This window comes from Zeugodacus cucurbitae, chromosome 2 (genome assembly GCF_028554725.1).
Source record: "Zeugodacus cucurbitae isolate PBARC_wt_2022May chromosome 2, idZeuCucr1.2, whole genome shotgun sequence".
Taxonomy (NCBI): Eukaryota; Metazoa; Arthropoda; class Insecta; order Diptera; family Tephritidae; genus Zeugodacus; species Zeugodacus cucurbitae.
In genome coordinates this window covers 32655318-32799496 of record NC_071667.1, presented here as the reverse complement: position 1 = coordinate 32799496, position 144179 = coordinate 32655318, and the positions used below count along the sequence as shown (strand labels likewise).

At 36.4% G+C, this 144179-nt stretch overlaps 2 protein-coding genes across 16 annotated transcripts; one reads left to right on the top strand and one right to left on the bottom strand.

Annotated features, from left to right (window-relative positions):
- Nucleotides 1-34191: 34191 nt before the first annotated feature.
- On the bottom strand, nt 34192-40577 carry LOC105220179 (uncharacterized). The gene is made up of 4 exons (XM_011196592.3): nt 40118-40577; nt 39396-39522; nt 38842-39185; nt 34192-34956 (listed from the first exon to the last, which is right to left on the bottom strand). The coding sequence occupies exons 1-4, from the start codon at nt 40210-40212 to the stop codon at nt 34767-34769; spliced, it is 756 nt and encodes a 251-aa protein (XP_011194894.2). The 5' UTR covers nt 40213-40577; the 3' UTR covers nt 34192-34766.
- Nucleotides 40578-48894: 8317 nt separating this feature from the next.
- LOC105220178 (protein anoxia up-regulated) lies at nt 48895-129656 on the top strand. Of its 15 annotated transcripts, none has more exons than XM_054225577.1 (12): nt 48929-49204; nt 67387-67413; nt 75878-76339; nt 76634-76746; nt 76813-76943; nt 77517-77690; nt 78912-78968; nt 92136-92325; nt 114037-116304; nt 116378-129259; nt 129314-129473; nt 129530-129656. In XM_054225577.1, exons 1-9 carry the CDS (start codon nt 49130-49132, stop codon nt 114854-114856), a joined length of 2049 nt encoding a protein of 682 aa, XP_054081552.1. In that variant the 5' UTR covers nt 48929-49129; the 3' UTR covers nt 114857-116304; nt 116378-129259; nt 129314-129473; nt 129530-129656. The 15 variants fall into 15 exon arrangements, with proteins under 15 accessions (XP_054081563.1, XP_054081553.1, XP_054081556.1 ...); XM_054225576.1 differs by having other exon boundaries at nt 114037-129057; nt 129122-129259; XM_054225575.1 differs by having other exon boundaries at nt 114037-129259.
- The last annotated feature ends 14523 nt before the right edge of the window (nt 129657-144179 follow it).

The window sequence follows — 144179 nt, the reverse complement described above, 5'->3', positions numbered from 1 at the left end:
ACATAGACATAGTCCTACGCTGGCTCATGTTGTTCGAATGGATGAAAGTGCTCCAGCTCTGAAAGTATTCGATGCAGAACCCGCTGGTGGAAGCCGAGGAAGAGGGAGACCTCCACTCCGATGGAAGGACCAGGTGGAGAGGGACCTGGCTTCGCTTGGCGCCAAACTGCCAGAAGGAGGGATACGTGGCGCGCTGTTTTGGACTTGGCTATATCCGCGTAAGCGGTGTCTACGCCAGTCAAAAAGAAGAAGGTTATCGCGAGCTCGTAGAGTAATCGGCAAATAGCTTTGGTATTTTAACCGCTCGATGGCGTGAAACGAAAGGACTTTAGCCCAATGAACTGCGAAACAATTGTGTTAACCTGCTTGGTTGCTCACAATTTTGTAGTGTTGAATGACCATGACGTTGGTATTGTCCAATATATATCTATAAATATTGTTTTATTTACTGAAAAAGATGGTAATTATCTGTACTGGGAAGATAATATGGCAAATGAATTCTGTATAGTAATGCTTATTACGAAAACATATATATTTTATTTACCGACAATAAATCATGATTTTGACGGTGTTTAATTAGTATATAAAGCATAAGCCGTTTAATCAAATAAATGTACATACAACTAAACTTATTCTTTAAAAAATATTTGGTGAATGTTTTCTGCAACTACACAATGACAGCAACTTTCCAATCACTAATCACTACCAACATAACCACATTACACACAATAAATAAGACCTACAAAGGTAAAGAGTTATAAAAACAAATTAATTTATTTTCTCAAAAACATTCTTTAAACTATTTAAAAAAAAATAGTATTTTAAACATTTTAAAACTATTTTTGAAAAATGAGATACATTGTTGTTTATATGTCTAGGTAACAAGCCTTTTAAACATTTTACAACAATATTTGAAAGAAGGGGTACTTTGTTGATTCTTATTCCTAGGTAAATCTTTTAAACATTTTTACATATTAATTCAATATATGTATAAAACAGCAAACAAATGATTTAAAAATGAAAAAATTAATTCCGATTTAATAGCAAATAACGAATTTGTTAAAACTTGTATTCCTTTCATTTGCTTTACCTTGCTCCTATCGTTCATGATAGAGGTCAACATAACACCAAACGACCTCACCGCCTCGCTGACATTGCTCCTCTTTGCACACATGCTTTTGTATAGCTCACACGCTTCTTTGAAGCCGCTGTCGTCATCGCTGTTTGTTTTCTTCACTCTTTTCCAGATCGGAGTTGACGACGATAAAATAGTTGGAGAACATTCAAAACTAATTGGCTCCAACAGCTCCTGCGAAAACACATCTTCTAAAATTTTTGAGGCGCAGCGATTTCTGTAAATTGTAAAGTAAACACAACATAAACTATTAACATCTACATATATATATATACAAAATATATCACAATCAAATAAATAATAATAACAATTACTTACCTGTAGCATCTAGCTCCTTTGCCACGCAGCCTTCTTCCTGCTCGGCACTCGGTAGCATACGCAGGCCTTGTTATACAAGATTTCACTCGTCCGCACTTCCTCTATTAATTTTACATCATTCATTGTGATTATTGCAAATTAGTTTATTTTTGGCAAATTAAATTTTGAAAATGAAATGAAGTGACGCTATGTAAAAAAGCAGAGCCGAGCTGTCACTCTCTGAAATGTCAAAATAAAGGGATTCATACTTTCGCTTTGTGTGCTGTTCGTAAATTTGTTTTAGTGGATATTAGTGTTTGATGATTTTTGACTTATATGCACTAATACTATTTTTGGGAAAACTATAGTATACCGTCCCACGATTTCGGGGTTAAAATGAATATGGGCGGATAGTGGAGGATCTCCAGATTACGAATATATATAATTATTGCCGCCGCAAACCTATAGCAGAAAAGATATTTGCAATTAAAGATTTAAAATTAACAATTTTCAACGCGTTATTTCTCACTGTATATTGAATTTTTCACATATATTTTTCACTTTAAATATATTTACGCTTCACTAATTTGTTTTTACATATTTATTTTTAACAAATTATATCAAAATTTGCTGTAAATAAACATTTAAGTTTACACATAAAAAATTTTACAATAACAAAAGCGTTGCAAGATGACAGAACATAAGTGTTGCCACATGCAATAGAATAAAAATAACCAAAATGAATAAAATCCCCAAAATGAAGAAAACAAATACCCTATAATCATAATAATAATAAACACCCCCAACACCGGAGATTATCAAAGAGGTGGAAATCTAGTAATTTCTTCCGCGTAGAACTACTTTCTGCAGAGGCGGCCTTCGGCCGCGCTTCAAAAAAATAACCCTGGTCGAGCCAACACCGGGGATTATCAAAGAGGTGGAATACCAAGTTCTTCCGCGTAGAACTACTTTCTGCAGAGGCGGCCTTCGGCCGCACTTCAAAAAAATAACCCTGGTCAAGCCAACACCGGGGATTATCAAAGATGTGGAAATTACTAGTTCTTCCGCGTAGAACTACTTTCTGCAGAGGCGGCCTTCGGCCACGCTTCAAAAAAATAACCCTGGTCGAGCCAACACCGGGGATTATCAAAGAGGTGGAATACCAAGTTCTTCCGCGTAGAACTACTTTCTGCAGAGGCGGCCTTCGGCCGCACTTCAAAAAAATAACCCTGGTCAAGCCAACACCGGGGATTATCAAAGATGTGGAAATTACTAGTTCTTCCGCGTAGAACTACTTTCTGCAGAGGCGGCCTTCGGCCACGCTTCAAAAAAATAACCCTGGTCGAGCCAACACCGGGGATTATCAAAGAGGTGGAATAACAAGTTCTTCCGCGTAGAACTACTTTGCTTATAGTATTTGGGATATAATATTTCTTTTTCATTATTGTGATTCTTATAATTCGTTTACAAAATATGTGATATGGTAACTCTTATTTTGTGTCAGAATGCAACCCTTTTTTATTGTACAAATAAAGATAATTGTGCAAAAACTTAAATGTTTATTTACAGCAAATTTTGATATAATTTGTTAAAAATAAATATGTAAAAACAAATTAGTGAAGCGTAAATAAATTTAAAGTGCAAAATATATGTGAAAAATTCCATATACAGTGAGAAATAACGTTTATTTTGTTGTTTATATGTCTAGGTAACAAGCCTTTTAAACATTTTACAACAATATTTGAAAGAAGGGGTACTTTGTTGATTCTTATTCCTAGGTAAATCTTTTAAACATTTTTACATATTAATTCAATATATGTATAAAACAGCAAACAAATGATTTAAAAATGAAAAAATTAATTCCGATTTAATAGCAAATAACGAATTTGTTAAAACTTGTATTCCTTTCATTTGCTTTACCTTGCTCCTATCGTTCATGATAGAGGTCAACATAACACCAAACGACCTCACCGCCTCGCTGACATTGCTCCTCTTTGCACACATGCTTTTGTATAGCTCACACGCTTCTTTGAAGCCGCTGTCGTCATCGCTGTTTGTTTTCTTCACTCTTTTCCAGATCGGAGTTGACGACGATAAAATAGTTGGAGAACATTCAAAACTAATTGGCTCCAACAGCTCCTGCGAAAACACATCTTCTAAAATTTTTGAGGCGCAGCGATTTCTGTAAATTGTAAAGTAAACACAACATAAACTATTAACATCTACATATATATATATACAAAATATATCACAATCAAATAAATAATAATAACAATTACTTACCTGTAGCATCTAGCTCCTTTGCCACGCAGCCTTCTTCCTGCTCGGCACTCGGTAGCATACGCAGGCCTTGTTATACAAGATTTCACTCGTCCGCACTTCCTCTATTAATTTTACATCATTCATTGTGATTATTGCAAATTAGTTTATTTTTGGCAAATTAAATTTTGAAAATGAAATGAAGTGACGCTATGTAAAAAAGCAGAGCCGAGCTGTCACTCTCTGAAATGTCAAAATAAAGGGATTCATACTTTCGCTTTGTGTGCTGTTCGTAAATTTGTTTTAGTGGATATTAGTGTTTGATGATTTTTGACTTATATGCACTAATACTATTTTTGGGAAAACTATAGTATACCGTCCCACGATTTCGGGGTTAAAATGAATATGGGCGGATAGTGGAGGATCTCCAGATTACGAATATATATAATTATTGCCGCCGCAAACCTATAGCAGAAAAGATATTTGCAATTAAAGATTTAAAATTAACAATTTTCAACGCGTTATTTCTCACTGTATATTGAATTTTTCACATATATTTTTCACTTTAAATATATTTACGCTTCACTAATTTGTTTTTACATATTTATTTTTAACAAATTATATCAAAATTTGCTGTAAATAAACATTTAAGTTTACACATAAAAAATTTTACAATAACAAAAGCGTTGCAAGATGACAGAACATAAGTGTTGCCACATGCAATAGAATAAAAATAACCAAAATGAATAAAATCCCCAAAATGAAGAAAACAAATACCCTATAATCATAATAATAATAAACACCCCCAACACCGGAGATTATCAAAGAGGTGGAAATCTAGTAATTTCTTCCGCGTAGAACTACTTTCTGCAGAGGCGGCCTTCGGCCGCGCTTCAAAAAAATAACCCTGGTCGAGCCAACACCGGGGATTATCAAAGAGGTGGAATACCAAGTTCTTCCGCGTAGAACTACTTTCTGCAGAGGCGGCCTTCGGCCGCACTTCAAAAAAATAACCCTGGTCAAGCCAACACCGGGGATTATCAAAGATGTGGAAATTACTAGTTCTTCCGCGTAGAACTACTTTCTGCAGAGGCGGCCTTCGGCCACGCTTCAAAAAAATAACCCTGGTCGAGCCAACACCGGGGATTATCAAAGAGGTGGAATACCAAGTTCTTCCGCGTAGAACTACTTTCTGCAGAGGCGGCCTTCGGGCGCACTTCAAAAAAATAACCCTGGTCAAGCCAACACCGGGGATTATCAAAGATGTGGAAATTACTAGTTCTTCCGCGTAGAACTACTTTCTGCAGAGGCGGCCTTCGGCCACGCTTCAAAAAAATAACCCTGGTCGAGCCAACACCGGGGATTATCAAAGAGGTGGAATAACAAGTTCTTCCGCGTAGAACTACTTTGCTTATAGTATTTGGGATATAATATTTCTTTTTCATTATTGTGATTCTTATAATTCGTTTACAAAATATGTGATATGGTAACTCTTATTTTGTGTCAGAATGCAACCCTTTTTTATTGTACAAATAAAGATAATTGTGCAAAAACTTAAATGTTTATTTACAGCAAATTTTGATATAATTTGTTAAAAATAAATATGTAAAAACAAATTAGTGAAGCGTAAATAAATTTAAAGTGCAAAATATATGTGAAAAATTCCATATACAGTGAGAAATAACGTGTTGAAAATTGTTAATTTTAAATCTTTAATTGCAAATATCTATCCGCCCATATTCATTTTAACCCCGAAATCGTGGGACGGTATACTAAAGCCGACCCCTATTTTTTGTGTTACTAAACCAAAGGAAATAATTGCAGTTCTCTGGTCGGCACGAGAGGAATTGTGACTCTGTAGGTGAGCACGAAAAGAAAGATACCCAGCGAGAACTCTGGAACATTATATTTTGCGAATGTTTTCCATTTTTTCATAAAATATGCATTTTGGTGCTCATTTATTCATTTTATTTATTTGATTATTAAAAAAATATATTAGATCATAAAGGCCTTAACTTTACTGTCTTTAAACAGCTTAAAACCATAAATATAGTACATAACATCATCATAACATAACAGTAAGGCATTTCGCGCAGGGCCATAGCCATGTTGTTCATTGTTCATTTGTTTGCTGCTTCGACAACTACTAAATGATAGAGCGTAAGCGTACGCGTGATCAAGAATGATAGAAAACAAAATTACGCAATTCGTTTATAGTTAGCTTTTTTGAGTTTTAATTTCCTGTTGAGTAAATCAAAAAACGAAAGAAAAACTGACAAATTGCACGGTAGTAGAAAATAATAAAACCAATCTTGCGCGTGATGTAAGTTATTGACTAAAAAACACAAAAACATGTAACATGTAAATATGAAAAAATTCAAATGTTAAACATTAAATTTTTAAACTAAATAACGGGTGATTTTTTTGAGGTTAGGATTTTCATGCATTAGTATTTGACAGATCACGTGGGATTTCAGACATGGTGTCAAAGAGAAAGATGCTCAGTATGCTTTGACATTTCATCATGAATAGACTTACTAACGAGCAACGCTTGCAAATCATTGAATTTTATTACCAAAATCAGTGTTCGGTTCGAAATGTGAAATCCGCTTTTTTATCGACAAATTTTGTTCAGCGATGAGGCTCATTTCTGGTTGAATGGCTACGTAAATAAGCAAAATTGCCGCATTTGGGGTGAAGAGCAACCAGAAGCCGTTCAAGAACTGCCCATGCATCCCGAAAAATGCACTGTTTGGTGTGGTTTGTACGCTGGTGGAATCATTGGACCGTATTTTTTCAAAGATGCTGTTGGACGCAACGTTACGGTGAATGGCGATCGCTATCGTTCGATGCTAACAAACTTTTTGTTGCCAAAAATGGAAGAACTGAACTTGGTTGACATGTGGTTTCAACAAGATGGCGCTACATGCCACACAGCTCGCGATTCTATGGCCATTTTGAGGGAAAACTTCGGAGAACAATTCATCTCAAGAAATGGACCCGTAAGTTGGCCACCAAGATCATGCGATTTAACGCCTTTAGACTATTTTTTGTGGGGCTACGTCAAGTCTAAAGTCTACAGAAATAAGCCAGCAACTATTCCAGCTTTGGAAGACAACATTTCCGAAGAAATTCGGGCTATTCCGGCCGAAATGCTCGAAAAAGTTGCCCAAAATTGGACTTTCCGAATGGACCACCTAAGACGCAGCCGCGGTCAACATTTAAATTACTCATTTATCTTCAAAAAGTAAATGTCATGAACCAATCTAACGTTTCAAATAAAGAACCGATGAGATTTTGCAAATTTTATGCGTTTTTTTTTTTTAAAAAGTTATCAAGCTCTTAAAAAATCACCCTTTACAAACTACTAAGAAAGCATAACTCCTGCGGAAAGATTAATTATAACACTATGTTTTTATACTCTCGCAACCTGTTGCACAGAGTATAATAGTTTTGTTCACATAACGGTTGTTTGTGTCACCAAGAAATATAAGAGTTAGATAAGGGGTTATATACATAAATGATCAGGATGACGAGTGGATTTGAAATCCGGATGTCTGTCCGTCTGTCAGTGCAAGCGATAACTTGAAAACAAATTAAGATATCTTAATGAAACTTGGAACACATGTTCCTTGGCACCCTGAGGAGGTTGCTTTCGAAAATGGGCAAAATCGGTCCACTGCCACGCCCATAAAATGGTGGAAACCGAAAACCTATACAGTGTCATAACTAAGCCATAATAAAAGTTATGAAAAAGAAATTTGGAACATGGGATCCCATTAGGGAGGGGCATATTTGGATGTAATTTTTTTTGGAAAAGTGGGCGTGACCCCGCCCCCAAATAGATTTTTTGTATATAGTTCGCAAACCAATAAAGCTATATAAACCAAACTTTCTGCAGTCGTTTATTTTAGCCATTTCCTTATACAGTCCAAAAATGAAAGAAATCGGATAATAACCACGCCCACCTCCCATACAAAGGTTAAGTTGAAAATTACTAAAAGTGCGTTAATGGAAAATGGGCGTGGCGTCGCCCACTTATGGGTCAAAAACCATATCACAAGAACTACTCAACAGATTTCAATGAAATTCGGTATATAACACTTTCTTGACACCCTGATGACACGGGTGGAATATGGGCGAAATCGGTTCACAACTACGTCTACTTCCCATATAACTCAATTTTGAATTCTTTTGATTCGTTCATTTTATAATGCATATATTCATATCGAACATGAAGAAATCAGTGCCTAAGGGTAATTTTTCACCGAAAATATAGGTAAATACCTCAGATATTTTTATGTAATTCATTCCCTCTGAATTTTTTTCTTATAACAGTTTCTCTCTGTACCTGAAATGGTAAAAATCGGGTCATAACTTCCCCCAGATCCCATATACCTAATTATAAGTAATATTAAATTAGGTGAGCGTATAGTCTTTGATATATTGTATCTAGGTGGTGAAAACAAGTGAAATCGGTTTAGGAATTATCTCAGTTCCCATATACTATTTATAATGATCTTCGTTATTCTATTGAACTTTATGCCGAGTATATGGGTCGAATTGAGTTATCTTTATAAAATTACATCAATAAATTGCGAGAGTATAAAATGTTCGGTTACGCCCGAACTTAACCCTTCCTTACTTGTTTTATTTATTTTTAAATTTAAATTTATTTAAATAATGATTATTTTTATAATTATTTATGGAGCTTCTTGCCTCAATTAAAGGGTTAGGTGGGTTCCAAAATTTCAAAATTTGAAAAAAAAAAATAGTTTGTCTTATTAAATAGTGCAATATGTTTAGAATATTATCCAAAAATATCAAAGCAATCTAAATAATATTCAAAGAGATATACCCTTTGGAAGTTTCGCCCATCAGGCCACGTCCGTATGAATGTATAAATTTAATGTATTTAAATTCAATTTTGGAAATGTCAGAAAACATATGAGTGTGGGAGAAGAGTTTAATGCTTTCAGTGTGTTCAATGCATAGCATTGTAGTAAATTTCACAACACCTCATAATTTCAATGGCTTCTAGTACGGTATTGTAGTATAGAACACCATTTGCTTTTGAACAAAATTCGAACACCGGTGATACACTTCAGATTTCTGTAGCATACTTCAAAATGTACTACATCCTTAGTTGCAACGGGGGAAGCTAACTCCGACCGCCCTCAAGGGCAGATACTCTAAATGTGTTAAGAGGTTTTTATGTTTCTTATCAAGTAAATATATGTTTTTTGTCTTTAATGCATTGTAAGCACCAAAGCTTTCTCTGGCGCGGAAAATACAAGAAAACACATGCGGGAGCGACTGGTGGAGGCCCTCCGGCGCAAGGAATAACCGAGTTCGAGGAGCAGGCTCTCGTAACATTTGGGGCAGTAGCGGTGAATGATTGTCGGGTGTAGAGGCTTTGGGTCACAAGGTAATATTTTAATTTAATTTTTGTCGGGTATGTCGACGATGGGGCCAACATGTGTATATCAGAGAACTGCAAAACTCACTTTTTTTTGAATCAGCTCATACGCAAAAGTTTCTATTCAATTCCAATCACTGAGCGAAGCACAGCGTTGAGTAAAAATCAGCTCATGCTGCCGAACCGCTCATTCGCGTACAATGTGAGCCTTCGGTCCGAAATGCTTTGCTCACGTTTGCTCACTTCACGAAATGTTTAGCTCACGTTCGCTCACTTCACGAAATTTTTAGCTCACTTTCGCTCAATGATTGGAGGTGAATAGAAACTTTTGCGTATGAGCTGATTCAAGGAAAAAGTGAGTTTTGCAGTTCTTTGGTATACATATACAATTATAAATGTACATATATATATGTATATATGCATGTGTGTGTGCTAACAGATTTTACAAACCAGTAGCGCTGCTGGTTGCGCATTTATTCAAGCACAGTGAGTTTATTCATATGTGTTGAGTTTGCTCATACCCGTTGAGTTTGCTCTTTTGTGTGCTTGTTTTCATTCAACACGATCATTGTTGAGCCGAATGAGCGAACGCCTGGGTAGAGCTGTTTCAACACGAGCGTGAATAAACTCAGCAAGCAAATGAATTTACCGCAATTGAGCTGAATTTAGCTCAGTAGCGAATATATTCACGAATGCCATTTTGAGCGCTTGAGCCGAATGGGCTGATAGTTCGGGTATTGTTTGTGTATGAACATTTTTGCGCTCAACGGAAGCCGTTCTCTGGTGTATATATATGTTTAAAATTATGTGTACAATATTTTGTATATATGGGAGTGTGTTTTCATAATATTGGATAACTGTTTGTAATTAGTTAGAATTAAATGTTAGTGTTAGTGTCTTAATTATATTAACCTGTTGTGTTCAATTATTCCACTTTGTGTTGTGTTGGGTTGGGTATTTGTTCCTTGATTGGATTGGTCAGAGGTTATGTGTAAATTGTGTGAGAAAATAAATAAATTAAAAAAACAAGTAAGGAAAGGCTAGGTTCGGGTGCAACCGAACATTTTATACTCTCGCAATTTATTGAAGAAATTTTATTAAGATAACACACAACTTGACCCATATATTCGGCATAAAGTTTAATAGAATAACGAAGATCGCCATATATTGTATATGAGGGCTAAGGTAATTCCTGAACCAATTTCATTCATTTTCATCAGCAAGGTACATTATATCCAAGACTATACGCTCACTTAAATTTTCTAAGATATCTCACATATTAACCAATACATATATGCGGAATAAAGCCCACCGTAGTTTTGAAAAACCTATGTGTAATTAGGTATATGAGAGCGGGGATATATTATGACCCGATATTAATAATTTTGGGAACAGAGACAGACTATTCGAAGAAAACAATTTCCTCTGAATTACATTAAATTATCTGAGAGATTTACCGATATTGTCGGTTATAATTTACCCTTAGGCGCTGAGTTCAACTTGTTCGAAATCTGGGGCCTTGAAAAGTTATATTCGTTTTTCGAAAATTTTTGACAAGTGATATGCACTATTTGTGTAAAGTTTTATTCCGCTATCTTCATTGGTTCCTTATGTATACATTATAAAGTGAAGGAATCAGGTGGAATTCAAAATGGAGTTATAAGGAAAGTAGTCGTGGTTGTGAACCGATTTCGCCCATTTTTTATCCGTGTTATCAGGGTGTCAAGAAAATATTATATACCGAATTTCATTACAGTCTGTCGAGTAGTTCCTGTGGTTTTTGACCCAAAAATGGGCGATGCCACGCCCATTTTTCATTTTGTAAAAAAATCTGAGTGCAGCTTCCTTCTGCTATTTCTTCTGTAAAATTTATGCCCGGTTTCACAGTTCGTACTTAAGTTGTGCCCAAATAAAATCTTAGTTAAGCATTTTTGTTGACTGAGTAGTCATTTGCGTTTCACAGTCGATGCTTATTTTCTATAAAATTCTATTATGATATATGGCAGCACAATGAAAAACATTTGTTTACAAATACCATCTGACAAATTGAAATTATTGTTGATGAAAAATAACTTTGCGACGAATAAATTTAGAATCTGGGAAATGGATAGAAACAATAAAAAGACACCGAATTTCACCGCAAGCGAGTGAGGCACCTATTGCAACTCGCAGGAAAGCATATAACCGTCATTGAATGCAAGAAATTCCAAAATTTTTTTCAGCAAATAATTTTTATTTTATTTTTTTGACAAATAAGTTAATATTCAAAACACAAATCAGCTGTTACTTAAGCACTGCTTAAGTCTCCCAATTTTAGTACTTAAGCAGAACTTAAGTATGAACTGTAAAACGCAATATTTCTGTTTTATCTTAGGCACAACCTAAGCACTGACTGTGAAACCGGCCGACGTTTTTCGTTAGTGAGTTAACTCACTTTTAGTAATTTTCATGCTAACCTTTGTATGGGAGGTGGGCGTGGTTATTATCCGATTTCAACTATTTTCATGGTGTGTGGTGGGGTACGTAAGAGAACCGACTGCAGAAAGTTTAGTTTATATAGCTTCATTGGTTTGCGAGATATATACAAATAACCGATTTGGGGCGGGACCACGCCCACTTCCCCAAAAAATTATATCCACATATGCCCCTTTCTAGTGTGATTCTTTATTCCAAATTTTACCTTTATAACTTTATTTATGGCTTAGTTATGACACTTTATAAGTTTTTGGTTTTCGCCATTTTGTGGGCGTGGCAATGTTCCGATTTTGCCCATTTTCGAAAGCAACCCTCTCACGGTCCCAAGGAACATGTGTTCCAAGTTTCATCAAGATATCTCAATTTTTATTCAAGTTATCCGTTGCACGGACGGACGGACGAACGGATGAACGGACGGACGGACAGACAGACATTCGAATTTTGACTCGTCTCGTCACCCCGATCATTTTGATATATAGCCCTATATCTAACTCGTTTAGTTTTATGACTTACAAACAACCGTTATGTGACAAAACTATAATACTCTCTTAGCAACTTTTGTTGCGAGAGTATAATAATTAAATAAATAATATAAGTTAGTAATAATAAATAAATAATGAATCCTGAATTATTTAAACATATGTAGATGTCTTTTTATTCATACTTACAGCCCTAATCTGTGGACTTCAAAATTTTTTATTATATTTTTAATTTTTTCAAATTTTTGTCAAGAAATAAATTTTTTGTATTCTGTGACAATTTTGATAAAATACTAAGCTTCAGTACGCATAGCTCTTCTGAAAAAACCTAATAACTGAGGTGAGAGGAAAATTTTGAGCGGTTTCTTGAGAGGCATATTTGGAGAAGCTATTCTGGCTCAAACCTCATAATAAAAAGTCACCACATGAGGTGAAAAGCATTTTGCTGTTAATCAGCTGTTTTTATAAAAATAAACAAATACAAATTTTAAATGGATAACCAAGAATTGTAAGTAATTTTTCAAATTCAATAATTTTAATGTAAGCGTAATGATTTCGTTTACTTTTAAGCGTACAAAAATTGAAAGAACAACTCAAGAACAGCTGCAACATTATATTATGTTTTGCAAGCAGTATCCTGGAAGCAATCTCTGACCAACCCTCATGGGCTTCAAATGCTTTGGTCGGAGTTAGAAATGCTTTAAGGGGTCCGACGCGTACAGCAGCCAAGTGGAGGGAGGTAAATACACAAATGTTTGTGTTTTTTACCATGTAAAAATACGTTTTTTGTACACAGTCTTTAATAAATTGGAAGCAGCAATTGCGTTCTGGTGCGCGTAAAATTAAGGCGCATGCGCAAGCGACTGTTGGGGTCCTCCGGCGCAAGGTATAACGGAGTTCGAGGAGCAGGCAATCGCAACATTTGGGGCAGCAGCGGATGGATGGATTGGCAGATGTTGGAGCTTTGGGTCACCAGGTAATATTTAATTTAATTTTGGTCGGGGTAAGTCGACGAATGGGCGTGAATGAATTTGTGTTGGGTTGGGTTTTGTGATTTGTTTTCCTTTCGTGCTATTCACCTTCTCTGTTTATCTCTATGTTGTTGGAAGACTTAGTCAACATAATTGTGTTGGCTTATCATAAGCTATCATAGCTTGCATATTGAACTTGGGGCATTGCCAGTTCATCGCGTTTTTTTATTCACAATAGTTAGATTTTTTCCAAAAAAAAAGTAGTTGGTAATAACGGGAAACCCCATTTTGACAGATAATAATGTAAACAAACCAAAATTTTAGATTCTATTGATGTGCAAAATGGCAAATAAAAACTTTATCCATATTTATTTTGACCATCCTTAAAAGATCAGAATATTATAGAAAAGCGGTAAACAAAAAGAAATTTGATTTATAAACTCAACCGTTTTTTTAATAAATCACATTTCAGCTGAGAGTTCGGGCCCGCATTGCCAACACAATTTATTTTTAAGCGAAGATATGAAATAAGCTAAAAGCATTTTATTTGTCCATGATTAGCTATTAGCTTGCGATGGTCAAATAAAACACGCCTAATGTAAATTAAATTACATGAGGCAATAATTGGTCCATTTTATATTATACTTATAGATTTTGCCGCCGGTGTATATATGTCAATGTCGTCGTATAACTCGTACAGCTCAACGTCCTATCGTCTACGGTATTCGCCGTTGCCAATGTTCTGAGCACCATAAATCTTGCGCAAAAATTTCCTCTCGAAAACTCCTAGTGTCGTGTCATCTGAAGTTCACATCGTCCACGCTTCTGCACCATAAAACAGGACGGCCTTATAGAGTTTGATTTTGGTTCGTCGAGAGAGGACTTTACTTTTCAATTGCCTACTCAGTCCAAAGTAGCACCTGTTGGCAAGAGTTATTCTGCGCTGGATTTCGAGGCTGGCATTGTTCGTGTTGTTGATGCTGGTTCCCAGGTATACGAAATTATCTACTACTTCAAAGGTATGACTGTCAACAGTGACGTGGGAGCCAAGACGCGAGTGCCCTGACTGTTTGTTTGATGACAGGAGATATTTCGTCTTGTCCTCTTTCAACGCCAGACCCATACGCTTCGCTTCCTTATCCAGTCTGGAAAAAGCAGAACAAACGGCGCGGTTGTTGCTTCCGAAGATATCAATATCATCGGTGTACAGCTGCTGGCGTCTTATAGAATATTGTACCTTCTCTATTTAGCTCTGCAGCTCGTATCATTTTTTCCAGCATCAAGTTAAAGAAGTCACACGATAGTGAGTCACCTTGTCTGAAACCTCGTTTGGTATCGAACGGCTCGGAGAGGTCCTTCCCAATCATGACGGAGCTTTTGGTGTTGCTCAACATCAACTTACATAGCCGTACTAGTTTTGCGGGGATACCAAATTCAGACATCGCGGCGTAAAGGCAGCTCCTTTTCGTGCTATCGCAGGCAGCTTTAAAATCGATGAAAAGATGGTGAGTATCAATTCTTCTCTCCGGGGTCTTTTTTAAAGATTTGGCACATGGTGAATATCTGGTCCATTGTCGATTTTCCAGGTCTAAAGCCACACTGATAAGGTCCAATCAGTTCGTTGACGGTGGGCTTTAGTCTTTCAGACAGTACGCTCGATAGAACCTTATAGGCTATATTTAGGAGGCTTATTGCACGGTAATTGGCACAGATTGTGGGATCTCCCTTTTTATGGATTGGGCAGAGCACACTGAGATTCCAATCGTCAGGCATGCCCTCTTCCGACCATATTTTGCAAAGAAGCTGATGCAAGCACCTTATCAGTTCTTCGCTGCCATATTTGATCTGTTCGGCCGGTAATCTATCGGCCACCGCCGTTTTGTTGTTCTTCAGGCGGGTGATTGCTATTCGAAATTCTTCATGGTCGGGTAATGGAACATCTGTTCCCTCGTCATCGATTGGGGAATCGGGTTCGCCATCTCCTGGTGTTGTACTTTCACTGCCATTCAGCAGGTCGGAGAAGTGTTGCCTCCATAATCCCAGTATGCCCTGGACATCGGTTACCAGATTACCACCTTGGTCTCTACATGAGGATGCTCCGGTCTTGAAACCTTCGTTAAGTCGCTTCATTTTTTCATAAAATTTTCGAGCATTCCCTCTGTCTGCCAGCTTCTCAAGCTCTTCGTACTCACGCATTTCGGCCTCCTTTTTTTTGTCTGCAGATAAGCCTCGCTTTCCTCTTCAGCTCTCGGTATCTATCCAATCCCGCACATGTTGTGGTCGTTTTCAACTTTGCGAGGTAGTCAGTCTGTTTTCTCTCCGCTGCGAGACGGCAATCCTCATCGTACCAGCTTGTTTTTTGTCTTTGCCGAAATCCAATTGTTTCGACTGCAGCTGTACGCAGTGTGTTTGCAGCGCTCGTACGTGCGTTCGAGGCGCTCATAGAAAGTATCTTTGGTCACATCGTCCTTCTCTTCCGTTGGGGCGTGGGCGCAAATAAGCGATATGTTGAAGAACCTCGCTTTTATGCGGATTGTGGCTAGACGTTCATCCACCGGGGTGAATGCCAGGATTCGGCGACGGAGCCTCTCTCCCATCACAAATCCAACACCAAATTTGCGCTCCTTTATATGGCCGCTGTAGTAGTATGGGACCCACCACATATAAACACGAAGTATTAATGAAAAATCGAAGAAAGCCTCGGAAGAGACACCCCCTTTTGATGACGACCCCTGCAAACGTTTTAAGGATAATGATTTAAGGGCATGCACCTGGAATGTCTGGACCCTTAATTTTGTAGGTGCCTCTGCCCAGCTGGTTGATGTCCTCATACGACTAAAGGCTGATATCACCGCCATCCAAGAAGTGCGATGGACGGGACAAGGACGGAAGAAGGTGGGTCCTTGCGACATCTACTACAGCGGCCAAAAAAATGAGCGCAAATTTGGTGTTGGATTTGTGTTGGTTGTCGCTGATTTGAGCCCACGCCCCAACGGAAGAGAAGGACGATGTGACCAAAGCTGCCTTCTATGAGTGCCTAGAACGTACCTATGAGAGCTGCCCCGCCACGATGGCAAAATCGTGCTTGGTGATTTTAACGCTTGGGTGGGTAAAGAAGGTGTCTTTGGCACAACAGTCGGAAAATTCAGCCTCCATGACAAAACGTCGCCAAACGGCCTGAGGCTGATCGACTTCGCTGGGACCCGAAATATGGTTGTCTGTAGTACCAGATTCCAGCACAAGAAAATGCATCAAGCTACTTGGCTGTCTCCTGATCGAAACACGCGGAACCAAATCGATCTCGTTGTGATAGACGGAAGACATGTCTCCTGTGTTTTAGACGTGCGTACGCTCCGAGGACCAAATATTGACTCGGGCCATTATCTAGGAGCAGCAAAGATACGCACTCGCCTCTGTGTAGCAAAGAACGCCCGTCAACAAACACAAGGAAGGTTTGACGTCGAAAAGCTGCAATCACAACCGACAGCCGAGCGATTTTCTACTCAACTTGCACTCCTGCTCTCTGAGAGCATTCATCAGCATCTCGATATAAGGGAGCTGTGGACCATAAATCTTACGCAAAACCTTTCTCTCGAAAATCCCAAGAGTCGTCTCATCTGATGTTGACATCGTCCAAGCTTCTGCACCGTAAAGTAGGACGGGATGATAAGCGACTTGTAGAGCTTGATTTTGGTTCGTCGAGAGAGGACTTTACTGTTCAATTGCCTACTCAGTCCAAAGTAGCACCTGTTGGCAAGAGTTATTCTGCGCTGGACTTTGAGGCTGGCATTGTTCGTGTTGTTGATGCTGGTTCCCAGGTATACGAAATTATCTACGACCTCGAAGTTATGACTGTCAACAGTGACGTGAGAGCCAAGACGCAAATGCGCCGACTGTTTGCTTGATGACAGGAGATATTTCGTCTTGTCCTCATTCACCTCCAGATCCATTCGCTTCGACTCCTTATCCATGCGGGAAAAAGCGGAACAAACGGCACGGTTGTTGCGCCAGGAGCTGTACACTCTTGTGGAAGATTGTACCTTCTCTGTTTAGCTCTGCAGCTCTTATAATTTTTTCCAGCATCAGGTTAAAGAAGTCGCACGATAGTGAGTCACCTTGTCTGAAACCTCGTTTGGTATCGAACGGCTCGGAGAGGTCCTTCCCTATCATGACGGAGATTTTGGTGTTGCTCAACGTCAATTTACACAGCCGTATTAGTTTTGCGGGGATACCAAATTCAGACATCGCGGCGTAAAGGCAGCTCCTTTTCGTGCTGTCGAAAGCAGCTTTAAAATCGACAAAAAGGTGGTGTGTGTCGATCCTCTTTTCACGGGTCTTCTCCAAAATTTGTCGATTTTTCAGGTCTAAAGCCACACTGATAAGGTCCAATCAGTTTGTTGACGGTGGGCTTTAGTCTTTCACACAATACGCTCGATAGAACCTTGCATGCGATATTTAGGAGGCTGATGCCACGGTAATTGGCGCAGATTGTGGGATCTCCTTTTTTATGGATTGGGCAGAGCACACTGAGATTCCAATCGTCAGGCATGCTTTCTTCCGACCATATTCTGCAAAGAAGCTGATGCATGCACCTTATCAGTTCTTCGCCGCCGTATTTGAAAAGTTCTGCCGGTAATCTATCGGCCCCCGCTGCTTTGTTGTTCTACAAGCGGGTAATTGCTATTCGAATTTCTTCATGGCCAGGTAATGGAACATCTCCTGGTGTTGTACTCTCACTGCCATTCAGCAGGTCGGAGAAGTGTTGCCTCCATAATCCCAGTATGCCCTGGACATCGGTTACCAGATTACCACCTTGGTCTCTACATGATGATGCTCCGGTCTTGAAACCTTCGTTAAGTCGCTTCATTTTTTCATAAAATTTTCGAGCATTCCCTCTGTCTGCCAGCTTCTCAAGCTCTTCGTACTCACGCATTTCGGCCTCTTTCTTTTTTGTCTGCAGATGCGTCTCGCTTCCCTCTTCAGCTCTCGGTATCTATCCCTTCCCGCACTGTTGTGGTCGTTTGCAACGTTGCGTGGTAGGCAGTCTGTTTTCTCTCCGCTGCGAGACGGCACTCCTCATCGTACCAGCTTGTTTTTTGTCGTTGCCGAAAACCAATTGTTTCGGCTGCAGCGGTACGTAGTGAGTTTGAGATGCCGTTCCACAGTTCCCTTATACCGAGATGCTGATGAGTGCTCTCAGAGAGCAGGAGTGCAAGTCGAGTAGAGTATTTCGTGGCTGTCTGTTGCGATTGCAGCTTTTCGACGTCGAACCTTCCTTGTGTTTGTTGGCGGGCATTCTTTGCTGCACAGAGGCGGGTGCGTATCTTCGCTGCGACCAGATAATGGTCCGAGTCTATATTTGGTCCTCGGAGCGTACGCACGTCTAAAACACAGGAGACATGTCTTCCGTCTATCACAACGTGATCGATTTGGTTCCGCGTGTTTCGATCAGGAGACAGCCAAGTAGCTTGATGTATTTTCTTATGCTGGAATCTGGTACTACAGACGACCATATTTCGGGCCCCAGCGAATTCGATCAGCCTCAGGCCGTTTGGTGATGTTTCGTCATGGAGGCTGAATTTTCCGACTGTTGTGCGAAAGACACCTTCTTTACCCACCCTGGCGTTAAAATCGCCAAGCACGACTTTTACATCGTGGCGGCGGCAGCGCTCATAGGTGCGTTCTAGGCATTCATAGAAAGCATCTTTGGTCACATCGTCCTTCTCTTCGGTTGGGGCGTGGGCGCAAATCAGCGATATGTTGAAGAACCTCGCTTTGATGCGGATTGTGGCAAGACTTTCATCCACCGGGGTGAATGCCAGGACTCGGCGACGGAGTCTCTCTCCCACCACAAATCCAACACCAAATTTGCGCTCCTTTAAATGGCCGCTATAGTAGATGTCACAAGGACCCACCTTCTTCCGTCCTTGTCCCGTCCATCGCACTTGTTGGATGGCGGTGATGTCAGCCTTGAGTCGTATGAGGACATCAACCAGCTGGGCAGAGGCACCTTCCCAATTAAGAGTCCGGACATTCCAGGTGCATGCCCTTATATCATTATCCTTGAAACGTTTGCAGTGGTCGTCATCAAAAGGGGAGTGTCTCATCCGAGGCTTTCGTAGATTTTTCATTGGTACTTCGTTTTTATGTGGTGGGTCCCAAGCCTTACGCACAACCGCATAAACGGGCTTCGCCTTCTCACTTTAGCTCGCCTTCAAACGGATGTCTGTTGGCTACCCAGAGGATACTTGGTCTAAAACCGGAAGTCGTGAGCTGCTTGAACCATGTGGAGAAGAATCGTTTCTGGCCACTCCCAAGTGAATGACAATCAAAAACTTTCCTCACTTGCGTGAACTTCTACACATGGTCCCATCCTCCTCACTTGCGTGAACTTGTACACATGGTACCTAGTCACCATAAAATTCGATGTAGCAAAATTTAATTTTTTGTAATAAGCCTAGGTTTCTGTTATTGGAATATCAAAGAAGAAATGGGGCCAGACTAGTATTTACTTTAAATTGTCTTTATGGACCACCCTCCCCTTAATTAAAACAGCACTCTCTAGGTCTTTTTCAATTGTATATTCCTCATACAGTGGTGTTAACTTATTACCAAGTCTAGTATTTCTTTTTACCATAACTTTATCTCCTTCTTTAAAAACACGCTCGGTTCTGTTTTTGTTGTGACTTGTGAGCTCTTTTTGTTGCGCACATCTAATACGTTCAGATACTTCATTATTCGGTTTATCAATGGTGGATCTAAATACGTCTACTGACTTTATTTTAGTAACAGAATGTATTGTTTTGTTATATTCAATGGTTGACAGCAAGATTAGATCCGTCGTATCATCAATACATCTTTCCAACTTCAGGCATCTAGCAATTTCAATTAAAGTGCTGTGAAACCTCTCTACCATTGGAGCAGCTATGCAAAGGTGGGACATTGATGATGTTAATACCAAAATTATTGGAAAGAAGTTGTCTGACAGTGTTTGAATTCAGCGATTTTTAGTTGTCACAATAAATAATTTTTGTTTTTGGAAAAATGTTCAAAATTTGTATTAATTGGGGCTTTATGTCTAAAATTGTTCTCGACGCTAAGGTCTGAACGATTGCGAATTTTGAGAACTTGTCTACACAAGTCAAGAAATACTTTGAGTCGGTAGAAAAAATGTCAATATGTAGGATCTCTCCTGAGTATAGTGGTATGGGTGTATCTGCTATTTTATGTTTCCGATGCTGCCTATTGTACTTCGATTTTGAGCAGATCCTACAGTTTAAAACAACCTCTTTGGCTTTCTTTTCCATCTTTGGGAAAAAGTAGTCCCTCAAGATTTGCTTAACATTTTCCTGTGCTGCACGGTGTGCACGATTATGCTCCGCAGCTATTATTTCCAACTGATCATTCGGGTCAAAAATGTCCGTTTTTAGCGTATCTAATTTTTGTACTTGGAAACATTTCCCTGCAATACGGCCGGTATGAATTTGTGAATTAGAATTTGTAGAGCAGTGATCGGCAGCCCTCTTCTTGCTTCAGAGATAAAGAGATGTACAACTCTCATATCACTGGAAGTGAGAGCGCAATTGTAAACGTCATAACCACCTAAACTTTGACAGTTTGTCGAGATGAGGAGGTTTTGACGTTTCGCAATTGGGAAACTGGAAAGGCCAGATTGAAATGTTGCAAAAAAAATAATGCGATGGAGACATTTTTAGCCGCCTTGAAAGATCACTAATAAGAACTTAAAACAATAAATATCAATGAAAACGCGTAATTTAAAAGTGGTTTAAGAATGTTTTTGTCAATTGCAGCATCGAGAAACTAATTTTTCATGGAAAATTATAAAAGAAATTGATTTATTTTCAGTTGACACTTAATAATTGACCATATTTATTACTGAAACTTCGAAAACCGGCTATTTTAATATACCATTTTATCGCTAAATGAAATATAAAACGTACATTTTATATTAAACATTCAGTATATAATAATTTTTAACCATAATAAATGTTGAGTATTTTTATTAAAATGCCCAAAAATTAGTATTTTGTCTGATCTGGTAATAATGCAAAATGTTATAAAAAACGCAAATTTTGAGGCGCTCTCACACTGGAATAAGTTGGACATCCCTTTATCCCTGGTTGCTTGCTGACTTCACAGCGAGCAAGACGTATGGTGGATTGTACGCACACATGTATGAACACAAAAGACAATGCTATTATATATATTATTATAATTCTATTTAGATTATTAATTATTTTATTATTTTTGCAAGTCAGTTCATAAAAACACAACGATTAATTTTTCAACTTCATTCGCCATTTAAAATGTTTGTAATATAATTAATAATTGTGTGTTTAACTCGAAGTAGTACTATAGATTTTTGTTTTGCAAAAAATGTAATTTACATAAAGTTTACTGCTTTATAATGTTTTCATACACATTTCTACTAGTGATGAGCGATATTGCTATTTTTGAATCACTGTGATTTCAGTGATTGCTATTTTTAAATCACTGTGATTTTATATTGCTATTGCGATCACAACAAAACAAAAAACGAATTTATGAGAATTTATACTCCACATTTTTTTTTTTTTATTTTTTACATTTACATTTTTATTAATTTTAACAATATCCAAAATTTACCTGCTTTTGTAATCACAATTAAATAATTAATACATGTTAGGTACATCTAACTGCTTTTGTAATCACCGTACCCAAAATTATCAAAATCACAACTAAAATTTCTACTGTGATCACCGAACAGTGATTGCTACTTTCGAACTGGTATTGTTACTGAACAGTGATTGCTACTTTCGAACTAATATTGTTACTGAACAGTGATTGTTACTTTTCGAACTGCTATTGCTACTGTGATCAAACAAAAACACTGAACTTCTCTATAGCTACTGTGATCGAACTCAAATTACTGAACTGCAATTGCGATTGTAAATCACTGATATTTACAAAAATTGATCACAGTTGCTATATGTGATTTTTCAATCACAGTGAAAAAATCACCGGTAGTGAAATATCGCTCATCACTAATTTCTGCGCAGTAAAAACAATTGATTGTGTGTGTTAAGCTAACGTACACTATAAAAATTATTGTTAGGAAACCAGTATTGATCCTAATTTCCCCAGTTCTAAAAATGTACGGGACCAGTAGAACAGAATTCTTGGTCAGTTGAGTAGCACATATAGTAGTAGTATACATATTCATTATTAAAAAAGTGAATAAAGAATTAATAAACAAAAAAATATAAATTATTTATAGTGATAACAAAAAAGTGAAAATGACGAGAAGCGTGGCAGCAGTAGGAAAGGAAATAAGTCTTTGCGAGGTAAGAATTAGATCATTCTGGCACAAGTTAAGTTGAGAGTGCTTGCATGCGCAAAAAAAATATTACAACTTAGTGAATATAATATATATTCATACTATATTATTCATATGTGAATTCATTAATACGATTTAAATATATATACTTCTTTATAGTTAGAGGTCAAAAATGGCAATCATATTGAAATTCTCATTAGGAAGTGGAGCACAGCGTGGAGTAAGTTATGCAATTTAATTAATTTTTAATAAACGCAAATCTTTAATAACAATCTTCTTTTTTTAGATAAAGTCTTTCCAAACTAATAGGAGTATCAAGAGTACAATACAAATGGTAAATAAAAATTGTGAACAAAAAATTATAATAAAAATTAATATTTTAAATTTGTTGCCATTTAAATATATTGTGTTTCTTATTTATGAAACTGAAATAAAGGTAGGTAATGAAAAAGGAAGTGAATTATAACCGAATATATGTAGCGAGGTAGCTATTGAAATATATTCAGGGCTATGTGGTGAAGTAGCTAGCGAAGTATAGGTGATGAAATCACTAGTGAGTAGTGTTAACTGGTTACCGTCAATGACATTGCCGTGTTAAATTCATGAGTGAATTGCATTGCCGGTATTATGAGGGGGTAACCAGTGGGGGTTACCGGTAAGTAGTGAACTCACTAGTGTTTCACTGGTGAGCCGAACTTGCGGGTTCTCACCAAGTCATGCTGAATGTAGGCTAGTATGGATAAATTACAATAAATTGGGTTAACTACATTAGTATTCACAATGTCCTGTATATTTCATAAGAGCGTGCTTCTGTCACAAAACTGTATGCAGTGTCAAGTTTTATTCCCAAAAATAATGAAAGTTCGTTTTGACGGAAACTCACTTTCTTCAATAACACAAGTTTACAAATTCAGGTCAACTTTTGGATCTGAGCAGATAAGAACGATTCTTAACTATATTTGATATGCTGAATTCGAATATGCATTTAGTTTTTTAAGATTGATTATAGTTTCCTAGTTCTTGCATGATAGCACCATTGTGCTGTTACAAGCACAGTAATTAAATACCGATTGAGGTAAATTCTCCCAATCTTACAGGCACTGCTTGATAAGTCATTTCAACTGTAGCAGTAAAATAAAATAAGTGATTAGAGCAAATAAAAATGCAGAGACAGTGTTGCAAAGTTGATTCAAAGTGTTTTTGTTACGTTTGTGGTAGTTATATGATTAAAAAAAGTGACAAAATAATAACAAATGGGCTCAAAGATGCGTATCTGCACCACTTTGGTTTCAGAGAAGCAGACATTCATAAGTCATGGATACCGAAATTTATTTGTAACGCATGCAAAACAAAGCTATATAAGTGGTCATTGAGAGAACGTGAGTACTTTTCCTTTTCAATGCCAGCGCTTTGGAGAGAACCTAAAAACCATGTAGATGATTGCTACTTTTGTTTAATGAAAATTAAGGGCATAAATGCAAAAAAATTTGCAAAATATGAATATCCTGATGTATCATCAGTATCCAAGGCAGTTCCACGTACTGCTAATGATTCATTGCCAGTTTGTCCAAGTATAAGTGGAAACGTCCTGGAAACTTTAGTTCCATCACCACCTAGTAATGATAGCGACTTTGTCATGGAGGAGACACATTTAATTTCGCAAGATGAACTAAGCGATTTGATTCGTGATTTGAATTTGTCCAAACAAAAAGCAGAGTTGCTAGCATCACGGTTGCAGCAATGGAAATATCTAGACTCTCGAACACAAGTTACTGTATACAGAAACAGAAATCAGACACTTCGACCGTTCTTAAAAAAAGCAGACAACATAAGTTTCAGTAACGATATTAATGGTTTACTTAATGAAATGAATATACCGTACTATCGAAACGAATGGCGTTTATTCATTGATGGTTCCAAATACAGCCTAATAGCTGATCTTCTCCACAATGGAAATAAAAAACCATCTATTCCCATTGCTCATGCAGTACAAACGAAGGAATGCTACGAATCTATGCGGAAGATCCTGTGCTTCATCAAATACAATGATCATATATGGATAATATGTGGCGATCTAAAGGTTTAAACATTGATTCCAATTAAATCGAAAACACTTATTTTTTATATTATTTCAACAGGTAATTGGTATCTTAACTGGGATGCAATCTGGATTCACCAAATTCTGTTGCTTTTTATGCTTGTGGGATAGACGCGCAACTGAACATCATTATGTGAGAAAAGAATGGCAATATGAGCCTGGACAGCAAAACGTCTCCGCTGAACCACTTGTAAATCCACAATACATTTTCCTGCCACCTCTTCACATTAAACTAGGCCTTATAAAGAACTTCATCAAAGCATTAAACCGTGAAGGACCAGCTTTTCAGTATTTAGTTAAGTTGTTTCCTAAATTGTCATATGCAAAAATCAAAGAAGGAATATTTGTCGGACCTGATATTAGAAAATTAATGGCTGATAAAAAATTTACAAAATGTTCATCGCCCGATGAAGCAGCCGCATGGACATCTTTTCAAAATATCGTTCACCACTTTCTTGGTAATCACAATTCCCCTAATTTTATGGAAATTATTGGCGATATGTTGCAAAATTATCGAAAGATTGGAGCTAGAATGTCTTTAAAGATCCATTTTCTGCATTCCCATCTCGATTTTTTTCCCGAAAACTTGGGTGATACGAGCGACGAACAAGGAGAGCGGCTACACCAAGATCTAGCTAACATTGAAAGAGGATACCAAGGATTTTGGGATGAAGGCATGATGAGCGACTACTGTTGGACTGGATACGTGAATAATCATAAAAAATTAAATTCTTGATTATTTTAAAAACTAGAACAATCTTAAAAAACGAAATGAAGATTCGGATTCAGTGTCATCAATTGTCATAGAAACCACTTTTGGTTGCCCAGATCCAAAACCGTATATACTTGTGTAATTATTTGATTCCTAAAACAATTAACCGGTTTTTCAAATACCTCTATGGTGTACGTTAATGATCTTTCGCTGTGAATCGTTGCTGAATCTGAGTTCTTATTTTCGTCCATCATATTAACTTGCTGTCGCGAAAGAGCATCGGCAACATAGTCTGCCTTCCTGAGAAAGAACGACACCCAGGCCACGGTTGGACGCATCCGTAGTTAAATCAAAGGCTTTTTTAAAATAGGGTAAGCGAGCATTACGTCTTCCGATACTAAAATGTGTTTAAGTTTCTCAAATTCCTGCAGTTGCTTTGAATTTAAAAGTATTTTCACTCTTTTGGATCTGTAAGCGCTAACTTTTCCATTTTCTCCCTTCAAAATATCAGTCAATGGTTTGGCTATACTGGCAAAGTCTTTCACGAAGCATCTATAGTTGCTTGCTAATCCTAGAAAGGACCTGCGACCGTACAAGGTTTCGGGGGTTGGGAAGTTTAGCATTGTGCTAACTTTATCTGGGCACGTCTTAATGCCACGCCTTGATACAATTAATCCGAGATACTCTGTTTCAGTTTTGAACAATTTGGACTTGTCGACTGACACCTTATGTTAGCGTCATGTAGACTCTTCAAGACCCAGTCTATGTCTTTAATATGTTGTTCTTTAGATTCGGAATAAATAATAACATTTTCTACAAAGCAGCTTTTTCCTATTCTTTCCCTTAAGATGTCGTCTATGGCTCTTTAAAAAAATCGGTGCGTTTTTTAATCCGAAAGGTAGCCTACAAAATTCATACTTTCCGTTGCTAACGGAAAAGGCTATTTTTTCCCTGTCTCGCTCAGCGAGCTCGATCTGGTGAAATCCAGACTTCAAATCAAGGGTTGTGAAGTATTGTGCATGTCCCATATTTGATAAAATCGAAATGACATTTGGTATTGGGTATTTGTCGTCAATGGTATTTTCGTTAAGTTTGCGAAAATCTACCACCAGACACTTTTTTTATTGCCAAACTCATCAATGCCCTTCTTGTCCACGACCCAAATGGGGTTATTGTAGGGAGACGTAGATCATCTTATAATACCATTTCGTAAAAGTTATTTTATTGTATTGTTAACAAAGTCAACTCCCCCATTGGATATGGATACATCTTAGAATAAATCGGTTCTTCAAGTTTTGTACGAATCCTAGCAACTACATTTGTGTTATATGGCAGTGATTCGTTCGGATCGGCGAAAGCCTGTCTTTTTTTAACCATATTTGAAAAATCCTCCCTTATTGCAAGAGGTACACTTGAGGATGGGATCATGTGTAGAAGTTCACGCAAGTGAGGAAAGTTTTTGATTGTCATTCACTTGTTCACTTGGGAGTGGCCAGAAACGATTCTTCTCCACATGGTTCAAGCAGCTCACGACTTCCGGTTTTAGACCAAGTATCCTCTGGGTAGCCAACAGACATCCGTTTGAAGGCGAGCTAAAGTGAGAAGGCGAAGCCCGCTTATGCGGTTGTGCGTAGAGCTTGGGACCCACCACATAAAAACGAAGTACCAATGAAAAATCTACGAAAGCCTCGGATGAGACACCCCCCTTTTGATGACGACCACTGCAAACTTTTTAAGGACAATGATATAAGGGCATGCACCTGGAATGTCCGGACCCTTAATTGGGAAGGTGCCTCTGCCCAGCTGGTTGATGTCCTCATACGACTCAAGGCTGACATCACCGCCATCCAAGAAGTGCGATGGACGGGACAAGGGCGGAAGAAGGTGGGTCCTTGTGACATCTACTACAGCGGCCATATAAAGGAGCGCAAATTTGGTGTTGGATTTGTGGTGGGAGAGAGATCCCGTCGCAGAGTCCTGGCATTCACCCCGGTGGATGAACGTCTAGCCACAATCCGCATTTGAAGCGAGGTTCTTCAACATATCGCTGATTTGCGCCCACGCCCCAACGGAAGAGAAGGACGATGTGACCAAAGATGCTTTCTATGAGCGCCTAGAACGTACCTATGAGCGCTGCCCCCGCCACGATGTAAAAGTCGTGCTTGGCGATTTTAACGCCAGGGTGGGTAAAGAAGGTGTCTTTGGCACAACAGTCGGAAAATTCAGCCTCCATGACGAAACATCACCAAACGGCCTGAGGCTGATCGAATTCGCTGGGGCCCGAAATATGGTCGTCTGTAGTACCAGATTCCAGCATAAGAAAATACATCAAGCTACTTGGCTGTCTCCTGATCGAAACACGCGGAACCAAATCGATCACGTTGTGATAGACGGAAGACATGTCTCCTGTGTTTTAGACGTGCGTACGCTCCGAGGTCCAAATATAGACTCGGACCACTATCTGGTCGCAGCGAAGATACGCACCCGCCTCTGTGCAGCAAAGAACGCCCGTCAACAAACACAAGGAAGGTTCGACGTCGAAAAGCTGCCATCGCAACAGGCAGCCACGAAATACTCTTCTCGACTTGCACTCCTGCTCTCTGGGAGCACTCATCAGCATCTCGGTATAAGGGAACTGTGGAACGGCATCTCAAACTCACTGCGTACCGCTGCAGCCGAAACAATTGGTTTTCGGCAACGACAAAAAACAAGCTGGTACGATGAGGAGCCGTCTCGCAGCGGAGAGAAAACAGACTGCCTACCTCGCAACGTTGCAAACGACCACAACACGTGCGGGATGGGATAGATGCCGAGAGCTGAAGAGGGAAGCGAGACGCATCTGCAGACAAAAAAAGAAAGAGGCCGAAATGCGTGAGTACGAAGAGCTTGAGAAGCTGGCAGACAGAGGGAATGCTCGAAAATTTTATGAAAAAATGAAGCGACTTAACGAAGGTTTCAAGACCGGAGCATCCTCATGTAGAGACCAAGGTGATAATCTGGTAACCGATGTCCAAGGCATACTGGGATTATGGAGGGAACACTTCTCCGACCTGCTGAATGGCAGTGAGAGTACAACACCAGGAGATGGCGAACCCGATCCCCCAATCGATGACGATGGAACAGATGTTCCATTACCCGACCATGAAGAAATACGAATAGCTATTACCCGCTTGAAGAACAACAAAGCAGCGGGGGCCGATAAATTACCGGCAGAACTATTCAAATACGGCGGCGAAGAACTGATAAGGTGCATGCATCAGCTTCTTTGCAGAATATGGCCGGAAGAAAGCATGCCTGAGGATTGGAATCTCAGTGTGCTCTGCCCAATCCATAAAAAGGGAGATCCCACAATCTGCGCCAATTACCGTGGGATCAGCCTCCTAAATATCGCATACAAGGTTCTATCGATCGTACTGTGTGAAAGACTAAAGCCCACCGTCAACAAACTGATTGGACCTTATCAGTGTGGCTTTAGACCTGGAAAATCGACAACTGACCAGACTTCACCATGCGCCAAATTGTGGAGAAGACCCGTGAAAAGAGGACCGACACACACCACCTTTTTGTCGACTTTAAAGCTGCTTTCGACAGCACGAAAAGGAGCTGCCTTTACGCCGCGATGTCTGAATTTGGTATCCCCGCAAAACTAATACGGCTGTGTAAATTGACGCTGAGCAACACCAAAAGCTCCGTCATGATTGGGAAGGACCTCTCCGAGCCGTTCGATACCAAACGAGGTTTCAGACAAGGTGACTCACTATCGTGCGACTTCTTTAACCTGATGCTGGAAAAAATTATAAGAGCTGCAGAGCTAAACCGAGAAGGTACAATCTTCTACAAGAGTGTACAGCTCCTGGCGTACGCCGATGATATTGATATCATCGGAAGCAACAACCGTGCCGTTTGTTCTGCTTTTTCCCGCATGGATAAGGAGGCGAAGCGAATGGGTCTGGAGGTGAATGAGGACAAGACGAAATATCTCCTGTCATCAAGCAAACAGTCGGCGCATTCGCGTCTTGGCTCCCACGTCACTGTTGACAGTCATAACTTCGAGGTCGTAGATAATTTCGTATACCTGGGAACCAGCATCAACAACACGAACAATGTCAGCCTCGAAATCCAGCGCAGAATAACTCTTGCCAACAGGTGCTACTTTGGACTGAGTAGGCAATTGAACAGTAAAGTCCTCTCTCGACGAACCAAAATCAAGCTCTACAAGTCGCTTATCATTCCCGTCCTGCTCTACGGTGCAGAAGCTTGGACGATGTCAACATCAGATGAGACGACACTAGGAGGTTTCGAGAGGAAAATTTTGCGCAAGATTTATGGTCCTCAGAACATTGGCAACGGCGAATACCGCAGACGATGGAACGATGAGCTGTACGAGTTATACGACGACATTGACATAGTTCAGCGAATAAAAAGACAGCGGCTACGCTGGCTAGGTCATGTTGTCCGAATGGACGAAAACACTCCAGCCCTGAAAGTGTTCGATGCAGTACTCGCCGGAGGAAGCCGAGGAAGGGGAAGGCCTCCACTCCGTTGGAGGGACCAGGTGGAGAGCGACCTGGTTAAACTTGGGATCTCCAACTGGTGCCGAACTGCGAAGGAGAGAGAGAGGTGGCGCACTATCGTCGATTCGGCTATAACCGGCTAAACGGTTGCAACGCCAATCACATACATACACTTTCCTGTTGAATTTTCAAAGCACTAATGTTGTCAATTTTTATAAAATATAATTTTTCAATTCCAAAATCATGAACTATTTCACCTTTTTGAAGGTCCACGACTGCATTGACTTGCGTTAGCAGGTCAAGCCCAATTATCGCGTAAAAGCTTATTAAATTTGGTAATATTACAAAATCTGAATTTATGCCAAACAAGTTAATTTTACATTTTTGCCCTACTTTGCTCTCGCCGTGAACCGATTTAATTACGAACGGTTTCGTTAATGGCACAATGCCTTTTAATTCAGTAAGGGGCTTTATAAAGCTTTTTGGAGCTTTAGCTGTGTCCACTAACATTTTTATCTCTTTGCCCTCAACTCCTATTGTTCGTTTGACAAAAGGGAGCTGGGCCCCCTTTCTAAAAAATTAATTTCTTCGATATCTTCGATTTCCCGTTCCACATTACTATCGTACGTAGTTTTTGTTGCTACATCTTCCGATGTATCTGATATGTGGTGGATTCTCTGGACTTTTGGACCAGTACTTCTTTCTGATACAGGAGGTCGCTTAATTTGCTGACCTTGATTGCCTGTATTAAAAGGGATTTGCCGATTATTAGAGACGTGCATATTTTGGGACTTATTTTGCTGTAAAAAATTTCTTGTGGGATTGTGGTGCTCGAACTTCGTTGAGCAGGGGAAACCAGATGTGGATGGATCTATGTCCATTGGTTCGGTGCCCTGATCTCTATTATTACTCGAAAGATTGCGCTTTTCTTGTCTATTTTGTAAGTAGGGGTTTTTATGACCGCTACGTGATTATATTTGGTTGCTCTTGGTCTCATATATTATCTTAACTGAAGAGTGACCTCGGTCCTTGTCTTCAAGATGTTTAGAGTAGTTTGATGCAAACATGTATCGTTCATGACTACTTCCTGGGCAAGTGCCAAAGGGGCTTCCTAAGGCCAGAAACAACACGTAACACCAAAACACGTAATGCATCTAACCTATATTTATCATTTATTGAGTTAGCTATGTGACTTTCATATGTCATGATAGTTTTATTGGTAAGCAACGTAAGCTTTCTTTGTCAGATTTCTTTGTCTCAAGGTACTTAGCTCCTGTTCAATTAAATATATTGGCCGCTTATCAGCGTACGTGAAATCTAATCTTGCCACTATAGCCTTAAAGTTAAGAACAGTGTTGAAAGACGATAAAACAGCATCTGCAGCGCCTCTAATTTTGTTTCTTATAATGGCCACTGCCTGATAATGTTTAGCGCTTCCATCATAAGGTTCATATAATTTATAGGCCGTATGTGAGGCATGCATCCATGAGACGTAAGTCTCTTGCCTACCATCGAATTCAGCAAAGATTTAACTAGGTCAAGAGTTTCCTCGCAACGCACGGTACCTGAAATCCTAACCCCTTCGAATCTCTCAACGTTAGCTGTTGACGTACTTGTAAATCTTTTTGAGATTTCGTTCAACTTTTTGTCGAATTCCTCTTTTTGCGAGCTGAAGGCGGCTGATACCGCAGCTGTTACTATAGCAGTTAACTCCTCAGTATTAATTTTTTATAGAACTTTATCTTTTAGAACTAAACTATTAAAAAGGCTCGCTAAATCTACGTCGCACATTCAAGTATTGACCGCGCAAAAACCCGGTATAATAAAATACCGTCTTATATCAATCACAAATCAAGTTAGATATATAAAACAGTTTCAAAAATACATCGAATTCCCTTGATGATCATAGTATTTAAATATATTTATTAAGAAAAAAGGCACTGAGCAAGTCATTTACGTAATTTATTTTCTCTTGTGGCTTAGTTCCTACATCCTTAAACAATTGTTTAAAGGTGAGCCAAGGCCCTAAGTTATCACAGCAGGTGTCTTAAAAATTGGTAGAATCCAGTGATTTTTTCAGCAATGGTTAGCTTTTCATACTTTTGTCCTAAAGCATCCAATTTAAAGCAAAATGAAAAACGAGGTTTAAGCTCCTCTGTGGGCGGGTTCTTTTTTGGTCAGCAGACAGCAATGGTCACGTGTTAGTTTTAGTTTTTCGGAACTTTTCAGTATTTCAAGAAATCCGTAATTTTACTTTCAATTACTTTTTAAATATCAACTTTATTAAATTAAAGTATTTTTACAAAAAGATCTTAAAATATTATTTTCCTTTAGCAACCAACGTGTGCTGCCCAAAGGTCTATTTGCAACAACAATAGTGAGTGTGGTGATTTTTGTGAGGGCATTTCTATTCATGCTATAAATTCAATTCCAATTCAAATATTTTTTCTTTTGTTTTGTTTCGCATTTCATTCGCAATGTCATTTAGAGTAACACCAGGGAAGTTATTTCACAAGACGATTACTCGCTCGCTCACGACTGGCGCGATTTGGGTCCGGAATTTTATCGGCGACGTAAACGAAAATTTTATATTCATCGAGAAACCAAACAATGTTGTTTGGCGCTTAATACAGATCCAAAATAAGGTACATCAATAATTTTCAAATTTACCGGCTATAAAGCTTTCGTCTCGTTGCATAAGAAGTTTTTCATTATATTGAAAAAATTTATAATTTTATGAAAACCTTAGCCACAAAAACATGTGACCGGGTCTGATAGTTAATCAATAAAATATTGGCTTAAAAAAGCAGAAACTTGCCTAACTGTCAATAGCTAGCAGTAGCGAAGCTGTAATTTTGTTTATTTTCAATGAGCAACTGTGCGCAATTCACAATGCTGCCAGACATTGCTCAAAAATTTAATATTTGAATGTTGTCAGCACTGCCTCTGCGCAGAGAAATTCAAATTCCATTTTCAGATGTACATCTGCATTGAGGTGCAGATTTGAACTGTCAAATCAGTAAAAAAAATTTTTCTGCGTGCAGAATTCTGCACATGTAATTCTGGCATTAGAAATAAAGTTCGAAGGTCATGTTATCTTCTTCTTCTTCTTGACTGGCGTAGACACCGCTTACGCGGTTATAGCCGAGTCCAAAACAGCGCGCCACACATCCCTCCTTCTGGCAGTTTGGCGCCAATTGGTTATACTAAGCGAAGCCAGGTCCCTCTCCACCTGGTCCTTCCATCGGAGTGGAGGTCTCTCTCTTCCTCGGCTTCCACCAGCGGGTACTGCTTCGAATACTTTCAGAGCTGGAGCACTTTCATCCATTCGAACAACATGACCTAGCCAGAGTAGCCGCTGTTTTTTTTATTCGCTGGACTATGTCTATGTCGTCGAATAACACATACAGCTCATAGTTCCATCGTCTGCGGTATTCGCCGTTGCCAATGTTTAAGGGACCATAAATCTTCCGCAAAACCTTTCTCTCGAAAACTCCTAGTGCCGTCTCATCGGATGTTGACATCGTCCACGCTTCTGCACCGTAAAGTAGGACGGGAATGATGGGGGACTTGTAGAGTTTGGTTTTTGTTTGTCGAGAGAGGACTTTACCTTTCAATTGCCTCCTTAGTCCATAGTAGCACCTGTTGGCAAGAGTGATTCTGCGTTGGATTTCCAGGCTGACATTGTTATTGCTGTTAATGCTGGTTCCCAGGTAGACGAAATTATCTACAACTTCAAAGTTATGACTGTCAACAGTGACGTGGGAGCCAAGACGCGAATGCGCTGACTGTTTGTTTGATGACAGGAGATATTTCGTCTTGTCCTCGTTCATCACTAGACCCATACGCTTCGCTTCCTTTTCCAGTCTGCAAAAAGCAGAACTAACGGCGCGGGTGTTGTTTCCAATGATATCGATATCATCGGCATACGCCAGTAGCTGTACACTCTTGTAGAAGATTGTACCTTCTCTATTTAGCTCTGCAGCTCTTATAATTTCCAGCATCAAGTTAAAGAAGTCGCACGATAGTGAGTCACCTTGTCTGAAACCTCGTCTGGTATCGAACGGCTCGGAGAGGTCCTTCCCGATCCTGACGGAGCTTTTGGTGTTGCTTAACGTCAGCTTACGCAGCCGTATTAGTTTAGCGGGGATACCAAATTCAGACATCGCGGCATAAAGGCAACTCCTTTTCGTGCTGTCGAAAGCAGCTTTAATGTCGACAAAGAGATGGTGTGTGTCGATCCTATTTTCACGGGTCTTCCCCCCAATTTGGCGCATGGTGAATATCTGGTCTGTTGTTGACATTGCTCAAAAATTTAATATTTGAATGTTGTCAGCACTGCCTCTGCGCAGAGAAATTCAAATTCCATTTTCAGATGTACATCTGCATTGAGGTGCAGAATTTGAACTGTCAAATCAGTAAAAAAAATTTTCTGCATGCAGAATTCTGCACATGTAATTCTGGCATTAGAAATAAAGTTCGAAGGTCATGTTATCATTTATATTAATTTCATTAAGACGTTTCTAGGGTGCTTGAAGTCTTATAATTCGAATTTAATTTTCAGTTCAGATCAGGGAACCTTCTATAGTTAAGGGACTTGATGTAATTTATTTGTGTGCTATAAGAGAAGTATTAGTTACTGGTCCGATTTGGACTAAACTGTACATTAGACCAAACAGGGAATATTATTAATTAAATATGGCTGAAATTGGTAGAATAGTTGCCAGAATATTTCGCATAAAGTTGGGCGATTATACGTGCATTTTCAATGTATATAGTGTTTCACATGAAGACCTTCAGTATTGCCTTGCGGTGTTGATGTTTTTCACTAGACACATAACCTTTATATTGTGATTAGGCGTGGCCGTTATTCTATTTCACTTTCTGACTTGATTTATTTTGAAAAATAAGATTATGCGACCATGTAAAGTTATTATCTTTATTCTCCGTATGTATCGAAATAAGACAAATGTGTCACAATATGCTTTGTCAATATACATTTTAAGCATTAGTATATCTTTCCGGAGTGCGGATATATTTAATTAAAAATGAAAAAAGGAAAACATCTAATCATTGCGATTTCAATGGATTCGAAGAACTTTTGTTAGGCAGTAATTTCATTAACAAATTAGCGGCTGTTTTATTGTCCAGTGGGCAGGATGTGTACATCTGTTCACAAGGCTTCCCGTTAACTTTCTTTCCTATTTCTAAAGCCTCTTTGATTGCTGTACCATCTAAAAGATAACCAACGAGAGTGTTTCTAGAAGGGAAAAAAATCATTCTTTAAACATATGTATATTAAAAATTTAAATTTCATTAATTAATATATAAATACATATAAATTCTAAATACTTTTATAAATACTTTTTATATAAAAATATACGTGTATATACAAAGCTCTTGCAATGTATGTATGTGATTGGCGTTGCAACCGTTTAGCCGGTTATAGCCGAATCGACGATAGTGCGCCACCTGTCTCTCTCCTTCGCAGTTCGGCGCCAGTTGGAGATCCAAGGTGTAACCAGGTCGCTCTCCACCTGATCCCTCCAACGGAGTGGAGGCCTTCCCCTTCCTCGGCTTCCTCCGGCGGGTACTGCATCGAACACTTTCAGGGCTGGAGTGTTTTCGTCCATTCGGACAACATGACCTAGCCAGCGTAGCCGCTGTCTTTTTATTCGCTGAACTATGTCAATGTCGTCGTATAACTCGTACAGCTCATCGTTCCATCGTCTGCGGTATTCGCCGTTGCCAATGTTCTGAGGACCATAAATCTTGCGCAAAATTTTCCTCTCGAAAACTCCTAGTGTCGTCTCATCTGATGTTGACATCGTCCAAGCTTCTGCACCGTAAAGCAGGACGGGAATGATAAGCGACTTGTAGAGCTTGATTTTGGTTCGTCGAGAGAGGACTTTACTGTTCAATTGCCTACTCAGTCCAAAGTAGCACCTGTTGGCAAGAGTTATTCTGCGCTGGATTTCGAGGCTGACATTGTTCGTGTTGTTGATGCTGGTTCCCAGGTATACGAAATTATCTACGACCTCGAAGTTATGACTGTCAACAGTGACGTGGTAGCCAAGACGCGAATGCGCCGACTGTTTGTTTGATGACAGGAGATATTTCGTCTTGTCCTCATTCACCTCCAGACCCATTCGCTTCGCCTCCTTATCCATGCGGGAAAAAGCAGAACAAACGGCGCGGTTGTTGCTTCCGATGATATCAATATCATCGGCGTACGCCAGGAGCTGTACACTCTTCTAGAAGATTGTACCTTCTCGGTTTAGCTCTGCAGCTCTTATAATTTTTTCCAGCATCAGGTTAAAGAAGTCGCACGATAGTGAGTCACCTTGTCTGAAACCTCGTTTGGTATCGAACGGCTCGGAGAGGTCCTTCCCAATCATGACGGAGCTTTTGGTGTTGCTCAACGTCAATTTACACAGCCGTATTAGTTTTGCGGGGATACCAAATTCAGACATCGCGGCGTAAAGGCAACTCCTTTTCGTGCTGTCGAAAGCAGCTTTAAAATCGACAAAAAGGTGGTGTGTGTCGATCCTCTTTTCTCGGGTCTTTTCCAAGATTTGGCGCATGGTGAATATCTGGTCAGTTGTCGATTTTCCAGGTCTAAAGCCACACTGATAAGGTCCAATCAGTTTGTTGACGGTGGGCTTTAGTCTTTCACACAATACGCTCGATAGAACCTTGTATGCGATATTTAGGAGGCTGATCCCACGGTAATTGGCGCAGATTGTGGGATCTCCCTTTTTATGGATTGGGCAGAGCACACTGAGATTCCAATCGTCAGGCATGCTTTCTTCCGACCATATTCTGCAAAGAAGCTGATGCATGCACCTTATCAGTTCTTCGCCGCCGTATTTGAATAGTTCTGCCGGTAATCTATCGGCCCCCGCAATATTGCACGAAAATTTGGGAATCCGTGCACCGTGCAAGGGTTTTGCAAAAGCATGAGAATCCCCCTTTTGTAGTTTGGTGCTATGAATTTAAAATTCAGAGAATATAAAATGCTCGGTTACAATTAGTAATGAGCGATAATTTAATTTTTTTAATTTAATTTTTGTAAAGAGCAGTGATTTACAATCGCAATAGCATTCAGTAATTTGAGTTCGATCACAGTAGCTATAGAGAATTTCAGTGTTTTTGTTCGATCACAGTACATATTCGATCACTGTAGCAATAGCAGTTCAGTGATTCTAATTCGATCACTGTATCAATAGCAGGTCGAAAAGTACCAATCACAGTTCAGTAGCAATAGCAGATCGAAAAGTAACAATCACAGTTCAGTACCAATATCAGTTCGAAAGTAGCAATCACTGTTTAGTACCAATATCAGTTCGAAAGTAGCAATCACTGTTCAGTGATCACAGTAGTAAATTTAGTTGCAATTTCGGTAATTTTGGGTACGGTGATACAAGAGCAGTTAAATGTACCCAAAAATTATTAATTAGTTAATTCTGATTACAAAAGCAGGTAAATTTTGGATATTGTTAAAATTAATAAAAATGTAAATGTAAAAAAATTTAAAAAAAAGTTGTGGAGTACAAATTCTCATAAATTCTTTTTTTGTTGTGATCGCAATAGCAATATAAAATCACAGTGATTTAAAAATAGCAATTACTGAATCACTGTGATGATTCAAAAATAGCAATATCGCTCATCACTAGTTACAATCAAACTTAGCACTTCCTTACTTCTTCCCGATTAATTGAATTTGTTGGTCGGCCAGACCAACCTCGATTAAAATTGATGTTACGAAACGATTTAAAAACAAGTAAGGAAGGGCTAAGTTCGGGTGTAACCGAACATTTTATACTCTCGCAATTTATTTATTTAACTTTATTTATATTAATAATATACAATTTGACCCACATATTCGTCATATATAGTGCATAAAGTCCATTGAAAGTTGGAAACCATAATATTAGGTTAGAAGCACCGAGGTCCTCGTGTTCAATATATGGGGCCTAAAAAACCTATGGTCCGATTTCGGCGATTTTTAGAATGGGGCTGCCACACTATAAACATAGTATTTGTGCAAAGCTCTGCACCGATATCTTCACTAGTGCTTACTTTATATATTGTAAATTAAACGATTCAGATCGTCTTCAAAGTTCTGTTATATAGGAAGTAGGCGTGGTTGTGAAGCGATTTGGCTTTTTTTTCACAACATATCATTGGGATGTAAGGAAACTACTACAAACCAAGTTTCATTGAAATCGGTCAGGTGGTTCCTCCGATATGGTTTCTGACCCATAAGTGGGCGACGCCTCGCCCATTTTCTATTTTGTAAAAAAATCTGAGTGTAGCTTCCATCTGCCATTTCTTATGTGAAATTTAGTGTCTCTGACGTTTTTGGTTAGTGTGTTAACCCACTTTTAGTAATTTTCAACCTAACCTTTGTATGGGAGGGAGGCGTGGTTATTATCCGATTTCTTTCATTTTTGGACTGTATAAGGAAACGGCTGAAAAACACGACTGCAGAAAGTTTGGTTTATATAGCTTTATTGGTTTGCGAGTTATATACAAAAACCTATTTGAGGGCGGGGTCACGCCCACTTTTCCAAAAAAAATTACATCCAAATGTGCCCCTCCCTAATACGATCCTATGCTCCAAATTTTATTTTCATAACTTTATTTATGGCTTAGTTATGACACTTTATAGGTTTTTGGTTTCCGCCATTTTGTGGGCGTGGCAATGGTCCGATCTTGCCCATTTTCGAAAGCAACCTCCTCAGGGTGCCAAGGAATACGTGTTCCAAGTTTCGTTAAGATATCTCAATTTTTACTCAAGTTATCCGTTGCACGGACAGACGGACGGACGGACGGACAGACAGATATTCGGATTTTGACTCGTCTCGTCACCCTGATCATTTTGATATATATAACCCTATATCTAACTCGTTTAGTTTTATGACTTACAAACAACCGTTAGGTGAACAAAACTATAATACTCTCTTTAGCAACTTTTGTTGCGAGAGTATAACTAGTATACTCTGTAAAGGATATTGTGAGAGTGTAACATAGAATTCACATGCCTTCTTGAAATATTTACGTTAAAATATTACACTATGCATGATTAATATAATATTACAGATTTAATATTTACACTTATAAAATTGGAGGTGTTACTTACTCCGAGAGCGTGTGGATGAGTTCATCTATTTGGTCTGGAACACCTGTTTTTAAATTCAATTCCGTTGAGCGGACATAACTGCAAACAGCACGTTGCGTGCAACTTGTTGAATCTATATTATTTTGTCCAAGTATATCATCAATTCTATTCATCATATTTGAAAGCGATAATAGGTCGCGGTCATTTTCACTTCGGCCATAACCAGCATATCCTCCATGGAAAGCACTTAACAACTTCGGAATTATTATAATTGCGCCAATGCCAACCAACGTGCCTAATACAACTCCTCCTAAATCTAATTTTATTGGATTGTAGGCAGAAATGCCTGTACCTCCCGGATATCCCTAAAATTATTTTAGTGGATAAATAGATAATCAATATGGAAGATTATATATGTATGTATGTATTTATTGTTATCCGTACGTACAGTTCGCATGCTCATTAAAATTTTTTTGTTTTCAAAATAAATATGATGATGAATAATTTTGAATATATTATTTTAATGTTTAAATTTATGTTTAAGTTAATATATATTAATAATGAAAAGGTCTTACATTTAAGGTTCCATATCCAGTTGTATAACCCAATCGCTGTAATCGATCTTTTGTAGTTGCTGCGTTTATATCATATATGAGCTGGCTTCCATTGAACTGGCCATCACTATTATCAATAAGATGCGATCTAGATAAAACATGTAGTTTGTAAAAAAAGTGGGTTAGTTTAGTTATGTTTGTATGTATGGTCTGTTAAAAAAATTAGGTGAATTTTCAAATTTCACAGGCTATATAAAATCGATTTTTTATTTTGTTATGCTGGTACATTCGTCTTGAACACATGGTTACAGTTTCAGCTATATTGCATATTTATTGTGTTTGTAAGAGGCATCCTGCTGTAGAAAAAATGGTCGCTTTTGGCGAGCTTTTATTGGTAGCCCGCGAAGGTTGTAAATTCACCTGTTTTTTTAATAGACTTTGCATGTAATATATTTCAATTAGTTCAAATTTCTAAAATTCTTAATTGAGTATATAACTATTTTTATCAGAATAAATATAATTACAAAAATGTTTGCTGACTGCTATTATCGATTATGGAGTTGTCAAATCGTTGTCGTTTGAAACAAGAATAAGAATATAAATAATAAAATAAAAATTATACTCGATAAGAAACAATATATCCAATTTAGTTTTCCTTAAATAATCACTAACACTTGCAACCCACATTTTTATTCCAAAGGTATTTGTTCTTGAAGATGGAAAATAATTAATTTTTAACTCACTTTGAATTGTTAACATATTTAGGCAATGCTTCACTTTTGAGTACCAATACCGCAGAGAGCAGTAGCGAAATCCATAAAATATGTGTTTTGTTCATTTTCAAATCCTTAATCTTTCCGTGTTGAATAACTTTACTTAATGTCTAAGTCTTTGATGACAAACTGAGTCTATATAATAAATGAACCACTCTTTTATAGATACATGCAAATAAAAAGCCAGTATTCGAGGATTTACCACATGGGTGAACATAATTGTTACAATTTTACAATTTGCACAATTTTTGAGTGTGTACTCAATTGGTTGGAACCACAATGACATTCACTACGTACTTTATTGCACATCCCGTAAATACTTACCTTTGAATGTAATATATGTATGTAAGGTACATGATATAGGCGCTTACGTGCAAGTATTATACACAATGTATTATATACATATACATATTTTCATGTATTCAAAGTTTATGAAACTGTGGAAATATTCCCACTTTACTTGTGAGTGCATCATAGCTGTTGTCATAATCATAATTTTCACTTGCTCTTTAAAGAAAGTCATTCTACCAAAACCGAACAATTACTTACAAAAACTGCTGTAATATTTAATAGCTTAACCAATTATTGTGCATGTGGATATTACAGCAGTTTTGGTAAATAATTGCTGGTTTTGGTAGGATGACTTTCTCTAAAGTGCACGTTGAATTAAAGATTAAGTAAAATTCATGATTTTACCTACGTGATTACGCAATAGTAAATTGGCTAACAGTTATAATATTTTCCTGGTACACAATGTACGAACTCTTATCAAAACATAGAATAAAATTCAGTAATTAATAAGTTCATAGTAATAGCCTTATTCTGCGCCTTTTACATTCTCAACATATGTATAATTTATAACAAAAAAGGAAAGGCTAAGTTCGAGTGCACCCGAAGATTTTATACTCTAGCAATTTATTGATGTAATTTTATAAAGATAATAGAATAAGAAATATCATCATAAATAGTATATGGAGACTGAGGTAATTCCTGAAACGATTTCATTCATTTTCACCACCAAGATAAAATATATCGAAGACTATGCGCTCACTTAATTTTGCTGAGATATATTGCATTGGAGGATGGAGTCATATGTAGAAATACACGTAAGTGAGGAAAGTTTCTGACAGAAAAGCGATGGACGGGACAAGGACCGGTCCTTCTGACATCCACTACAGCGGCGATATAAAGGAGCGCAAATTCGGTGTGGGATTCGTGATGGGAGAGAGACTCCGTCGTCGAGTCCTGTCGATTCACTCCGGTGGATGAACGTCTAGCCACAATCCGCATCAAAGCGAGGATCTTCAGCATATCGCTTATTTGAGCCCACGCCCCAACGGAAGAGAAGGACGAAGTGATCAAAGATAAGCATAAGAAAATCCATCAAACTACTTGGCTTCCCCCGATCGAATTACTCGCAACCAGATCGATCATGTTGTGATAGATGGACACATGGCTCCGTGGTCCTAACATTGACTCGGATCGTTATCTTGTAGCAGCTAAGATACGCACCCACCTCTGTGTAGAAAAGCGCACACGTCAACAAACACAAGGAAGGTTCGACATCGATACTGCGATCACAACCGACAACCGAACGATTTTCTACTCGACTTGCACTCCTGCTCTTTGAGAGCACTCATCAGCATCTCGGTATAAGGGCACTGTGGGACGGCTGCAACCGAAACTATTGGAAATGTCAAAAAAAACAGCTGGTATGATGAGGATTGTCGTCTCGCAGTGGAGAGAAAACAGACTGCCTACCTCGCAATGTTACGATCGACCGCAACATGTGCTGGATGGGATAGATACCGGGAGCTAAAGAGGGAATCGAGACGCATTTGCAGATAAAAAATAAATGCACCAGTATGAAGAGCTTGACAAGCTGGCGACTAACTGAAGGTTTCAAGACCGGAGCACACTCCTGTAGGACCCACGAAAGTGATCTAGTTGTTGATACCAGAGTATACTGAGTTTGTAGAGAGAACACTTCTCCAGCCTGCTGAATGGCAGTGAAAGTACAACAACAGGAGATGGCGAACTCGATTCCCCAATCGATGACGATGGAACAGATGTTCCATTGCCCGACCGTGAAAAAATTAGAATAGCAATTACCCGTTTGAAGAACAACAATCCTATGAATGCCTGACATCACATTCTGCGCCAATAAGCCTCCTTAACTTCGCTTATAAGGTTATATCGAGTGTACTGTGTGAAGGACTAAAGCCCACCGTGACCAGATATTCACCATGCGCCAAATCTTGGAAAAGACCCGTGAAAAGAGGATCGACACACACCATCTCTTTGTCGATTTTAAAGCTGCCTTCGACAGCACGAAAAGGAGTTGCCTCTACGCCGTTATGTCTGAATTTGGTATCCCTGCAAAATTAATACAGCTGTGTAAGCTGACGTTGACCAACACCAAAGGCACCATCAGGATCGGAAAGGACCTCTCCGATCCGTTCGATACCAAACAAGGATTCAGACAAGGTGACTCACTATCGTGTGACTTCTTTAACCTGTTGCTGTAGAAAATAATACGAGCTATAGAGCTAAATAGAGAAGGTACAATTTTCTATAAGAGTGTACAGCTACTGGCGTACGCCGATGATATCGATATCATTGAAAATAACACCCTGCTTTTTCCAGACTGCATAGAGAAGCGAAGCTTATGGGTCTGGTGGTGAACGAGGACAAGACGAAATATCTCCTGTCATCAAACAAACAGTAAGCGCACTCGCGTCTTGGCTCCCACGTCACTGTTGACAGTCATAACTTTGAAGTTGTAGATAATTTCGTATACCAATGCAAAATCACTCTTACCAACAGGTACCACTATGGTCTGAGTAGGCAATTAAAAGTAAAGCTTCACTGGTGCTTAATTTATATACTGTTAAGTGAACGAATCATGAATGCTTCAAAACTGTGGTAAAATGAAAAGGGACGTGGTTGTGAACCGATTTCGCTAGCCCTAAACTGTAGTATAAGGATGTCAAGATAATGTTACAACCCGAATCTAGAGAGTTTGGTTGATATAGCCTTAGTAGTTTACGAGATATGTTAAAAAACTAAGTAGGGGGTTGGGCCACGCCCACTTTACCAAAAAAATTACATCCAAATATGCCCCTTCCTATTGCGATCCTTTGTACCAAATTTTGTATAATATAGTCTTTTAGTTTTCGGCATTTTATGGGCATGACAGTGGTCCGATTTTGCCCATCTAAGAAAACAACCTTCTTATGGTGCCAAGAAACACGTGTACCAATTTTCATCAAGATATCTAAATTTTTTACTCAAGTTACAGCTAGCACGGACGGCCGGACTGACAAACATCCAGTATTTATGGAATTCCTAAGACCACCTTCAGCATCGCCTCAACGGAAAAGGGTCTGACTTTTCTTTCAAATTGGGTCCCCAATCATATTTGACCATGGAAGAATATTGAAATGGTGCAAATGTGGGTTTCCTATTAAAAGAGACCATCTCCTGAAGGCGTTCTAGGAAGGCCCTGACAGAACTGGTTTACGCTATTCTCAAAACGTTGACTACCCAGTATGTCATTGTGAGAAGCTAAATCCACCAAAAAGTGCAAAGATGCAATGAATTAATTAGTTAAAAAAATTAAAAAAACGAGAACATTAAACATGTTGAATGGTGAAGAGACTAGCTTTTCTTTTTGTTGAAAAACAAGAAAAGTTATAGAACCGAAAGGTTAAAAAAACGTCTTCATAACTGGCGTAGGCAACGCTTACGCGGTTATAGCCGAGTTTACAACAGCGCGCCATTCGTTTTACATTTTCGCAGTTTGGCTCCAATTTGTAATACCAAGGGAAGTCAGGTCCTTCTCCGCAAGATCTTTTCAACTGAGATACTTTTATCCATTGTACCAAATTAAATTCTTGTTGAATTATTTGTGTTGCAGTTAGAACACTTGATTGCTTCTGATTAAGTTAATTATTTATAATACTGTGACTCCATCTTTTAACCAGACACGTTTTTACGAATACCTATAATTTTTTTATGAAACACTAAAATAAGTAAATTTTATGCGCTCAACGAATAATTAACGAAAATATACTGTAATGGATTTCCAAAATCTGTCGTTTACTCTAAAACTCTACCTGAGTTCGACCACTGGATTGTCAAATAAAAGTCACACTTTAATGGCTATATACTAATCTTTATTTCAAATTCCTTATAACTTAAAACTTTATTACTTCTTACTCTACTTTACAACTCAAACTTATAAATTGTTTACACTTTACTCGACAACTCTCTCTTTAGAATTGTCCGTACTCGACAACTCTCTTATCAGAACTGTGTCTTTCTGCCAGTCCGTCAGCCCATATATAGTCGATTGTAAGCGATACATCGCCACTCGAACATTCTGGCAACTACGAATGTCTACCTCTAGATACATCTGGCAAGTAATCGATTTCGATTGTCAATTCTAGTTTGTTTTGGTACCATTTTCGTTACACTGCCCTCCACTTAAGTCTGATCGTCCCGATTAGACATAGTTTCAGAAACAAACGCTTAGTATTTCTTCCTTTCATCTCGTCTTCTAGGACGCTGTCGTCCTCCTTAATATTCCTTTCTCCATTGCCATTAATCCTAAACCTTAAATCATTCAGTAACAAAAAAATATACTCGCAGTTGTCTACGAATCGTTCCACCATGATATCGGATCGTGGATGTGATGTAGCTTCAAATATTTTTCGGACACATAGCTTCTGCCACATCAACCAACTTATGATGCACCCGTCCGTCATCTCGACAGTCCCTTAGAATTGAGTATTTTTCCGTCCTAGTAGGTGATGGACCATCTAAGAATATGTCAAATCGCTCAAATGGGGCTCCCAGACTCTACTGCTTCATCTGACCATGACTCTTGGAACTCGACATTTTAGCTGCAATGCAATCCCTCATTGATTGACGACCACCAACTCAATAAAATTGATTCTTCAAACAAACCTGCGATGGTATACACTCTCCATGCACCTCCAGCAACATCTCTGCTCTATTTAAGGTCACCTCCATAGACTCGTCCTCCTTCAATTGTGAGGACACCCCATTTGATTCCAACTGTGTTGACAAAATCTCTCCACGTGTTTCCAAAGGTCTTGACATACGCGTCTCATTTGCTTCCAAGTGTGTTGACAAAATCTCCTCGTGCGCTCCCAACTGTGAAGATACCATATTCGCTTCCGACTTCCGCTCTTTTAACTGTGAAGAAAATTGAGCTGATATTTGCTCTGTTATTTGGGACAACTTTGTTGTTAAGCGTGTGTCCAGTTTTTCAAAAAATGATTGCTGCTTGGCTTTCATCTCTAATGACTGCGCCTGGAACTGTGACGTCATTGCAGACAAAAACATGTTCATGTTCACTATTCCCGAGGAACATGAAGTATATTCCTTTTATTCTATCTTCGTTGTTGATTCCTCCAACACCGGTTCGAAAACATATTCGGCAACGTTGATGTTTTCTTCTTCCATGGCCTCTCGCAATTGGACTTGTAACTCAGCTTTTAACCCATTCGTTGGTAAGCCTCGTTGTTCCAACTCCTTTTTAAGTTGAAGTATCTTTAATTCATTGAATTTAGCCATTATCTCCTATGGTATTTTATTTGTCAATCCCACTTCTGACACCAATTGTAACGAATTTCCAAAATCTGTCGTTTGCTCAAAAACTCTACCCTGAGTTCGATCACTGGATTGTCAAATAAAAGTCACACATTTAAATGGCTATACACTTATCTTTATTTCTATTTCCTTATAACTTAACACTTTATTACTTCTTACTTTACTTTACAACTCAAACTTATAACTTGTTTACACTTTACTCGGAAACTCTCTCTTTAGAATTGTCTGTACTCGACAACTCTCTTATCAGAACTGTGTCTTGCTGCCAGTCCGTCAGCCCTTATGTAGTCGATTGTAAGCGCTACATTGCCACTCGAAAATTCTGGCAACTACGAATGTCGACCTCTAGATACATCTGGCAAGTAATCGATGTCGATTGCCAATTCTAGTTTGTTCTGGTACCATTTTCGTAACAATACCCTTGAAAGTAAGCAAACCCAACTATACAGTTTTTGTTTTCAGGGTGGGCTTAGAAATTGATTTTTCCTGGTTACTCTTCCATGGTATTCATATTTATGCAAAGTATTGCGAACGGTCTTTAACCATACATTCTTTGGTAAGGATATCTTTAGATCTTTTGCTTTTCTAAAAGGATATTGGCTAATTTCTCGTAACATTTAATGTAGTATCTTGTCCTTCTCGGTTCTCGTTTTCTAGTTTCCACACATCACGGAATCTCTTAATAATGTTATATGTACTATATATGGACGATTTACTTATTTTGTTCTAATTCAGCGATTTCTCGGACAGTTTTGCCTTCCAAATGCAATTTCACTAATCGTTGTCTCGATTCAGCCGTAGTTTGCTATCCGTTTGGAGCCTTTTAATATATATATCTTTTTTATTATTTTGCTGCAAATGCTTGTTACAACTGATATTGACAGACAATATTCAATTAAGAGAGAAAACAAGCAAAATAATGCTACCGTATATGGGCGTCCGATTTTAGCTATGTATCTGCATTACCGACCTTCTCAAAGTGGCAAAGATGTTTGTTTCGGCTGCAAAATTGCTGTCGTCACACTAATTTATTTGATAAATACAAAAAAATCTATGTCAATTAGACTTCACTAATGATTCACTTACATAAATCAAATTGTGTGAACTTTTTCACTTTATTAAGACCACAGGGTGGTTCAAAGATGACTCTATAGTGTGAGGGATCACAGTCCCAGTGATGTCACAATGGAGGCCCATGGTGCGACATAACCTAACCTACATAAATATTTGTACATATGTAGTATGTATATTTTCATAATGCTTATCACATTGTGGTGAGAGCAAAATTTAAATTTTTTATTAGTTATCATTCCGCTAAAATACGTGCAAATGTATTTGAATTTGTTTACAAATTTATAATATGTACATATTTATATTTGTCACTACTTTCATTGCAAATTCTTTACGTATAATAGTCTTTATTAGCCCCAGACTATTTTTATACTCTCGCAATATGTTGCACATAGAGTATAATAGTTTTGTTCACGTAACGGTTGTGTGAAGCACCTCAGATATAGGTATTAGATATATATTAATACCGATTAATACCGAAGTGATCAGGGTGACGAGTAGATTTGAAATCCGGATGTCTGTCTGTCCATGTCCGTGCAACCCTTATGATATGTACAAGCGGGAAAGGCACACAAACTCTACAAGTCGCTCATTATTCCCATCCTGATGTATGGTGCTGAAGCGTGGATGATTACAACATCCGAGAGAAAGGTCCTCTGAACATTGGCAATGGCGAATACCGCAGACGATGGAACGATGAGCTGTACGATTTATACGAAGACATTGAAATAGCTCAACGAATAAAAACACAGCGGCTACGCTAGCTAGGTCATGTTGTACGAATGGATGAAAACACTCCAGCTCTGAAAGTGTTCGATGCAGTACCCGGTGGAGGAAGCCGCGGAAGAGGACAACCTCACTCCGTTGGAAAGACCAAGTGGAAAATGACCTGGCATCACTTGGTGTTTCCGGTTGGCGCCGAAAAGTAAAAAGTAGGAATGAGTGGCGCGCTCTGGAGTTTTCGGCTATAATCGCTTAAAGCGGTTTCTACGCCAAATATATATATATAGTATATTCCGTTTCACACTCGTCCGAGGATTCCGTTGTATCAGCGCAATTATTTGCATATTTTATAAAACAATAAAAACATAGTTTTTCTTTTAGCCACAGCATCTTTAAAATAATAAATTTGAATCTCGGGTCTAAAGTAGTAGTTACAACAAAATGAATTCCAATGTGTCAAAGCGTTTCCAAATAGAGAGTTCGGGTTAAAGTGTAAAGATGTGAAGTAAAATATTAATATAAAGTTGAAAGTGACATTCCAAACATGGATGCTTTTTGATGAGAATTTCGATACATCATTTGCATCCCTATTTGCAACAAGCTGCGAAAAAATATATAAATACTACACTACAGTAAATACTCCATCCATCCTTCTTAACCTTCATTTACGATGTTCATATACTATATTTTAACAAAAGCATATTTATTTTCAAAACAAATCAATATGTATAGTCGAAAATATATAGTAGATGTCAGCGTAAAACAAAACACAAATTAATTTTACCAATATTATGTTGCTACCACAGTCTTTCAATTTATACAGCTATAGTAGTTAGAAAAAATGTGCATATAATAGTTTTATACTATATAAATACTTACAATATTTAATTATTTTTCTTTGGAAAACTTTTGAATTTGTTTGAGAAGCTATTGAACTGAGTAAAAACGAGTTGACCTTTTTAAATAATTAAGTATAAATTCTATATTTTGTCAAAGAGACCTTGGTGCCTCCGCATTCGGCTTTATTACATATGCAATACATACATTGTGTACATATGTGTATATCTTCTTATATATGCACTTACATATATATGTACATATATTATGTTTTTATTGGCATATATATGTATTCTGAATATGAATATATATATTTATGTATTAACGTACGTCAGCAATGTAGTCTGTGATGTACTACCCTTATACATACATACATATGTTTGTATACTATATGGAAAAACACTATACAACAGTAGACTAATACTCGTGATGAAATGTCTAGGTGATGGTGTTTCCAAAAATAATTTAGCACTGAGAGTGCGATATCGTGACTGAATTTTTGCAGTAAAAATTTTCTTTAAAAATATTGAAATTCATGCACATTAAATATTGTTGAAATCAGAACAACTCGAGCGGGCGCCAAGTGAACACTCACGACATCGAGACGAAACGAAAGAAAATTAAATCTCTGGAAATATAATTGTTTTAGTGGAAACATTAATATATTTTATAAATTAATTAAAACATTAAATAAATTTCTAACGAACAAAAATGGTTTTCGAAAGTGGATTTACTACCCGCAGGACCTATACTAGCAGGCCTGTCGTTAGCTCGTATGCCGTATCGGTAAGCTTTCTCAAATTAATTAATATTATTAATACTAAAATTGTGAAGGTAAACAGCTTCTAATCCATACATGCTTTCAAATTGTCAGTTTAAATGTAATGTGGTGCAAATCGATCAAATTATGTGAGTTCAAATATGTGTGCAAATCCATTACAAAAAAGTATTTGAATAAAACATGGTAACATATGCAAAGCCACACAACATTAGTACATACATATCTGATATGATAACTGTTTGTCAGTAATTAAAATATGTTTCCGCGATTTGCAAATATTTGGAGGCACATTTTTATTTCGTCATCGATATAAAAACTTTAATAATAATCTCCTTACTGAATTTTTAAAAGATCAACTAATAAAAAATTCCTATCCAAAAAGTAACAAAAAATGTTAACAAGTTATGATTGCAAAAGTTTTTAAAAATATTGAAACCAAATGTATACATTTGCTTTGTTTGCCAATGATGAAGAACGAGAGAAGAATTGAAACACGTTTGAAATAACAGTATCTTACTCAAATTTCGTAAATTGCATTAATATGTGATTTAAATTAAAGGGTGATTTATGAATATCGCATCAATTTATTTTATTTCATTATTTATTTTTTTACTTCGGTGTATTGTAAGAATTATTTGTAATTATAGTAAATATAAATAATATATAAATGTGATTTCTGAATTAGGACATCATTACTTTCGAAAGCTTCCATATCGTATATTACAATCGCGAGTTAATATGAGTACTTATACATAATTATATATGGCAATACATAATTACAGGACTTCAAACCTTGCATTTTCTAAAAATTATAATATATATATATAAGTTTAATGAATTATAGGTAAAATAAATCAAATACAAATTTGAATGTTATAATTAATTAATTTAATGCTTAGGATAGAGTTTTACAAGTAGGTTCACACCCAATAGATTTTCCCAAGCATCTGCTTTACGCTTGATTATTGCATTGACTTACATACATATGTATGTATTTGAGCATTTGTGATTTTACATATATACACGATTTGGTAAGCTTTAACTGTATTATAATAATGATAACCCGAATATAATGTATGACGACGCAGAAGAAGCTTAATTTAAACTTATGTAAGAATGTATGTATATAGCTATTGTACATATACATATATATTTGCTTTTAGTTGTTATATATATTTAAGCTGATATGTACTTTAATTTACATTGAATTATTTATATACATATTCCCTGCATGCTTATGTACGCATACGAATATTTATCAATCAGTTCAATATGTAATTACTTAGTAATCCACATTTATTTCAAACAATATATGTACGTTGAGTTTCACTTTTTAATATTTACTAAATGCTTAGGTATGTATTATATATAGTGTGTACATATCACATCTATAATTTTTAAAAAAACAAAATTAATTTTGTTGTGGTGAGTCACCAGAAAAAAGTCTTTAAAATTGCATACCTGCAAAAATATTTTTCTGGATGCCCAGTTTCTACCGATTAACAAAATATGTGCGCGCGCATATAAATTTACAATTTAAAAATATCTTACAAATTCCATAGAAATATAAACAAACAGCTTCACTATTTCTTACTCATACGACGTAAATATTCAATATCATGCATACATATTTACACATGTCGATTCGTATGTATGTCTGACGCGAGTACATATATTTTTGTACTGTTTATTTTCAAAGAAACAAAATACGTATATATATACGTATACAAAAATGTTTATAACGTCTTTGTTTCTTATATGTGGTTGTAGTGTAACCACAACGAATAATAATATTGATATAATACAATGTAGACTCTACATACTACATATGTATATCTGTAGCCACAAACAAGTTCATGAATCTACTTCTACCAATTTCTTATTTAGTTAAATTTTATATAAATTTACAATAAAATGATATTATCTTAATCCAAACAACAATAATATTTCCAAAAGTAATATACACATTTTTAAAACACCATTGCAGAGAAACCTGTTAAACATATTGATCTTGTTTTATTATGCGTTAGTTTCTTAATTTAAACCTTCATATCCTTCGGAAAAAGTTGCTCTGACTCATTTCAAACTTAAACTGAAAATATAAAATCCAGAGATTTATATTTATTTATAACTCATTTAAATAACAGTCTACTTCTTCAAATAAAAATAATAAGTTGTAATCCAACTTTTGTAAGACATGCTGGGGCAACAACAAATGTATGTTCAAAACTTTACACATTTTATCTGGTTATTATAATGCCGTACTTAAGGTTAAGCACCTAATTTTCCTAATTCCATTTGTAGCATAGTTATATTTTATTTGAAACTAAATTTACGAAATCACTAAAAAATATTGTTTGTTTGTTAGCAAATGGAATGTAAACTTTTATAACTTATCAATTATTCAATATATTCGTAATAATAGTACTTACTTTTTCTGATACAATGTTAATGCGACTCGACAGGATACATTCGTTCGAAGATTTATTATTAACTAATATCCTTAAATAATGGGTTAAGCCTCAAGTATTTTTGGAATATATGGTTTTATTAATTACTTATCTCCGTCTATATATATCTGTAGCCACAACATTTCTACACCACTTCAATAGTGTGAAATTTCGAGGTTTTTAAAATCCACTTGTTTTCATCATGACCTAATTAAATAGAATTAAATATTTTTCAAGCGGTATACTTTTTGAATCTGGAAGAGGAAACTGTAGCTGGCGGTGGTTAGGGTGGGCAACTAGACCGAAATTCCTTCATTTTATCGGTTTATCACAAGTTGAATGCTACGAAGCTTTTTTGGCGCACCCATTGCCCGGAGAACTTTCTACTGATAAATTTCCTTAATGTCGTTTATGTTAATGTTTTATAATAAAAACGTGGAAAACTACATTTACTTTCAATAAAGTTCTTAATTGTTTTTTTGCATATTCATGAACAATTTGTGATTCTGATGTACATATGTGATAGATATTACTTACTATTATACTCGGAACGTTATCCAATAATTACTAAATCAGCAGAGTATATACACTGGTTTATTTTATATTCAAAATGCTAGAAATTTTAACCTCCAAGCGTTGGAGACAGAGATAAATTTGGAGAGCTGGCAACCAAACAAACCATTCCAGATGATCAGGCATGGGCAAAGTCGTAGCATGTGCTAAAAAAGCGTAAAGCTCCAGTTATCCATGCTTGACTTGACCTAGCCAGACTTGAGAACTGTCACATAAAAGATCTGTTGAATGGGCCTTGCATGTATTTTATTACCGAACGCCTGAAATGCCTGAATGTTTTCGGTTAAAATTAAATATGTTAAAATTCTAATCTTTAATATTTATAAATCTTCAACTATAGAAAAAAGTTAAGATAATTCAGATGAAAATACTCTTTTCACAACAATTATATGTACGATATGAGGGTAATTTTTGAAACAGAAACTTAACTATTGCAAATCTCTGCAAGAATTTGTGGTGATCTGCTCAGAAAAAACTATTTATTTATGTAATAAAAAATTGTTAACAAATGTTCAACTACAATTTGAATAAATTATTTATTCACCTAGCATTTACAAGCTTTGCTGGCTCCAATTTATTACATCTTCTAAGAATTCTAAATCTCGAAAAACTGAACTACGCGTGCAAGTTTCTTTAATGCTGTTATGCTCAAAGCTATATTCATATATTTATTAAAGAGCTTTCTTTCAAAACAGAAAATCTTCACGTGTTCACAGATTTCCTAATAGTGAAGATTTTTTTGTATACTAGTTTTAAAATCTTCAATCTTGGTGATATTTTAATTTAAAAAACTGAATTTTAAATATAAATCTCCACATCTGGCAACTCTACCCAGACACTACAATAATAACAGCTGAGATTGAAGTTGTGTGAAGTATAACTGCATCTAAGTTTTCCAAGCCAAATTTTTCTAAGCTGAGTTGAGTCAAGCATGGATAACTGGAGCTTAAGTGATCGTATACGTACACACACCGATTGTCACTAATACGCACAAGCGAAGAGCGTAAAACGAGCTTATACAATGGGACAATACGATCAACAGTAGTTTCTGGAGGTGGGTTTTTGGAGTTTCTCTACTTCTCTATACAATGGTATTTGACTGAGCAGGTTGATGCGGACGGAGTTATATATTTTACGTATGAAATAAAAACAATTATTTCATTGTAAAATAGTATAAATTGCCTTTTTTGATTCTTACAATGCCCAAATTTACTATAATTTCTACTAAATTTAAAATATTGTTAATTTTAACATATGTACATTAGCACGTGCACATATTGGTATTGTATTGGCATAGACCTACTCGCACAACCTCTGCAAGCAGTCTGAATATATTTGATAGCTGAGATTTAAACATAATCTCATTATGTGATCAAGAATGATAGAAGACAAGATTACGCCATTCGTTTACAGTTAACATAACAATCAATCAACAATTGTTTTGTACTACCGTGCAATTTGGCAGTTTTTCTTTCGTTTTTTGTTTTGCTCGCGTGTTTGGGGGTCTTGAGTGCGTCACTAAACAGAAAATTTAAATCCTAAAGAGCCAACTGTAAACGAATGGCGTAATCTTGTCTTCTATCATTTTTGGGTAAAGCCTATAAGCATAAACGGCAAATACTCTACCCGAGGTGAATTCTGAATGGAATTAATCCGGGCTGCCATGCACATTTTTTTAATTTTGAAATATTTTCAATTCACTACACTAATACACTTTATATATCTTTGATTCAAGTTCTTCACATTTACTTTTATTTAGCTGAAGCATAAACTTACATTTTATAGTACACTTATTTTATATACATATCTTCGATTCAAGTTCTTCACATTGACATGTATTTAGCAGAAATATTTAATTAAGGAACCATTATTATAAATTTTGACACAATTTTTGGTAAATTATTAAATTTTTAGCGAAAAATTAGCAATACGGGAACCCTGTCAAATTGTCAAAACAATATACACCGGCACAAAAATCAGCTGATTTGACGTGCAACTTAACTCTAAATACGTTTATGCATCCGAGTCTACATACGTAAAGAAAATGTGTATATTCTATCCGAGTAGATCATTTAACTCGTGGTGAAAAAGTGTTTATTCATGTGAGTTGAACTTACTGCCTTCCCTAAATAAAAGCGTTGGCGGATCGTTTTTTACCGTTCAGCGTTAACGTCAATGCGACATCCCTAAATAAAAGCGGCAACGTCAAATATCAAAATGTTTAATTGAATTGTTGTTGTGAAATTTTAATGTACAGAGAAACTTCGTTTTTCGCAGCCATCTTTACTTCTTAATGCGCTGTCAAAATATAAATTTTCAACCGCTCAGCGTCGCCGTCGCGTTATTTAGGTATGCGCCATACAAATAGTATGGACATGAGAATTTCTTTGACAGTCATTTGCCGCTGCCGCTTTTATTTAAGGAAGGCAGTTACCCATGTATAATATAATCGAATAGAAATGAAGCATAAACGTAGCAATACTCGTAATAGTGTTTTTTGGAACAAATATATTTAAGTAATAGTAACACATGCCTTTTTTGTTAACAATACCTAATACATACATTATAATTGTATTGTACGACGTTTCGATAGATTTTATGAAACAATTAAAAAAACAACCCGGCTCAGAAAATCAGCAAAGTATAAGAACTCCAACTTCAGAATAGCCTCCATATTTTCAACAATACCTCTGGGACGGTAACCTTTTTCAACTCTGTTCACAATTATTTTACCGTTTATACATTTGTACAAATTACATAATTTCTTAATTGATTATACAAAATAATACTAATTAATCTTAATATAAATAGTATTTTGCATACTTTTAAACTAACATCTCCAATAACTTTCTGTTTAATGGATATCCACTTAGTCTTGATATTTCAAGAAAAAAGGGTAATTGTGTTGACAACTTAGGGGAAAGTTGTTAACCACGGCTGGCCGGGATATGTCCTGATCTGTGTCTGTGGTGTAACATTTGACTTTTGACGAAATTTCCAATGCAATACTACAAAAATTAGGTTTTGTAGGGTTAGAAATTTAATAATAAACTCCGAATATTTCGTTCTACAATGGAACTTCTCTAACTCGAATCACCACAATCCACAAAAAAACTTCTAGTTTGAGTGACTTCAAATTTTCATTAAAACATAACAATTTTCAAAATATTGGAAAATATAGATTTATACACAGTTTTATTTATTTACTTCACATAAATTTGTATTTGTTTTGTTGTAGTTTGCTATTGTTTGGCACGTCTATATCCCATGCCTTTGTTACATGATTTTTGTATTATGTCCTGGTCGAAAAGTTCAATTTATGGAAGGAATTTTTTATGAAATTTGACTTCTATTGCCAATTCAAGAGTTCAAGTAATTGAAAACTTCGAGTTAAAAAAATTTGAGTTATAGAATGAAATTTGTATGAAATTTGATTTCTAAACGCTATTGCCAATTCAAAAGTTCGACTTATGTAGATCTTCGAGTAATAGAAGTTCGAGTTGTGGAAAATCCACTGTAGTTATCAAGGGAGATAAGTTTGAGATAGCCTTCACCTTTCAAGACTTTTAGTAGAATGCCGCACCAGACTATAACAATCTTATGAATAAATCTACAGAATTTTGTTTATTAAATTTACTTTATCCTTCTTGAAAATATAATTGATTCAAGTATAATTATTTGATTAACAATGCACGTACAATATGCAATAAATAAAAGATGGAAGGAATAGTTAAATCGGGTCAAAAGTTCGCTCTTATTTTTAAATTAATCCGCTTTATTACACAAAACGTCCATTTCATTTTAATAACTTTTCTCCCAATGTCGTTAAAACCATTGTTGATTATTGGATCTCATTGAGTTTAAAAAGATATTGTTCGACTTCGATCATATTTTAATAATTGTAATTAAAGATAACTAATTAAAATTAAAAATCTATTGATTATTAAAAATGTCATTATGTGTTGAAGAATTATACCTATGTGGAATGAATTTGAATTTAATAATTCCAATTTCATACTTATCATAACTTTCATTTGCAATATATACATAGTAAGAGTATTGAAGGAAAAACATTTGTTTATTTTTGCATTAATGCGTGTACATACTAAGAGCTTTGCAAAGACAAGCGCTATCATATCTGCCAAGAAATGACTGATGCAGTAACTTTATACTTATACCTATAGGAACTAAGATTCACATAACATAATTGAATTTCTTAATTATATGGTATGATCAGGTTCTGAAACTGGACATGTAAATAAGATTTCATTATATATAGTACCATTAACAGCAATCTACATGCACTGTGATTTTTCCGAAGCCTGCCCTTTAGCTTTATTACTTTTATATACTACTTGCAAATCAAGCATTTATTTTGTTTCGCTTTTGACTATGAAATTCATTATGTGGGCATTGCAGAGCAAAACGCCAATTGACTGGGAGAAATGCCCATATGTTCCACGACCCTCTCTCGTTGCGGACCCCGTTACGGCTTTTGGGAGCTATCGCCCCGAACGCGAACAACGAAAAAGCTCTATACTTAACCCGATTAACCGTGCTGCCATAAAGCCAAATTATCGTATATTAAATGAGCCTATTAAGCCTTACGTGCCGGCCAGAGATCAAAATAGAGAGCGTATTTTAAATATGGTCCGCCAACATATTGACACCGTCGAAGCTGGAGGAAATACAGCAGCTCGGACATCCCGTGACAGTCTTGACACAGTGCTGCCACGTTTACATCGCGCCGCTTCAGAAAGCTTGCCTGTACGGCGAGAAACTTACCGAAATGAACGTTCTGGTGCTACAGTCACGAAATATTACTATTAAATTAAAATGAAGGAAATACATTATATTAGATTTAGAAATGAATTTATCAAAGGGTACTTGGTTACGAAAATTCACTTTTTGACATTTTATAGTAGTACAATCGGAGAATACACACAAATATAGAAATGTTTGTCCTTAGAGGCTTAAATAAATGAAATTGTTTTTAACTAAATATCTATGGTTCTACTTTCATAAAGTAATCTAATAATCAAACTTAGGTGAAACAATTTTAATATTAAAGATGGGGTATTAAAAATATGAAATAGCTGAAAGACTATATAACTTTACTCATTTAGAAATTCAAACATGTTTCAATTTTCTTTCTTAATTTATATAATTTTAAAATCACAGCTATGGTCTTAGCTATAACAGCGTCGATTGAAATATTAATAACAATTTCAATTAAACTTTGTTTCAATAAAATAATACATATGTATATTTTAATAATAGTTTCCACACACATACATATATTTGTATTCGTATTTAACTAATTTGTTCGTAAGTGAAAATAGTTTAAAAAGGAATAGTACATTTAATTTGTTTAAATTCTGCCACCCACATTCGCAGACTCCACGATTGGACTTGTGTACTGAAAGGCCAGGTACCCACCGTCAGAGAGGTTCTAGCGACTATTCATACTCTTACAAGTCGAATGTCGAAAAGAGCTCGTACGACTCTAGCAATCCTTATGCAAGACCTGAGCGCTCTTCGTACTCGTCGACTGTGGAGTCATCGTCTCGTTCTGGTCCAGGAGGATCCTACAATTATAGCACCGAAAAAACCAGCACCACCGGAGCTGGACCAGGTGGCTATAGCTATTCATCAACAACTTCTGGCAATCTTCCAGGGGGCACCAGATATCGTCATTTCTCATATCATGTCTAAATGGAATTCGGTTTTGAAATATTAAGTATTGATACAAATTAAACTTACCCCTTCATTGTAATTTCTGACTAATATACTATATTTACAACACTAATTCATAAAGTTATCGAAAACACATTCATAAAAAATATAATTTAATCGAATATGATAAATTCAATCAAGTGTATATCAACTTTATATATATATGTATATATATTTACATAGATACATATTTACTTACTTACATGTACCTCGTAATAATTATTTATTTAATAACAGCACCAAATCTCAAATAAAAAAAAGAACAAACTATTAAATGTATACATAACACTTACTACAATAAAAATTGTTTAATTAAAATACCGTATGTATATGTATTTGTGATATCTTTCAAACAAAAATAAACTCAAACAAATTTCATTAACTAAAAATGTCAATTTTCTTTACTTTTAAGTGGGATGTCAAAATCACTACATCATCATAAAAGTAGTAGGATAATAATGCGATATTCATGAATCAACCGGGTTACGAGTATAAATATAATATTTGAAATTTTCAACTATACAATATATCTGAATATTTACTATAAAATATAATTCTATCCCACAAAATAAATAACATTTTTTTTTCAAAACATTGGCATATAAGTAGGCTGAATTATATTTGTATTGATATATCAATACATATCATGAAAGGTCAAGTTGGTTAATGTAACAAATACCCACAATCCACACAAAATACAAAAAGTCTAAGTAGTATAAAGAGCTGACTATTACGACTGTAAAATATTTCTGAGATCAAATTGAGGAGAAATTCAGAGAGAAGTCAATGAGACTAAAAGTAATTTATATTATATAGATAGCAGTACCACAAGCAGACACCAATGAACAGGCATGGGCAAAGTCTTAGCAGGTGCTAAAAGAGCGTAAGTGATCGTATACGTCAGTGGTCGGCAAACTTATACAATCAAAAAATTTATTTTGTGAGAGTGTATGCGTGTTGAGAGCTACTCAACTGACCAAGTGTTATGTTCTACTGGTCCCGAACTTTCTAAGAACTAGTGAAATTAGGACCAATACTGGTATCCTAACAATCGTTTTTATAGTGTGCGTTAGTTTTACACATACAATCAATTGTTAATACTGCTTAGAAATGTGTATGAACATTTTTGCAAAAAAAAAAAATCGGTAGTACAACTTCGAATTAACAACACAATTATTAATTATTATTAACATTTTAAATGGCGAATGAAGTTGGAAAATTAATAGTTGTGTTTTTATGAACTGACTTGCAAAAATAATAAAAGAAATTCATAATCAAAATAGAAATAAAATAATATATAACAAGTAAGGAAGTGCTAAGTTCGGGTGTAACCGAACATTTTATACTCTTGCAATTTATTTATTTAACTTAATTTATATTATATAATACACAATTTGACCCACATATTCGTCATATATATTGTATAAAGTCCATTGATTTTTAGAATGGGGCAAAACATAGTATTGTATAGTATAGTGTGACAAAACATAGTATTTGTGCAAAGTTCTGGACCGATATCTTCACTAGTGCTTACTTTATATATTGTAATGTAAACGATTCAGATCGTCTTCAATGTTCTGGTATATAGGAAGTAGGCGTGGTTGTGAAGCCATAAGGCCTCCTATTTTCACAACATTTCATTGGGATGTAAGGAAACTATTACAAACCAAGTTTCATTGAAATCGGTCGAGTAGTTCCTGAGATATGGTTTTTGACCCATAAGTGAGCGACGCCTCGCCCATTTTCCATTTTGTAAAAAAATCTGAGTGCAGCTTTCATCTGCCATTTCTTATGTGAAATTTAGTGTTTCTGACGTTTTTCGTTAGTGAGTTAACCCACTTTTAGTAATTTTCAACCTAACTTTTGTATGGGAGGTGGGCGTGGTTATGATCCGATTTCTTTCATTTTTGCTATCTGCAGAAAGTTTGGTTTATATAGCTCTATTGGTTTACGAGATATGTACAAAAAACTTAGTAAGGGACGGGCCACGCCCACTTCCCAAAAAAAATTACATCCAAATATGCCCCTTCATAGTGCGATCCTTCATACCAAATATTATTTCCATAGCTTTATTTAGGGATAGTTATGGCACTTTATGTGTTTTCGGTTTTCGCCATTTTGTGGGCGTGGTCCGATTTTGCTCATTTTCGAAAGCAACCTTCCTATGGTGCCAAGTAATATGTGTGCCAAGTTTCATCAAGATATCTTAATTTTTACTCAAGTTATAGCTTGCACAGGCGGACGGACGGACGGACGGACGGACAGACAGACATTCGGATTTGAACTCCACTCTTCACCCTGATCACTTTGGTATAAATAACCCTATATCTAACTCGTTTAGTTTTGGATGTTACAAACAACCGTTATGTGAACAGAACTATAATACTCTCTTTAGCAACATTTGTTGCGAGTATAAAAACATTGTATTTTGTGTTGATACATGCATGCGTACAATCCCACCATACGTCTTGCTCGCTGTGAAGTCAGCAAGCAACTGACCTGACATCTCTTCTATGGTGTAATAATGATTGCAAGCAAGTGTGAACGAAAACGTCCCACTTTTGCATCATGCCATGTTCGCGAGCATGTGTGACCGTGTAAAGGCCGCTAATGATAGAAGACAAGATTACGACAGGCGTTTACAGTTAGCTTTTTTGGGTTTTGAGTTCCTGTTGAGTGACAATTTTCACGACCCCGAACACGCGAGCAAAACAAAATTGCACGGTGGTGCAAAACAATAAAACCAAAACAAAGAGCTGAAGTCAAGGCTAGTGCTTAATTATTATTTTAAATTCTAAGTGAAAAATGTATTAACTTGAAAAAGAAGTCCGCAATGGCGGAATTAAACAACAATAGTACAAAAAAGTCGTCTATAAAGAATTTTTTTCACTTTTCCAACCAACAAAAAAGTTGGCAAAATGGCGAACTTTTTGAAACAAAACATATAATTTTAATTATAAATATTCATTATTATATTGGATCATTTTATAAATGAAGATTTTAAGAATTACGTTCATTGTGATATTTTATCTGCACATTATTCAATTTGGTTCACTATGTTTCACATTTCCGTTTTCCATTTGACAATTCTTCTGTTGCCTATTCCCATTCGTGGGTCGTGAACGCTTTAGCCCGTCGTAATCTTGTCTTCTATCATTCTTGCTAACACGCATAAGCGAAGAGCGTAAGAGCAAAACTACATAGCTCGCGAAGGCGATTGCGAACGTTTGACAGTTGAGTTGAATACACATGTTCTTATGAGATGAGCTACATAGCTTTCGCATGTATTCGCCAAGAATGATAGAAGACAAGATTACGACAGGCGTTTACAGTTAGCTTTTTTGGGTTTTGAGTTCCTGTTGAGTTTCAACTTTCACGACCCCGAACACGCGAGCAAAACAAAATTGCACGGTGGTACAAAACAATAAAACCAAAACAAAGGGCTGAAGTCAAGGCTAGTGCTTAATTATTATTTAAAATTCTAAATGAAAAATGTATTAACTTGAGAAAGAAGTCCGCAATGGCGGAATTAAACAACAATAGTACAAAAAAGTCGTCTATAAAGAATTTTTTTCACTTTTCCAACCATAATCTTGTTTTCTATCATTTTTGGTTTTCGCAACCAAATCTCCGAAATTCGAACTCGGACTCGAAGACGCACAGAGGTTGAAAATTTTCAACTTTCATGCGCTAACACAGCAACCTTCACATTCTTGATGTTACTTACTATCTTGCGTATTTTAATTATTTAAGCCCGTTTTCTTTGCTAAAATATAAGTATTTTGTGAAATATAATATTTATTAGTTTATTAATAATATATTTATCAAATATTTAAAGTAATTTTTAAAGATAAGGTGTGATGAAGTTTTAATAAACTAGGTAGACAGTTTAAATTTTCCTTTCTTTGCTTAATTCAAGGTATTCTATGAACACTGCTAATAAAAATCACTAAAAATTGAAAATCCTTGTCCATGTTAATTAGTTCGTTTTCAAACTCGCAAATAAAAATTGAGTATGTGTATCACCTTGTACACAGCTGTCAACGCATTCAAAAGCGCATTTATGTAGTTGCTCGAAATAAACGCAGTCGAGCGCATTCGCGAGCTATGTCGTTTAAGCTTAAAACGAGCACCTACGATGGAACAATACGATAAATAAACGACGATAAAATCAGTCTGCAATCAGCAGTTGACTGTGCAGGTCGATGCGGACGAAGTTGTATATTTTACGTATGAAATGAAAACAATTTTTTCATTATAAAATAGCACTAAATTACTTTTTTAAATTATTATATTACCCAATTTTACTATAATTTATATTAAATATAAATTATTATTAATATTTACATTCATTAGCACGTGCATATATTCGCATTGTGCAACCGTGCGGCATAGACCTGCTCGCTCAACTTCTGCAAGCAGACTGAATATTTTTGATTGCTGATTCGTTTGGTACCACAGTAAGCACACTAACACAATCTCATTTTGTGATGCTCGTTTAATTGTTCATGTTCAGGCATGGGCAAAGTCTTAGCAGGTGTTAAAAGAGCGTAAGACCGTTTTCACACGGGCAATTTTTGTCGCGGCAATTCTTAGTTTTATAGGAGAGGGGGCGACCAAGGGAAGCGAGAGAGAGAGAAATTCTCGTCTCTTCGTCGCCCCCTCTCCTATAAAACTAAGAATTGCCGCGACAAAAATTGCCTGTGTGAAAACGGTCTAAGTGATCATAGAAGACGACAAGCGACGAGCGACATCTGTCAAATATTAAAATACACGCGTTCTTATAGGCACAGATTTTTTGACAACAGCACGACTACGCGACAACAGGCTTGTAGTTGTCGTTGTCGCCAAATTAGAAATGTTTCTAATTTTGCCGACGACAATGGCCGCTGTAGAGCTGCCACTAATATGTGAAATGTAAAATTATTCAAAGTTCTCACAAGTATGACGTAAAATAGCTTTGATATATAATTTATAATAACAATCGATTATTTAAAACAAATAAATCGCCAATGTTTACATTTTTTGCGTAAATAATTTCACTTTAAACTAAATATGTAAATTTTATTGAAATGAAAGATGTTAGTACGGCAACAATGAAATTGCTGTTTGATATGTCGCTGCCGTCTTCAAAATGTTCAAGACGCTGGCTTCAAAGCGACATTTGTGAACAGCCGTCGCTACGTCGTGTCGTGTCGTCGTCTTTGTGTTCAGCACTACACACACCGATTGAACGGGCACCTACGATGGGACAATACGATAAAGAAACGACGATAAAATCAGTCTGCAATCAGCAGTTGACTGTGCAGGTCGAGGTGGACATGAACATGAGAAAAAATATTTATAAAATCTGAAAATACAAAAATTAATTAATTGCTTTTTATAATCGATGCCCGCAAATCGTATGTAAATTATAACACATATTTGTTTGAAATGGAAAATCAACCGCACTGGAGACATATAGCACATATTGGATTTTGTAATTTTTTCACTGCGCAGGCCGCACATATTTGGTTTTGAATAATTTTACAACCGCGCAGGAATCTTTAAACACATTAATTTTCACACAATTTTTGCACTGCGCAGGCCACTTTAAACACAGAAGACATACAAATTCTACTTACAATTTTTATGTGCTGGAATTTTTATGTGCAACTCAGGAGAGTTGAATTACCAAAACTGCTCTCGAAAAGCGAATGTTGAAACGGCTGAATACTAAAATTCTGCAGAATAACTCTACATTAATTAATGAAATATAAATTTAAATTAAAAATAACAATAAATTCATTCGACTTACTGTTTTTGTTTTATGAGCGCAAATGACGTTTTTTCAATATTTTTTTATTTCCCATTTTGGGATTTTCTTCTGGCACTAATGACAATCGTGTTTTCTCATTCGTACTCACTCAATAAGAACAAGAAAAGAGATAACTAGTTTTCTTTTGTTTGAGAAATTCTAATTAAGTTTTCAAAACCGACGTATACATGTGCGTTGGTGTTGGTACTTCACAAAAAAAAAGTGTAAATGCCCAGCAGATTTTAGGATGATCGTTTGAGACCTCCTGGATTAATCCTTTAGGAGATATCCTATACTCCCTATTACTCCTAATTCTCGTGTGTAAATACACGTAAAATTTTATACTCGTTTTTAACATTGCATGCCATTGGAACGCGAGTACTCCTTTTAACCTCCTAGTGGAGATCTCTATGATTACTGCTATAGGAGATCTCTATGATTACTACTATAGGATATCTCTATGATTAATCCCAAAGGAGATCTCTATGATTACTACTATAGGAGATCTCTATCCTATATTATTTTCAACCTGCAATTATTTTAACAAAAACAATTTTTTTTAATTTTATTTTTTATTAAAGTTTTTTAATTAAATGAATGTGCATGAAATATATTTTTTTTTTTTATATTATAAGTGTTCCTGTAGAACTGAGCCTTACATTTGAGAAACGCCTTTTTGATCTTTTTTGGGTATGAGTAATCATCTTTTAAGGCCTCTAAAAATTAAACTTGTTAAAAAAGTAGATGACATGAATTGAAATTATGTATAACCGTAAAGAAATTTATTGAAAAGTGCATAATTCTTCAATGCAATTTTTTTTTTGGCTCCATCCCAATTCACTTTTAAGAGCAGGGACTCCGCAATCACTTCATCCAAAATTTTTGATAGGGGTCTCTTTGAAAATTTTTGCTTCAGATACGCCACCTATAATAAACTCAAACTGTTTGGTAACATTTTAACAAATGTATTTTATCATACTCACAATTTCTATCTCAGGCTTATTCAAAAGCAAGGATTCTGTAGATGCTAAATCATTCATGTTTTTAATAGGAAATATCATTAATTCAATCTTCATCGGTGGAAATATGTCAATAATCCGCTCCTGGAATATAGTGTTCTGCGCCGATATTTCCTCTAGCTTCCGCATTCTTTGTTCAATGTTTTTCAATTTCATTAACACTTTCCACATCATTTTCATTTTGTGTATTACTATTTTGTTTTTTATATAAATTATTTAATTTTTTATTTACTAGGCGTTTTAAATGCCTTTTAGAGTACATTTAATTATCAATTTAAAATATTTAATACTCAATAGATATAAAACACTTACGTCTGCACGCTTTAAAAAACACAGTTGAAATGAACAATTGCTTGAAGACAAAAATTAACAGTTATTATTTCCCGTTAAATTGTAATTTTTGAATCAAAAGTACGATTTTTAAGCTACGAAAAATGAAAAAATTGCTCCTAAAGGAGGACAAAAGGAGATCACTACTGAAATGAAGTAAAAAAATCACAACAGAAGTATAAAATCTCCTTTTTTGCTCCTAAAAGATGACAAAAGGAGGTCAACACTAAAATAAAATATAAAAAAAAAAACACAATATAAGAACAAAATTAAAAAATCTCCCTTACTGCTCCTAAAAGAGGTCAATAGGAGGACTCCTTCATTCCTCCTTTCAAGAGATCTCGCTTTTAAATCTGCTGGGTGTATTGAAACCTATCGGGAAAGTAGTTAGGCTTGGCTGGCAGGGAGAAAGTATTTATTACGCTTCTTTGTATGACTACAGATAAGTGCAATTGATAAGTGAATTTCGTAAATATCTTGATATCTTAACATTCGTTTGGAAAATATATCTTATTTGTTAAGATGTTGGGAAAAGGCTGATATAGGCAATCAACAGATGTTCAATTATTATAAGGACTGTGCTGCAATTCGTTTTCGGGTGAAATTGTCATCGAAAATTTGATGTCATGTGCTTAATTTCACTGCTTTAGAAAAATTTTGATGATTTAGTTATTAAGGCTTAGTTAGTTTAGTTTTTGTAGTTTTTTAATATATTTAATAAATAAAATATATTAAAACTTAAATTGTTCTCATTAAATTATGCGTCGGGCAACTTTCTCAGTCAGTTGTTTGACTAACGGCCGTTTCGAATGTAAGTTCGAATCAGAATAAAATCGAATGAATTTTATGACACCTCAAATTAATACATGCAATTTGAAATTTCGGTAATAAAATGAATTACAGTGGAACTTCCATAACTCAAACTTTTATAACTCGAAGATCTCCAAAACTCGAACTTTTGAATTGGCAATAGCGTTTAGAAATCAAATTGCATACTTCCTTAACTCGAACCATTGAATTGGCAATTGAAGTAAAATTTCATACCAATTTCCTTCCATAAATACAAAACTTTAAATTTTACTATATGGGCAGAATTCTAAAAGATTTTATCGTATAGAGGCGACCAAAAAATTAAATATTTCCCTTATGGATTGCATAAATCATGTAACAAAAGTATGGTATACAGAAGTCAAGAACCAAACAATAGCAAACTGCAACAAGCAAAATTACAGAATACTTGTTTTAACGTATGTGCATAAAACTTTATGCGAAGTAAATAATTAAAACTGTGTATAGAGGGGACCAAAAATATGATATTACATTTATGGATTGCATAAATCATGTAACATAAGCAAATTATACAGAAGTCAAGAACCAAACAATAGCAAACTGCAACAAGCAAAATTACAGAATACTTGTTTTAACGTATGTGCATAAAACTTTATGCGAAGTAAATAATTAAAACTGTGTATAGAGGGGACCAAAAATATGATATTACACTTATGGATTGCATAAATCATGTAACATAGGCAAGTTATACAGAAGTCAAGAACCAAACAATAGCAAACAAAATTACAGAATACATGTTTTAACACATGTACATAAAACGTTATGCGAAGTAAATAATTAAAACTGAGTATAAATCTATATTTTACAGCTTATTGAAAATTCTATAAATCGAAGTCACTCTAACTCGAACTTTTTTTGTGGATTATAGTGATTCGTGTTAGAGAAGTTTCACTGTAGCACGATTTCCAGCACATGCCTGTAACTTCAGTATAAATTGTGATAACTATTAGAATTTAAACTCGTGTCAATTGTTAGAGTACCAAATGGTGGATATTGCATATGATTAAATAAATATTAAATTCAACGATTACGAAAATGCAATTACAATGCATTAGATTATTTTACTTTACAATGGACAACTAAAGCATTCATTAAATATCATTAAATATATCTGAGCCTATCACAAACCGTAAACTGACATGTGAAATAATGAAATAGAGGTTGGTCAAAATTAATCAAATTATGTTTTAACCCTTTCCTTACAAATGACAAGTTCTTAATTGTGATAGAAAACTTGTTTCTTCGATTAAATGTTTCAAATTGTTTAAAAGACTAAAGGGGGCAAATTTGTACCGCAGCTTTGTCATTGCTACTGACATGACATGATCATATAAACGAGGGTGTTAAATAGTTATAAGTTAAATATATGTAATTAACATGTACATGAAATATTGAACAATAATTCTAATCATTAAATTCATTTCATATTTCAGTATCCGGTTGAACATAAGATCTCACGTGTAAGTACTCTTAATTGATTATACAAGGGTTATTTGAGAAACCTTTTAAATACTTTTAAGTTTGGAAAATTCTATTACGTTTCAATATTATAAAATTAAAAATCCGTTAGTTGCTAATTATATTCGAAAGATATAAGTTTGAAAAATATTATAAACTTATAGGAAAAGCATATTTTAGAAGAGTTAAATTCAGGCATGGGCAAAATCTTACTGCATTCCCTGAATAAAAGCGTTGGCGGAACGCTTTTTACCGCTCAGCGTTAACGTCGATGTGCCATCCCTAAATAAAAGCGGAAACTTTATGTCAAATGTCAAAATGTTTTCTTGAAATGTTGTTGTGAAATTATATTGTACAGAGAAACTTCGTTTTTCGCTGCCATCTTTACTTCTTAACGCGCTGTCAAAATAAATTTTCAACCCAAGAATGATAGAAGACAAGATTGCGCCATTCGTTTACAGTTAGCGTTTTTGGGTTTTAATTTCCTGTTGTGTGACGCACTCACGACCCCCGAACACGCGAGCAAAACAAAAACGAAAGAAAAATTGACATATTGCACGGTAGTACAAAACAGTAAAACCAAAATAAACAGCTGAAGTCAAGGCTAGTTCTTAATTATTATATAAAATTCTAAGCGAAAAATGTATTAATTTGAAAAAGATAGTATAAAAAAGTCGTATATAAATAGTTTTTTTCACTTTTCCATCCAACAAAAAAGAAGGCAAAATGGGGAACTTTTTGTAAAAAACATATAATTTAAATTATAAATATGCATTATTATGTGATTGGCGTTCAACCGTTTAGCCGGTTATAGCCGAATCGATGAGAGCGCGTCACTCCTCTCTTTCCTTCGCAGTTCGGCGCCAGTTGGAGATTCCAAGTGTAACCAGGTCGCTCTCCACCTGGTCCCTCCAACGGGGTGGAGGCCTTCTCTTTCCTCGGCTTCCTCCGGCGGGTACTGCATCGAACACTTTCAGAGCTAGAGTGTTTTCGTCCATTTGGACAACATGACCTAGCCAGCGTAGCTGTCTTTTTATTCGCTGAACTATATCAATGTCGTCGTATAACTCGTACAGCTCATCGTTCCATCGTCTGCGGTATTCGCCGTTGCCAATGTTCTGAGTACCATAAATCTTGCGCAAAATTTTCCTCTCGAAAACTCCTAGTGTCGTCTCATCTGATGATGACATCGTCCAAGCTTATGCACCATAAAGCAGGACGGGAATGATAAGCGACTTGTAGAGTTTGATTTTGGTTCGTCGAGAGAGGACTTTACTGTTCAATTGCCTACTCAGTCCAAAGTAGCCCCTGTTGGCCAGAATGATTCTGCGCTGGATTTAGAGGCTGACATTGTTGGTGCTGTTGATACTGGTTCCCAGGTATACGAAATTATCTACAACTTCGAAGTTATGACTGTCAACAGTGACGTGGGAGCCAAGACGCGAGTGCGCCGACTGTTTGCTTGATGACAAGAGATATTTCGTCTTGTCCTCATTCACCCCCAGACCCATTCGCTTCGCCTCCTTATCCATGCGGGAAAAATCAGAACAAACGGAGCGGTTGTTGCTACCGATGATATCAATATCATCGGGGTACGCCAGCAGCTGTTCACTCTTGCAGAAGATTGTACCTTCTCTATTTAGCTCTGCAGCTCGTATTATTTTTTCCAACATCAAGTTAAAGAAGTCGCACGATAGTGAGTCACCTTGTCTGAAAGCAGCTTTAAGCACAAAAAGGTGGTGTGTGTCGATCCTCTTTTCACGGGTTTTCTCCAAGATTTGGCGCATGGTGAATATCTGGTCCATGGTGCACTTTCGAGGTCTAAAGCCACACTGATAAGGTCCAATCAGTTTGTTGACGGTGGGCTTAAGTCTTTCACACAGTACGCTCGATAAAACCTTATAGGCGATATTTAGGAGGCTTATCCCACGGTAATTGGCACAGTTTGTTCCCTTTGTATGGATTAGGCAGAGCACACTGAGATTCCAATCGTCAGGCATGCTTTCTTCCGACCATATTTTGCAAAGAGGCTGATGCATGCACCTTATCAGTTCTTCGCCGCCGTATTTGAATAGCTCAGCCGGTAATCTATCGGCCCCCGCCGCTTTGTTGTTCTTCAGGCGGGTAATTGCTATTCGAATTTCTTCATGGTCGGGTAATGGAACCCCATTCCATCGTCATCGATTGGGGAATCGGGTTCGCCAACTCCTGGTGTTGTACTTTTACTGCCATTCAGAAGGTCGGAGAAGTTTTCCCTCCATAATCCCAGTATGCCCTGGACATCGGTTACCAGATTACCACCTTGGTCTCTGATGGTGAGGATGCTCCGGTCTTGAAACCTTCGTTAAGTCGCTTCATTATTTCATATAATTTTCGAGCATTCCCTCTGTCTGCCAGCTTCTCAAGCTCTTCGTAATCACGCATTTCGGCCTCTTTCTTTTTTTGTCTGCAGATGCGTCTCGCTTCCCTCTTCAGCTCTCGGTATCTATCCCATCCCGCACGTATTGTGGTCGTTTGGAACGTTGCGAGGTAGGCAGTCTGTTGTCTCTCCGCTGCGAGGCATCATTCCTCCTCGTACCAGCTGTTTTTTTGACTTTTCCGAAAGCCAATGGTTTCGGTTGCAGCGGTACGCAGTGAGTTTGAGATGCCGTCCCACAGTTCCCTTATACCGAGATGCTGATGAGTGCTCTCAGAGAGCAGGAGTGTAAGTCGAGTAGGATACTTCGACGTCGATCCTTCCTTGTGTTTGTTGACGGGCGTTCTGAGCTGCACAGAGGCGCATTTGGACCTCGGAGCGTACGCACGTCTAGAACACTGGAGACATGGATTCCGTCTATCACAACGTGATCGATTTGGTTGCGCGTGTTTCGATCAGGAGACAGCCAAGTAGCTTGATGTATTTTCTGGAATCTAGTACTATAGACGACCATATTTCGGGCCCCAGCGAAGTCAATCAGCCTCAGGCCGTTTGGTGATGTTTCGTCATGGAGTCTGAATTTTCCGACTGTTGTGCCAAAGACACCTTCCTTACCCACCCTGGCAACATCGTTTGGTCATTATTAAAATGGATCATTTTATAAATGACGATATTAAGAATCACGTTCATTGTGATATTTTAACTGTACATTATTAAATTTGGTTCACTATGTTTTACATTTCCATTTTCCATTTGACAATTCTTCTGTTGCCTATTCCCATTTGGGGGTCGTGAGCGCGTCACTATGTCGTAATCTTGTCTTATATCATTCTTGTTTTCAACCGCTCAGCGCCGCCATGTTATTTAGGTATGCGAAATTTAAATTGTATGGGCTTGAGATTTTTTTGACAGTCATTTGCCGATGCTGCTTTTATTTAGGAAGGCTAACTGCCTTGTGCTGAAAGAGCGTAAGTGATCGTATACGTCAGTGGTCAGCAAACTTATACATTCAAACAATTTAATTCGTGAAAGTGTATGAGTGTTGAGAGCTACTCAACTGACCATGTATTATGTTCAACTGGCCCCAACTTTTTTAGGACTAGTTAAATTAGGGCCAATAGTGGTATCATAACAATCGTTTTTGATTGTGTACGTTAGTTTAACACATTCAATCAATTATTATTACTGCGTAGAAATGTGTGTAAAAAATTATAAATCAGCATTATATTTTGTGTTCATACTTACGCACAATCCTACCATACTTGCTCGTTGTGAAGCATTGTAGAAACCTACAAGTAAATAATCTGAAATACATAGAAAGAAATTGCGGTAAGAATGCAATAGAATGAAGGAAAACGCAAGACACTGCGCGAGGGTTTCAGTCGTTACATACTACTAAAATGACACTTGGCGCGGGTTGTCGTGCAGATTTTGGTACTATGAATACTAATAAACTCAAGGCAGTACTAAAAAGACCAAAAACTACAATGTCGAGTTGCGGTGTTAAGTGCTGAACACAAAGATGACGACACGACACGACACGACGTAGCGACGACTGATCACAAATGTCGCTTTGAAGCCAGCGTCTTTATCATTTTGAAGACGGCAGCGACATATCAAACAGCAATTTCATTGTTGCCGTACTAACATCTTTCATTTCAATAAAATTTACATATTTAGTTTAAAGTGAAATTATTTACGCAAAAAATGTAAAAATGGTCGATTTATTTGTTTTAAATAAGCGATTGTTATTATAAATGATATATCAAAGCTATTTTACGTTTCTGCTGGCAAAATAACTGCACTGCATGCTTATACCAGTGGTCGGCACTGCTTGGCACAATTGTGCCGGCTCAGATCACACGTACCCTTACGACCTATCGTTCAGTCGTTGTCGAACCAGCAACGAATTAACATCGCACATGGCAGCGGCACTTTGCAAAAGCTCTTGTTCAGTTGAGTAACTCTCAACACTCATACTTCTTCTTTTTGACTGGCGTAGACACCGCTTACGCGGTTATAGCCGAGTCCAAAACAGCGCGCTACGTATCCCTCCTTCCGGCAGTTTGGCGCCAATTGGTTATTCCAAGCGAAGCCAGGTCCCTCTCCACCTGGTCCTTCCATCGGAGTGGAGGTCTCCCTCTTCCTCGGCTTCCACCGGCGGTTACTGCATCGAATACTTTCAGAGCTGGAGCACTTTCATCCATTCGAACAACATGACCTAGCCAGCGTAGCCGCTGTCTTTTTATTCGCTGGACTATGTCTATGTCGTCGAATAACACATACAGCTCATCGTTTCATCGTCTGCGGTATTCGCCGTTGCCAATTCTTAAGGGACCATAAATCTTCCGCAAAACCTTTCTCTCGAAAACTCCCAGTACCGCCTCATCGGATGTTGACATCGTCCACGCTTCTGCACCGTAAAGTAGGACGGGAATGATGAGAGACTTGTAGAGTTTGGTTTTTGTTCGTCGAGAGAGGACTTTACTTTTCAGTTGCCTACTTAGTCCATAGTAGCACCTGTTGCTCCAGCATCAGGTTAAAGAAATCACACGAGGGTGAGTCACCTTGTCTGAAACCTCGTCTGGTATCGAACGGCACGGAGAGGTCCTTCCCGATCCTGACGGAGCTTTTGGTGTTGGTCAACGTCAGCTTACACAGCCGTATTAGTTTTGCGGGGATACCAAATTCAGACATCGCGGCATAAAGGCAGCTCCTTTTCGTGCTGCCGAAAGCAGCTTTAAAGTCGACAAAGAGATGGTGTGTGTCGATCCTATTTTCACGGGTCTTCTCCAAAATTTGGCGCATGGTGAATATCTGGTCTTTTGTTGATTTTCCAGGTCTAAAGCCACACTGATAAGGTCCAATCAGTTTGTTGACGGTGGGCTTTAGTCTTTCACACAATACGCTCGACAGAACCTTATACGCGATGTTGAGGAGGCTTATCCCACGGTAATTGGCGCAAATTGTGGGGTCTCCCTTTTTATGTATTGGGCAGAGTACACTGAGATTCCAATCGTCGGGCATGCTTTCTTCCGACCATGTTCTGCAAAGAAGCTGATGCATGCACCTTATCAGCTCTTCGCCGCCGTATTTGAATAGCTCGGCCGGTAATCCATCGGCCCCCGCCGCCTTATTGTTCTTCAAGCGGGTAATTGCTACTCGAATTTCTTCACGGTCGGGCAATGGAACATCTGCTCCATCGTCGTCCATTGGGGAATCGGGTTCGCCATCTCCTGATGTTGTATTTTCACTGCCATTCAGCAGGCTGGAGAAGTGTTCCCTCCACAAACTCAGTATACTCTGGTCATCAATAACTAGATCACCTCTGGGGGTCCTACAGGAGTGTGCTCCGGTCTTGAAACCTTCAGTTAGACGCCGGATCTTTTCGTAAAATTTTCGAGCATTACCCCTGTCGGCCAGCTTGTCAAGCTCTTCATACTTACACATTTCGGCCTCTTTCTTTTTTTGTCTGCAAATGCGTCTCGCTTCCCTCTTCAGCTCTCGGTATCTTTCCCATCCCGCTCGTGTTGCGGTCGATCGCAACATTGCGTGGTAGGCAGTCTGTTTTCTCTCCACTGCAAGACGACAATCGTCATCATACCAGCTGTTTTTTTGACTTTTCCGAAAACCAATGGTTTCGGTTGCAGCTGTACGTAAGGAGTTTGATATGCCGTCCCACAGCTCCCTTATATACACTCTCACGAAATATATTGTTTGAATGTATGAATTTGCCGACCATTGCTTTACACAGCCACAATTCCTCTCGTGCCGACCACTGGCTTATACAGTGCTGTGAAGTCAGCAAGCAACTGACCTGACATCGCTTCTATGGTGTAGTAATGATTGCAACTACGTGTGTTTCAATGGGCAATAGGATCCGATCACTGTATTAGATTACTTGCACAAACAACCAAATTTCCAGAAGAGTCACGATTAATTGGGTAGACCATATACAAATAGCATACGTAAATGAGACTCCAACTTTGGTCTGGAAAATACACATTTTTAACTTATGTATGACCAAATCTCTCGGAAAAAACTAGTTGCAACCAAGCCGAGTGGCAAGTGCAGTAACTGCAATGAGTTAGTTTACTCATCGCTAATTAATCACAAGTATCATTACCACAATACTCGGCTACAGAAACTTAGTCTTTCTTTGGTTAATGTCATTTTTGTTTGGGAACTTTTTTGCCAATAGCACAATGTTATTACGTCCAAAAAGGACTGAATTCGAATTTAAGGTCAACTTTATTTACATTATCTTTTTTAATTGAAAATTAAGTTCCATTAAATTTTAATTTTTATTTAACTTTGCACTTAAGTTTCCTGCGTTTCACCATTATTGACATTTGGTATCCAAAAAATTAAAAGGCAGGGATATTAGTAAGAATAAGAGCTGATTTATGTAAACAAATAAAATGTATTTGTTTGTCAAAATGGGAAACAAATTGAAAATCAGCTGATAGAAAAACGTAACAATGGTTACTTATGACAGTATTTAAATAATATTTACAGCCCTATTCTGTGCACTTGACAAAATAACAAAAAAATTGAAATTTTTTTCAAATTTTTATCAAGTAAGAAATTTTTTGGTATTCTGTGAGAATTTTGATAAAATAAAAAGCTTGAGTACGCATAGCTTTTCCCCACACGTGTGGGAAACAAAACAATGTAAACAGAAACAGCTGATTTCTGTCCAATTATATTGAATTGAATTGAAAAATTTATTTGAATTATTCTATAAAGTACGTTTTCACATGCATTTCAAGATTTGTTGCAAAATAGTTAGTAATTTAACTTAAATTTCAAAATAAATCATTTGCTCTTGGTCTAGACGTGAAGTTTCTGAGTGTGCTCAAATATTCCATGCTCCGAATCTGGTCCTATTTTTCATGCATAAGGTAGTTATTTGGATGAGTGTTTGTTTTAACCGAGCCTTCTTCATTGTGGCTTCATTAATAAATTTGGTTTACGATTGACCTGTTATCAGCCTATCTATCCGATTCTGATGTCGAGATATCGACTGAAGCCTCCTCAAAGTATTTGGTTTGGTTTTACAACCCCATTTACTCTATATAGATGATATGGTTACACCGCCTTTACTCGGTCGCCAGAGCCTCTTTAGCCTCCCTAACCAAAAAGGGAGTGCCACGCGTAAATGAGGCAGAAGCTATTCGCTTTTCTATCCCAGATCCCCCCCTAGTCTTTTGCTCCCCCGCAAAGCCATAAAATACTACGTAATATAATTCATATACATATGTCCTTTATAATATATTTAAAAGTATTTGGAATGCAATTCTGATTTAGTTCGTATTTATATTTAGCTTCAGAAAAGTTTCTTGGGGACTACGAAATCTTTGTTCATTATTGGTAAAAATTTGCTAAGATGTAATCGTATCTAATACAGAGAAAACAATGTTCTCAAAGTTACCCTCATTATCTTCATTTTTTTATACAAAAAAGGGAAAAATTAACTTCTTAATATAACGCGGGCTCAATAACGCGAGCCATCAACATGTTCATATTTTTCCTCTTTGTATAGAAATAACGATAAAAGTAAAATATCTCCATTGCAACAAATTCTCTTTCACAACTAGATATTTTATTTGTCAAGAGCCTTTTACTTCTTTACAACTTATAAAGGAAAAAGCTTTTTATTTTAGACACAGAATACGAAATGCTTGATAAATTTCAAATTTTTACAAAGTAGAAATTTGTTGAATTTGTAAAGTGCACAGAATAGGGCTGTTAATATATGTAATATTTAGTTTTATAATGATTGGAGTCTTATAATATAAATTGTATATAGTAATTGAAAACCTGTTTTATATTTAAAATAATACAGTTTTGATTTAATCCAATAATCCAGATCGATACAAAAGTATAAAAGTGATCTAACAAATTCCAAATAAGAGGAGATTAATACACCAGTATAACATTTATTACTTTAATTGTTAAAAACCGTATACTAACGTAAAATTATATAAATGAAATTATTATTGTCAAATTATCTACATTAACTAAAACCTACACTTAATATTGTATAGGTGTATAAAACGACCTACCCAATATACTCGTCTTACACAACTCCAAAACGAGTATATACTGGATCACGTGTTTTTACTTCACCTGTTCGAGTTGTAACTTCCCCAGCCCGCGTAGTGACACGCGTTATACATGCACCATCGCCAGTTCGCGTTGTCCGTACAACTACACGGCTTATATCTTCACCGGAACGTACAATCTCATACACCTACAGAACACCGAATTTGTATACCTCCTCATATCTGCCAACAACCACTTATAGCACGTATTCACCTTCCACTTATGTGTACTCCACTCCATCCTATTACTACTCGCCCATATCTCGTGTGTACACAGGATCCCTGAGTCCACCAATCAGGATAACAACTTCTCCAGTGCGTTCTTCAACATCCTATCTGAAGAGAACATTACCAGGATATGGCGCTCGTGCTTTAACCAATTACCTCAGCACTGAACCCTTTGCCGTGAGTGTTTAACTTTTAAAATATTGATTATTTTAATAATAAAATAACTAAAATGGACTGTATAAAAAATGAATAAAGTATATATGTAGGAATCGGTATATCGCCCTCTTTACTACAAATACTCAATTTACAAAAATGTATTGTTAAGTGTGTAGAAATAACCACTATTAAATGCTTAACATGTTGGTAGACAATTGTGTTTACTTCCTATTGTTCAAATTAAAATTCTAGTATACATGTGAGTTTTAATTAAATGCAATTTATACTGCAATGTGTTAAACTATTAATCTGCAGACTTTTCAAGATGAAACGAACCGTATTCGTCACAGAGCACAGTCACTGATTCGTGATATCCACTCTCCGGTAGTTCGCAGAGCTCGTAGTTGCACACCGTTTCCAGTAACGGGGTAAGTGCAGTATACAAAAATATGTCTTTATCGCTTGGTTTTTACAGTATTTGATCTTTATCCTAGATATACCTACGAACCAACATCTAAACTTGCTCTTGATGCGTACGTTGAAAGAATAACTAATCCCGTTCGTCACATTGCCAAGGAAGTTCATAGAATCTCTCACTATCCTGAACCAGCTAAAAAATATGTCGGTACGTATAACTTATGCCTAAGTCGATATTCTCACATATAGAGACTCCAAAAGGTTTAAATTAATTGTCGACGGATATTACGTTAAATTTAATATTTCCATGCGTTTAATCGCGTATTCAGCGTTATCGGTAAATATTTTGAAACAAGAATTCCAATACATGTACATATGCTCTCGTTGGTATTATCGAGATATTTCAATGTATTAAGATAACAATATAATGTTTAGTATCCACTCTAATTCCACAAGGGGAAGCCGCCAAGGCACTCAGCATTTAATAGTTTCAAAGAAACAAGTATCGCCTTATCTTGTTCGAAATCACTATAAAACTATACATATGTACAGCTGTTGAACATTTGTTAGCAATACTGTTACTATGATTTTAAATTTTTAATGTATGCAATTATTTTTCCAAATATTGCATAAAAAAATTATATACATATATAAATATCGTCAAAATTGAAATATGCCATCTATTGTTTGATCTTAAAAGCCAAAAAATATAATATAAATGAAAGGATAGAACTAAATCTTTATTATCACTAAGATACTTTATTCATGTTTAAATATAAAGGCAAAAGTCATCTCGCATCTGTCAGGATTTGCGGCGATAAAGCATATAATATTAGAAGGCCAATGTACGATTCGGATAAGGTCCGAACAGACATAAATCTTCTATCATGGTATTTAAGAAAACCTCAAGGAAAAAGTGACGAAAAAAATAAGGAGAATGATTCCGTGAAAACAGGTAAGTACACTGGCATATAAACAATCTATCTATCATACATATGCAATGCACACCATTTCACTTAGTTTTACACTCTCGCAACATGTTGAACATTCCTCTATGTCTGGGCGTGAAAGCTTTAATATTAATAAATTTAAAAGTCGGTTAATAACTCTTTAAAGAATAATATCGACAACGAATATGTAAGAAGATTACCATGCCGCCAGTTGAATTAATTACAAATATTTAAATGAAATTAAGTTTGAGTATGAGTATTGAGAATACCATGTAAAAGACATGAAAATGGAAAAATTCACATATTTCTGTTTTTCGTATCATGAATTTCAAATAGGAGCAAGTAAGGAAGGGCTAAGTTCGGGTGTAACCGAATTTTTCTTCAAAATATCTTCTCTAGTGCTTACTTTATATATTAATGTGGCGGAGCCACACCAATTTAAAATGTTGTATACCAATTTGAGTGCAGTTCTTCTGTACCTTCTTTATAATGAAATTAAAGATTCCTAGTGATTTTTCTTTCTGAATTAAGCCATTTTTTAGAAGTTTTCAACATAACCTTTGTATGGGAGGTTATAATCCGATTTCCTCCATTGGACTATATAAGGAAGTGGCTAAAAGAAACGACTCTGGAGAGTTTGGTTGATATAGCTTAAGTAGTTTACGAGATATGTACAAAAAACTTAATAATAGGGGCTCCGCGCTCACTTTCCCAAAAAACTTACATCCAAATATGCCCTTTCCTAGTGCGATCCTTTGTACCAAATTTTGTTTATCTGTTTTCGTTTTTCGCCATTTTGTGGGCGTGGCAGTGGACCGATTTTGCCCATTTTCGAAAGAAACCTTCTTATGGTGCCAAGGAATATGTGTACCAAGTTTCATCAAGATATCTCAATTTTTAATGAAGTTATCGCTTGCACTGACGGGCACACGGACGGACAGACAGACATCCGGATTACAAATCTACCCGTCACCCTAATCACTATGGTATACATAACTCCATACCTAACTCGATTAGGTTAGGTGTTACAAACAACCATTAGGTGAACAAAACTATTTACTCCCTTAGCAACTATGTTGCGAGAGTATAAAAATATCACATATTGAAAAAATTACCCTAATCCTAAATCTAATTTCATGTGAAGCAATAAAATTTGTTCACAAATTCAATTTTTTTTTTGTACAAATTCAATAATTTGTACATTCTTGTTATTTTGCGTTCCTTAGATCTTTTTCAACCATGCCAGCAGGTTTTCAGTCTCCCGCAGCTTTTTGGCCCCAAAAGTGAATATTATTTTCTTTTCAGTAAGCAAAAGCATAAAAATTAAAGATGAAGTGTTTTATTTTTTATATGCACCAATAAAATTAAGAAGTTGTTTAATAACTTTGTTGCATGCACGTTTTATATCTAACAATAAATATAATCTAAACGTTCGAATTTATAATTTGATTTAGCTCGCCCCTTTTCCACTCTTCAGAAAATTAGAAAAAATCTAATATTACGCGTAATTTTTAAGTTAAAGCATAAAATTTTCACATACACTTTTGACCGGGTTTGCATGTGAATTGCATATTTTATATGTAAATTGAAAAATAAAATAAAACAAGTAAGGAAGGGCTAAGTTCGGGTGTAACCGAACCTTTTATACTCTCGCAATTTATTTATTTAACTTTATTTATAGTATATAATGCACAATTTGACCCACATATTCATCATATATATTGTATAAAGTCCATTGAAAGTTGGAAACCATAATATTTGGGTATATAGGAAGTGGGCGTGGTTGTGAAGCGATGCGGCCTATTTTCACAACATATAATGGGATGTAAGGAAACTATTACAAACCAAGTTTCATTGAAATCGGTCAGGTGGTTCCTGCGATATGGTTTCTGACCCATAAGTGGGCGACGCCATGCCCATTTTCCATTTTGTAAATAAATCTGAGTGCAGCTTCCATCTGCCATTTCTTATGTGAAATTTAGTGTTTCTGACGTTTTTCTTTAGTGAGTTAAGCCACTTTTAGTAATTTTCAATCTAACCTTTGTATTGGAGGTGGGCGTGATGATTATCTGATTTTTTTCATTTTTGGACTGTATTAAGAATTGGCTAAAAAAACGACTGCAGAAAGTTTGGTTTTGGTTTATGTACAAAAAACCTATTTTGAGCGGGGCCACGCCCACTTCCCCAAAAAAAATACATCCAAATATGCCCCTTCATAGTACGATCCTTCATACCACATTTTATTTCCATAGCTTTATTTATTTCTTAGTTATGGCACCTTATGTGTTTTCGGTTTTCGCCATTATGTGGGCGTGGCAGTGGTCCGATTTTGCTAATTTTTGAAAGCAACCTTCCTATGGTGCCAAGTTTCATCAAGAGATCTTAATTTTTACTCAAGTTACAGCTTGCACAGACGGACGGACGGACGGACAGACAGACATTCGGATTTGAACTCCACTTTTCACCCTGATCACTTTGGTATATACTCGTATAACCTTATATCTAACTTGTTTAGTTTTGGGTGTTACAAACAACCGTTATGTGAACAAAACTATAATACTCTCTTTTGCAACTTTGTTGCGAGAGTATAATAATCAATCAATGAAATACCTCCGGGTATTCATAAAGTCTTTAACCTTCCTATACCCGCGCCAAATGTTTTAACACTACCCGCGCACGGTGTGACGGACCGTGACTTTGTCTCCTCTTACCTGGTTATTTTTCTATAAAACTGTTTATATATTGTTTATTTTATAGGAACTATGGGATGTAATAAAACAAAAAATATCAATTGTTAGCTTAAATTATTTATTATTTTAATGACTATCAGTCTTTCCAAAACAGCCTAAAAAAGTCTCATTTTTTCTTATAGCCCAGGAAAAACAAACATAAAACTTTTTATTCTGAAAACAAACAAAAAATATCTTTTAATTCTTAAAAATCACACATCTTGAGACCATTGTAACATAAATTTAGTTATATGTTAATGTTTTCAAAGCAGTCAGAGCATACCATAACAGCATGCACGAACAAAAATATTTGGCACAAGCAGCGCAGTTGTACCGCGTTTTCCAATTTTTCTTTGATGCGCAATATCCACATCGGCCAATTTTATTGTTGGTAGATGCAGTTCCAGATTCAAGGCCATCTAATTTGCATGTTTCATTAAGTCTTAACCCCAGTGTCCTTGGTAGTGAAAGAGTGAGAGCTCGTCACCCGCGCCGTTAGTTCTGCTTTTTCCAGACTGGATAAGGAAGCGAATCTTATGGGTCTGGTGGTGAACGAGGACAAGACGAAATATCTCCTGTCGTCAAACAAACAGTCAGCGCATTCGCGTCTTGGCTCCCACGTCACTGTTGACAGTCATAACTTTGAAGTTGTAGATAATTTCGTCTACCTGTGAACCAGCATTAACAGCAATAACAATGCCAGCCTGATAATCCAACGCAGAATCACTCTTGCCAACAGGTGCTACTATGGACTAAGTAGGCAATTGAAATGTAAAGTCCTCTCTCGACGAAAAAAAACCAAACTCTACAAGTCTCTCATCATACCCGTCCTACTTTATGGTGCAGAAGCGTGGACGATGTCGACATCCGATGAGACGGCACTGGGAGTTTTCGAGAGAAAGGTTTTGCGGAAGATTTATGGTCCCTTAAACATTGGCAACAGCGAATACCGCAGACGATGGAACGTAGTTGTGTTATTCGACGACATAGACATAGTCCAGCGAATAAAAAGACAGCGGCTACGCTGGCTAGGTCATGTTGTTCGAATGGATGAAAGTGCTCCAGCTCTGAAAGTATTCGATGCAGTACCCGCTGGTGGTAGCCTCCACTCCGATGGAAGGACCAGGTGGAGAGGGACCTGGCTTCGCTTGGTATAACCAATTGGCGCCAAACTGCCAGAAGAAGGTATACGTGGCGCGCTGTTTTGGACTCGGCTATAACCGCGTAAGCGGTGTCTACGCCAGTCAAGAAGAAGAAGAAGACCTAAAAATTTCATAAATCGTTACAGTAGTTGTAAACAAATAAAATACAATTCAAACAAATACATAAAATCAAATAAATAACAAATAATTTCTCATAATAAAAAATATGACTTACGTAAAAAGATGATCGTATACCCGCGTCGGTGTCACAGACCGATCAGACCGTAGTACCCTACACGTCCTGCTCGCACGACTGCCTGTCACGTACTAATCTACAGCGAGCCCCAAATAATGCAGGTAACAGAACGGGCGAGCTGTCAAAGTTCTTGGAAAAACAAATATTTACGAAAAACTGTTTCATCGGTCTCACAGACATGTGCCCGGGTATAGGAAGGTTAAAAGATAAATTCAACAAGTAAGGAATGGCTAAGTTCGGGTGTAACGGAGCATTTTATACTCTCGCAATTTGTTTATTTAATTTGATTAAGATAACAAACAATTTGACTCACATATTCGGCATATATATGGTATAGAAAGGCAAGAGATTTTTAAGCGTCCGGTTCTCAAACTGCTCAGCTACAGAAAGAAACATTTCAACAGCTGAGATTTAAAAATATATAAAAACAAAAAGTTAAAAATTTCTGAATATTATTTATTAAGAGAAGACAAAATAGTTTTTTTGATGCTAAATATTGAGTCAGATGGATCAAATGTGCTGGAATGCGAATTAAAATCATGACATATTCGGCAGAATGGTTCATTTAACTCAAAATTTGTTCTAGAAGATTTTAGAAATAATGGTCTAAACTGCCTGGATGAACGCAATGGGACATTAAACTTAATATCAGACAAAAGGAATGAACTACAAACTAAACCATTCAGAAGTTTTACTAGAAAAATTATACCTAGCATTTCTCTGCGACTAGTGAGTGTGGGAAGACTTATAAGTTTTAAACGACTAGTATACGGGGGAAGATTCAATCTTGAATCCCAATGTAAGTGGCCTAAAGCAAAAAGTAAAAATTGTTTTTGAACGGACTCAAGCTTATCAGAATGGGATTGATAGCTAGGATTCCATACCACAGAACCATACTCCAATATAGGCCTTACCAATGTTGTAAAAAGAATTTTAGTAATATACGGATCACTAAATTCTTTAGACCAACGTTTAACAAAGCTAAGAGCACCTTTAGCTTTTAAGACAATTGAATTTACATGAGAATTAAAATTTAGTTTAGGGTCCATATTAACTCCTAAATCAACAAAGCTAAAAACTTGCTCTAAACTGAAGTTATTTATTACATAGGGGGAAAGATCAACAGGTCTACTGGAAAAGCACATCGTCTTACATTTTTTAAGATTCAGTGGCATATCATTTTTGTGACACCAAGTAACTAAATTATTTAAATCCGATTGCAACTCAGTCCTTTCGTTATGAGAAGTATATGATTTAAAAAGTTTTACATCATCCGCATATAATAAAATTTCTGAAAACTTAATTACTGAAGGTATATCATTGATGAACAACAAGAACAGAATCGGGCCGAGATGACTACCCTGTGGAACCCCTGAAGTGACACTAATTGAATCGGATAATGTATTATTAAATAAAACTTGTTGTTTTCTGTTAGTAAGATATGAGGATACCCATTCAAGAAGTCTTGGTTGAAAACCAAGAAGATTCAGTTTTTGCAAAAGAATTGAGTGGTTTACTCTATCGAATGCTTTACTAAAGTCTGTATATATAACATCAGTGTTCTTATTATCCCTAAAACCCATTGACACATGGTTTACAAATTCAAGCAAGTTAGTTACTGTAGATTTCCCTTTACAAAATCCATGCTGAGAGAAAGAAATTAAAGGAGAGATTAAGAAAGTTATTTGGTCAGTGACAATAGCTTCAAAAAGTTTGGGTATAGCTGACATTTTAGTAATCCCCCTATAGTTCTCAACAGATGATCTAACTCCACTTTTATGCAAAGGTAATATAAAAGAGTTTTTCCACATTGACGGAAAAATACCTTGCTTAAGAGATAGGTTAAAAAGCTTAGTTAAGGGCAGATAGATATGTTTTGCGCAATTTTTAAGAAAGCTTGAGGGAATCATATCAGGGCCATATTTAAACGAATTTTTTAACGTAACTAAATAATTTAAGACATCTGTTTCAGAAATAATTGGTGTATTAATTACAGTACTCGGACATAACACTTGATGATATGGCACATTCATAGGGTAGTTTGAACAATAATTGGATTTGAAGAATTCTGCAAACATATTAGAAATAATATAATTGTCACATGACATTGATGATTTATATTTCATCGCGGACGAAAAATTTGAAATCCTGCGTTTGGAGTTAACGAAACCATAAAACAATTTCGGATTACGAATAATATTATTTTTTACTTTGATTATGTAGTTTTTATAACATTTTTTGTTAAGTTCCTCAAACTGACGACGCAATTTAGAATATTTTAAATAGTCAACAAGAGCTCCAGTTCTTTTATAAAGTTTAAAAGCACGAGCTTTTTTATTTTTTAATTTGCATAGCTCATTCGAATACCACAAATTTGAACTTTTTCTTTTGATAATAAAACATTTCGGAACAAATCTTTCAAAAATATTATAAATTGTTTCATTAAAATGTGATACATTTAATTCAATATTACCACTATAATCAGGCCAAGTCAATTTAGAAAGTTCACAATTAATCTTTTTGAAGTTAGCTTTCGCAAAGTTGAACCGAGAACAAAGGTCCTGTTTGTTGCATGCAAGTAATTCGTCTATGATTTCGATATTAATTTCCAAGGCAGGGTGATAAGAGTCCTCTGGCAAAACTAAAGGATCAGATCGGACCACAGAAACTGTTGAAGAATTATCAACATAGACCAAATCTAAGAATTTACCAAACTTGTTCGGAATTAAGTTAATTTGGTTAAGACCCATCCCAGACATTTCTTCCAAAAACTCATTAAAGCTTAAACGAGTGCAAAAAGGGGTAATGCAATCGTCAACAGATTTTCAAGATACACACGGTAAATTGAAATCGCCTAGAACAATTATGTAATCAGTATTCTTAGCAATTGAAAAAACATTATTTATTAAAGAAGCATGCTGCGTATATACAGATAAGTCCGATTGAGGCGGAATATAAGATAAAGTTAGATAAATAGAACATTTATTAATACAAATTCGTATGCACTTAAATTCAATAAAGTCCGCATGAGGAACTTCTACTTCTTCAGATGGAATTGAAGAATGCACAGCAAATAGTACACCCCCCCCGACTCTGTTCAGTCGATCGCATATAAAGATTTGAAATTCACTATTTAATATTTCGTTATCAAAGATATGAGGTTTAAGCCAAGTTTCAGTAAAAGCGATGACTTTAAAATTACAATTAGTGCTGTTCAAATACAATTCTTTTAATTTTGTATTTAAACCCCTTACATTTTGATAGTGAATTTGTAATGAATTTTTTATAATTAGTTTTTTGAATCCGCGGCATTTTTTGGAATATGAGCAATTACAGTTTGTTTTTGTTGCTTTTGCTCGAATTCGCGCACGAAAGCACCAGGTGGCCAAAATGATTCATCAAGTAGCAATTGAAAATTAACAGCTGAAACGCCAATCTTGAAAGAAGATATGTTTCTTTCGTATTTAAAGTTAAATTTTCTGACATCAATATCAATATCGTTAATTTTTAATTTCGACGAGATGTAAAACTTTATATCTTCGATTGTGGTATCCGAAGCGAATCTCGAAACGAAAATTGATTTTCGTTGAGGTATTACTACCAAATTTTTTGCCACAAACTCAGAGTTAATAGGAGGCGGATCCTGAATAGTTTTCCGCTTAAGGTTATCGTTATTTGTTTTCGGAGGATTAAGCACTTTTGAAGAGGAAGGCTTCTCTCCTTGAGGGCAAGGAGATGAGAGATTAATAAGGTCAAATTTCACCGGTGACATACTTTTAATGCACAAAGTGGCAGGTTCTTCATTAGACGGACGTTTAGGTTTTGATGAAGGCTTAGCATTATCATCTTGATCATTTAGGCATTTAAATGATTGAAACAACACTTCATAATGCTTAAATTTTTCTGTAAGGTTTTGAAGTTCTCGACCGATTTCTTTAAAATTATTGCGCGCCTGTTTAAAAACTTTAAATAATTCAATATCTGTCGGTCTACACTTTAAGCACGAACCAGCGCAGACCCTTTCCATCGAGAATAGAATCTAAGATTCTACCTGTCAATCCAGCACATTTAAGATGGGCAAGCCCGTCACAAAGCCAACAAGAAACAAAACGATCAGAATCGCCTTTAATAGTACAATTCGGAAAATTGCAAGTCATTATGAAAAAAAAAAAATTTAAATTGAAGGAAAAAACAGAATAGTAAATAATAATAAAAATTAAAATATGATATAATAGTAAATAGAAAAACAATAATAGTTATACTGAATTAGCCGAGATCACAACCAATATAATAGTGAGCAGTTTGAGAAGCACTGAGCCACTTAAAAATAACACGCAAACAGCTGTGAGCAAAAATGAAAGAAAAAAAAAGACGAATCAAAAGAAAAAGAGCAAATTAAAACAAAAACAATATGCAATCGCACAAACAATTGCAAAGTAGGAAGTAAAATTGATAATTGATAACAACAACAAATGATTTAAAAGACTCGGCACCAGAATTTAAGAAAATAGTTAAAATACAATTAAAATTTAAATATGGCACAAAAGCAAATTAGCACAAATACTTAGCTTTAGATTACACTTATTAAAAGTAAAACTTTCTTTAATTATATTAATAAATTTAAGCACAAATTCAAGAACCGAGAAAAAATTAAACTTCACAGTTTGACGTGTTGACGTGAATCGGGTTATGACCCGATTTCACGTATTTTAGGCACGGAGACATTATATTTATTTTTAGAAGAGCGATGCCACACTATAGATGCAGTATTTGTGCAAAGTTCTATTCCGATATCTGCACTGGGGCTTCCTTTATATATTGTAAAGTAAACGATTCAGATCAACTTCAAAATTCTGGTATATGGTAGGCGTGGTTGTGAACCGATTTGGCCTATTTTCACAACATATAATTGGGATGCAAGGGAAATATTATAAACCGAATCCGAAAACTGATTTAAATTGGTCGAGCAGTTTCGGAGATATGGTTTTTGACCCATATGTGGGCGGAGCCACGCCCATTTAAAATTTTGTTTACAATTTTGAATGCAGCTCTTCTGTGCCTTCTTTATAATGAAATTTAAGGCTTCTGTTGGTTTTCCTTACTGAATTAAAGCATTTTTAGTAGTTTTCAACATAACCTTTGTATGGGAGGTGGGCGTGGTTATAATCCGATTTTCTCCATTTTTGGACTATATAAGGAAATACATGAGAAAAACGACTCCTGAAAGTTTATATAGCTTTAGTAATTTACGAGATATGAATAAAAGACCTAGTATTGGGCGGGGCCATCTTCGCACTTAACCTTCTTATGGTGCCAAGGAACACGTGTTCCAAGTTTCATTAAGATATCTCAATTTTTACTCAAGTTACAGCTTGCACGGACGGACAGACAGACATTCGGATTTGAACTTTACTCGTCATTTTATCTACTTTACACATAAATCATTTATTTTCTCGTATTCAAAAGTATATGAAAAGTGCAAATGCTTTTCAAAAATGTATTAAAATCTTTTGTGGGCGTTATGCAAGTCAGCATGGGTATTTTGACGAAATTAAAACCATAAAATCATGCATTTTCGGACCACTGCCACGCCCACAAAATGGCGATAACCAAAAACACATAAAGAGCTATAACTAAGCCATAAATAAAGTTATGAAAATAAAATTTGGAACATAGGATCACATTAGGGAGGGGTACATTTAAATGTAATTTTTTTGGAAAAGTGGGCGTGACCCCGCCCCAAATAGAATTTTTGTATATATCTTGCAAACCAATAAAGCTATATAAACCAAACTTTCTGCAGCGTTTCTTTTAGCCGTTTCCTTATACAGTCCAAAAATGAAAGAAATCGGATAATAACCACGCCCACCTCCCATACAAAAGTTAGGTTGAAAATGACTAAAAGTGCGTTAACTCACTAACGAGAAACGCCAGAGACACCAACTTTTACATAAGAAATGGCAGAAGGAAGCTGCACTGAGATTTTTTACAAAATGGAAAATGGGCGTGGCGTCGCCCACTTATGGGTCAAAAACCATATCTCATGAAATTCGGTATATAATATTTTTTTGACACCCTGATAATATGGGCCAAATCGGTTCACAACTACGCCTTCTTCCCATATAACTCAATTTTGAATCCTTCTGATTCGTTCACTTTATAATGTATACATAAGGAACCGATAGAGATAGCGAAATAAAACTTTACACAAATACTGTATTTGAGCTGTGACATCACTTGTGGAAAAATTGTCAAAATCGAACCATGACTTTTCAAGGCCCCTGATATCAAACATGAAGAACTCAGTGCCTAAGGGTAATTTTTCACCGAAAATATAGGTAAATCTCTAAATAAATTGCGAGAGTATAAAATGTTCGGTTGCACCTTAGCCTTTCCTTCCTTGTTTTATATTAGGCTTGTTTTATTTGACCACCACAAGCTAATAGCTACATCATCGACAAATAAAACGAATTTACCTTATTTCATATCTTCGCTTAAAAATGAATTGTGTTGGCAATGCGGGCACGAACTATCAGCTGAAATGTAATTTATTTGAAAAAAAAAAACAGTTGAATTTATAAATCAATTTTCCTTTTGTCTACCGCTTTTCTATAATATTCTGATCTTTTAAGGAATCTACAATCATTATTAGATTCGGGATGGTCAAACTAAATATGGATAAAGTTTTTATTTACCATTTTGCACATCGATAGAATTTAAAATTTTGGGTTGTTTACATTTTTATCTGTCAAAATGAGGTTTCCCGCTATTGCCAACTACTTAAAAAAAAAAAATCAAACTATTGTGAATAAAAAACAGCGATGAACTGGCAATGCCTCTAGTTCAATATACAAGCTATGACAGCTTGGGACAAGCCAACATAATTATTTTGGCTAAGTCTTCCATACAAAATAAGCTATTAGTTTAATTTGCTGGTCAAATAAAACACGCCCATTACTAGCTTATAATTTGTGTTTTTTGTTTTGTGGTTCAGAATTATGAGTTGAATCTGGCTGCCAAAATTTGTTCTGTGTATGAGATATTACTCACTGCAAAATACTGAGTTATTACTATTCCTTACATGCTGCAGCGTATGATGACATCATTTCTCATTTTAATATTTTTGCGGCAGTATTAATGTCCAGACCCAATGCTGGATGGCTTTACTTGCTTTGCTGTGAGAACTGTCAAAACTGAATAGAACTATACTAGAGCATATGAAAAGATACCAAATGGAGCTTTGCTTCAAGTGCTTGAAGTTATAAATAGATCTATACTCTATTTAGGGTTACCAGTTTGGGCGAAATGTACCATTTTCAGTAATTTTTTTGTTGCTACATTTGCTTATTATCAAGATTTGTTTGACTTTTTGGTGTACAAATAATTAAGTGTGTGGCAACATTGATTGTGACATTTTGAAAGCGTTCAAAACGCTCATTTGGTCATACAAGCATTCAAAGTACGCAAAGTCAACGAAAGCAAGTACAGCTAGCCAGCATTGGGCCTGGACCTTTATACGCTAGACAGACGGCAGAGTTATTCCCGATAAACTGCGCTTTTAATCAGTTCCAATTTTGTGGGTGATAGACGGCAGCAAAGCGAGTTATAAACTCCCATAACAGCTGATTGGCAATAATATTTCCATTTTGCTGAAATAAAATTGGATAGAAAGCAATTATTGCGGTTATTAACCGCACAAATAGTACAAAATCACAATTTATTAAAAAAATAGACATAAATAAGTTATATTAGAACTTCCATTTTAGAAAAAATTAGCATCCGTATGTTTTTGTTTACATTTAATTGAAAAACAGCTGTCAGTATTGCATATTTTCATTCACATTAGGTAAAAAGCGGCCATGTTTAACAATGTTGCCAACGAAAATGCCACGAACTCCCACTAACTCACTAAAATTTTGAGGGTTAAATGGGAGTTAGCAAACGGAGTTAACTGAGATAACTCTCGAATTAACCCCGATTAAAGCAATTATTCCGAAATAATGCCGCCGTCTGTCAGGGGTATTAGTTCGGCTATAATCGCCTAAGTGGTTCCTACGCCAAATATAAATATTAGTTCGTTAATTAAGATTTACGATATTTATAAAGAATAATAATATATATGTATGGATATTGTGAATATATATTAATGCACATTTGTATTTGCAATTTCAATATGATAAAACTTGTCAAGAAATATGCCCACTTTCCACATTAATTAATATCTATTACCGGTTATTCCAAACTCAGTTTTTTGTAATTTTGTTGTAGATGTTTTATTATAATGATCGTATTTTTAATTTAATTTGTCAAATTTCTTAAATAAAAAAAAGATATTCGCATTAGCATTTACTAAACTTCGCTACATCTGTGACTAACTACTTTTATATATTATAGTGTAGTGGAGTTTGCTAACGTTATTTTGTTTTTCTATGATTGATTTATTCTTTACAGTTGAAGCTGAAGTTGATGCCTAAATGATTTATGCCTGCTTTTCATATGGATTTGTAATTAAGTACATATGTATACCTGATTCGCATATTCTGTACAAAGGCTTTTCTTTGAAACTATGCGCAATCAATTTCGGTGCTAACACTAATTATAACAAACAAATAACTTACCATTTATACCAAGAACAAAATTGATATGCATACAAATCATATATGTACGTTTTTACAGCATTTATGCAGGTTATACAATTGTTGAATATCTATATAATATCCAAATTTCAATATTTTAGTTGTTAGTATAATCGGTGAACTTTTTAGATAAAGCGGGTTTATTTTTTACTTGTTGGCAAAACATTTTGGGTGGCATAATTCAAATAAAAAACGACAATGAATAAAATAGGTCATTATGTTTATACTTGTGCATATACAAATATGTATATTGACACATGTGTACTTATAACAATTTTGATATGTTCGACTAAAAATTTTAATATATATGTATTACATTTTAAGAGTGTGCAATTTAAAATAACATGCATTTTATAACTACAACCAATATGTTGCGTTTCCTTATTGAAATTTAAAATTTTATATACATATATGTTCTGACAAGAAAAACAAAAGTTTCAGTAAGTATCTATCAAGGGTCCATATTTAAAAAAAATGCAGTCAAAATATTTTTTTTGTCAATAGAAGATTAGAAAAATATAATCATATAGAAACCAAAGTGTATTAAACAAAGTGAACTAAGTATATGATATTTAATTTTGTTTACCCGAATTTGACATGCTTGTTGCTGTTGTTGTTTGATTTAACCCTTACATTTATTAAAAAATTCAAATTATGAAATTCAAAAGTAAACAAATGTCAAACCAAAAAAAATATTTTTTAAATAAATAAAAGAAAATGCCGGCTGGCAAATTGAAAACAATTTTATCAATATATTTATATTGTCGAAGATAAAAAAGACGGGTTAATGTAAACAAATACATGAATTGTTTACTTGTTTATTGTCAAAAACGGGTATATCAAATACTTAGTTCACTTTGTTGAATACACTTTGGTTTCTATATGATTATATTTTTCTAATCTTCCATTCACTAAAAAAATATTTTGACTGCATTTTTTTTAAATATGGACCCTTGTTTGTCAATTTTGCATAGTTAAAATCAGTATAAAAGTAGTTTCATTTACAGCCAACGAAATTTACTTTTGAGTGACGATAAATTGTAGACCTCTTTTCCATTAAATTTTCCAGTCAAAATTGTTGCATCAAAAATATTTTTGGTGATTTTATAATTGATATTTTTATTGTTGGATATTCAAATCACATGAATGGATATTAATATTGTATTATTTATACCTTGCATGATTGGACGGACGGGCATTACGACTAATATTTGACTAACATCTCTCAAGTGAGATCAAACTGCATCCAGTGTGCAAAATTTCTTTAAAATTGGTTCAGTAGTTTAATGTTTTATATAGATTAGAGGAATATAGTGGCCATTCAAATTTCTTATACGTTAAGTTTAAAAAAAATTGATACACTTGGATATTTGAAAATATTTCTTTTGTGGTTTTTTACCTATAACCTTTTATAAAACTGCTTCAATCACTAATGTGCTTATGTGCTCAGCAAATAAGCAAAAAACTCATGCCACACGATTAAAACACTCTAACGAGTGCAATAAATTATGAACGGAAAGTAACAAAGAAAGCAGAAATAAACGGTAAGTGTTTTAAAATTAAAATACGATAATCGAAACTGAATATTGGTCAAACTAAGATAATAAGTGCATAAATAAAGAAAAATATACGTTTTATGTTCGTTTTGTACAATAATTTCCACATACTGTCTTTTTATTTTCTATAGATCCTGAATTAGATCCTTATCGTCCGTCTCGTAAATTTGGTGCTCCTGTATCATTGGAAGACCCCATTGGAGATGAAACTAAAGAAAAGCAACGTCTTCGACATGATCGCCTAATGACTGTTAATGAGGAGGTTTCAGACGAAATTCAGTTAGAAAAGAAGAAAGCTCAAGCTCTAGAATCTCTAGAAAAGTAAGAAATTTATTTATATGTATGATATCTGTAATTAAACCACATTTATAAAAGTTTTCTCATAAAAATTTGTTAAAAAACGTTATTTATATTTTTTTCAGAATGTTACTTATTACATAAAGATAGAATTGTATTTTGTATACTCTCGCAACAAAGTTGCTAAGAGAGTATAATAATTTTTTTTATCATAACAGTTGTATGTAACATCCCAAACTAAAGGAGTTAGATATAGGAATATATATACCAAAGTGATCAGGACGAGTGAAGTTCAAATCCGCATGTCTGTCTATCCGTCCGTCCGTTCGTCTGTGCAAGCTGTAACTTGAGTAACTTGAGATCTCTTGATACCATACATCTCACCATAGAAAGGTTGCTTTCGAAGATGGGCGAAATCGGACTATTGCCATGCCAACAAAATCGCGAAAACCGGAAACACAAAAATTCCATAATTAAGCCATAAATAAAGCTATGAAAGTTGGGTACAAAGGATCGCACTATGAAGATGCATATTTGGATGTAATTGTTTCGGTAAGTAGACGTGGCCACCCCAACTAAGTTTTTTGTACATAAAGGTACTACCTTATATAGTCCAAAAATAGAGGAAATCGGATTATAACCCCGCCTACCTCCCATATAAAAGTTATGTTGAAAACTATGTAAAATGCTTTGGTTCAGTAAGGAAAAACACCAGAAACCTCAAATTTCATTATAAAGATGGTACAGAAGGGCTGCACTCAAATTTGTATACAAAATTGTAAATGGGGGTGTTTCCACCCACTTATGAATTAAAACCCATATCTCAGAAACTACGAAATTCGTAATATTTTCCAGGCATCCCAATGATATGTTATGAAAATAGGTCAAATCGGTTTACAACCACACCTACTTCCTATATCCCAGTACTGTGAATTCAATCTGAATCGTTTACTTAACAATATATAAAGTAAGCACTAGTGAAGATATCGGAACGAAATTTTGAGGTTTCTAATACATATTTTTAATGAAAATATCTGAGAGATTTCAAAGAAATTCAGAGGAAATATTTTTCTTCTTATAATATATCTCTTTGCCAAAAATTAGTGAAGTCGGGTCATAACTTCACCTAGCTCCCATATACATAATATTAGGGTTTCCAACTCTCAATGGACTTTATACCATATATATGGGTCAAATTGTGTGTTGAATTAATAAAATTAAGTTAATTAACTGCAAGAGTATAAAATGTTCAGTTACACCCGAACTTAGCCCTTCCTTACTTGGTAATGATAAAATTAATATGATAAATCAATTGTGCTGTAGTGAGAATTAAAATCATGTCATATACTGCGAACTATTCCTTTAACTCAAAATTTTGTCTAGAAGATTTTAAGAATAAGGGTTTAAACAGTCTAGAAAAGCGGCCATAATGAAACGATATTTTTAACATATCTAAATGATTTTGAACATCTACTTCCGGAATGTACCAACCATGTCTTATTTACAGCAATCGAAATAACATATGCTGATACGAAACATTTTTAGAAGAGTTTGGACAGTAATTGTACGTAAAAACTTCTGTAAGCATATCAGAGCTAGTTAATAGTCACATGACACAATAGATTATTATTCTATCGCTGGCGGAAATTTTGAAATCGTGGATTTAGATTTAACAAAACCATGAAACAATTATGGATTACGTACAATACTAATATTCATTTTATTTATGAAATTATTAGCATTTTAAAGTTCCGTACACTGCCGACGTAATACTGAATATTTTGAATAGCCAACAACTAAACCATTTTTTAATGTTTAAACGAACGAATTTGTTCATTTCTTAATTTACATAACTCTTTCGAGAGCTAAAAGTTTGAATTTCAAAAATTTCAATAATTTCAAGATATGTAAAACAGTCTGGTCAAATTAGATACGAAAGTTCACTATTTATCTTTTTAAAACAAGCATTTGCAAAGTTTAACCGAATACAAAAGTTAGAAGTTGGATGATTATTAAAATATTTGTCTATGATTTTGATAGAAATTTCCAAAGCATTATAATAATGAAAATATTGAAGCGTTATCAATGATGAAAATATTGAAACTAAATGTAAGGATTTGTTCTTAATTAAATTAACTAGGTAGAGGCTAAACTACTGAAACGATGCACTCTCCGTATATACAGTAGAAAACCTCAGGTTTGTTTACATTATTTTTCATAATTTTATACACCACCGAGGTGTACTTGGGTTGTGTGTTACGCTTTTTTGCTACAATTGTGGTAATTAGGGTATTGTGCTAACATTTAATCTTCACAAAAATTCTAAAGTCCGATGATCAGTAATTAAATAAATATTAAATAAGATACATTTTTTCATTATTATTGGGATTATTTTCAATCATTTCGCATATTTATTAAATTTTATGGTGGTATTAAATGTTATTTATTGATAAGATAGTTAAATTTTATGTGCATGTGTATAATCCGATTCAACTATTTATTAAATATTGTATTCAAGTAAATACATCCCTGGTGGTGACACTGCATTTGGCACTTTCAAAATTTAAATGATTTAATATTACTATGAAACAATTTGAATAATTTTCACTAAATAACTTTGAAAGAGTGTATTTGATTTTAATATAAGTAGTTCTTGGCAAACTGTTCAAGCCTTGGCAATGTCTTCCATAGCTAGTCAGCAATCTATTAGACATTGTATGGAAATTTAATTGAAAGCGATTTCCTTCAGAGAAATTTATTAGCATATTTATATTGATATATGTATAATGAATATTTTAAAATGCACAATTGTTTGCTGTCTTTAACACTATTCGAGAAAGGCTAAATCTCTGAAGACATCTGTACTTTTACAAAAAAAAAAGTGTACGATTCGTCAAACTTTGTAGAAGCTCCTGAGCCTTTTATACATTTCATAAAAAAAATTAATTAGTATTAACTGACGATTCTTGTTCCCTTGAACCATATGGTTTGAAATACCTATTTAATAGGATCATGACGTATTTGGTTTTAAAAATGTTTAAGGGGGGAGCCTGCTTTAGAGGCTTCAAAAAATTAATATTTTCAAGGATTTTTTTGGAAAGGAAAGAAATGTCTGAATGAAATGAAACTTTTAGGATTTATACTTATATATTTGAAAATTCTTCTAAATTTTTTTATTAGTCTACATTAGATATTCTTCATGTTTGAAGAAATTTACGGAGGCGCCTCGAGTGTGCGGGCAAGATGCAGGTCGCAATTTTCATCTGAAACAAAAAAAAAAAAAACCAAAGAAATTTTTAATTTTCAATAGTGTAATTCCTAGGTGAACCAAGAAAATTCAACAAAGAGTGAAAAATTTAACAATCTTTAAATCGTTTAAAAACGGGATTAATGTTAACTTTCTGAAGGTATTTTAGGTTCACTTAGAAGATAATTTAATTCCAAATATTTGATTCGTTTCGATAGGACGTTTACTTTTTTTCCTATCTTGCCCGCCATTTTGAAAAAATCATAAAAATGGAAATCCGAGAAATCGGGTGTCAAAGTTTTCGTTCACAAAAAATCGTAAATTTCTTGAACTTACCCTATTGATATGCTAATCAGCGATTCCTGCTCCATATAACTGTCCTTCGGACTCCTCAAAAAATTAGTTTAATTAAAAATTAGAAGTGATTTACGCAAAAAACAAAAATCGATTTTTTGAAGCCCCCCCCTTAATAAGGCGACCCCTTCTCGTTTGTTTAATTGTAACCAAAAATAACTTACCACAGAGAATTACTTGTGTCAACAAATCTCAAACTTATAAAAATCTCATCTACATTCAATCAATTTTTGTTTGCATATAATGTTGCACACATTGGCGTTAAAAACTTCTATATGTGAGATAAATAAATAATTTCGCGTTATTTAAGACAACAACATATGTAATATTTGATATTTTATGATTAAAGTCATACTAAATTTAAGTACTCAATATAAACAGCGCTGTGGTTTCCACCATTTAAAATCCAAGATGGCAGCTATATACCATCGAGAATTCCCCATGAAAAGTTTTCACTGTATGTACCTCAGTATATAAGTAGAAACCTTTGGTTTGTTTACATTATTTTTATTTTTTACACACCACAGAGGCATATTTGGGATGTGTGCTACGCTTTTTTTGTTACAATTGTGGTAATTAGGGTGTTGTGCTAGCATTTCATCTTCACAAAAATTCAAAAACAAAAAATTTTATGAACAGCACTTAAATAAATATTTAATAATATTATTATTGTGATTATTTTAAATAATTTCCCATGTTTTTCAATGTTATTTTAGTGTTAAATGTTATTTATTGCTAAGTTAGTAATATTTTTGATTCATATGTATGTTGCGATTCAAATAATTCTTGAAACTTAAATTTAAAAAAAATCATACCTGGGTTGGTAATACTCCATTTGGCTCTTTACATTTTTTGAAATTGTTTTGAATTGTTTATATTTTAAATATAAATATTTGTAAATAATATAATAAAGTATCGATATATATCATCCCGCATTTTTTTGAAAATATCAATATCGGCATTAAGCTAGGAGAAGATACTTTTGAAAAACCTACAATGGGGTATATGGAAATATTATGACCCGATTTTAATAATTTTTGGAACAGAGACACACTATTAGACGAAAACAATTTCCTCTGAATTAAATTGAGATATCTGAAAGATTTACCCATATTTTCGGTTAAAATTTATCCTTAGGCGCTGAGTTCAACATGTTCGATATCTGGGGCCTTGAAAAGTTATGGTCCGTTTTCGACAATTTTTTCACAAGTGAAGCCAGAGATGGGAGGATGGAGTCATATGTAGAAGTTCACGTTAGTGAGGAAAGTTTCTGACTGTCATTCACTTAGGAGTGGCCAGGAAGGATTCTTTTACATGTGGCTCAAGCAGCTCACGACTTCCGGTCTTAGACCAAGTATCCTCTGGGTAAACCCGCCGAAACCCGCCTATACGGTTGTGCGTAGGGTTTGGGACCCACCACAAAAAAACGAATAACCAATGAATAAGAAAAAACAGCCTCGGATGAGAGACCCCAATTTTGATGACGACCACTGCAAACGTTTAAAGGACTACGAAATAAGGGCATGCACCTGGAATGTCCGGACCCTTAATTGGGAAGGTGCCTCTGCCCAGCTGGTTGATGTCCTCGTAAGAGTAAAGGCTGACATCACCGCAATCCAAGAAATGCGATGGACGGGACAAGGACGGAAGAAGGTGGGTCCTTGTGACATCTACTACAGCGGCCATATAAAGGAGCGCAAATTCGGTGTGGGGTTCGTGGTGGGAGAGAGACTCCGTCGTCGAGTCCTGGCATTCACTCCGGTGGATGAACGTCTAACCACAATCCGCATCAAAGCGAGGTTCTTCAACATATCGCTGATTTGCGCCCACGCCCCGACGGAAGAGAAGGACGAAGTGATCAAAGGTACCTTCTATGAGCGCCTAGAACGTCCCTATGAGCGCTGCCCCCGCCACGATGTCAAAATCGTGCTTGGCGATTTCAACACTAGGGTGGGTAAAGAAGGTGTCTTTGGCACAACAGTCGGAAAATTCAGCCTCCATGACGAAACATCACCAAACGGTCTGAGGCTGATCGACTTCGCTGTCCCCGGATCGAATCACTCGCAACCAGATCGATCATGTTGTGATAGATGGACGACATGTCTCCAGTGTTTTTGATGTGCGTACGCTTCGTGGTCCCAACATCGACTTGGACCACTATCTTGTAACAGCTAAGATACGCACCCGCCTCTGTGTAGAAAAGCGTACACGTCAACAAACACAAGGAAGGTTCGACATCGAGAAGCTTTTTCTACTCGACTTGCACTCCTGCTCTCTGAGAGCACTCATCAGCATCTCGGTATAAGGGAGCTGTGGGACGGCATATCAAACTCCTTACGTACAGCTGCAACCGAAACCATTGGTTTTCGGAAAAGTCAAAAAACAGCTGGTATGATGAGGATTGTCGTCTCGCAGTGGAGAGAAAACAGACTGCCTACCTCGCAATGTTGCGATCGACCGCAACACGAGCGGGATGGGAAAGATACCGAGAGCTGAAGAGGGAAGCGAGACGCATTTGCAGACAAAAAAAGAAAGAGGCCGAAATGCGTGAGTATGAAGAGCTTGACAAGCTGGCCGACAGGGCTAATGCTCGAAAATTTTACGAAAAGATCCGGCGACTAACTGAAGGTTTCAAGACCGGAGCGCACTCCTGTAGGACCCCCAGAGGTGATCTAGTTATTGATGACCAGAGTATACTGAGTTTGTGGAGGGAACACTTCTCCAGCCTGCTGAATGGCAGTGAAAGTGCAACACCAGGAGATGGCGAACCCGATTCCCCAATCGACGACGATGGAGCAGATGTTCCATTGCCCGACCGTGAAGCAATTCGAAAAGCAATTACCCGATTGAAGAACAATAAGGCGGCGGGTGCCGATGGATTACCGGCCGAGCTATTCAAATACGGCGGCGAAGAGCTGATAAGGTGCTTGCATCAGCTTCTTTGCAGAATATGGTCGGAAGAAAGCATGCCTGACGATTGGAATCTCAGTGTACTCTGCCCAATACACACAAAGGGAGACCCCACAATTAGCGCCAATTACCGTGGGATAAGCCTCCTCAACATCGCTTATAAGGTTCTGTCGAGCGTATTGTGCGTATTGACTAAAGCCCACCGTCAACAAACTGATTGGACCTTATCAGTGTGGCTTTAGACCTGGAAAATCAACAACGGACCAGATATTCACCATGCGCCAAATTTTGGAGAAGACCCGTGAAAATAGGATCGACACACACCATCTCTTTGTCGACTTTAAAGCTGCTTTCGACAGCACGAAAAGGAGCTGCCTTTATGCCGCGATGTCTGAATTTGGTATCCCCGCAAAACTAATACGGCTGTGTAAGCTGACGTTGAGCAACACCAAAAGCTCCGTCAGGATCGGCAAGGACCTCTCCGAGCCGTTCGATACCAGACGAGGTTTCAGACAAGATGACTCACTCTCGTGTGATTTCTTTAACCTGATGATGGAGAAAATAATACGAGCTGCAGAGCTAAACAGAGAAGGTACAATCTTCTATAAGAGTGTACATCTACTGGCGTACGCCGATGATATCGATATCATTGGAAACAACACCCGCGCCGTTAGTTCTGCTTTCTCCAGACTGGATAAGGAAGCGAAACGTATGGGTCTGGTGGTGAACGAGGACAAGACGAAATATCTCCTGTCGTCAAACAAACAGTCAGCGCATTCGCGTCTTGGCTCCCACGTCACTGTTGACAGTCATAACTTTGAAGTTGTAGATAATTTCGTCTACCTGTGAACCAGCATTAACAGCAATAACAATGCCAGCCTGATAATCCAACGCAGAATCACTCTTGCCAACAGGTGCTACTATGGACTAAGTAGGCAATTGAAATGTAAAGTCCTCTCTCGACGAAAAAAAACCAAACTCTACAAGTCTCTCATCATACCCGTCCTACTTTACGGTGCAGAAGCGTGGACGATGTCAACATCCGATGAGACGGCACTAGGAGTTTTCGAGAAAAAGGTTTTGCGGAAGATTTATGGTCCCTTAAGAATTTTCAACGGCGAATACCGCAGACGATGGAACGATGAGCTGTATGTGTTATTCGACTACATAGACATAGTCCAGCGAATAAAAAAACAGCGGCTACGCTGGCTAGGACATGTTGTTCGAATGGATGAAGGTGCTCCAGCTCTGAAAGTATTCGATGCAGTACCCGCTGGTGGAAGCAGAGGAAGAGGGAGACCTCCACTCCGATGGAAGGACCAGGTGGAGAGGGACCTGGCTTCGCTTGGAATAACCAATTGGCGCCAAACTGCCAGAAGGAGAGATGCGTGGCGCGCTGTTTTGGACTCGGCTATAACCGCGTAAGCGGTGTCTACGCCAGTCAAGAAGAAGAAGAAGCCAGAGATGATATGCACTAATTGTGTAAAGTTTTATTCCGTTATCTTCATTGGTTCCTTATGTTTACATTGTAAAGTGAAGGATTAAGATGGATTTCAAAAATTGTTCATGTTATCAGGGTATCAAGAAATTATAAATTATATACCGAATTTCATTCGATTCGGTCGAGTAGTTCCTGAGATGTGGTTTTTGACCCATAAGTGGGCGATGCCACGCCCATTTTCCATTTTGTAAAAAAATCTGAGTACAGCTCCCTTCTGCTATTTCTTCTGCAAAATTTAGTGTTTCTGACGTTTTTCGTTAGTTAGTTAACCCACTTTTAGAAATTTTCAACCTAACCTTTGTATGGGAGGTGGGCGTGGTTATTATCCGATTTCAACTATTTTCATGGTGTGTGGTGGGGTATGTAAGAGAACCGACTGCAGAAAGTTTGGTTTATATAGCTTTATTAGTTTGCGAGATATACACAAATAACCGATTTGGGGGCAAATACATCCAAATATGCCCCTTACTAGTGCGATCCTTTATTCCAAATTTTACTTTTATAACTTTATTTATGGCTTAGTTATGACACTTTATAGGTTTTTGGTTTTCGCCATTTTGTGGACGTGGCAATGGTCGATTTTGGCCCAACCTCCACAGGGTGCCAAAGAATACGTGTTCCAAGTTTCGTTAAGATATCTCAATTTTTACTCAAGTTATCCGTTGCACGAACAGACGAACGGATGAACGGACGGACAGACAGACATCCGGATTTCAACTCGTCTTCATCCTGATCATTTTGATATATGTAACTCGTTTAGTTTTATGACTTACAAACAACCGTTGTGTGAACAAAACTATAATACTCTCTTTAGCAACTATTGTTGCGAGAGTATAATAACGATATATCGGTGTTTTTCGAACAAGCCTAATAGTATGTTTACATATAAAAATATTTTCTAAGTGGTATAAAATATACTACTATTATGCAGTCATAATTAATTAATAGCATTGAAATATGTCCGATATGAGTTAGAGAGACTTCGAGTTATAGAATTTTCATTAAAACGTACAATTCGTACAAAAAGTGTTTAAATATTGACTTTAGTTATTTACTTCGCATAAAGTTTTGTGTATATAACCTTAAAACATAAATTCTGTAATTCTATTGTTGCTGTTTACTTTTGTTTGGCTCTTGACGTCTGTATCCCATGCTTTTGTTATATGATTTATCCAATCCATAAGTGTAAGGTAAGGCTCCTTTAAAATTCTGCCTCGATAGTACAATTTTAAATTTTGTATTATGCCCTGGTCGAAAAGTTCGATTTCTAGAAGCAATTTTGTATGAAATTTGACTTCTATTGCCCATTCAAAAGTTCGAGTTATGGAGAACTTCGAGTTAAGGAAGTTTGAGTTATGGAAGGAAATTTGTATGAAATTTGATTTCTAAACGTTATTGCCAATGCAAAACTTCGAGTTATGGAGATCTTCGACTTATAGAAGTTCGAGTTATGGAAGTTTCAATTCAATTTGAAAATGAAATAACAAGCTACCAACTGCCCACATAAAATATCTACCATCGGCAATCGATTTGACAGTTCATAGATGTTTTCTGCAGCTTGAGTAGGAATAATGAATGTCAAGAAATACATTGACATTTTAAGAAACAATTGTATTCAAAGTGCAGACAAACTTGGAATTGGGGGTTATCTGGTCCATCGTTAAAAAAATTGTTGAAAACTTACAATATAAGGGACTGGAAACATCTTAAAGTAGCATTATATATAATTTCAGTTTTTGTGAAAATATTATTTACTTTTATATAAAAATCAATACATTTGACATTCTGCAGTAATTTTTCATCCAAATTTAGTTTTTTTTTTAAATTTGGTTTGAAAATGTCTATTTTCGCTGAAAAATAGTACGAGTAAATCAAAGTTTTTTATTTTGTTTAATGAAAGTATGTACATTTGCCTCCACACTTAAAATCGCCGATCATATCCAAAAATTTTAGCAAAATCGAAATATAACACTGTTGGATATTCCAGTAAGTGTGGAGGAAGCCAAACGACGAGTTAAACCCAATTATAATAATACAATTAAGAAGGAAGAAAATAATACGAGCTGCAGAGCTAAACAGAGAAGGTACAATCTTCTATAAGAGTGTACAGCTACTGGCGTACGCCGATGATATCGATATCATTGGAAACAACACCCGCGCCGTTAGTTCTGCTTTCTCCAGACTGGATAAGGAAGCGAAACGTATGGGTCTGGTGGTGAACGAGGACAAGACGAAATATCTCCTGTCGTCAAACAAACAGTCAGCGCATTCGCGTCTTGGCTCCCACGTCACTGTTGACAGTCATAACTTTGAAGTTGTAGATAATTTCGTCTACCTGGGAACCAGCATCAACAGCAATAACAATGTCAGCCTGGAAATCCAACGCAGAATCACTCTTGCCAACAGGTGCTACTATGGACTAAGTAGGCAATTGAAAAGTAAAGTCCTCTCTCGACAAACAAAAACCAAACTCTACAAGTCTCTCATCATTCCCGTCCTACTTTACGGTGCAGAAGCGTGGACGATGTCAACATCCGATGAGACGGCACTAGGAGTTTTCGAGAAAAAGGTTTTGCGGAAGATTTATGGTCCCTTAAGAATTTTCAACGGCGAATACCGCAGACGATGGAACGATGAGCTGTATGTGTTATTCGACGACATAGACATAGTCCAGCGAATAAAAAAACAGCGGCTACGCTGGCTAGGACATGTTGTTCGGATGGATGAAGGTGCTCCAGCTCTGAAAGTATTCGATGCAGTACCCGCTGGTGGAAGCAGAGGAAGAGGGAGACCTCCACTCCGATGGAAGGACCAGGTGGAGAGGGACCTGGCTTCGCTTGGAATAACCAATTGGCGCCAAACTGCCAGAAGGAGAGATGCGTGGCGCGCTGTTTTGGACTCGGCTATAACCGCGTAAGCGGTGTCTACGCCAGTCAAGAAGAAGAAGAAGCCAGAGATGATATGCACTAATTGTGTAAAGTTTTATTCCGTTATCTTCATTGGTTCCTTATGTTTACATTGTAAAGTGAAGGATTAAGATGGATTTCAAAAATTGTTCATGTTATCAGGGTATCAAGAAATTATAAATTATATACCGAATTTCATTCGATTCGGTCGAGTAGTTCCTGAGATGTGGTTTTTGACCCATAAGTGGGCGATGCCACGCCCATTTTCCATTTTGTAAAAAAATCTGAGTACAGCTCCCTTCTGCTATTTCTTCTGCAAAATTTAGTGTTTCTGACGTTTTTCGTTAGTTAGTTAACCCACTTTTAGTAATTTTCAACCTAACCTTTGTATGGGAGGTGGGCGTGGTTATTATCCGATTTCAACTATTTTCATGGTGTGTGGTGGGGTATGTAAGAGAACCGACTGCAGAAAGTTTGGTTTATATAGCTTTATTAGTTTGCGAGATATACACAAATAACCGATTTGGGGGCAAATACATCCAAATATGCCCCTTACTAGTGCGATCCTTTATTCCAAATTTTACTTTTATAACTTTATTTATGGCTTAGTTATGACACTTTATAGGTTTTTGGTTTTCGCCATTTTGTGGACGTGGCAATGGTCGATTTTGGCCCAACCTCCTCAGGGTGCCAAAGAATACGTGTTCCAAGTTTCGTTAAGATATCTCAATTTTTACTCAAGTTATCCGTTGCACGAACAGACGAACGGATGAACGGACGGACAGACAGACATCCGGATTTCAACTCGTCTTCATCCTGATCATTTTGATATATGTAACTCGTTTAGTTTTATGACTTACAAACAACCGTTGTGTGAACAAAACTATAATACTCTCTTTAGCAACTTTTGTTGCGAGAGTATAATAACGATATATCGGTGTTTTTCGAACAAGCCTAATAGTATGTTTACATATAAAAATATTTTCTAAGTGGTATAAAATATACTACTATTATGCAGTCATAATTAATTAGTAAATAGCATTGAAATATGTCCGATATTCTTCTAATATTGGTTAGAATATTTATTTTTTGTATACATATGTGAGTCAAGTCCAGAACAGGGAGTTAATATCTATTTAATATTAATAATCATTGAAAATAGAATACAGTGGAACTCATATAACTCGAATCAGCATAATCCACAAAAAACTTTGAGTTAGAGAGACTTCGAGTTATAGAATTTTCATTAAAACGTACAATTCGTACAAAAAGTGTTTAAATATTGACTTTAGTTATTTACTTCGCATAAAGTTTTGTGTATATAACCTTAAAACATAAATTCTGTAATTCTATTGTTGCTGTTTACTTTTGTTTGGCTCTTGACGTCTGTATCCCATGCTTTTGTTATATGATTTATCCAATCCATAAGTGTAAGGTAAGGCTCCTTTAAAATTCTACCTCGACAGTACAATTTTAAATTTTGTATTATGCCCTGGTCGAAAAGTTCGATTTCTAGAAGGAATTTTGTATGAAATTTGACTTCTATTGCCCATTCAAAAGTTCGAGTTATGGAGAACTTCGAGTTAAGGAAGTTTGAGTTATGGAAGGAAATTTGTATGAAATTTGATTTCTAAACGTTATTGCCAATGCAAAACTTCGAGTTATGGAGATCTTCGACTTATAGAAGTTCGAGTTATGGAAGTTTCAATTCAATTTGAAAATGAAATAACAAGCTACCAACTGCCCACATAAAATATCTACCATCGGCCATAGCAATCGATTTGACAGTTCATAGATGTTTTCTGCAGCTTGAGTAGGAATAATGAATGTCAAGAAATACATTGACATTTTAAGAAACAATTGTATTCAAAGTGCAGACAAACTTGGAATTGGGGGTTATCTGGTCCATCGTTAAAAAAATTGTTGAAAACTTACAATATAAGGGACTGGAAACATCTTAAAGTAGCATTATATATAATTTCAGTTTTTGTGAAAATATTATTTACTTTTATATAAAAATCAATACATTTGTCATTCTGCAGTAATTTTTCATCCAAATTTAGTTTTTTTTTAAATTTGGTTTGAAAATGTCTATTTTCGCTGAAAAATAGTACGAGTAAATCAAAGTTTTTTAATTTGTTTAATGAAAGTATGTACATTTGCATCCACACTTAAAATCGCCGATCATATCCAAAAATTTTAGCAAAATCGAAATATAACACTGTTGGATATTCCAGTAAGTGTGGAGGAAGCCAAACGACGAGTTAAACCCAATTATAATAATACAATTAAGAAGGTCAAGCAGGGGTGTGGAGGTGTCATGGTATGGAGTTGCATACCCACATTCGGTGTTGGCAATTCTGTTTTTATCGATGAAATTATGACTAAAGAAGTGTATTCGAAAATTCTTCAAGATAGTGTGTTACAAAGTGGGGGAAAATGGGATTGACTGGATGTTTTATTTCCAGCAGGACAACGATGCAAAACATACCGCACTCATAGTGAAGATGTTGTTAATACAAAAAGTGCCCCATTTGTTACTAGCACAGGAGGTCTCCAAAGAACCCAGATGGCAATCTCATCGATCATTTATGGTATTACATATTTACAAAAACACCTAAGAAAACACCATACTACTTCAAAAATTCAACTTAAAGCTTGCTCCTAGATGAATGGCAAAATATAGGTTCCGCTTACACAAAAAAATTATTCACCCCATGTCTGACCCACTAAAAGAAGTTATTTGATTATGAGAATATCCCACTAGATATTAAAAGCAATTTTGGTAAACTTATTATTAAGTTTTTTTTTATACATTTGATACCTTTTTGCATTTCCTACTTTTGCGGTGCGAATTTTTAAGTTTTGCTTGCTTTTTTGACTATTTTTTTTTTAAATATATAACTTTTAATATCTAATTTTTATATTTCTCACATGAGATACAATTTATTTACTTAATTTCAATTAAAACAACCGAACAATTTATTGCTATATTTTTTTATTAAGAAAACACACAATTTGACCCATATATTCGGCATAAATATATTTCACATATTAACGATTTATAATCGTATTTTTGAAAATCCTATAATTAGGTATTCTCATATATTCATATATAAGGGAAGTTATGACCCGATTTTAACTTTTTCTGGTACAGAGACACACTATTAGAAGAAAAATATTTCCTCTGAATTAAATTAAGATACCTGAGAGATTTACCGAAATTTTCGGTGAAAAGTTACCTTGGGGCACTGAGTTTTTCATATTCGATATCCGGGGCATTCAAAAGTTGTAGTCCGATTTCGACAATTTTTTTTATTTGTGTAAAGTTTTATTTCGCTATCTTCATTGGTTCCTCATGTATATATTATAAAGTGAAGGAATAAGATTGAATTCAAAAATTAGTTATATGGGAAGTTGTCGTGGTTGTAAACCGATTTCGTCCATTTTCTACACGTGTCATCAGGGTATCAAGAAAATATTATATACCGAATTTCATTGAAATCTGTCTAATACTTCCTAAGATATGGTTTTTGACCCAAAAGTGGGCGACGCCCATTTTCCATTTTGTAAAAAAATCTCAGTGCAGCTTCCTTCTGCTATTATTGCTGTAAAATTTAGTATTTCTGACGTTTTTCGTTAGTGAGTTAACTCACTTTTAGTAATTTACAACCTAACCTTTGTATGGGAGGTGGGCGTGGTTATTATCCGATTTCAACTATTTTCATGGTGTATGGTGGGGTACGTAGGAGAACCGACTGCAGAAAGTTTGGTTTATATAGCTTTATTGGTTTACGAGATATACACAAATAACCGATTTGGGGGCAAATACATCCAAATATGCCCCTTACTAGTGCGATCCTTTATTCCAAATTTTACTTTTATAACTTTATTTATGGCTTAGTTATGACACTTTATAGGTTTTTGGTTTTCCCCATTTTGTGGACGTGGCAATGGTCGATTTTGGCCCAACCTCCTCAGGGTGCCAAAGAATACGTGTTCCAAGTTTCGTTAAGATATCTCAATTTTTACTCAAGTTATCCGTTGCACGAACAGACGAACGGATGGACGGACGGACAGACAGACATCCGTATTTCAACTCGTCTCGTCATCCTGATCATTTTTATATATATCTATATATATACCCTATATCTAACTCGTTTAGTTTTATGACTTACAAACAACCGTTATGTGAACAAAACTATAATACTCTCTTAGCAACTTTTGTTGCGAGAGTATGAAAATGGAATTATTCGCAAACTTTTGTGATATGTGACGGACGGACAGACAGACATCCGTATTTCAACTCGTCTCGTCATCCTGATCATTTTTATATATATCTATATATATACCCTATATCTAACTCGTTTAGTTTTATGACTTACAAACAACCGTTATGTGAACAAAACTATAATACTCTCTTAGCAACTTTTGTTGCGAGAGTATGAAAATGGAATTAATCGCAAACTTTTGTGATATGTTTTATAAAATGTCTTCGAAATGGTAAGGTACACTGTATGTAGAATATGGTTTGGTAAATTATTTCGTAGTATTTTGAGTTAAATTATTATTGTATTTATTTGAAAATGTAATTTATAACTTATAAATGTAGAATATAAACATTCACTCAAATAAGTAACCGGAAATTCTCGTTTTAAATTTTTCCGCTGAGAATATTTCAATTTTTTTTCCAGGTTGGCACAACTGTCAGCCACTATGATGTCAATTTTTATTGTTATGTGTCATTTAGTTTGTTTACGGCGTCATAAAGAACAAGTCAACCTTTGGTGTGCGTTGCGATTTTTATATGTCCCTATTTGAACGAATTATACCAATCGTAAACTTGAGTTTTCGAAATGGTTGAATCACCAAATGTTTTTTTCAACATTTCCAACGTTTTGGCACAAGAAATTTCGTTTGATTTGGTAGCAATGCGAGTTGAAGGAATTTTTGACAGGGATGCCAGAAGTAATACCGGTAAAAGTACATATGTATATGACAAAATCAGCGCGAAATACAATTTTAGGAAAATACACTGATAATATTAAATTGTGTGAAACTATTGTTTTGCTATTATTTGTTTTTACTAGATCAAATGACATCATTTACATTTAATATATTATATATTTTATGTTAATAAATTAATATATTTTGTTACATGAATTTATAAAAAATCATGTTTTTATTATCTTAATTATTTGTAATTAGTATATAAGTATATTTAGGTTAGTATATATAGGATATAGGTCCACTAGGAAACAGCATTTAAAAATAATATCTAAAACTTAAAATACCCAAAATTTATTTCTAAAATGCCCAATATATTTATTTAGATTTTTGGTTCTTGTCGGCGGTCCAAATAGGAGTGAAGTTATGGTGTAGAACACACTAGAACGCAAGCGTAGCGTTCTGACGCATCGTCCAGTTTTCGTCATTATTTAGTTCGGTCTAGTCTTATTTCTACATTCGGCCATCCTGTTTTCATTCGTCCTCGAATGATTTTGTCCATGTCTTCTTATGTCGATGTCTTTCTCGGCCCTTCGGTTTCACCCATCTTTTCTACTTCATATTTGTCATGGTGAAGTTTCTTCACTATCCTATACGGTCCTTAAAACTTTCCTTTCGGTTTCAACCCGTGTAGTTTTTCTCCCTCTGACGACGTCAATTATATGACTTCCGGCTTTCTTCCTGCACTTTTAAAATAGTTTCTTTTGCTACTTTTCGTTCTGTTTCGCGATTTTCATTTAAGTAATTTTTAACTGTATCTTCCAGTAGGTCCTTTAGCTCTGGCATGTTGACCATTCGCATGCCCAGTCCTGTTAATAACCTGAACGGAGACTGCGAGGGGGTGTATTGTTTATAAACTGTTGACCTTTTCTACATGTTTATACCAATTAGTTGGGGTTTCCGTACACAACTTCGACAACATAGGTATAACAATTTTATGAACTCTGCCCACTTGTCCGTTTCCTCTTGGAACCCTTGTTGTTATTAGTAAATGTTGTATATTCTCCTTTTGACAATATTCTCTAAACAAATTTGATATAAAAGCTGCTTCCCTTTTCTATCAGAAATAATACGTCTTTGGTTACCGAATACAGCTGTCTGCCTGTAGGGTACAACCACATAAATTTACTTAACGCACCCACCACCACCAATATATAATTGTACAACTTACTGGTAATTTCTAGTGGCCCTACGTGATCAATGTGAAATATTCCTAGTGGTATATCTTCTTTATCTATACTATTCAGGAATCCCTCTTTCTTTCCTGACTTCGGACTATCTGACAAACTTTACCCTTGACTAGGGGAATATAATACGACTGTTCTAACAGATCCAGAGTTTTCTTTATAGAGAAATGACCCTGTTTGTGTGCCAACTTAATAATTTCTTCCATTGGCTTCGGTACTACAATCAATTCCTTTGCATGATTAAAAAAAATGTACCTTGCATACTGCCTTTGTTCTTGCTTTAGCCGATATTTAAATAGTCTTCTAGTATTAAAGCGTCAACGTGGACCATTCTAGATCCTGCTCGATTTCATAGTTAAAGTCTTGAAGAAACAATGCCCATTTCGGAATTTTTGGCGGTACGTCTTTTTTGTCATTGTAAACGCATTGAAGTGTATACCTAATAGGTATATTTTCCATTTCTTTAAGGCCAATACCTCTAACTCATACGCAGAAAATTCTCTTCCACCTGCTTTGTTTTATCGTATTTTTTTGTCCAGTGTTGTAACTTGTATTTGGTTAAAACTATTATATGTTCTCAGTATGTCTTATTTCTACATATATACGTATGTATTAAGTGTAATTGTTAACATCTTCTAATTTAATACGTTAATATCCATATTATTATTCAGAAACATTATTTGGTGTATGGAAAATGAATTACTACAAATCACACTCAGCTTTTCTGATATGAAGTGCCTAACTTTTTAGAAAACTCTTTCTGAAGCAGCACTACTAGCTGGAATTACTAACAGACTACTGGCTGCCTTTTAAAGTAAAGGAAATTCAAATTGATGTAGATGCCACCACTGAAAGAAACTCAATTCATCATAATATAGGAAATTAGTCGCTTCGTATTTAATAACCTCGGTGTTGGTATTATTTTCCTCATTTAAAACTTCAGATTGATGTAGGATTAGTGTTAAAAGCAGCAATTTGCGAGTGGAGGGTTAGCAGATGTGCTTGGCTGATCGTGACCGTCCGCCTCGCTGATGAAACTTGACATTAGAGCCTTGTATTAGCTTTTTAAGTTCGTTGATTGAAACAAAAATACAACAAGTTTATAATACAGTACAGCGATGCAGCAACGAAATGAAAAATCGCTTACTAATTTATTGATTAGGTACATGAATGTTTAATCTTTTAAATAAAAAAACGCAAAAATTATTTATGTTTTACAAGCGTTAAGTAAAAACATGTTCGTATACCGCTAAACAAGCTCACAGCCAAAATGATGCACAAATGCTTACCTTTAGCGGCGACAGCTTGGCTCCGATTTTCGAATGCAAAGTAAATATTGTTATAAATGTGAGCTATCCTGGAATGATATTTAAGAGTTTTGACATTTTAGTATTGTCATTTGTAAAGTATATTTCAAAATGGGCCGCCAAACCAATATTGAAGTGTGCGAGTTAAGTCAACGCAATGTCGTGTAAATGGTGAAACTCAGTCCAGGAACTATTCGGCATATCATTTAATTTTTTGATCTTGAAAATCGTGTTCCAAATAAAATAAATCGACTCATAATAAAACATTGCACGGAAAATACGAGAAAATCCCTATTTAAGTGCTCCAACTTAAAGCAACGAAATGGAAAAAATCCTTGGGAAGGATAGTCATTTCAAAACCACAAGAACAATGTTTAGAGAAGCTTTTTAAATTACCGCACAGCCCGAAATAAACCATACATCAATGCTAAAACTCGAAGTTCTGGAATACCGTAATTTTTGCAGATGAGAGTAATTTCAACCACTTTACATCGGATAGGAATAGATATGTATGGACAAAACCAATTGCTAAGCTACAACCGCAAAATCTACGTAGTACCATAAAACATAGTGGAGTGTGTATCTGGACATTTGGAAACGAAATTTGCTACAAAATGCCAGGAAATAAAAAACTATTGATAACTTTCGGTACTATCAAGATAAAGATCTAAAGCACAAAATCAGAGTTGTGCAAAGTTGGCTTATTTGGAACTGTCCACATAGTACAAACACCAGCGCATTCTTCAGATTTGAATGCAATTGAGAAGGAAGGAAATTAGGAACGAGACATGCGAAAATACCAAATTAGAAATAAAGACGACCTGAAAAACGCCCTGCAAACAGCACGGAATAAAATTGCTCCAAACTATAGAAAGAAATTAGTAGAATCCATACTGAAACGTATGAAAGCAGTTATTGATAGTAAGTGGCATCCCACAAAGTACTAATCGACATAAAAATTTAGTTGTGTCCTTAAAAAATTGCAATATATTTTGCTTTTTACTGCATCATTTTCGCTGTGAGGTGCAATATTATACTGTAGCCAGTTTTTGTTGTAGATAAATAAAATAACTATAAAATCTGATTTTTCAAGCATAAATTTAATGTGTATATCTGCCGCTGTAAAGTGGTATTTAAAGTTTTTGGAAAATGTATATAGTTTTCTAGTACTAGTATTTCTTTACTTGTACTAGTATTTCTTGTACGATTGCATCACTTTGGCTGTAAGCCACAAGATTTTCCAAGACAACGGTGTCCAACAACTCATTTACATAGCTTTTTTTAAACTTACTTATAAAAGTTTACCCCTCATTTCTTGAACAAGTTTCTTTCAACCTGTATACGTGGGGAAGTATCAAAAGCAGCGTTGGATCATTTTCTCCTTCTAGATCTTTGGAATATTCTTCGAAAACCTCTAATACTTGTCTTGATAACTGTTGTTTACTTTGTAAAATGTTTTTAATTTCTGTCCAGTTTTTTTGGACTGAACAAGTAAAATGCAGTGTTCTACCTGATAGGTGAAATGCTTTTTAGCGAAGTTGTCAAACTGGAGTTCATTTAATTTAACACATTTACGCCGATTGTTTTCCTCTAAAAACAAAATCTAACAAATTCACTATCAAACAGAGTTTATTATTTACCTGTACATCTTTCTCCTTTAAATGCAGATAATGCAAAAAAAAATTAAACAATAAATATTTACAGATGGGTAATGGAGAAAGCAATTTTTAACATTACAAAAAAATGGCAAAAATATGTATTTTCTGCACAAAAAACAGAAGTAGTTGAAATGTATCTTAAAAGCCCGTAACATACGGCCATCAAAATACGGCGATACGTGACCTTGGCGTTTTGAAAAAAAACTTGTGAACAATTTTTTTATTTTCCATTTTATATATTTATTTTTGAAAAGTCATTTTGACAAAATATTTTAAAAACTTTTGTATATAAGCTCTCACCTAGGTTTGTTACCTATGTTTAGGTGTGTTCAGTGAAATACCAAAAAAAAATGCTGATATTGTTACCAGCAAAATACTACATTGCTCACATGGTAAAGTGCTGGTATTTGGTGACACACATCTGGTTTCTGTACTACGATGTGTACTACAATAAAAGCTCAAGAAACCATATACCAGCATGTGACACACATGTAGTATTGTACTATGTTTACATTTATCAGCTGATACAAATAAATTCAAGCAAAATATAATGATAAATAACAGGCAGGAAAATTGATCCTGACTTAGTTATAACTTCAAGCAATCTTAAAATATTATTGTCCAATATAATTATTACATATTACATATTATTACATACATATTTTTTTTATTTTACATATTTTTCACATATTTTTTTTTCAAATTTTGTTTTTTGATTTCAATTAATTTTGAATTTAATTTATTTTCTGTATGTCAAAATGTCAGAAAACATATGATTGTGGCAGAAGAGCTTAAAGCTTTCGGTATGTTCAATGCAATCCATTGTAGTACATTTCACAACACCACAAAATTTCAAAGGTTTCTAGAACTCTATTGTAGTACGCAACACCATTTGCTTTCAAACAAAATTCGGAAAACCGGTGATACACATATGGTTTCTGAAGCATACTACAATATGTACTACATGTCTGTCTCAGGTATTAGGGAACATTGACTTCTTAATATCCATCCTCATTATTTTGTTTCGGTAAAAGCAATAATTTTAAAATTACAATGAATACTGTTTAAATATACATAATTTACTTAGTTGGCGAATTCACAATGATCAGTTTTTGTTTCCGCGGCTTCCCTTGGCATTTAAGCAGCATTAACTACTGTAGGCCAATCACGTTTATTCTCAAACTCACGAATATAATCACCATGACCAGAATGCGCTATCAAAGGGATTTGAAAATTATAAACTGATACATCTATTTTAAAATACAATATACATACATATGTCTCTTTCGCATTTAAAATTAAATTTCCGATGTTCAATATCGTTAGTTTTTAATTTCGCCGAAATATTCATCATTATGTTATTTAACGTAGTATCTCCATTTTGTCATAATTTAATAAAATATTTATTTTTCGTAACACTCGCATCGACTACTGATTTTCGAAATATGATGCAATGTAACAAATACATTGTCATTAGGTCAGTGATTATGACTATAATCCAATAACAATTTTGTTGAATAACGAATATTTAATTTATTTGTAATATTTTTTAATATAAAGAGCATCCGAAAATATTTCATTGTTTTTTAGCATTTCTGTTTTCAACGAAGCATTACAAATATTTTATGGTTTATAAGTTCGAACATTTAATTTTGCAGAAAATCCAAGGAACAAACTAAGATAAAGCAAGATGAGGCAATTCTTAAAGCAGCCAAAGATGATGAACTTAAGGCCGAAAAAGCTCGATTAGCTGAAGAAGAACGATTAGCTGAAGAAGCACGATTAGCAGAAGAAGAACGATTAGCTGAAGAAGCACGATCAGCAGAAGAAGCGCGATTAGCAGAAGAAGCACGATTAGCTGAAGAAGCCCGATTAGCTGAAGAAACCCGATTAGCAGAAGCAGCACGATTAGCTGAAGAAACACGATTAGCAGAAGAAGACCGATTAGCTGAAGAAGCCCGATTAGCTGAAGAAGCTCGTTTGGCAGAAGAAGCCCGATTAGCAGAAGAACAGCGTATTGCTGAAGAAATTCGTTTGAAGAAAGCTGAAGAAGATAGGCTAGCTGAAGAATCACGTATAGCAGAGGAAGAAGCTCGAAAAGTGGAAGAAGCTCGCTTAGAAGAAGAAAAACGGCAGCGTGAGGAAGAAGTGATCCGTCTAGCAGAAATTGAAAAGCAAGCTGTTGATGAACAGGAGGGAGAGTTGGCACGTCAAGCAGCAGAACTAGCTGAAATAGCGCGCCAAGAAGCTGAACTTGCGGCACAAGAATTGCATGCCATGCAACATGAAAACCAAGTAGTTTCGACGGATTTAGATGACATAAGCGGAGTTTCAGTAGAACCCGTCGTAGAACAACCAGAGACTCCTGTCGAAGAAAATCGTAGAGAACCTATTATTGAACTATCTACTCAAATAGATGAACTTTCTTTTGCTGATGACACTACCGAAGCAGAGGAAGAAGATGATGAAGAGGAATGAAAAGGATCAAGCAATACAAATTCGCACTTAACCTGAAATTGAAGGAATAAAATTTTAATGAAAATGTGTTCAATATATTAATTTTGCTGAATTTTTGTAGCAGACTTTTTACAATACAAGGTTCCTCTTTTGTACTACTTACTAAATGTATTTCTTAAAAAAATGTGTTTGTTTTCAAAATAATTGAAAGACATTTTTAAACTTACTGACAAAAAAACTATCAAATAAAATTACTACGCAATTATTCGCCTTACATATGGATGTAGTTATCCTTTAGGAATTCAAAATATTCAAATTTCCAATTTACGGAGGGTCAGCGAGACCATATAAAATCTAATTGCAAACTTAAATGTGATGCATTAATTATTCCGGGTAATATTGTTTGTGGATATATCGGTTAAAAGCTGGTTGCTGAACATTCAATTTGTAAAGCCAATTATGTCGATGTTCAGGACAAATAAATATACATATGTACCGAGAGCTGAAGAGGGAAGCGAGACGCATTTGCAGACAAAAAAAGAAAGAGGCCGAAATGCGTGAGTATGAAGAGCTTGACAAGCTGGCTGACAGGGGTAATGCTCGAAAATTTTACGAAAAGATCCGGCGACTAACGGACGGTTTCAAGATCGGAGCACACTCCTGTAGGACCCCCAGAGGTGATATAGTTGTTGATGACCAGAGTATACTGTGTTTGTGGAGGGAACACTTCTCCAGCCTAAATGTAAGTGAAAGTACAACACCAGGAGATGGCGAACCCGATTCCCCAATCGACGACGATGGAACAGATGTTCCATTGCCCGACCGTGCCATTCCATTGTCCGGGCTGTTGCCGGCCGAGCTATTCAAATACGGCGGCGAAGAGCTAATAAGGTGCATGCATCAGCTTCTTTGCGGAATTTGGTCGGAAGAAAGCATGCCCGATGATTGGAATCTCAGTGTACTCTGCCCAATCCATAAAAAGGGAGACCCCACAATCTGCACCAACTATCGTGGGATAAGCCTCCTTAACATCGCTTATAAGGTTCTATCGAGCGTACTGTGTGAAAGACTAAAGCCCACCGTCAACAAACTGATTGGACCTTATCAGTGTGGCTTTAGACCTGGAAAATCAACAACTGACCAGATATTCACCATGCGCCAAATCTTGGAGAAGACCCGTGAAAAGAGGATCGACACACAGCATCTATATGTTGACTTAAAAGCTGCTTTCGACAGCACGAAAAGGAGGTACCTTTATGCCGCGATGTCTGAATTTTGTATCCCCGCAAAACTAATACGGCTGTGTAAAGTGATGTTGAGCAACACCATAGGCTCCGTCAGGATCGGGAAGGACCTCTCCAAGCCGTTCGATACCAAACGAGGTTTCAGACAAGGTGACTCGCTATCGTGTGACTTCTTTAACCTGATGCTGGAAAAAATACTTCGAACCGCAGAGCTAAACAGAGAAGGTACAATTTTTTATAAAAGTGTACAGCTACTGGCTGGAAAAAATACTTCGAACCGCAGAGCTAAACAAAGAAGGTACAATTTTTTATAAAAGTGTACAGCTACTGGCGTACGCCGATGATATCGATATCATTGGAAACAACAAGTTCTGCTTTTTCCCGCCTGGATAAGGAAGCGAAGCGAGTGGGTCTGGTGATGAACGAGGACGAGACGAAATATCTCCTGTCATCAAACAAACAGTCAGCGCATTCGCGTCTTGGCTCCCACGTCACTGTTGAAAGTAATAACTTTGAAGTTGTAGATAATTTCGTATACAACATCAACACCGATAATAATGTCAGCCTTGAAATCCAACGCAGAATCACTCTTGCCAACAGGTGCTACTATGGACTGAGTAGGCAAAGTCCTCTCCCAACGAACAAAAACTAAACTCTCCCAACGAACAAAAACAAAAACTAAACTAAAAAACCACTGCGTGGCGCGCTGTTGTGGACTCGGCTATAACCGCGTAAGCGGTTTCTTCGCCAGTCAAGAAGAAGAAGTTTGTATGTACATATGTACATATAATATGTATATCACATCCATATGTAGCCTACGTACACATAATGGTTGTTTGTAAGTCCTAAAACTAAACGAGTTAGATATAGAGTCATGGTATGGAGTAAAGACGAAATCCGGATGTTGTTCTGTCCGTCCGTACAAGCGATAACTTGAGTACAAATTGATTGAGATATCTAAATGAGAATTGGTACACGAGTTCCTTGGCACCATAAGAAGGTTGCTTTCATAGATGGCCAAAATCGGACTACTGCCATGCCCACAAAATGGCGAAAACCGAAAACTTATAAAGTGCCATAACAAAGCCATATATAAAGATAGGAAAGTAAAATTTGGTACAAAAGGTCATATATCTCGGAAACCAGTTGTATCAACACTTCATTATATAGTAGGAAAAGGAAAGAAATCGGATTATAACCACGTCTACCTCCCGTACAGATGTTATGGTGAACATTCAATAAAGTGCGTTAATCCAGTCAGAAAAATACCGGAAACCTCAAATTTCAAGGTAAAGATTGTACAGAAGGGATGCACTTATGCGTTAAAAACCATATCAACCAATTTCAACGAATTTCGGTTCACAATAATTTCATGGCATCCCAATGTTAAAGTTTGAAAGTGGGCAAAATGGGTTAACAACCTCAACAACTTTACAATATATACATTATACATATTACTTTGCAAGCTTTGCACAAATGCTACATTTCGTATCGCATGCCCCGTATAAACATCGATGAATTCGAACTAGAACTTTTCAGTGCCTCAGATATCGACATGAGGACTTCAAAGCTTGCGGCTAATTTTTTATTGAAAATCTGTCAGATATTTTAAGAAATTCAAAGAAGATGTGTTCCTTTTAACAGTCTGTTCCAAAAATGGGCAAAATCAGCGCAATATTTCCTGTAAACTACATATACCAAATATACGGAATTTCAAACTTCCAGTTGACTTACATTCAGCGTTATAAGTCTACATGCAGCTAATACAAAAATGTTTCACTAGTTAATCAAAAAATAGGGTATTGACTTCACAAAAAAATATGTAAACATTCCAAAGAAGTTCGGAAACAATGTTTTTTTTTTCTATGAATCAAAGTACTGAATATTTGGCATAAACGGTTGTAAATTGTTTGGCAGGTGAAGCATACAACAAAAATGAACTATGCCCAACTGTAAAGCACGTAAGTAAGGGTGTGATGGTTTAGGTTAGATGGTTTGTTTGCCAACCACTGGCACCGGCAACTTAGAGTTTGTGGAGACAACAATGGATAGGCATATTAATTTAGACATTTTAAGGCATGATATTAGATCGAGCACTGAAAATTTAGGTTTGAAAAATGGGTATTATTTCCAACAAAATAAAGTTCCCAAGAACGGTTCCCGTTTGACTTTTTATTCTTTTTAGGCAACAAAAGAGAAATATATTTTTCCAAAAAAAAGGAATATACAATCAATTTTAATTTTGTTTATTTTTCATCTTTCAGGTACACGAGGATAGGAATAATATATTAAGATATTAGACATTAAATTTGGTATCAATTTATACATTTAACAAATATTGGATATTCTTCAGGTTTATGTGCTTATATCACACTAAATATATTGAAAGTGTTGTTCCCCGTACTCACCTTGAATTTCAATATTCATACGTAAAATGATTAATCACTCAAATGCATTTAAATTATATTTTCAGATTCGTTTTACTTTACAGGTTTTTAGATTAGCGACAAGGTAAGTATAAATTCAATATATTTATTATCAAGTCTACTTTATTTACAGATTTCTTTGATTGGCGCAAAAAAAGGTAAGACAACTCGGTGTGTATACACTGCGAATATAATAAGTTTATATAGGATTTCACTCTCGGTTGCGACCACGGACGGCACGATTTGACTTTGATGAAACTCGGCAACAGACTGTCTGTGAGCGATCTTGTATTGACATAACAAGGCAAAAAAGGGTAATCAGCGGGATCGGTCCTCCTTCCCTTTCGTTCCTTTTGGGGTGGTGTTCTCATGTGTAGTGTAGGCGTCGTATAGTGATGTGGATGTTAAGTGGTGGTGTGATAATGTGGGGAGCGTGGTGAATGTGCCGTGTCAGTGTTGTGTGTTGGAGTAAAAATGTGGTGTGATGGTGTGTTTGGTTGAGGGGGCTATGACTCATTTAGACATCCCGGTCCCCTAGGCGACTAATTAGCCTAGTAGACGTTGCAGTTGCTGCAAAGTGGCCACCATATTGGTGGACGGCGGCGCGTGGATTCCGGCGTCGACTACAAGATTGCCGTGGTTGCCTCCATGCAACATGGTTCGCCTGTGGGCGTCGGTTCGTACCTGCTCGCGTGATGCACGGGCAGCGGTTGGTGGCGCTGTGGCTGCAGGGTTTCGAGTAACTGGGGCATATCGCTATCGATATTTAGCTGTCAAAATAGTATTAATATTATATGCGTGTTGTAAATATTGATATGTTAGTTGGTGCTACGTTATGTAGCACGCGTTGGCCGTCATGTGGATCGAGGATTTATAATTTGTTTTGATAGTTTCATTAATTATTCATGATTTATTTTATGGGTTTATTGTTTTCGTTTTAGGTTTCTATTTTATCGGCTGTCATAGCATAGTTTAACGAGCGGCCCTTCCATTTTGCGTACGGAAATCGACTATGCGAATATGACCGGCGCCGTGGTCAAGTTTCTCTATGCGGCCAAGCCGCCATTCACAATCTCCAAGCTTAGGCGCATTTTCTAGTATTTTCCACCGGTACCTTCTGTGGAGGTCCTTTAAATAATCCTCTTTCCATCGAAGACTGAAATCATGATGGAAGATTTTGATTCTTCACCATCTGTTTAAAAAGGAAAGCGGCTCCACGCTTGGCTCAGGTGTGACCAGAATGGGCGCTCCTTTGTGTGAGGGATGTAAAGTCTGATGGATCTTACGAGAGGGTAGCGGGAGGCCGTGAGTTGAGAACGGCTTCAATTCTTGTTAACAATGTCGTAAATTCTTCATAATTAAATTTGTAGGTGCCAGCTAGCTTAGTGAAATGAGATTTGAAACTTTTTACAGCTTTTCCTATAAACCACCCATGTGTGGAGCGCTTGGGGGGATAAACTGCCAATTGGTGCCTTGGGGAGCATATTTTTGTATAATGTCAGGAGAGACTTGTTTTATGAAATCCACAAACTGTATTTCTGTGGCTCTTTGAGCCCCGATTAACGTTTTACCATTATCGGTCATGATTTTTGATGGAAAGCCACGTCTTCCGACAAAGCGAGCAAATGCCGCGAGAAAAGCCTCCTTCGTCAGATTGGTACATAGCTCAAGGTGCACTGCTTTTGTCGTTAAAAAGATAAAGACAGCCACATAGCATTTCACGAGAGTGGGAGACCTTAGCATAGACGCCTTTATTTGAAAAGGCGCAGCAAATTCGGCACCTGTAGTGGTGAAAGGCAGAGCGTAATTGCAGCGTTCAGGTGGAATTGCTGCCATAATCTGCGATGTCGAACCTTTCTTGTGTTTATTGACGTGTGCCTATCTTAGCTGCTTCAAAATAGTGGTCCGAGTCGGTGTTGGGACCACGAAGCCTACGCACATCAAAAACACTGGAGACATGTCGTCCAAGTAGCTTGATGGAATTCTTATGCTAGAATCTAGTACTACAGACGACCATATTTCGGGCTCCAGCGAAGTCGATCAGTCTCAGACCGTTTGGCGATGTTTCGTCATGGAGGCTGAATTTTCCGACTGTTGTGCCAAAGACACCTTCTTTACCCACCCTAGGATTGAAACCAAGCACGATTTTGACATCGTGGCGGGGGCAGCGCTCATAGGTACGTTCTAGGCGCTCATAGAAGGTATCTGCGATCACTTCGTCCTTCTCTTCCGTCGGGGCGCAAATCAGCGATATGTTGAAGAACCTCGCTTTGATGCGGATTGTGGCTAGACGTTCATACACCGGAGTAAACGTCAGGGCTCGAGACGGAGTCTCTCTCCCACCACGAATCCCACACCGAATTTGCGCTCCTTTATATGGCCGCTGTAGTAGATGTCACAAGGACCCACCCACCTTCTTCCGTCCTTGTCCCGTCCATCGCATTTCTTTTATTGCGGTGATGTCAGCCTTTACTCTTACGAGGACATCAACCAGCTGGGCAGAGGCACCTTCCCAATTAAGGGTTCGGACATTCCAGGTGCATGCCCTTAAATCATAGTCCTTTATACGTTTGCTGTGGTCGTCATCGAAAGGGGGGTGCCTCATCCGAGGCTGTTTCTTCTTATTCATTGGTTATTCGTTTTTATGTGGTGGGTCCCAAACCCTACCATAACCGCATAGGCGGAATTCGCCTTCTCACTTTAGCTCGCTTCCAGACGGATATCTGTTGGCTACCCAGAGGATACTTGGTCAAAGACCGGAAGTCGTGAGCTGCTTGAGCCACATGCAAAAGAATCGTTTCTGGCCACTCCCAAGAGCATTAAATCTGGTTGGAGTGAGGGTCCCGTGAATAGAATATCATTGAGGGAATTCCCCGAGCTAGTGGCTTTTGAGGCATTGAACACAACTCTAACTTTTGTTGTTTTTTTGTCTGGCTTCACTACTGCATGATGTGGCAAGTAGAATGAGTGGTAATCTAAGCGAGTGTGGAAAATTGTTGTTTTCGTGGCAGTCGTACGACGTACCGACCGTTTTCTGATCTTGTAGTTGTGGCTTTGTAAAAGTCTTCACAATACTGATCTTCTGGTGTTGTAATCGATATGGAGTGGAGTTCTTCTAACTCCCAATATTTCTTCAACTTCAGTTGTCAAGGTGTTAACTGTTTCGGTAACTAGTCCACTTAGTATCCTCTTAGCGCTTATCCACTTAGGGGGAAATGAGGGTAATGTGGGAGAATTTATTAGAGTTCTTTATAACTTTTCCACTCATTCCCGTAACTTCAAATTTTGCTTGCTTCGTTGGCAGTTTTAGTTTATTTTGTGCCTTAGACGCTATGAATGATCATTGTGATCCTTGGTCTATCAAGGCCCTATGTTTGAACAGTTCTCCTAGGTGTTCGATGGAGACGACTGCTGTGGGTAGTAATACCCTACTTTGGCTTTGGCTGTGCTGTCTCTTTTGATAATAAACACAGTTGAATTTGCTTTCGCAATTATTTGGATTATGTGCATGGGACAAGCAGTTTGTACAGATTCGTTTTGATCTGACAAAGTTGTTCCTTTCGTTAATATTTAATTTTTTAATATTCCTCCCTCCGTTGCATACTACAGTGATCCCCGCTTAAGTGCCCCTCCGTTTAAGTGCCTTTCCCGCTTAAGTAACCATATTTTGCGGCATCGTTATTTTTCTCTCAATTTACATATAAAATTGCCCTCTTAGCCTCCGTTTAAATGCCTTTCCCGCTTAAATGCCTGCAATATTTAAGCCAGAAAACAAAATTGTTTGCAAATTTCCTCTTTTAAGTGCCTTTTAATATTTTTGACATAGAATGCGCTGAGTATTGTCAAAAGTAAAACATCTACATAGTTTTTTCCATATTTATTGTTATTAGAAAGTATTTTTGTTATTAATTAGAAATAAGTGTACTTTTCATTCTAAAAGAAAAAATATTAGTTCGATATATTTGGGAAAAGGCTTGGTAAGTACCTCGAGGCACTTAAGCGGAATTCATTTAAGTGCCTTTCCCTCTTAAGTGTCTCAAAGCTCGTGCTCGCTCGTTCAAGGTAAAGATTGTACAGAAGGGATGCACTTATGCGTTAAAAACCATATCAACCAATTTCAACGAATTTCGGTTCACAATAATTTTATGGCATCCCAATGTTAAAGTTTGAAAGTTGGCAAAATGGGTTAACAACCTCAACAACTTTACAATATATACATTATACATATTACTTTGCAAGCTTTGCACAAATTCTACATTTCGTATCGGCTAATTTTTTATTGAAAATCTGTCAGATATTTTAAGAAATTCAAAGAAGATGTGTTCCTTTTAACAGTCTGTTCCAAAAATGGGCAAAATCAGCGCAATATTTCCTGTAAACTACGTATACCAAATATACGGAATTTCAAACTTCCAGTTGACTTACATTCAGCGTTATAAGTCTACATGCAGCTAATACAAAAATGTTTCACTAGTTAATCAAAAAATAGGGTATTGACTTCACAAAAAAATATGTAAACATTCCAAAGAAGTTCGGAAACAATGTTTTTTTTTCCTATGAATCAAAGTACTGAATAGTTCATACAACAAAAATGAACTATGTCCAACTGTAAAGCACTTAGGTGGGGGTTTGATGGTTTAGGTTAGATGGTTTGTTTGCCAACCACTGGCACCGGCAACTTAGAGTTTGTGGAGACAACAATGGATAGGCATATTAATTTAGACATTTTAAAGCATGATATTAGATCGAGCACTGAAAATTTAGGTTTGAAAAATGGGTATTATTTCCAACAAAATAAAGATCCCAAGAACGGTTCCCGTTTGACTTTTTATTCTTTTTAGGCAACAAAAGAGAAATATATTTTTCCAAAAAAAAAAGGAATATACAATCAATTTTAATTTTGTTTATTTTTCATCTTTCAGGTACATGAGGATATGGTATCATTTTATACATTTAACAAATATTGGATATTCTTCAGGTTTATGTGCTTATATCACACTAAATATATTGAAAGTGTTGTTCCCCGTACTCACCTTGAATTTCAATATTCATACGTAAAATGATTAATCACTCAAATGCATTTAAATTATATTTTCAGATTCGTTTTACTTTACAGGTTTTTAGATTAGCGACAAGGTAAGTATAAATTCAATATATTTATTATCAAGTCTACTTTATTTACAGATTTCTTTGATTGGCGCAAAAAAAGGTAAGACAACTCGGTGTGTATATACTGCGAATATAATAAGTTTATATAGGATTTCACTCTCGGTTGCGACCACGGACGGCACGATTTGACTTTGATGAAACTCGGCAACAGACTGTCTGTGAGCGATCTTGTATTGACATAACAAGGCAAAAAAGGGTAATCAGCGGGATCGCTCCTCCCTCCCTTTCGTTCCTTTTGGGGTGGTGTTCTCATGTGTAGTGTAGGCGTCGTATAGTGATGTGGATGTTAAGTGGTGGTGTGATGATGTGGGGAGCGTGGTGAATGTGCCGTGTCAGTGTTGTGTGTTGGAGTAAAAATGTGGTGTGATGGTGTGTTTGGTTGAGGGGGCTATGACTCATTTAGACATCCCGGTCCCCTAGGCGACTAATTAGCCTAGTAGACGTTGCAGTTGCTGCAAAGTGGCCACCATATTGGTGGACGGCGGCGCGTGGATTCCGGCGTCGACTACAAGATTGCCCGCGTGATGCACGGGCAGCGGTTGGTGGCGCTGTGGCTGCAGGGTTTTGAGTAACTGGGGCATATCGCTATCGATATTTAGCTGTCAAAATAGTATTAATATTATATGCGTGTTGTAAATATTGATATGTTAGTTGGTTCTACGTTATGTAGCACGCGTTGGCCGTCATGTGGATCGAGGATTTATAATTTGTTTTGATAGTTTCATTAATTATTTATGATTTATTTTATGGGTTTATTGTTTTCGTTTTAGGTTTCTATTTTATCGGCTGTCATAGCATAGTTTAACGAGCGGCCCTTCCATTTTGCGTACGGAAATCGACTATGCGAATATGACCGGCGCCGTGGTCAAGTTTCTCTATGCGGCCAAGCCGCCATTCACAATCTCCAAGCTTAGGCGCATTTTCTAGTATTTTCCACCGGTACCTTCTGTGGAGGTCCTTTAAATAATCCTCTTTCCATCGAAGACTGAAATCATGATGGAAGATTTTGATTCTTCACCATCTGTTTAAAAAGGAAAGCGGCTCCACGCTTGGCTCAGGTGTGACCAGAATGGGCGCTCCTTTGTGTGAGGGATGTAAAGTCTGATGGATCTTACGAGAGGGTAGCGAGAGGCCGTGAGTTGAGAACGGCTTCAATTCTTGTTAACAATGTCGTAAATTCTTCATAATTAAATTTGTAAGTGCCAGCTAGCTTAGTGAAATGAGATTTGAAGCTTTTTACAGCTTTTCCTATAAACCACCCATGTGTGGAGCGCTTGGGGGGATAAACTGCCAATTGGTGCCTTGGGGAGCATATTTTTGTATAATGTCAGGAGAGACTTGTTTTATGAAATCCACAAACTGTATTTCTGTGGCTCTTTGAGCCCCGATTACCGTTTTACCATTATCTCTCATGATTTTTGATGGAAAGCCACGTCTTCCGACAAAGCGAGCAAATGCCGCGAGAAAAGCCTCCTTCGTCAGATTGGTACATAGCTCAAGGTGCACTGCTTTTGTCGTTAAAAAGATAAAGACAGCCACATAGCATTTCACGAGAGTGGGAGACCTTAGCATAGACGCCTTTATTTGAAAAGGCCCAGCAAAGTCGGCACCTGTAGTGGTGAAAGGCAGAGCGTAATTGCAGCGTTCAGGTGGAATTGCTGCCAAATCTGCGATGTCGAAACTTTCTTGTGTTTATTGACGTGTGCGCTTTTCTACACAGAGGTGGCTGCCTATCTTAGCTGATTCAAAATAGTGGTCCGAGTCGGTGTTGGGACCACGAAGCGTACGCACATCAAAAACACTGGAGACATGTCGTCCAAGTAGCTTGATGGAATTCTTATGCTAGAATCTAGTACTACAGACGACCATATTTCGGGCTCCAGCGAAGTCGATCAGTCTCAGACCGTTTGGCGATGTTTCGTCATGGATGCTGAATTTTCCGACTGTTGTGCCACAGACACCTTCTTTACCCACCCTAGGATTGAAATCGCCAAGCACGATTTTGAAATCGTGGCGGGGGCAGCGCTCATAGGTACGTTCTAGGCGCTCATAGAAGGTATCTGCGATCACTTCGTCCTTCTCTTCCGTCGGGGCGCAATTCAGCGATATGTTGAAGAACCTCGCTTTGATCCGGATTGTGGCTAGACGTTCATACACCGGAGTAAATGTCAGGGCTCGAGACGGAGTCTCTCTCCCACCACGAATCCCACACCGAATTTGCGCTCCTTTATATGGCCGCTGTAGTAGATGTCACAAGGACCCACCCACCTTCTTCCGTCCTTGTCCCGTCCATCGCATTTCTTTTATTGCGGTGATGTCAGCCTTTACTCTTACGAGGACATCAACCAGCTGGGCAGAGGCACCTTCCCAATTAAGGGTTCGGACATTCCAGGTGCATGCCCTTAAATCATAGTCCTTTATACGTTTGCTGTGGTCGTCATCGAAAGGGGGGTGCCTCATCCGAGGCTGTTTCTTCTTATTCATTGGTTATTCGTTTTTATGTGGTGGGTCCCAAACCCTACCATAACCGCATAGGCGGAATTCGCCTTCTCACTTTAGCTCGCTTCCAGACGGATATCTGTTGGCTACCCAGAGGATACTTGGTCAAAGACCGGAAGTCGTGAGCTGCTTGAGCCACATGCAAAAGAATCGTTTCTGGCCACTCCCAAGAGCATTAAATCTGGTTGGAGTGGGGGTCCCGTGAATAGAATAGCTAGTGGCTTTTGAGGCATTGAAAACAACTCTAACTTTTGTTGTTTTTTTGTCTGGCTTCACTACTGCATGATGTGGCAAGTAGAATGAGTGGTAACCTAAGCGAGTGTGGAGAATTGTTGTTTTCGTGGCAGTCGTACGACGTACCGACCGTTTTCTGATCTTGTAGGTGTGGCTTTGTAAAAGTCTTCACAATACTGATCTTCTGGTGTTGTAATCGATATGGAGGGGAGTTCTTCTAACTCCCAATATTTCTTCAACTTCAGTTGTCAAGGTGTTAACTGTTTCGGTAACTAGTCCACTTAGTATCCTCTTAGCGCTTATCCACTTAGAGGGAAATGAGGGTAATGTGGGAGAATTTATTAGAGTTCTTTATAACTTTTCCACTCATTTCCGTAACTTCAAATTTTGCTTGCTTCGTTGGCAGTTTTAGTTTATTTTGTGCCTTAGACGCTATGAATGATCATTGTGATCCTTGGTCTATCAAGGCCCTATGTTTGAACAGTTCTCCTAGGTGTTCGATGGAGACGACTGCTGTGGGTAGTAATACCCTACTTTGGCTTTGGCTGTGCTGTCTCTTTTGATAATAAACACAGTTGAATTTGATTTCGCAATTATTTGGATTATGTGCATGGGACAAGCAGTTTGTACAGATTCGTTTTGATCTGACAAAGTTGTTCCTTTCGTTAATATTTAATTTTTTAATCTTCCTCCCTCCGTTGCAGACTACAGTGATCCCCGCTTAAGTGCCCCTCCGTTTAAGTGCCTTTCCCGCTTAAGTAACCATATTTTGCGGCATCGTTATTTTTTCTCTCAATTTACATATAAAATTGCCCTCTTAGCCTCCGTTTAAATGCCTTTCCCGCTTAAATGCCTGCAATATTTAAGCCAGAAAAACAAAATTGTTTGCAAATTTCCTCTTTTAAGTGCCTTTTAATATTTTTGACATATTTAGAATGCGCTGAGTATTGTCAAAAGTAAAACATCTACATAGTTTTTTCCATATTTATTGTTATTAGAAAGTATTTTTGTTATTAATAAGAAATAAGTGTACTTTTCATTCTAAAAGAAAAAATATTAGTTCGATATATTTTGGAAAAGGCTTGGTAAGTACCTCGAGGCACTTAAGCGGGATTCATTTAAGTGCCTTTCCCTCTTAAGTGTCTCAAAGCTCGTGCATGTTAAAAGGGGGCACTTAAGCGGGGATTACTGTATTGTGGTTTGAAGAAGCTTCTGTTCAGATTGTTGTTGCTATTGACTCTTCTGTTTAGGTCGTATTTAACGTTTTTAGTTCTCACTATTTTTTATATCACAACAATATCAATTTCAACTACCCAAAGTTATGAAATCTTTCATTTGTTGCCACGTAAAATAACGGTTTATCTGTTAATACTGCGGTGCGTATATTAACCAGAATGGTGTCCCAATTGTGTGTAGAAATATTTAGTGTCAATAGAACCGACAAACAGTTTGAAACAGTGGATTCTTGTTTTAAGATTTTTTCACTTGTTTCTTTTTGAATTTTAGGCAAATTCATCAATATCGTCACTTGTTTATCGACCAATATTCTTTCGTTTTCGTATTTTGCTTTTAGAGCTTCCCAAGCCAAATTGAAATTGCCGTCATATAGAGCGAACTGTTTAACTATTACACCTGCTCACCACGCCTGACCATCAGTTTTGTATCTGAGGTGATACAATTTTTGCGCTTGTGATAATTTTGGATGGCTTATGTACACGGCGATAAACTTGTCCCGGAAGGACGGCTATTGTTCATAATCTCCATGAAACATTTCTGTATCGCATGCTGGCACTTTGAGGTGAATGCCTGAACTTGCCTCTGGGCCTTGTAATTGTGTCAGTTCTACTTTTCTGCCGATTCAGAATTGTCTTGAATCGACGAGATGCAAATCGAGTGCAGTATCTTATTAGGCAGTCACTCTCAGAAATGAATTTATAGTGTCTTTATGAATTTATTAGATATGTCTTTCCAACTTTTTGTAGCATCTTGCTTAGAGAGTGTAGCTTCTGCCGGTGTCGTCAGATAACATTTTAGGGATTTTTAAAAATTGTAGCTTTTGAGTGCTCATTTAGAAGGTGTTAAATGTTAAAATATATGTTTCAGTGTAAACTGATATAGATAATATACCGAAAACTGGCACAATTGTGGCAAGCAATGCCGACCACTGTTTGCAACGAACAATAATTAAGCATATTCAGAAACGGGCACCACCACAATCAAACGAGCATCACAAAATGAGATTGTGTTACAGCACTTACTGTGGGACCAAGCGTCAATAAATAAAAAATAAAAACCGGCCGATATTACAAGCTTACGCGCATTTTATTAATTTATTCACATAGAAAAACCTTATTTACAAACGTGCACATATTCGTATTGTGCAATCGTGTGGCATAGACCTACTCGCTTAACCTCTGCAAGCAGACGGAATATTTTTGATCGCTGATGTGCTGAACACATAGAAGACGACAAGCAACGAGCGACATCTGAGAAATATTAAAATACACGCGTTCTTATGGGCATAGATTTTTTGACAACAGCACGACTACGCGACAACAGGCTTGTAGTTGTTGTTGCCGCTAAATTAAAAATGTTTCTAATTTTGTCGACGACAATGGGCAGCTGTAGAATTGCCACTAATATGTGAAATGTAAAATTATTAAAAGTTATACCAAATATGACGTTATTTTGCCAATTAAAATTTTATATTTCAGAATTAACTATGGATTTCGATGAAGCGTTAATAGAAGAAGTGCGTCATCCCCACTTTTAAAAGATCATGGTGATGGTGATTATAAAAATTTGCGAAAGAAGGACCACGCGTGGAGGGAAGTCGGAGTCGAAATTGGGTGGTAAGTAAATTATAGAAACACTACATAAAATTCTTACTTATAATTCATTAATAGAAATGGAGGGCAAGAAAAGGTGGAAGAGCCTTCGTGACTGTTATAAAAGATGCAGGCGAATGTAGCAGGTCCCTTCTGGAAGTGGTGCCGAGGCGAACAGAAAAAAGTGAAAATATTTGGAAGCGATGTCTTTTTTGGGGAGTGCCACAACTTCCAGGCGGTAAGTAAATATACCAATGATTATATATACATATAAGCTAATAATCTATTTTATAGAACTATTAGCAATGTCAGTTATGAAGTGGAATATCTCGAGGAGAGTGACATTGTTATAATTGACGACTCCCAGGATCAATCAGTACCAGAAATCAGAAATGCAGATTCTGATGGAAATCGACGAAAGGTAAGAATATATAGTTTGTATTCTTTTTTACAATTATCCTAATTACTTCATAATCTATGTTCACAGAAAAAGGACTGCGAAAAATTTGAACAATTTCTCAACATGGCAGGAAGAAATATTAGCGAAACTTGTGCGACCTTTGTTGAAAATAATAGGAAACAAAACTCCACCGCCCTGCGCTTTTTGTCATTGGCAGCAAAAATCTTAGAATCTGGTCTTCCGCCAAACGTGGTAAATGAAATTGAAGCCAAGATATCAAATTTAGTGTTTGGTGAAATTAAAAAAAAATTAACACCCTAACACCCTATAAGTTTTTGAGGTTCCTTTTTTTAAATCTAAATAGCTTTTTATAGTTTTTAAGTAAATATTATAGACTAAAGTTCCTTTTTTAATGTAAATATGTTTTTTTAGTTCTTAAGTAAATCAGTGAAAATGAAGTACCTTTTTTACAAAATGTATATATGTAAATAGCTGTTTTAGTTTTTAAGTAAATATGATAAATAGTTTTTCTTAGTTTTTAAGTAAATCAGTGAAACTGAAGTACCTTTTTTTACAAAATTTATATATGTAAAAAGCTTTCTTAGTTTTTAAACAAATATGATAGTCTGAAGTACCTTTTTTTTACAAAATGTACACATGTAAATAGCTTTTTTAGTTTTTAAGTAAATCAGTGAGACTGAAATAAATTTTTTTACAAAATGTATACATGTATGTAAATATATTTAAAAAAAATGAACTGTGAGACTGAAGTACCTTTTTTATTTTTATATATTAGAATTTTACTAAATTAAAATTTTGAATAAAACATTTTTTTTTTAATATAATATTTTGTTTTACTTGTAAATATAATATTACATGAGTAGCATTACAAAGTAGTTCTTGAAATAAATTATTTAAGGTTTTCACGTAACTGAAAAGCGTTTGTGGTTGAAGGATTAACAGTTCTTGGGTGAAACGATTCAAGAGAAGGTACTTCTTCTCTCCAACGGCCGTTTATTTCTTGATTGCCTACTGAGTGGTCAGCATGTTCAAGGGTGAAGTAATTCCTGTCATTTTGCAGCATTAAAAAGTTATGAAGTACTACTGTAGCTAAAAGAATTGTATCTACATTCTTTGAGAAAGCTTGTATTGTTGTATGCAGAACTCTACATCGTTTGGCCAAAATTCCAAATGCGTTTTCTATGTGAACGCGGGCTTTAGATAACACTATGTTAAATTTGTCTTTATCTTCGTTTAACTGGCGGCCGGGATATGGTCGCATAAAATTTGGTTTCAGTGGAAACGCACTGTCACCGACTTAATAATACGGAAAGCTCCCAAGCAATTCGGCCTAAGTGGTGGTGACAAATATACAACATGCAATTCGTTCCATGTCACATGTTTCATATATGATTTTCCGAATTGTTGAGATTCCAATTTTATATGCCCAAGAAATCACATTAAAATTACATTCTTGTGCCAAGAAACTAAAATTAGAAAGCGCATAAGTATACTAATTTAATAAATATTTAAAATTCACTTACAGTAAGGTTACTGTCAAACGCGTTTCAGGATCAATTGCTTTTCTATTCGAAAAGCGTTCCATTCGTTGTTTTAATAACGACAACAACAAATTAAAACTGGAAACGTTCATTCGAGTCACTATAAAAAAAATGTTCTTCATCCTTTTCTTGGAGTTGTTTGATACACGTTTTAAAGACCCTTCTTCTTGGCGTGTTAAGTTGACTGGACGCACCCACCATCTTCGGCTGCTTGCATGCAGCTCATTGTGTAATTCATTAGCAATAGTTGTAATGCGCGCAATATTTTCAGTTGCCCTCACAAAATCTATTACATATTCATATTCATATTGAATATATTTATTTTGATTAAAAACACTGAATTTCAATAATTAAAACTCTCACAAACTTCAAACTATAAAATCAGCTATTTTTACTGTCGCTGCCGTCTTCAAAATGTTCAATACTCTTGCCTTAAAGCGGCATTTGTAGTCGACCGTCGCTACGTCGTATCGTGTCGTCGTCTTTGTGTTCAGCACATCATTCGCTTGGTCCCACAGTAAGTGCACTAACACAATCTCATTTTTTGATGCTCGTTTGATTGTAGTGGTGCCCATCCCTGAATATGCTTAATGATTGTTCCTTGCAAACAGTGGTCGGTACTGCTTGGCACAACTGTGCCGACTCAAATCACACTTATGCTTACGCTCTATCGTTCAGCCGTTGTCGAACCAGCAACCAGGGACAAAGGGATGTCCAACTTATTCCATTGTTACCAGATCAGACAAAATACTAATTTTGGGCATTTAAATTAAAATATCCAACATTTATTACGGTTAAAAATTATTTATACTGAATGTTTAATATAAAATGTACGTTTTATATTTCATTTAGGGAATAATGGAATGTTAAAATAGCCGACTTTTGAACTTTCTTAAGGTTAATTAATACGTCTCAAATGACAATTAACACATCTTTTTCATGACATATTAGTTTGTCGATGATGCAAATCACAAAAAATTTCTGTAACCACTTTAAAATTTCGCGTTTTCATTTATATTTATTGTTTCATGTTCTTATTAGTGATCTTGCACGGCGGTTAAAAATGTCTCCGCCGAATAATTTTGGCAACATTTCAATCTGGCCGTTCTACATCACTTCCAATAAAATGATAGTTGTACATCTCTTTATCTCTGGCAGCAACGAATGAACATCGCGCATGGCTGAGACACTTTGCATAAGTGCCCTGCGCGAAATGCCTTACTGTTATGAATGTCGTTGTATGTGTGTGATCGGCACGAGAGGAATTGTGACTATGTAGGTGAGCACGAAAGAAAGAATACCCAGTGAGAACTCTGTAGCCTTCAATTTAGAGAATGTTTTCCATTTTTTCATAAAACATTAATTTTTGTACTCATTCATTCATTTTAGTAATTTTATTATTAAAACAAATATATTAGATCATCAAAGCCCTATCTTTACTTTTTTATACAGCTTAAAACCTTAAATGTAAGGCATAAAATCAAACAACATTCAAAACAGCAAGGCATTTCGCGCAGGTTACTTATGCAAAGTGACCAAGTCTGAACGACAGAGCGTAAGTGTACGTGTGATCTGAGTCGCACAATTGTGCCAAGCAGTGTTACTACTCGAAAAAATATTTACGTACCAAAATGCCTACCTAATCTTCTTTCAAACTACCAATTTTTTTTTCATCAAAATATGATTTTTATTGAACTTCGCTTTTGGAAGTTTATATATATTTAATATATATGTACTTATATAATATGTATAGGCTCATACACGAAGAAAAAAAAAAATCGCATTTCATGTGTTTAAATAAAGTTTAAGCATATTAAACAATATAAAAGGTAATAGATTAATTATCTAAGAGATCCTTTTTTGCTGATCATACATAACGTACTTCACCCTTGTGTACTAGTTCTTTACAATGTATAATACTACTTAAAGTACTTATATTTAATATGTTTCTTAATTTTGTTTTTATAAGTGCAAATTCTGAAAATTTTCGGTCCGCAGCGGCCGAACTGTGCGGTAGTGTGATTAGATTAATCACAAACTTGTATAAATCAATGAAACAAAACTTATTCATACCATTTTTAATGGTACCTACGGTACTCCAAAATCTTTCTATTGATATTCATATCTTTCTTTAAATTATTATCACTTAAACCAAGTAACTTCCATTGAGTTATTTTCGTATCGGGATCACAGAACTAAATTTTTTAAATTTTGAATTTATGGTTGTATTTCCATATTTTTTCCAAAAGAACATTACTTGGCGTTAAAATATTTAAAAATTGAAAATCTTCCCGGTAAAAATCAAATCTCGATTTGATTTGGTCTAAAGCTCAATATAAAATTCAAGAACGTTAGTTTTATTCTCACTTATTTCGTTTTCGCTAGTTTGACTTTTAATATATTCTTCACAGTTGTCCCAACAAATATTTTTGATACATGAATATGATGTTTTGTATCTTTATATTTAATAAATATATTGTTTGAAAATTTGTTGCCAATGAAATTACTTAAAATACGAAGGAATATTTACGTAAAATTAGAATAAAAATATGAGAACCGACAACTTTTCGACTGAAATTCCTTAATCAAAATATTAATAAATGAGAGTACATGTATGTGTGATTGGCGTTGCAACCGTTTAGCCGGTTATAGCCGAATCGACGACAGTGCGCCACTTCTCTCTCTCCTTCGCAGTTCGGTGCCAGTTGGAGATTCCAAGTGTAACCAGGTCGCTCTCCACCTGGTCCCTCCAACGGAGTGGAGGCCTTCCTCTTCCTCGGCTTCCTCCGGCGGGTACTGCATCGACCACTTTCAGAGCTGGAGTGTTTTCGTCCATTCGGACAACATGACCTAGCCAGCGTAGCCGCTATCTTTTTATTCGCTGAACTATGTCAATGTCGTCGTATAACTCGTATAGCTCATCGTCTGCGGTATTCGCCGTTGCCAATGTTCTAATCTTATTTGGTCCGCTTGGTGTATTTTCTTATGCTGGAATCTGGTACTACAGACGACCATATTTCGGGCCCCAGCGAAGTCGATCAGCCTCAGGCCGTTTGGCGATGTTTCGTCATGGAGCCTGAATTTTCCGACTGTTGTACCAAAGACACCTTCTTTACCCACCCTGGCATTAAAATCGCTAAGCACGATTTTGACATCGTGGCGGGGGCAGCGCTCATAGGTGCTTTCCAGGCGCTCATAGAAAGCATCTTTGGTCTCATCGTCCTTCTCTTCCGTTGGGGCGTTGGGCGTGAAGAACTTTTATGCGGATTGTGGCTAGACGTTCATCCACCGGGGTGAATGCCAGGACTCGGCGACGGAGTCTCTCTTCCACCACAAATCCAACACCAAATTTGCGCTCCTTTATATGGCCGCTGTAGTAGATGTCACAAGGACCCACCTTCTTCCGTCCTTGTCCCGTCCATCGCACTTCTTGGATGGCGGTGGTGTCAGCCTTTAGTCGTATGAGGACATAAACCAGCTTGGCAGAGGCACCTTCCCAATTAAGGGTCCGGACATTCCAGGTGCATACCCTGATATCATTATCCTTAAAACGTTTGCAGGGGTCGTCATCAAAAGGGGGGTGTCTCATCCGAAGCTTTATTTTTCGATTTTTCATTGGTACTCCGTTTTTATGTGGTGGTTCCCAAGCCCTACGCACAACCGCAGAAGCGGGTTCGCCTTCTCACTTTAGCTCGCCTTCAAACGGATGTTTGTTAGCTACCCAGAGTATACTTGGTCTAAAACCGGAAGTCGTGAGCTGCTTGAATCATGTGGAGAAGAATCGTTTCTGGCCACTCCCAAGTGAATGACAATCAAAAACTTTCCTCATTTACGTGAACTTCTACACATGATCCCATCCTTAACTAAAGTGCTGAAAAAGCAAATTCATGTAATACGAGATCAAAATATTTTTTCATTCGTGACAAGTTTTGAAAAATTGCTATTGGGCCTAATCATTGAATCCGTTTCGATCGAAAAATTTTACGTCGGAATCATTGAAACCGTATCGAAAATAAAATTTACGATCACAATTTCCAGCTAATAGATGTCGCAATTATGAAATCATTGAATCCGCAAAATCGAAAATTGTAAAAGAAATAAACCATTTGGAAGTTTTTATGTAAATAATTACTGATGGTGGACTAAATTATGTTTTAAATGGGTATTTTAGAGCCAAGAGACAAAAACAGACTAACAAAAATATATTAAAGATGTTAAAAGTGATATAAAGTTGTCCCCTCGAAATAGGGATAGAATTTTCTCAAGGAGCCTCAGGCGAATTAAATATTTTTTGGAAGAAATTTCACAATAATTTAAGGTCAGATTTAATTTTTTTGAACAAAGTAAAACTATTTATTTTAAGTACAGACACTTTATCAAATTTGTCGCTTTTGTCGATAAAGGTTTGTTTTATAGTTTTACGTTCTCTCTTTGTAGTAAAGCAGTTTATAGACGGAATCAATGATTGCATGTATATTTTCGATCGAAAATCTTAATCGTATTGAAATCGAATACGCTGCGGATTCAATGATTATACCCATTGTTCTTTGTCACTTATCTTCTTCTTTAGTGCCACTTAAATTGCTGCATAAAATGACGGCCAGTCCTTCCTTGGATATTTTTCTCCCTGGCGCTCTGAAGAGTATGCATTTATTTTATCAACTAATTTATTCCAAAACGGGACAATTCTGTAAATACACCATTACGGAATATTTCTATTTTGTAGCAGCAGTGCATATTTTTCGAAATGTTCATCAAATTTTTTAATATAGTCGAGACAGCTCTCGCAACAAAGTTGCTAAGAGAATATTATAGTTTTGTTCACATAACGGTTGTTTGTAACACCCAAAACTAAACGAGTTAGATATAGGGTTATATATACCAAAGTCATCAGGGCGAGGAGGCGAGTCAAAATCCGAATGGGAAAGGGAAGGGGGCGTAGCCCCGCCCCCAAAGCTATATCAAGGAAACTTTCTAGAGTCGTTTCTTTTAGGTACTACCTTATCTTCTTCTTACGCGGTTATATCCGAGTCCACAACAGCGCGCCACGCATCTCTCCTTTTGGCATTTTGGCGCCAATTGGTTATACCAAGCGAAGACATACAGTGCATCATTCCATCGTCTGCGGTATTCGCCGTTGCCAATGTTTAAGGGACCATAAATCTTCCGCAAAACCTTTCTCTCGAAAACTCCTAGTGCCGTCTCATCGCATGTTGACACCGTCCATGCTTATGCACCATAAAGTAGGACGGGAATTTTTTTTTTTTTCATATATTTCTTTATTTATTGAATCTGCTCTTTGGAGCCTAACAATAAGTTATAAAATATTAATTCTAATTAAAACTAGACAAGCTCAACCAATTGATTGAGTTGTTTTGGTGAAACGTTGCTCCTCAGTGTGCTGGCATATCTCTTCTTTTTAGACGTGATTGATTACAAGAATGTAATAAAGCATTAGCCAATGGGTTTGGGTGATCTCGGAGTTTGGATAAATATTTATTTCTGCTGTTCTCTACTTCTTTTTTTACCATGAGAATACCAAGATCTTTATGGATATTTTCATTACGCATATACCATGGTGAGCACGTGATTGTTCTAAGCATTTTTGATTGGAATCTCTGAATTATATCGATAATGGTTGCACAGGTCGTACCCCAAAGTTGGATGCCGTACATCCAAATCGACTTTATGACCGCGTTATATAACAGAACTTTGTTGTCTAGGCTAAGTTTTGAATTTTTATTTAATTTAAAATGTGCTGCTGTTATCTTCATGCAGGTTATTTTGCTCGATATGTGTTTTCTCCACGTGAGCCTTCTATCCAAGTGAATACCAAGATATGTTACTTCAGTCGCTTGGGGTAATAAAATATTGTTCATTTTAACTGCCGGGCATGTTTTTGGTCTTAGAGAAAATGTAACATGCTTGCACTTCTGTTCATTTACATTTATGCTCCAGTTTGCTAGCCATTCTTCGACAAAAATCAAGTGCCCTCCTAATACTTTTGATGCTATAATTGGGCATTTGTTTCTGCTCACTAAAGCTGTGTCATCCGCAAAAGTTGATGTCAAAATATTACTTGCTGTTGGAAGGTCTGCTGTATATATTATGTATAGAGTTCTTATTGGTCGTTCTTCAGATAGGAAGTCTCCTACTTTGACAGTAAACTTTCTATTTTTTAAATAAGACTTTAAGGTTTTATGCATTTCGAGTGGTAAGCTTTTTTTAATCTTATATAAAAGCCCATCATGCCACACTTTATCGAACGCCTGAGCCACATCTAGAAATATAGCAGAACAGTACTCTCTATACTCGAACTTTCGAACGATTTCGTTAGTAATTCTATTTACTTGTTCTACAGTGCCATGTTTTGCACGAAACCCGAATTGGTGCGTTGGTATTACATTATTTTCATGGAGGAAAGGAGACATCTTTGATAGTAACAATTTTTCAAATATTTTAGAAAGACAGGGTAGAAGACTGATTGGTCTGTATGAAGACGGCTGTGTCAAGTCTTTACGTGGTTTCTCTATCATGATGATCTGCGACTTTTTCCATGAACTTGGATAGTACCCGAAACTGAAAATAGCGTTAAAGAGCAAGGATAGCACTGTTAAAGCAATATTTGGTAACTCAATTAGCATTTTTGGAGTAATTTTATCGTGCCCTGCCGACTTTTTTGGATTCAGCTCTTTTATGATTTTAATAATTTCAGAAGATGACGTTTGAATAGACCCAAGCGACTCGTTAGCGCTATTGGAGATGAATGGCAGCTTATAGCTGTTCTTTGGCAATTAGGTTGAAATACCTTTTCTAGGTGATTTGCAAAACAATTTGCCTTATCCTCGTCACTTCGTGCCCAGTTTCCACCCAAGCCTCTTATAGGCAGGTTGGAGTCGACTGGAGGCTTCATTGACTTTTGGGCTTTCCAAAGTGAATTTCGTTTGTTTGAATTCGGACACAGTTTCTTTATATAATTGTGAGTGTGGTATTCTTCCTCACGTTTAAGCGCTGTTTTTAGTTTTCATACAGCATATTTTAGTTGCAGCTGAGTAGAAGCGGAGCGATTTAACTGCCATTCACGTCTAGCTCGCCTTTTTTCATTTACAAGCTTTTCTATTTCATTATTAGTGATTTTTCTTCGGCTAATCGGTTTATTGTTTCTTTTTGGTGTTGCTATGACAGCTGCATTTGATATTACATCATTAAATTCTTTTATACCTTCATCAATATCTCTTTCTGCATCTATATTTACGTCAATATTAATGTGGGTACTCACATATTTTTTATATTTTAACCAGTTTGTTTTGTGAGATGATAGACCCACTTTTGGCTCAACGAATATGGGTTGTTCACACAACTTTATTAGTACAGGTGAATGATCAGAAGATAAGTCTGTACATGTATCAGCTGTCACAAGCGATCTATCTATATTTTTGGTTACAGCGAAATCAATTAAATCTGGTATTTTCTTGCGATCACTGGGCCAGTATGTGGGCTTGCCAGGAGATATTATATCAAAGTTATTGTGGTTCATAATGGTTTGGTACAACTGGCGTCCTTTCGGATTAATAAGACGTGACCCCCAGTACACGTGTTTTGCATTATAATCTCCACCTGCTAGAAATCTATGACCTAGCGTTCCAAAAAAGTCTTTAAATTCGCTATCTGTAATTTTAAAACGAGGTGGGCAGTATATAGCCGTTAGATTTAAATCACAACCTCGATTTTTTAACGATATTGTTGTAGCTTGCAACTGTTCTGTAGCATGAGAACCCAGAGTATAGTGGTTTAACCGATTTCTAACCAACACTGCCGTTCCGCCATGTGCTTTTCCATCCGGGTGATTTGTAACATACAGTCTAAGTCCCGGTATTTTAAAATTGTTTTTGCTTCTCAGATGAGTCTCTGATATTAGCATTACATCTATATTTTTTCAGACAGAAATTTAATAATCTTTAATTTATGTTGGTTAACACCGTTAGCATTCCATATACAAATGTTTAGTATGCTCATTTTTTACTTAATCTTGTATCATATTTTGCATAGTAGACATAAATTGCGTCATACATTGCATAAGATTTACAATCATGGTTTCAATACCACCATTTGGGGGATTTTGCGGTGGATGCATTTGTACATTGTTGACTTTTACAACATTGGCATAGCTCCCTTGTACAGTATTATTTTTAATATTACCAGATTTTTGAATATGGTCTGTGATATCTATAATGTCATTACGAGGAGGATGTAACATTTGACTACGTCGTGCTTGAATTCCCTGTGACAACTTCGATTTTAAATCTTTATAAACAGGACAACCCCTGTAGTCGGCAGTGTGACTTCCTCCACAATTGCTGCATTTTTTATTTAAATCCTCTTTCTTGAGGGTACATTTTGAAGTGGGATGTAAATCACCACATACCACACAAACACTGCGTAGAGTGCAATATGATTTGGTATGCCCATACTCTTGGCAGTTGGTGCATTGTACCGGACCGGACGGGAATGATGAGGGACTTGTAGAGTTTAGTTTTTGTTCGGCGAGAGAGGACTTTACTTTTCAATTGCCTACACAGTCCATAGTAGCACCTGTTGGCAAGAGTGATTCTGCGTTGGATTTCAAGGCTGACATTATTATCGGTGTTGATGCTGGTGCCTAGATATACGAAATTATCTACAACTTCAAAGTTATGACTGACAACAGTGACGTCGGAGCCAAGACGCGAATGCGCTGACTGTTTGTTTGATGGCAGAAGATATTTCGTCTTGTCCTCGTTCACCACCAGACCCATTCGCTTCGCTTCCCTATCCAGGCGGGAAAAAGCAGAACTAACGGCGCGGGTGTTGTTTCCAATGATATCGATATCATCGGCGTACGCCAGTAGCTGTACACTCTTATAAAAAATTGTACCTTCTCTGTTTAGCTCAGCGGCTCAGGTTAAGGAAGTCACACGACTCATCGATTTCCTCATAGAACTGCATTATTGACAAGTTTCCTTGACACAGAGTCGATAACTCTAGTTCAATAAGATCAATAGGACGCTTGTCAGTGTATCTAAAGTCCAGTCCACTAATTACTGCTTTAAAATTCAGTGGTGTATCGTATGAGGACAGCATCATATCAGCGGAGCCCATTATTTTATTTCTAATAATGCCTATTGCCTGGTAGTATTTAGAACTCCCCACATAAGTATCCAAACTTTTATAGGCCATATGGGCAGATTTACGCCACAAGACATATGTCTCTTGTTTCCCTTCGAAGTCTGGTAGTGACATAACATTTCTAATGTTTCATCGCAACGTATTCCTTGTACTATTTCAGCATCTTTAAATTCTTCTAACTCGGGTACCGTTAATCATTGTTGTAGCTAGTATAGAATGATTAAATACTAACAACAATTTATTTCTTATAAGTTAAAAATAATAATTAAAAACTAAATGTTAGAGAAATTCATTTGCTGCTACAGTTGCCTTGCTAAGTCTGAAGACTTCTTATGTTGCAGTCGGTTTTCTCGTTCAGCAGTGCCGATGAGCCTGGATGCCTCTCCATTTACATGTTTTATAAGCCTCAGTTCGTGAGTCTTTGCAAGTTTGGTTATTTCGTTTACTACTGAATTCACACCAAGATCACGGTGAAGGTCAGCAGATCTAACATACCAAGGAGCATTAACTATACTTCTTAGTACCTTATTTTGGAAGCGCTGAATGCAGGCAATACAGTTTTGACTTGAGCAACCCCATAGTTGAGCTCCATAGGCCCAAATTGGCTTTAGAATTGATTATATATAAACAGCTTGTTTTCGATTGAAAGCGTGGATCTCTTACCGACTAGAAGATAAAACTTAGCAAATTTTAAATCAAGCTCACACCTTTTTTTCTTGACATGCTCTTTCCAGCGAAGCTTATCATCTAGGGTACTTAGTATTATTGTGATGTGGTATAGGAGTACCATTTATATAAAAGGGATATGGTGTAGAGTATGATGTTTTTTTTTAAGTAAAGTCTACGTGCATTGATTTGGAATCGTTTAATTTAATGCGCCACTTGGAAGCCCATTTAGTAATTGCATTGACTGTTGTTTGCACTGGAAGGGTAGATATTGAGTTTGACTCTCCTGCTGCTAACTGGGCTGTGTCATCCGCAAATGTCGCTGTCACATGACTTGAGTCAGTGGGGATAGCACTTGTAAAAAGCAAGTAAAGCATTGGCCCCAACACGCTTCCCTGTGAAACACCCGCTTCTATCGGTTGCAAGTTTGAGTATGCATCCTCTTGTTTTATGCGAAAGTATCTATCTTTTAGGTAGGAAGCAATTATTTCGCAATATTGTTTGGGTAACATGCATTTCAGTTTCAGCAGTAGACCCGAATGTAAACTCTATCAAAAGCGTCTAAGAAGGTCGCAGAACAAACGTTCTTTTTATCCATAGCATTTTCAACGAAATTAACTTTACAATCAACTTTACAATCTATTATTGATTTGAGCCTCTTTATGAGAACAGAGAATAGAGCTGGCAGCAGCGATATTGGCCTATAAGATGTGACATCATGCAGTGGTTTACCCGGCTTAGGTATCATAATAACTTCAGATACTTTCCAAAGCAATGGAACGTATCTTAAGTATAATGCACTGTTTACAATGTTTACAATTTTTTTATACAATTCTTAGGTAGATTGTAATATTTCTCCGGTTTTTAAATCAAACCCTGGACCTTTTTTTGAGCCTTGCGTTCCTGATAAGAATTTTAATTTCTTTACTAGTAACTGGAGAAATGCTGACGAGTGGATCCAACCAACTATTTTCACATTTTAGCTCATGTCCATCGTTGTGTGTAAATGTGTTCCTTAAATGATTTGCAAATACTGTAGCTTTTTGTTTATTCGTTTTGGCCCATTCTGTTTCGTTTAATTTTATTGGTGCGACATGTTTTATTTGTTTATTAATATTTCATGCAGCTTTCCAGAGTGAATAATCGGTAGTTTTATCAACAGTGAGTTTGGACAAATACGTTTTGAAGGAATAGTTTTTAAACTGTCTAATTTTTGTTCTTAGTTCCGCTGTACATCTATTAAGCTCTGATTTGAGATCAGCCGACCTAGTTTGATACTATAATAAAACTTTTGATTAAAATCGCGGTTCCTCCTCGTGCTTAGTTTGCTGGGTGCGGAGTGTGATATAAGTCATAATTTCTGAATTTTAAAAATTAATGGTTCGTAAATGTGTTTCGAACAACAAACAAACATCAACATTTCTGTCGTATAGAATAACTTCCAATTCATTTTTACTTTTGGAGAGACCATCGGCGTTCCATAGAATTATTTTCAAAGAGTTACTGTTCATCAATAAATTGTATATAGTATTCAAGAGCGCTGAGCCGCTGATTTATGGACTTAAATAATTTTTCTTGTTCGTTTAGTTTATCCAGAATTTGGGACTACTTTTTTGAACTGTATTTTTCTGACCTTACTTAGCCATTTGCGCAAATGTAAGCTTTGAAGTTGATGGGAGGGGTCTTAGTACCTTCCTTCCTTTGTCCGCAATGGGGGTTTTCGCCTGAGCATTGATATTCTCCTCAACTGTATTACCATTCTTTTTGTCTCTATTTTTTTGTAGTTCTTTTGCAACGACACAACCACGGTAACTTGCAGGATGGAAATCGCCGCAGTTGCAACTTTTGGCAGGATCTTTTTCGGCTTTGGTGCATTCAGTTGTAAGAGGTTTGCCTCCACATTTCACACATCTCGATGGCTTACCGCAGAAGTTTTTTGTATGTCGAAAAGCTTGACAGTTTTTGCACTGAGGGATTAATTTAGAGGTTTTGATAGGCTCGACCTTGACAACAGTATTAAGAATGCTTTTGATCTGATAAACTTTCTTAAACTTTATTTCTTTAGTCTTCCACTTAAGTTTGTTAATTGCATTTAAAACATTAAAGCCTTGATCTTTAAGGTCGTTCAAGATGAATTGAGTATCACATGAGTGGTGTAAATTTTTTATCATACCTTAACTGGCCGGTTATGTTTGCCCTTGTAGCTAAACCAAGATATATTTTCGTTTGACAAGAATTTTGTTGTTGTTCGATAGTCAGTAGTATCAAATATATTTAGTTTGTAGGCACCGTTACTCAAAAGCTTTATTAATTTTTTTTTTGTTATAGTGGTAACATCCGAATGCAATATTGAAATCTTTAGCATCTTTTTTTATAATTGGTGGTGGTCGGTGAGTTTTGGTATCATTAATTGCCACATTTTCTTTATTTTTATTTTCCAAAGGGCTATTAATTGTTGGGGAACTATCAGAACATGCTTCCACTGTTTCTCGGCGTCTCCTCATGTTGAGGTTCAGCCATTTTTTCTTATTAGCGATTTCCCTACTGGGTGTTAGCAACCTGTCGTTTGGTCGGAAATGCAGTTGGAAATAAAACTTTGTATTCTGTATTTATTAAACCTGCATGGCAGCTTTGATCACATCTGGTATTTGTAAGAAGAGAACAGCTGATTTTATAATACATATAATCATTTGCTTACGCAGGTGTTTAGTACGGCTGTCCCCATTCACAATAACGCTCTGTGTTGTTTTTTTTTCTCCCTTCTCCATTTTTCTACTAATTGTTTTTATAAATTTTCGGTTCACTAACAAAACGTTTAAGCAGTTCTGTGTCCTTTTTTTATAAGATTCCGCAAACCACAAAAGTGAAGACACATTCAATCCGCGCCAGGACTCTGTGTATTTCTTTCACAAAAAATTCGGTTTCGCGTTCAGTTTAACGATGTAATTTAGACTTGTTCACGGCACCGAAAATAGCACTTGCGTTCACTTCAACTGTTCACTCAGTATCGAGTACCGTTAATGATACAAATTTATTTTCCACAGATTTTATCCTTTTTTCGAAAATGTGAGCTTGATTTGCAAGTGCAGTGTTAATAATAATTTTACATTTCACATATTAGTGGCAGCTCTACAGCGGCCATTGTCGTCGG

Excerpts from the sequence above, each read along its gene's own strand:
- LOC105220179 (XM_011196592.3), bottom strand. The coding sequence starts at position 40,212 with ATGAACAAAACACATATTTTATGGATTTCGCTACTGCTCTCTGCGGTA. Across the intron at positions 39,523-40,117 it reads AAATATGTTAACAATTCAAA|ATCGCATCTTATTGATAATA; the intron begins GTGAGTTAAAAA and ends TGTTTTATCTAG. Across the intron at positions 34,957-38,841 it reads CTCATCCACACGCTCTCGGA|AAACACTCTCGTTGGTTATC; the intron begins GTAAGTAACACC and ends TTTCCCTTCTAG.
- LOC105220178 (XM_054225577.1), top strand. The coding sequence starts at position 49,130 with ATGGTTTTCGAAAGTGGATTTACTACCCGCAGGACCTATACTAGCAGG. Across the intron at positions 76,340-76,633 it reads TCAGCACTGAACCCTTTGCC|ACTTTTCAAGATGAAACGAA; the intron begins GTGAGTGTTTAA and ends ATTAATCTGCAG. Across the intron at positions 76,747-76,812 it reads ACACCGTTTCCAGTAACGGG|ATATACCTACGAACCAACAT; the intron begins GTAAGTGCAGTA and ends TCTTTATCCTAG.